Raw genomic sequence first — 128,850 nt, 5'->3', positions numbered from 1 at the left:
TTTATTTATTTTTTTGTTATTTTTGCTCATGCTTTGGCATCATATATAAGAAATCACTGCCAAATAAAAGGTCATGGAGATTTATCCCTATGTTTTCTTCTAAGGGTTTTCTAGTTCTAGCTCTCACATTTAGGTGCGTAATCCATTTTGGGTTAGAGGTTCAAGCTCTTCCTTTTGTGTGTGGATAACCTTGTTCCAGCACCATTGTTTGAGAACACTATCCCTTCCCCTGTGAATTGCTTTATCACTCTTGAAATTCAATTGACTGTAAATGTGAGGGTTTATTTCTGGATTCTCAGTTCTACCTCAGTGATCTATCGGGCCATCCTCATGCCCATACCACTCTGCCCCCCCTTCCCCCCCCCTGCCGACACCACCACTTGTCTCTCTCTTTCTCCTCTTTTGTTACCACCTTCCTTTATTATTTCCGTGGGACACTTGCTGCGGGAGGATCCTCCTGGCTGAATCTCAAGGAGTTTAGAAAGCTTCTTTCTTGCACTTGCTCAGTAATGTCACCAGCAACACCTCTTTCGGGTCCCATGTGGCAATGCCTCCAACTTGGAGTTCGAGTTGCTGAGATCGACTGGGGAGACCTTCAGTGGGGACAAGAACAGAGGAGCCCTCCACCTAAGGAAGCCTGCAGGGTCCTGGGGTCCAAGCTTCCTGATGCCCTTCTCCCCAGGGTAGAAATGGGGGTCGCAGGGGCCGCCTGGTTTTCTTGGGCTTTTTCAGATGTCCAAATATCCCTAAATGTCTAGTTCTCCCGGAACTCTTTAAGCCGTAGGCCAGGGTCCAGAGACTGTGCTTGGGGCATGACTGTAGGACCTGGTGTGAGAAGCGGGAAGGCACGGCCCTCACGTGCAGCTTCGCCCGGAACCGCCGAGCCCCCAACCCCTGAACCCCAACCCTGAGCCCTGACTGCGACTTTGCCTCCCACCCCCCCCCACCCCCAGTAGGAATGAGCCAAGGCTCGTGGAGCCAAGCCTTTCCTGCTGTCCCGGGATCTGCTGAGCTCCGGGAATTACGAAGTCTGTGATCCTGGGGCCATTTCTTCTGGCTCACAAGGTCTGAAAAGCAGACCAATTAGCTATAGGATGGAAACCAGCCAAAGAGTAATTTCCAGCAGATTCGGGTGTGGCCTGTTTGTGCTTCTGCTCTTCTCTCATCAGCTGGTGTTGTGGGGAAGAGGCACTGGTGAGGATTATCAGAATGGATGTAATATGAACCTTTCCCCAAGTCCATAAGGATGCTTCAAAAGTAGGATTTTTCATGGGTGCAAAATATTAAATTATCTGCCTATATCATAATTGACTTAACTATTTCCTCCAAAAAGATTGGGATCTCTTTGGAGGACAGAGCACAAAGTTTCTAATGTATCTCTTTGGATAAAGATATGTGTCACCAGCATCAGTGACCAGCACGACAGTCACTCCCCATCTTCCAAGAAAGACAATCCACAAAAATTCCTGTCACTGAAGGGTCAGCAGCCGGGACATGGCCCCAGGGGGCAGCCTGGCCCTCAGTTCTGGTTCTTCTGGAAAATCCACAAAACCTGATAGTGAAGGAGAATTCTGGCAGCACAGAGAAAGAGAATTTTTCCAGTGGGATGTATTAGGATCCAACACTTTAAGTAGAACAATTTACTTTCAATGTCATTCCTGAAAGAAATCAAAGAGGAAATTCCCATCGGACACAAGCCGTTTGTGCTTATCGGAACCCGAGAAATTGCCAGGGGAGCGCATATGAATCCTCCCAAGTGCCGGGGTCCAAACGAGTCAACACTGGACACTCAAAATGAACAGAAGGGCAGACAGCCTGGAAAGCTCTCTGTGCATCCAGCCAATTCCTCGGAGCCTCATGCATGGCCTGAAGATTTGATGGCATCTGTGACGGAGCTTTCATGGTTAATGCCCAGCATCCTTCCTGCCTCTCACCTCTTTGAGCGGCCTCTGTGGAGAGCAGCTCTGGTCATCCTTCCGGCCTCAGGACCCAGGCACCCTGCCAGGCCAGGCAGCCCTCTCCTGACACTCTCTTTACACATGGACTCCCTCTGCCCCCACACCCATCTCCTTCACCAGTGTGAGACCGCATCCTTGAATGGGTGAGTGTCCTTGTAAATATGTATCGTGGGTTCACATGTATTTTCATTAGCATGAATGGTATCGGGTTCTTCTTCTTCCTTGCTACCCCTCAGCCCTGTGTTGTTGCTGGGTGGGTATAGTTTGTTGATCCTCAGGCCTCTATCAGTTTGATGTCAAGAGAACCCAAACCACCAGGTGAAGAAAACACCTGGGCAGTTTTGTCTGGCACCGGTTTACTGAGATTCCAAGCGCATGTTACCCATGTTATCTTTGTGTCTCATTCACAAGGAATTATTCACCTCAAGACGCAAATAATGTTAGATGTTTCCCCACTGATTTATTAAGAACCACCCACTAAGACTGGGAGGTGTTTAACGTTAGATTCCTGTCCTTCTAGGACTCCTCCTTTGGATCCCACAACGTCTGGGGGTGGGCGTCCCATCGCCCTGCAAAGGTCCTCCAGGTGTCCAGGTCACGGTGGCTCCCCCCACCTGGACAATGCCATGGTCTCACCCCACAGCACACATTCACTGGCCTCCTCCCTCTGTCTGGCAGGGCCCTGCCGAGGAGGACGCCGTCACCCTCCCCACTGGGCCTGCCCAGGGCTCTCCACGCAGGATCCCCTACAGCCCTCTCCCCTCCCACAGGTGAGCTCATAGATTGTTCTTCCCAGTCCCCGGGGGCTAAATGGCAGCCTCAGCCCACTGTACCCTTTCCAAGCCTCCAAAATGCAACACGTTCATTCTCCTTCTTTGTGCCATGACAGGGCATCAGCCTTGAAACTATAAAGTTTTTCCAGATGTAAAGGAGGTCAAGATCCTAAGAATAGTAAAGTTGGTTCTCTTCCTGGAAGGAGAAAAATACCTCTCATTGTCTCCTCACCAGCCATGGGCTCACTCTGCCCCCACCCCTCAAGGACGAACAGAATTACTTAAATAGAACACCCACAAAACCAAACAACCAAAATTTCTCAATCTTTCAGCTAGCAGCCCACCACACTGATACCTTTTGAGCACTTACGGCGCCCTAGACGCTTTGCCAGGCACTTGATAGGAGCATTTGATCCTCACAAGGATGCTGCGAGGTGCGGACAAGTCTCCATTCTCCACAGAAGGTATGCGGGACTGCAGAAGAAGGGAGCTTGCTCAGGGTCCAGCAGTAGAGCCAGAACGGGCCCCTGCCTGATGCACGGGGTTGACATCGGTGTAAATACTCTGGGCTGAACGGACTTTTATAACCTGATGCCTTTTAGAAAACTGCATCCCATCTGCAAAGCCTTCCTCTCGTTAAAGCTAAGGACGACTCTGTATGCAAGCTAGGCCTTGCTGGATTCTTCTAGCACTTTCTGCCTGCCCCTCCTAAGGGATGCGTTCCAAACCTGGCTCTGCCGAAGCTCTGGAAATTCATCCTGTCGCATCTTGGGTTGCGCTGGCCTTACCGCTTTCCTGGGGATGAACAGGGCTGTGCTCTCTCCCAAAAGGCTCACGGAAGTTCAGCCACAGGAAAATCCGTCTCCTACTTCTTCCTCCTCCCACTTTCAGGGGGTCCTTTCTCTTTAGTGATAGAACCAGTAGTGAAGCGAAGTGTATCACAAACTGCCCCCTTACACACATGTGCATGCACACACACACCCCCCCAGAGAGACTCCCAGATGCCCTGAGGTCTTCCACTGGCCAGGTTTGACTTTGGCTCCGGGTTCTCACTTCTTTTGAGGCCAAACTAGTTCGTTGCTCTGCTGTCCATGGCCCCTTGGCTGTGTTGACTTGCAAAAGCAGGAAGCATCACTCATCTGCTGCATGTTTCCACCTATGGGAGATTAATTCCAAAGGGCAGACCTATGAATCCACTTGTCAAGAGGCAACGTGGGCATGTTTCTTCACCGTGGGAATGCCCATGACTGTGGGCCAGCAGCCTCGGACTAAGGGAAAGCGTTTCGCATCCACTGCCCCTTTTGGCACAAGAGTTCCTTAAGCTGCAGGTCAGAAAGCAACGGCTCCGGTCTGACACAGGGAGAAACTGAGGCCCTTTTACTTCTTAAAATCCAAAAATGTCAATATAGTCCCAGGAACTTGGTGCGGCTGCAGCTGCTGAAGCCAGAGGTTAGTCTGCAGGGGGTGCCTGGTGCTGGGCCAGCGCCTCCCCGGTGCCCTCTGGGAGTGGTGTTCCCAATTCCCCCAAGGCGGGGGCGGGGCAGAATCCTGGCACAGACTTGCCCCCTCTCCTTTTACCTTCTTCAGAGAAGTGGGCAGGGCACAGGAAGGGGCCTCCACCGACGTACCCATTCCCACAACCGGGCCACCTGCTAGGCAATGCCAACAGGCTTCTCAAGTGTCCAACACAAAGTAACCCTGTAACAGGCCCACTGTGTGCTGTCACAACTCCAGAAGGAGCACGTGAGTGTCCATCAAGCCCTTTTTCCAGAGAGGTCCCCTCATCCACGGAGGACATGGTGAGGTCACTGGGGATTCCTAATCCCAGTGCCCTGCTTCCTCCTGGCCAAGCTGATACTCCCAGGAGACCCCGGGTGGTGTCTGCCCCTCCCCAGCCATCAGGAAGCAGATGCCCTCTTGTCCTTGGTCAGAGCCCCAAATGGGCACCACAAGGGTGCTTGTCCTCTGCTGTATGCTGAATGCTGGCCTCAACTCCAGCTCCTCCCTCGCTCCCTCCTTCAGTCTCATCTCTCCCACGCATTTCCACCGGGCAGCTGGACCACCCCACACCACACTGCAGGGACAGCAAACTCCCCTGGGGCAGGCTGAAGGCTCCTTCCACCTTCTGTACTCCCCGCTCTTCCTTGGCCTGGCCTCCCCTGCGATGTGATGGCAGGCCTCCATGAGAGTAAGCGAGAAGCTGGAGGGAGAAGACCCACCTCCGGGGCGGGCTGGGCAGGGCCAGCTCAAGATGCCCGACAGGATATAAACCCTCAAAGACTAGCACCTCCTACCACCCACCCATGCAGCTCAGAATACAAGCAACTTAAAACTGCAAACAGGTACAACAATATCCAGGGTTCCAACAAATCCTGGTTTCCCATAATAAGTAATTCGATGTCCTTTTTTAAAATTTCAAATTTCATGGGGCGCCTGGGTGGCTCAGTTGGTTAAGCGACTGCCTTCGGCTCAGGTCATGATCCTGGAGTCCCGGGATCGAGTCCCGCATCGGGCTCCCTGCTCAGCAGGGAGTCTGCTTCTCCCTCTGACCCTCTTCCCTCTCGTGCTTTCTATTTCTCATTCTCTCTCTCTCTCAAATAAATAAATAAAATCTTTAAAAAAAAATAAAATTTCAAATTTCAAACTCTTCCCCTCCCCAGTTTTTGGAAACATAAGCAGAAGTTTGATGTGCCTGTTGGGCAATGTATACCGGACTGGGGAGGCAGGGAGGTGCGGCAGAGCACTGGGGCCCAGGGGTCCTGGAGCCTCTGAGGGAAGAACAGGCCCGGTAGAGACAGACATGGGAGGGGGAGAGGGAGACTGAGCTCGCAGAGGGTCAGGGCAAGGGAGCGGCTGCCGCAGGGGTGAAGGTCCATGGAGATGAGGTGGCCACGGCAGCCCTGGCCATCCCTCAGTAGGAGAGAGGGGCCTCTGCGAAGCCACCAGACCCTCCTCCCCATTGTGCTAACCTGGGCTTGGAGCTGGTCACGCTGGGTTCAACACCAGTCACTGTCACTCTCTGTCTTGTGGAAGCTTGGGGCCAGCGTACTAAAGCCCAGAGCAGGCCCAGGCCAAGGCCAGCTCCCCACAGGAAAGCAAAACAATGACGACTCACCTAGTGGCACTCCTAGGGAGATGTGAGGCTAGGAGAGAGCTTCTCCACAGCTGCGGGCCACTTGGAGGGGGACGCTGCCCACACTGGTCTTGCGGGCTTTGCAACCTGCCCCTTCCACTTACAGGACTCCAGGCTCTAGCTCAGTCACTGCGCTGGCCCTGGCCGCGGGGAGGAGGAGAGGCAGAGTCAAAGTTGTACTAGTCGGTGACATTAACGACACTCCCAATGTTGTGCAGCCATCACCGCTATTTTCAAAAAATTTCAACACCCCAAACAGAAACTCTGGCCCCATTAAGCAGTAACTCCCCAGTGCCCCCACGCAGAACCTAGTGGCCTCTCGTCTGCTTTCTGTCCCTCTGCATTTGCCTATTCTAGATCGTTCATCGAAGTGTAATCATACAACATTTGTCCTTTGGTGTCTGCTGCCTGGCTTTTTTCACTTGGCATAATGTCCCTCAGTGGTAATTCACTCGTGTTGTAGCATGTGTCAGAATTTCCTCCCTTTAAGGCTGGGTAATATTGCACCGTAGGCATAGGCCACATTTTGTTTATCCACGTGTGTGTCCGTGACTGCTTGGGAAGCTTCCACCTTTTGGTGCTTGTGAATAACTCTGCTGTGAACATGGGTGTGCAAGTATCTGCTTGAGACTTGCTTTCACTTCTTTTGAGTATATGCCCAGAAGTGGAAGTCTTTTAGGTATATGACCCAGAGGCGGGGTCGTATAGTAATTTTATGCTTAACTTTTTTTTTTAAGATTTTATTTATTTATTTGACAGAGAGAGACAGCGAGAGCAGGAACACAAGCAGGGGGAGGGGGAGAGGGAGAAGCAGGCTTGCCGCTGAGCAGGGAGCCGGATGTGGGACTCGATCCCAGGACCTGAGGACTCAACCCAGGACTCGATCATGACCTGAGCCGAAGGCAGACGCTTAACGACTGAGCCACCCAGGCGCCCCTATGCTTAACTTTTTGAAGAATGGCTACGCCATTAACGTTTTCTTTGTTTGGTTGTAATGTTCTGTTTCAAGGGTTAAGTTACTTTGGCGACGTTCTTTAAAACCCTTCCCCAAATACATAAAAGTAACAGAAGGTCCTGAAGTATTATTTCTGAAGCAAAACAAAATCCGACTGTGGAGTGCTGTGGCATCTAGGGGCGGCCCTCACTCAGGCAGGCCCCCGGGAAAGTCTCCTTACGGCGCCGGTGCCAGCCTGCGTGGAGATGCTAACACCTTCTGTCCCAGTGGCCCCCACCTGCCGCTGCCGCTGGAATGGCGGCCCGTGGGAGCAAAGCAGGGGCTGTCCCCACACATCCTAGGCCCCGCTTCACCCCAAGAAACAGAGGCCGGGAGGGAGGGGGACTGGACGCGCGCGGAGGGTGGAGGCTCCCGGCCACGCGCTGTGGGGAGCCCGGTCCTGCGCAGGCGTCCACGACCGCCAGGGGGCGCAGGGGGCCGCCTTCGGCAAGCGCGCCGCAGCTCCTCGAATCCTCGGATGGACCTCCCACCACCCCCCACCCTAACCCCGCCGGAGGTGGCGGCGGGATTCCGGGTCCCCCAGCCGCAAGCAGAGGTCTCAGCGCGGGGCTGGGGACACCTGCGGCCAAGGCCGGGCCCAGCAGCGCCTGGGGCGTGGGGAAGGGAGCCGGAGGGTCTCGAACAGGAACAAATGTTGACCACACCCAGCTGTCCCTCTGGCCCTACGCTAAGAGCGTCCCCCCCATCGTGCTTCATACCTTTTTCTATCAGAGGCCACGTGTTCCTAGAGGACAGGAGCATCAGGCGCCTCAGTCCCGCGCAGAGCCAGCACATGCACCCCATGTCCCCCAGCTGTCCCACCTATAAGGACTTGGTGCTCAGAGAAGGTTGGATGGAATGAATGATTGAATGAACGAATGAATGAATGAATGAGTGGGAAAGAATGAATCTGTCCCCACATGGTGTAGAGAGAAATGAACTGGGAGCCTGGCCCCTGGACTCTGATGTCAACACTGCCACTGATTTCATGTGATCAACCCACGGGGTTTACTGGCGCCCAAGGGATCCAATCCCAGGGATGCTGAAGTGATGCCCTTTAAATTTATTTTAAGGAAAATGCAAGCACAACAGCCAGAATTGGGGGCTTTGGGCCATAATGCAAAATGCAGTGTGTGTAAATATGAATACATAAATATATATTGGAAGATGAGGTAGCAAAAAGAATATTTAAATGTTTTTCATCTTATTAAAAGCTCATTAAATTTCATCAAATTTTTATTATTGTACTATTATTATAAGGGAATTTCCTTGTTTCTAAAAATACACACCTAAGTATTAACATAAGGGGCATGGAGCTACAAATGACTCAGAAATAGTTCAGAAAAAAGTACCTTTTGCAAAAATTATAAATTAGAAGAAAAAAGCTCATGAAAAAAATAAATCAATAGGGAGGGGCTATTTGACAGTCAGTTGGGGGTACCAGTAGGAATCCAGCCCTGGTTGGGGGACTGGGGGAGCATGGGGGGGGATGGGATTGGTGCTGTGAGGTGGGCTTTGGGTGCATCCATGGAGTAGAGGCTACTGGAAACCTACATCCAGGATAGACTGCCAGGGGGAAGGGAGAGAGGTGCAGTCTCATGATGCCCAGGTTTAGAGGCTGCCTGGGTGTGGGAAAGAAGGTTTGTAGGGTAGGCAAAGCCCCAGATGGCCCAGAGCTGGAGTGTGCGGTGGGGGTGAATTGAACTGGTTCAAAGGCCCAGGCTGCCTGCAGACTCGGCACCTCATTTACCCATAATCCCTAGGGGGAGACAAGGTGTGGAGGGAGCAGAGGTGCTTTCTGGCTCACAGTGGCCTTCTCAGGAACCACATCTGCACCAGTCACCCTATTGGGCCTGTTGCAGTTCTTCTCGAGGTCTGAAAAACTCTAAGGCAGGGGGAGAGATCCTCCTCTCTTCTCTGGTCAAGAAGAGACTGTAAAGATGTAAGCCTGGACTTACTGAAAGCTGTGGGTTGGGCCCACAGGGACATCTGGTCTGAGTGAGAAGGGGGCAGGGGATAAACCATTCTACACGATGCCTTCCAGAAACCTTGACAGAGGCTTAGCAGGCTCAAAGCCACAGATTTGCTGGCTTTATTCATATTGATACACAAGCCCGTAGAAACTCTTGCAATATTTAGGCAAGAAGATGTATACAGAAATGTTCACTGCAGCATTATTTGTAAAAATCATGTTAACCAGAAAATAGATAAAATGTGGTAGCGGCCTCCTCACACTCTAGCTCTTCTACAGCTGCCTCCCGCATTGAACAGGGCTGAGCTGCAGAAATATATGGTGGAAATGACATTGTGTGACTTCCAAGGCCAGGTGATAAAAGACATTGGGGGCCTGTACCTTGCTCTCTCTTGGATCACTTGTTCTGGGAGAAAGCCAGCCACCATGTCACAAGGACACCCAGGCAGCCCCCTGGAGACGTCCATGGAGCAAGGGACTGAGGCCTCCTGACATCAGCTTGCCAATGGTCTGAGTGAGCCATCTTGGAAGTAGGCCCTCCAGCCCCAGGCAAGCCCTCAGACGACTATAGCCCAAAGTCAGCATCTTTAATGCTACTCTCCAGCCAGAACCACCCTGCTAATTTCCGGCCTACAAAAACTAAGATGATGAATGTTATTAAAATCTAACTATAGTTGTTACTAAGGCATTTATTAGGGGGCGTTTGTTGCTTCGCAAGTAGCAATAGCTAATACAAATGTTATATAATCATACATTGAATTTCTAATCTGCTTATTTTTTATTTTATTATTAAATATTTGAGAGACAGTGAGCGGGGTGGGGGGCAAAGGGAGGGGGAAGGCGAGAATCTCAAGCCAACTCCCCGCTGAGCCTGGAGCTTGATCCCACTACCCCGAGATCATGACCTGAGCCAAAACCCAGAGTCACTCAACCAACTGCACCACTCAGGTGCCCTGTTATTTTTTAAACATTTTATTTTTTTATAAGTAATCTCTACACTCAACATGGAGCTCAAACTCACAACACTGAGATCCAGAGTTGCATGCTCTACTGACTGATCCAGCCAGGCGCCCCTAGTCCGCTTTTTAAAAAGGGGTTAAATAGGCACATCATAGAATTCTACTGAGCTTTAACTGAGAATCTATGTGAACTTTATGTATTTGGCACATAGCAGGCACTCAATATGCTTGTTGCTGCACTCTTCTCTGGTTTCGTTTCCTTCCCTCGGATTCCCAGCTGAATTTCCCCTCATTTGATAAACAGGTATTCTTCCTAGTTTGAATATTGTCACAATATTCCCATTTGGTAGGATGAGTCCATCTGTTCTCACAGTACAAGCTGGAGAAAAAGCCCATCTCTTCAGGACATGAGGTATATATATAATTGGGCCAACCCCATCTGAATGCAGAGATCACAGAAGGTAAGCTTGCCTCAGTGACTTCTACTCCATCTTCTACCCCAAGCACCTCACTCTGAAGGATGGGGTCTAACTAGGCACTAATGAAGTGGAATTTAGGGAAAGAACATGCCAACTTGAGTTCCTGGCACTTCTACCCAGCAACCCTAAGGTCTCAGGAAGATTTTATTTTGGTGTCTGAATGAAAGAACTTTTTTTTTTTTAAAGTAACCATGCTAAGCCATAGATTTAATCACATGAGATTTATCCCTATAAATAAAATGGACAGCTCCCTCCACTACTACTGGACAAAATATAGATTCCTTGACTTCTGAAAAGCAGGGGGGAAAAGTTCACATTAACACCAAGGACTGTGCCAGGGAACCCATCACTTCACCCACCACTTGCCAAGTTGCTTAAATTATTGGCTTATCCAAAATACAGGGAACTTTTCTGTGCCTGCAAATCTAGTGGAGCATATATTTAAATATGAAAAAGACCAGAGAAATTCAAAGACACTGTAATTAAATGAGGAAAAGAAAAGTTGTAAACCCTTGCTAGACCAAGTCAGTTCAGTACTCCACACTTTGGTGAGAACCAGCCCCTCATCCCAGCCCCCACCCAGGGGGGATTCTGGGGTCCGTTTCCTTGTTAATATCCAGGGTGAACTGTTGTGCCTTGCAACACACCTAAAAGCTAGGAAAGCTAAGCAGGACTACTTTGAAAAGAGCGAGAACAAATAGACATTTCTTGGCAGTGTCTTACTATCCCCACATTAACTCCCCATCTTATGCCATGTCTTCACAGACCTATTTTCAAGTGTCCACTACTGTCTTTCTCCATCCCAAAGGATTTCAGAAAGCCTGAGTGGCCTTAGATTTCGGCAGGTCCAAATACTGCACCTTGAACAGTGGCTCTGTGTGGCCAAGGGTGTTTCAGCCTATCCTTTGAGAGCCTGGCACAGAACAAGGTCCCCTTTCACTTGACCCTCTTTTGCTAACACAAAGCTGTTTGGCTGGGCCCAGCACTCCATGGGGCAAATGTTCAGGCCAAGAATAGTCTTCATTCTTCCTGTGAAGCTTTGAAAGGCTTCTAAAGAACACAGGAAATTGTCAACCCTTATTTTCTGTTGAAAACGGCTGACACTTAACTTTGAATATTCTATGGATTAATCCCAAATCATGGGGACCAATTTGCTTGAAAAGAAGCAATTTTTTTTCAACCATGTCAGAGATTAGATACTCCGATAAACAATCTCAGCATTACTTGCAAAGAATGATGTATTTTGTAACCCCCATTACTGGCACTGTAAAAAACCCACTTTTCACCAAAATAATCTTATTTCCATGGTGTGCCCTGTCAAAACATACTTCACATAGTAACTCCAAAAGGCTTTGTCTACAAAGAAGCAGGTCTAAAGACTTACCAAAGCACCATGCAAACTTACTAAAAATGCACCATCATTTAAAGTTGGGGAAAAACAATACTCTTTGTCATGGGCCCAGCATCACTGCTTCCATCAACATCCAAGGATAATCTCTCAGGGTCCTGATACCCTCACATGAGCAGTCAGAATGTAATCTTCACTCTGAACCAGCAAAGGATATATGGGCCCTACTTTATAGCTGGAGAAACAAATGTTCAGAAAGGAAAGTAACATGCCCAGTTCACACAGAGATGGGATTTGAACATAGATGATTAGTGTCTAGCACACACCAGGTGGTTGCATGGCCTAAGACTGAAGCACATAGGCCCTGATATCATCACCAAGACTGGCTCAAACTCCAGCTCTGCCAGTCACCCCTTGTCTCCTAGGTAAGTCACTGAACATCTCCAAGCCTGATTCCAGTCTGTGAAAGGATGATACCGGTATCTATTAAGGTTTAAATGAAGATAATGCACAAAAACTAGTTAACTTACCATTGGAACATAGTAAGTGTTCAATACATGGATAAATGCCATTATTACAAAGGGGTAGGGAAAATATCCTGAATGAAACACAGGGACTTTTGTTTACATTCGCAAGCTTTTTATTAGAAAAGACTTCAATTTACTGGAGTGGCAGACAATAATTTTTCCTTTCACATCAAGTAGGATACCACAGCAGTCTTCACTAGGACATCCTCGGGGAGTCAACAAAACTATTAATGATCTACATACTACCTAGATCAATGGCTTCCAAAGTGGAATGAGCTAGATGATTCACTGGGGCTTAAGAGTACTAAACTTCTTTCCTCCACTTTAAAATTCTGTTTCATAATGTTCACAGTAACATAGTAGTACATGCATACAATTTATTATACAATTGTAATTATGGATACATGCTGAAAAATATTTAATAAGGAAACAGGGTAAAGTTTGGAGATAGTGATCTAGATGACTTGCTAAGTCAACATTCTGCTCTTGCTGCATTATCACGGCATCTTATACGCTTTCCTCTTGCTTTTTCCTCACCTACTATACACCTACCTCCACATTACTAGGTCAGTTTCTCCAAGAGGATAAAGGGCACGAAAAGTGGTGGCCGGGAGGGGAGGGTCCTCAGAATGTGCAGGTGGTAGAGCAATACCAAACTAATGAGTCTGAGAGGCAGGAGCCTGTATGTATCTCCTCAGCTTTCAAGAGTATGACCTAAGCTACACAGAAATAAGCCATATGTCCAATCAATTCATTTATTAACTTCCCTGGTTACTTGTGAACGTGATAATGAGTCAAGTAGAATTCATCCCACTAGGTGGCAGTAAAGCTCTATCACTGCGGTGCCCAAATCAAGCCACTGGGACTGGGATTGACTAATCCTGCATACTTAGAAAGATAGTGGTTACCAAGTTAGTTCAATCATATAATGTCTCTAGACAATGGAGACTAGGCATTATTGTTTTGTTGTTTACAAGCTGGCCTTTCCTTATGCCTTCGTCAATGTTACATGTATTATGAGTGATCATATAGTTCTCAGAAATCCACAAGCCATATAGCAAAAATAGCCCTCAATATGCTTGAAAAGCCTGGAGTCAACAATCAAAAGACCCAGTAAGGTTGTACAGGTCCCATATCAGATTCAGGTAAAACCTTAGGTATGACAAGGATAAGGATTTGTGCAAATTTTTACTAGGGTAGTAGAATAAAGGTGACTTACAAACTTAACACAATATACAGAATTTTTAAATGGTACCTATGAGGACCTGTTTCTAGGAGTAATACTTCACTAGTTAGGCAGGTGGTCTAATATAAAGTTTTCCATTTTGCAGTCTCCAAATTCAATAGGTTGTTAACTCCCTAAAACCAAACCTTTCTGGTTACAGGTGTTAACCCAATCTCTCTTAACATAGGAACCAAAACAAAAAACTCCTGTTATTCTGGAACACCTGATGCTAGTCTTGGACTAACAGGCAATTTATTTTTAAAAAGCCACTCATACCATGTTATGTCCTCCAATAGCAGAAGGCATTTTAGGATTAACAAAACTTTTCCAAGACAATTTTTAACTAGTGATAGCCATCAAATAAGAATAAATATTTACTACGGTATTCCTAAATCATGTTTTTAATGGCTCATGAGATCTACTTTAAATATAGCAACCCTGGGGTGAACTTACATGTAAAGTCAAGATACTGTAACATGAATAATCTGTTTTACATTTTGGATTTATGTATCTTTGAAAAGCAATAAGGATCTTTCAAGCATACTGACTTATTTAAATCCTTCAGCCTGTGAAGCCAACAAAAATAAGAATTAGCAGTTACTTCTGCTTGGATCATCAATTTTAAAAAGTAACAAACATGGTGAAACTTTTTAAGGTAATGAACTGGGTTGCATTAATTATACTTAAAATGCCATAAAGCATTATGTTAAAATCTCTATCATTTGACCTAGTGAAATTATACCACTTTCTTTCCAGTTAAAAAGTTTCAGTTTCCAGGGACATGAGAGTTTACCTAATGTGAATGAGTTGGAATTTTTCTCAGAGGAATAACATATTAATGAGATAGTACTGAGTAGACATACTGTATATCTCATAAATTAGAAAACCAATAATACATAACCATTCCAAATGAAATAAACATGCAAAAGATGAGATACAATTGTGGAGGAGGCAAATTCAAGTTGAAAAGTTTCTCCCCAAACATATTCTAATCTTGTGTATCAGCTGTAGAATATTTAAGAGCCCACACTCTATTACATCACAACATTGTTTATTATGTGAATTTTTTTACAATACAAACAAAAAAAAATACAGAAATGCAATATATGAATACAGCTAAATGCAGAACGGTGACTTTTTTTCTTTTCAAGAGGCCATGATTCCCATTTCTAGTAAAATAAAGAGACGGCACATAGGTAGAAATAGGTTGGTCGTTAGCTTCACAATTTTGCCTAGAAATGATCTATAAATGCATTTTTCCCCCTGCTACTTACCATAAAGTGTAAAAAGGGAATTAAAGGAAAGTTTCCTTGTTGGTTCCTACCATATGAAAGATGCTATATTCTATTTTAGTAGGACCAATATATGGAAAATACCTAAATAAAATGTTATTACAAAAATGAAGCAGTAATGAGATTCCGGCTAAAGAGGGCACTAAATGAGAATAACATATATTTAAAGAATCCAAAACAAACAAATAAACAAAAGAAGGTTGTTATAAAAAAGCTCTAGGTGCATTGTAAGCATATAGGATTTTTTTTCCATGTGTATTTTTAAACAATGGAAGTGTCAAAAAATAGGGTCAACTGTGTTAGACTAAATTACATTATTGTATACGCTGCACTGAATGGAATCTTTGTATTATAATTATCATAGAGAAGCATAGTTTGCATCATATTATGGCAATTTATCCTCAATGAAAACCTTCCAGAGTCCTTTTATTTTGGAATATCCTGTAAACAATCAAACCACCAGAACATGATTGTACAACAGTAAAATGTTTTCTTGCATTAAATTGAAGACATCTGTTTAATAAAAAAAAAAAAGTAGGAAAGGTACTTAGAGCTGTTAGTTTCTAAGTACACAACACCCTAGACAATTCAAGGCATCTTATTCTCCATCAAGAACAAAAAAATAATAATAATTTTTGTCATGCTGTTAAATCCATCATTAAGGATAAAACTGGTGCAAATTGGTCAAACGGATCCAACAAACACTGATGTCCAAGCTGGCATATTGGCAACTAATACGTAACTGGTGGTCAATAGAGGGTTTAAAAGATCTTCCCTTTCTTCTTGTTCTTTTCCAAGGTTCTAAATGGTTAAAGGAAAATAATCAAAATGAGTAGTCATGTTATAAACATTACAGCCAATACATGACAGTAGCACTGGCTAATCCAGCTACAACTGTGTTAGATTTTCCAACACTACTTTTTTATTTAAAAAAATAAAAGGGGTGCCTGGGTGGCTCAGTCAGTTAAGCGTCATTGGACTCTTGATTTCGGCTCAGGTCATGATCTCAGGGTTGTGAGATCGAGCCCCGTGCTGGGTCCGCACTGGCTGTGGAGCTGTGCTTAAGATTCTCTCTCTCCCTCTCCCTCTGTACCCCCCAACTCTGCTCTCTTTCTTTCTCAAAAGTAAATAAATAAATTTAAAAAAATAAGGCTTAGAAATGAGTAATGAGGACAATTAACAGACAATTGAATATTTGACCAAATTTCAGGATAAAAAATAAAAATAGGACAAAAATCCATTTTTAATGTATGAGAACAATTCTTTACAAATGAAATAGTGCAAACTGAAAAATATCAACTGACATCAAATACAGTATCCTTTCACGGTCATTTGAATTCTGAATTACATTTGCTTTTACCAATAGATTTTCCTCTTTGCTGAGGAAAAGTTAATAGAAGGACAGTGTTATAGAACAAACATCAACCTTGAAAATACTTAGCAGTGAGGGTAGACTGTAGAATTTTTACAGGGATATAACTTTTCAGTTTTTAATGGGACTAAAAAGAAAGAGAACAAAGTCAAGGTACAAATATTACTGAGTTTTGTGTAAACTAAGAACAAGTAACTGATCAGTTGTATTTGGAATCAGATATCCAAAATTTTATCTTAAATAATTTTAATAAAGATTTTATTTATTTGACAGAGAGAGACATAGAGAGAGAGGGAACACAAGCAGGGGGAGTGGGAGAGGGAGAAGCAGCCTTCCCGCCGAGCAGAGAGCCTGATGTGGGGCTCGATCCCAGGACCCTGAGACCATGACCCAAGCTGAAGGCAGACGCTTAACGACTGAGCCACCCAGGCGCCCCAAGAAATAATTTTTATCCTAAAGAAATAATTCAACACAACTAAAACATACCCCTAAATGTATAAAAGATCTTTGTAGCAGTGTTTTCTATGTTTGCCAATGATTGAACACAACTATTCTGTCCAACAACTGAAGGGAGGAGATAAGAGATTGATTATGGTGAGTCAACTAGGGAGAATGCTATGAAGCTATGAAATTATAATTAGGAAGACTGTTAAGCCACGGAAAATGTTTGTAATGAAAAGAAATACTGTTAGAGTAGACAGATTGCATCCATCTATATAAAAATATTCATCCATGAAATTAACTGTGCTTGGGTGATAATGGGTAAGGTCTTTTATTTATTTATTTTTAAAGATTTTATTTATTTATTTGAGAGCGTGAGTGCTCAGGAGCCAGGGGAGGGGAAGAGGGAGAGGGAGAAGCAGACTCCTCACTGAGCAGGGAGTCCGACGCAGGACTGGATCCCAGGACCCTGGGATCATGACCTGAGCTGAAGGCAGATGCTTAACCGACTGAACCACCCACAAGGTCTTTTAAAATAAATAAGATGATTATTCCTTAAAACATTAATACACACATTTCTTAGGAATCTGATATTAATTACCTGGAAGAGTTCTGTTGTTCTAAAATACGTTGTTGGGCTTCCCAGTTTGCTTTCTCATCTTCAAACTGACGACGTTTTTCCTCTAATTCTTTGTGCTGTGCTTCCAAATTCTTTTTCATTTGCTCATGGCGCCTTTGGAGCTAAATCACAGCACGATACATAAAATGAAACTGTTTAATAAATCAGGAGCAGGATTAAGTTTCACCCAGACATCCTAATGTTATAAGCACTGAGTTCTTGTGCTGTAAATTCAGAATACCACCTGGAAAGCACTGTCTAGGATTTCTCCTTCTGTAGGACTTGCCACCCAAAAGACCAGTGACCCAAGAGAATAATTTTGGGAAATGGGGAAAAAAACGTGCAACAAGTTTATAGTTGTGTTGCACTTACAATGGACATACCCTATCTTATTTATCATCTCATTTTTCATTACTCATAAGCATGCAGAAACAAGGCAAAGAAGACATCACTGTCCTCATTGTACAGATGAGCAAACAGCTGCAGAGTTTAAGTCACTTGCCCAAGATTATTAGCCAGGAAATTGGATTTAACCGGTCTCCTAATTCCAAGTTCAGAAAGCTGAGACAAGTGGAAAGAAAGCAGGTAGATAAGGACTTAAAAAAGAGCTTCAAGATCACAGTAAGCTTCCCTAATTCCTATAAAGCAGTGGTTTCTCAAATGTTAGCTTCGTACAAATCACCAAGAGTGCTTGCTCAAAATATAGAATACTGGATCTCACCTATATTGAATTAGAATCTTTGAGTGTTAAGACTAGAAATCTGCATTTTCAACAAGCCCTAGTGATTTCAATGCAGGTATTTTTCCTACATTGAGAATTAATGCTGTAAAGAATGCTGGCTGAGAAGTAGAAACACTCTTGCAAAGTAACTGCAGAAACAAAGAGCTTATCTAACGGTTCTTTAAATATTTTCATTTAGGCGCTAGTCAATCTATTCCTGAAGAAAACAGTCATACCAATAAAAAAAAAAATCAGGTTGAATCTAAATACACTTAATATCTAAAAAGTATTCAAAACTTTCAGATGTCCAGGAATCATGTTCTATTAATGATCATACTACATCATACTGAATTTGGATTATAGTAAAATTTTGTATATAGCCTGTTTTCTCAATCATTTTGTAAACAACAAAGACTGACTTCATATTTATTCCTACTGCAAATATTTCATGCAATTCCTACAAAACAAAACCATCTAAGATAAATTTAAGCAAACATGAGTCAATGTGAGATGTCATCTTCCTGACTGTAGCAAACAAGTTACTAAGAAAATATCAGAAAATAGGAACACAGGAAAATGCCTCTAGTTATTAAAAAAAAAAAATGCAGCGGAATCATAAACACACAATTCACAATAGTTACTTCAGAGAAGGAGAACGAGAACTACCATAGAGAGGTACACAGGGGCTTAAATGAACTAATGAGGTCTTATTTTTTAAGCTGGGTAGGAGTTGGCAGGTATTCATCATTCTTTATCTGTACATTCCTGTTAATAAGTATCTTTTGTGTTAATTGCATGTAGGTAGAAAGTACTGGTTACAAGCCCTCTCAAGGGACCGTTAGGGTTAGATGTCTTCCAAAATTCTGACTTTTTCAGATTTTAGAAAGACAATATTACTTAGAAAGGTGTATATATTACATTTACAAAACACCTCCTGGGCTGTCTAGGGTAGCACCTACCTTAGCATTACTATTTTTTGCAGTAAATTTTATAAATATTCACATCAAGTGGAATAAAACAATTAGTTCTATGTCTGGTTTTGCAGTTTTCAGAGTTTGTTAGGATTTAGGATTTGAATCTGTGGATACATGATTGTGGACTTGCCTAGTGATTAAGAGCAAACTTAAAGAACTAATGGGTTCAACTTAGAACAATATGCAGCACTGACCAAGCTAATTTATCCTTCCTCTCATGTATAAAAAGGGAGATGGACAATTATATCTACCTCATAGGGTTATGGTGTGGATTTAATGACACAATAAGGATGCTTAGTACTGTGCCTGATGCACTGTGCTGCGGGATATTAGCAGCTGTGCCCTAAACAAACATTTCTAGCACTACTGAACTTGAGAAAAAACTGTATTAAACAAGGTTATGTAGGTCTCTTCATCTATATATTTATATACTTATATAGCTTACGGTATCAGGAGAAACTTGGCAGATCTTTTTATAGGTTCTTCCAATGCTAAGAAAGATTTCATCCTTCAAAGAGTAAAGTTTCTCAAAACTCTGTTTTCACCACTCATAGAAATCATAAAAACTCTTGAAGGGTTTTTCAGCTACAGTTTCATAATTATTTGTTTATAACATTTACTCCTAGGAGCAGTTACTAAAATATGTCTACAGCAAATGTAAATTCAACTACTTTTAGATTTTCAATGAAATCTAAGAGGAGAGGTAATACAGACTCTTGATTATTCTTGTTTTTATTCCCCTCTGTTATAGATTTTCCAGATTATTCACTAGTGAAAGGGTAGAAACTCAAACGGACAGAGTTAATAAAAGGCTGATAAATAGAAAGACTAAACTTAATCTCCAAAATGTCATCTTGTTAATGACAGATGCTAGGGATGCTATTCCTGCAGCGCTTTGCAGTCTCAAAATGGAAGGAACTATTCCATATCTTTGCTGCATTAAGTTTATGACAAATGTAACAATGGTCAAAGTGGTTTGTTTTTTTAAAGTAAGAGATCACATGTAAAGCCTAGTAATTTAAGAGTAATCTAATGTGGAATATAAACATTTCCTCGAAATTACTCATTATTTTACACTTATTCCATGCATTCTATTTAGTGGATTAAAATACTTTTGATTATTTAGTCAAAGAGGGTTTCAGTATTTTATGCAGTAATTACAAAAGCAATGAGATCAACCATAAGAATGTAAACAAAATAGATCTGAATCCCCTTTTATTAAAGATTTTATTTATTTGACAGAGAGAGAGAGAGAGAGAGAGAGAGAGAGAGAGAGAGAGAGAGGGAGAGAGAGAGAGAGAGAGAGAGGGGGAACACAAGCCGGGGGAGTGGGAGAGGGAGGAGCAGGCTTCCCACCAAGTGGGGAGCCTGATGCAGGGCTCGATCCCAGGACCCTGGGATCATGACCTGAGCCAAAGGCAGAGGCTTAACGAATGAGCCAACCAGGCACCCCGTGAATCCCCTTTTAATATATTTAGATACAAACATTAGTGGAGCCACATATAAACACAGGAGTCTCACTGAATTTTAACATTAAAGGTCATTTTAAAAATATTTCATATTAATATCTATCAAACCAACTATTACTTGAATCTCATGTTAATGTTTTTTTCCTCCATCTTTCACTTCTTGAAGGAAATGTAAGGAAATGTCTTCTAGGTCTTTTTGATTTATAGAAACTAAATGTATGCCTCAACATCCAAGGTAGTAGATAAGCTTGCTGGGATGCTTTGTCACTACTTTACCAATTTGCTAACACTGGCAATTACTCTGACACTATTATTGCAAATATGCCCAACTCATTTACAACAAAATCACATTCCTTCTGTTTTCTTCCCTTTGGCTGTCTGTAATTTATCCTGGCAAGCCCTTAGTTCAGTTAAAGTTCTTTCTTTTGTTCTCTCATTCATATGCAAATAACTCTGGTTTATTATTATTATTCTAATACTAGTTTTTATTCTTACGTCCACCCAAAACTCTTGATCTTTACTCTTCTTACCTTGAATATATGAAATACCTTATAATTTCATTTCTCACAGTTTGCTCATTAAAACTGGTAATTCATTATATAAGTATTCTATCTTCCTCCCAAGTACATGTATGGCCAAACACTTACATATTGAGGTATATAATATTATTATAAACAAAGTGCTTCCTTTTATTTCTCCATTTTATTACATTAGGGCATTATATTAAATTTGAAAAAATATGTGTAGAAAGGTTTTATTATCTGTACTATTAGAGATATTATTATTTTAAAAAGAAATGATGTGTCTTTAGGATGTGAAAATGTTAGGTTGACTACCTCAGCTTCTGAATCCTTCAGTTTTTGAACTTTTTCTTTGACCTTCATCTCAAACACCTGCTCCATCTCCATCTCCATCTTCTTCATCTTAGCTACATGCTCCCTTCTTTCTTCTTCCATTTGTGCAAGAGGGCTCCTGTTGTGAACATTAAGGATAAACATCAAAAGTCTAAATATGAATTCAAGACAAAACTTTGAAACAGTGATGAAAACAAATGATAAGCTGAATCCAATCACTAAATTGTTTTTTGAAAATATGTTTGAAAATAATTTTTCAATTCTTCTGACACCATCTTCAATGACAAAGAACACAGATTTAAAGTTTTATGTATAAATGCATTAAAAATTCTTTAGAAGCTTTACAATTCATAAATATTTATAATAGAATTTCCTTCCATAAATTTTTATATTTAAACCTCAATCTCTAACGAATAATTACTATTAAAATAGATATAAAAAACAAAACTGTTAGGAGGATGTTTCTCTTAACCTAGTGCATATCAAATCTAAAGATGACATAAAATAAACTGTAGGAGGAAAATGGAAAGGAAACATTCCCAAATTATACTCACAGAATGGAAAATGAGAAGAAATTTAATTTTGTATTTTAAACAAAATTTCAATGCAAAAAAAGGAACAGACCTAATGAAGTTAATATATGTAGAATACTTTTAGCTCTACAAATTTCCAAGTGTTACAATCTCTTCTATGACAACTACTGACATCACAATTATAAGTTAATTAACATTAATTCAAACTTATTTTAGTAACTGAATTACCATGTTCGAAATGACTACCAGTGAATCCCTAGGAAGTTTTTCATTTAGGTTTGCAGAATATTTCTAGGCCACTTACGGTAATTTCACTACTCATGAAATACACTCCACCTAACTCAAATATTTAACTGTCTTAATTTTTTGTCTTATTTTAAAAAGATGTTTGATGATAAAACACATACACAGATGATACATGAGAGAATCAGAAGCAAATAAATAGCCTGATAATTATTTTTGAAATGCCAGAAAACAGACACAAGCGTAGTTAAATGGAAGTATTTCACTCTGACACTAAAGTCCACAGGCTCAAATCTCTGAAGAATTCTGATCAAAATTTTCATGTTGAAAAATACTGCAAACAAGCTTTATCTTAAGGCTAGTATACTTAAAGAGACACAATGAATGCCAAAGTACCAGTAACTCACTACAGTCCCAGGGAGGAAAGAAACCTTTGCTTCGTGACTGACAAACCTTTGCAATTAGTGTAAATGTTACACAATCCATATTTTGAGTGTAACAGAAGACAACCACATTTCATTTAAATTACCATTTCCATCTTTGAAAACTATTCAGTACACAAGACAACTTAAAAGAGACATGTCCTCTTCTGACTTTGTTGATAAAACATGTTTATTTTGCCTCCATATCAGCAGGCTTTGACCACTGAATTGCACATTTTAAACTGGTGAATTTTATCTCAGTAATGCACTTTAAGAAATTAAATCATGGCTTACAAACAAAAACAAAATCAGGTCTTGGATTTCACCTATAACTTCTAGGGTTAGTCACTTTAATCCTGATGTGACATACTTTGATTATGGTAGACTTCTCTCCTTATGAGGCTGAGTTTTTTGTTTTTTTTTTAAATTGTGGCTGAGTATTTTTACAGCACTCTTCTTCCCTGTCAAGGAGGAGGACTAGAGAGCCAGATGGAATATATTAAATAAGAGCAACAGGACAGAACATTGGCTACTGATTTTTCTTAGCACAAAGGGAGGACGAAGACATAAAGTATTGCTGTGATCAAGATCTGTTTTTGCAATTAGTGTAAATTCAAATAAAATGTTAACTAAAGGATATTTCTTCACCAAAAGTAAACTTACAAACCTGCAGTATATTTTAACAATTAAGCAATTAATCAGAAGTTCTGAAAATGAAACTAAACCAAACATTAACTGAGAACAAAAACCTGCATTCAAAAAGTGAGGTCAACTAAAATAAGCTTTTAAACATAAATATCATGGGCGCCTGGGCGGCTCAGTTGGTTAAGCGACTGCCTTCAGCTCAGGTCATGATCCTGGAGTCCTGGGATCGAGTTCCGCTTCAGGCTCCCTGCTCGGCGGGGAGTCTGCTTCTCCCTCTGCCCCTCCCCCCTCTCATGTGCTCTCTCCCCCTCATTCTCTCTCTCAAATAAATAAAATCTTAAAAAATATATACATATATAAATATCATTATTTCATTAAAAGTTAGGGCCCTTCCTGATAACATCATCTTTATGGCAGGTGTTTTTAATAAAGGGGCTTCTGATCTCCTGGGCAGGGTGCCAATGAATCCCCTGAAATGACATACCAAATTTGTGTGTCCATGTAAGCATTTTTCTGGTGAGAAGGTCCAAAGCTTTTGTTAGATTTTGAAAGGGTCTATAAACCTCACTTCTCCCACCCCCCAACATGTCTTAGATTCTAGAACAGAAATAATCTAATAACTATTTTTTTAGTTGACAGTGTTAACTGAATACGTATGTTTAAGCAAGAGAGATTATCCAACAATATTGTTGCAATTTGAAACCACAGCTTGAAACTGTTAATATATTAAATAGAGACTCAGAGTAATTTTAAAATTTAATATATATTCTTACTTATTTTAATAACCTATCTATAAAATGCTCATTTAATTTTATCCTTGGGAGGAAGAAGGCAATTCACGTAAATTTAAAGAATTTATCATATAATTTGCACATGAAAAGGCTACCAACTAACCAAAAGTAAACATTGTCATCTCGATTTTTATTTAAATAACTCGAGGGGGAAAACAGAAGACTCCAGACCAACAGGCTATGTTTTGAAATTTGCTTTTAAATTCAAATTTTAAATATTAAAAATCTCTACATCCTAAAACTGCTTAAGTCTTTGGAAAAACAAATAACCACTTACATGCCTTCAACTGTGTCATATCTAAAAGAAAAAATAGACTTGAACACTTACAGTAAACCACAATAAAAGCAACAATTAAAGGCAAATTCAGAGATTTCACAATTAACTAATTAAGGTATGTGCCCTAAAACATAAGTTTATGGCAAAATTTGTTAAAGCTAATTTCTTTCCAAAAATTCTGTTAGTAATTACTATACCAAATTATGAAAATAAACACATTGTGCAATTATCTTCTGACAGCCTGATCAAATTTCTAGACCTATTTAAGTATGTGTACCTTCAAAAAAAAATTTTGCAGTATTTCATATTGAGATACTTTTAAGTTTCTCAGTCTTGTCAAAATACTGGACTCCTGACCAAATGAAATGATATTTCGGTGTTTAAAAAAAAATGCTCATAAATGGATTTTCTGAAGCCTCTCACCAGTAAAAATGATCTTTCAAATCTCTTTAATTTTTAAATTAGCACCTCATTGCTAGTCATCTTTATTAAAGTGATATTTAAAAAACTGTAATACAAAACTATGCTTACAATGTAGAAAACGCAGGAAGAAGGGTCATTTTTTCATCACACTGAACATTTTTTTTCCAAATAAAACCTTTTTACTAGATGGCTGGAAAAAGCATTTAATTATAGCCTAACTGCTTTTTAATGGAAACTCTTCTTTACACACATAGATACGCTAAAGCTTATACACTTAAACTTCTCAGAGAAATTTAAAGCAACTCAGCCAAAGAAACAAAAAGGCCTGGTGAAAGAATAAAAAGAAACGAAAAGGTATAACATAACCTGCCTATACGCTAAATCCACAAAGATTTAACGTAACTCCTTCTAGGGATCTCTTTAAAGGGTTATAGTTCCTGAAAGCCACCAGATGACTCACCCTTTCATGTGACAAACAGCAAAATCACAGCAAGGACCACACAAGGCTGACCTAGTAAGGTTCTAACTGTGGTTGTGTGACACAACCCATATTTTCAGTATAACAGAAGACAACCACATTTCATTTAAATTACCATTTCCTGAAGAACACATTAAACAAATACATTCACATACTTTTGCTCCACTGGTCAGTAGGCCACTATGTACACAGACATGTAGCAACTTTCACACAAAAATTTTCAAAGGAATTTCATTTAGATAGATTTCAAAGAGCAATAAAAATTTCCAAAATTTCAGGAAACAATACCAACATTTCATTTTGCCAAGTAACAGCATCATAGCCAAATATAAAACAATACTCATTGTCATTATATTTTCATGAAAGGACATTTTAACAAAGAGTAAAAGATAAAACTGAATAAATGTAATTTTTTTAAAAAAACTTCGGAAGATTTCAGAAAATTGTCTTTATTTCTTGTTCAATGAAAATTTTTATGTACCAAAAGAGTTTTGAGAATCAGCTTTTGGAAACCTGTATTTTTAGTCATTTCTAGGAATTTGTTATCCATAAAGTTTTCCCAAGCTTACAGATGGAGAAAGCTATTCAAAACAGAAAAATAACATATGGGAAAGAGGTAACAGGGTATGCCCAACTTGGAACAAGATACCAACTATCATAACTGGTGCCAATGATAGACAACAATTCATAAAAGAGTCACCAATCAAATGTGATTTTAAGTAAAACATACAAAAGACGACCAAGGAAGAACTTGAAAAAGCAGGTTTATCAAAAATAATAATAGGGGCGCCTGGGTGGCTTGTTGTTAAGCATCTGCCTTTGACTCAGGTCATGATCCTGGGGTCCTGGGATCGAGCCCCACATCGGGCTCCCTGCTCAGCCAGGAGCCTGCTTCTCCCTCTCCTACTCCCCCTGCTTGTGTTCCCTCTCTTGCTGTCTCTCTCTGTTAAATAAATAAAATCTTTAATAATAATAATAATAAATAAGTAAGTAAGTAAAGTAAGTTAACCTTCCCCTTACTGGGCATCACCTTCCTTTAAGAGATCTACCATTTGGATATTGCTAATTCTTCTTCCTTTTCCTTTACAACCCCTTGCTTAATCTTTGATCTGGAACTTGACCTCCCTTTCTGTTACTTTCAATTGCCTACCATCCTCCACACTCTCCAGTCAGGGGTGAACAACATACACACTCCCTAAGGATTTAAGAAGTATTTAAATTGGTGACTTGGTATTTTCTTTGCCAGATACAGGCAATAACCTGAATAGCTGCTAGGAATAGTGCCCACTTTCCCAGACTTTGGCCTTGAAGCAAATTAGTATTTGATGAGATAAGCTCAGCTCCTTTTCAGATTTTAACCACATAATCTAAACCTTGGTTTCTTCCCAGCTTTACTGAGATATAACTGACATATAATACTGTATACATTTAAGATGTACAATGTGATGTCTAAATCTTGTTTTAGGGTCTTTCCAAAATATAATCATTCTAGGACTACTAACTAACCTAACAGAAAGGCACATTTTCAGATATACAAATATCTGAGATACAAAACCAAATATTTTTAACTACTATTCAGTATATTCTACAGTCCATCCAAAACTGCATCAGATAATTAAATGTAACATTCATTAATTGGGTGCCTGGGTGGCTCAGTTGTTTAAGTGTCTGCCTTCAGCTCAGGTCATGATCCCAGCGTCCTGGGATCGAGTCCTGCATCAGGCTCCCTGCTCTGCAGGAAGTCTGCTTCTCCCTCTTCACCTCCTCCCACTAGTTCTCTCAATCTAATAAATAAATAAAATCTTAAAAAAAAAATTCATTAACCTTGTTTACTACCTAATGCTTAAAAAATAGCTTATATTCTAAAACTAAATTGTGATTAGCACTTTCTGGAGTAAACACTGCCATACAAAGGCTAATATAACTGTACATTTTTAATAGATTTGTGTATGTATAAATACTGTATGAGGGCAATGAAAAAAATAGGTCCATTAGCAATCAGTAAATAAATAACCTTATTATCAATTTTATTTCTTCCTCAAATTGCCTGCAGATGCTACTTAGAGACCATGCAAAGTAATAAAATGATAAAGTGATAAAATGACCACCTTTCTTTTTTTAAGGACCAAAGAGATTGTCCAGTTCAGTGGTCTTCAAACTATTTATATCAAGTCTTCCAAGAGTTACTTGAGCCTGTATAGTTTTAAGAGAATCAATTTCCAGATCCTCAACTTACACACAAAGTCTTGCCTAAAGTGATCTGCCTGAAAATTTCCAAGTTATAGATAGCCCATTTCTCACTTTACATAAGAAAGACCTACTCCCTCTTAACCAGCCCTTACTTGAGGTACACTGTGCCAGGTGTATCTGGAAGTCTGAAAACCTCCAGGTGACAGAAGGGCAATCTCTTTCAGTGATTAATCAAAGTACTATAACATAATCTCACAGATTATGTATCTGTATCTCCCAGTATTAGACATGCTTCTATTAAGGGCTAACTGTGATGTTAGGTGTTAGAAATGCAATACTTGGGTCCATGCGGGGATGCTGAGTTCAGAGTCATAGTAGAGGGAGGTGGTTGGAGAAGTGGCAATTTTTGTTTAATGACTATGCCTCTTCCATTCCAAGCCCCCACAACCTCAACATCTCCCTGTCAATATCATCAAAGGATACACTGCTATGGAGGGAAGAGTCCCTTGAGAGCAATACAACTAGATCATCACTAAGAAGCCTAAAGTCACATATGCTTGTATCACATTTTTAGATAATCGCCATTCTTTTCTGTTACTCAGGGATGAATCCTTAGCTTATAGCAATTTAACATCAGCTAAAGCACCATAAGTTGTTGATACTGATTTAAACAAAAAATTCAGCTGAAATGCTTTCTGAAATTCCTAACATTTTCAAGATAATATAACATATAATCAATGGATAAAACTTCCAAGTGACTTCTTTCAGATTCAGTATATTATTCAATAAAGTAGTAAAAACCTAATGTAATAAATTATACCAATATCTATTCTAATCATGCCATTCTCCATTTGCTTCAATCTTTAAAGATACTTTTCTACTTACTATTAATATAAAATAATATACTAACTCCTAGGGCAATTTGCTTTTTAGCAGTACAAACATTTTTATCATTTTCATAGATAAAAGTCTGGACATGATTCATCTCATTAAGAAACAGATTTCCAGCAGTGTTCTACTTTTTATGTTTTTGCCTGGGTTATATAGTTTAACTCAAGTAATCCACACTGGAATTCTATTTATGCAAAAGAATTTTTAACAACACTCTAAGGTTTACTATTTTTCTCTGAATTGTCTTACCTGAAATCCAACAGCAGAAATATCACAATAGCACTATTTTAAAAGCCTTATATTTGAAATGTGGAAACAATTCTTTATTTGTAGGACATGAAAAAATGTGTAAAAGAAAAAAAAATCAAACATTAACTGCATATATTTAATGAATAATAGGTACTGACAGTACATTTCCTTTTCACATATAAAATTATCGGTGGCTTTAACTACTCATGTTTTTCTTTTAAACAGTTAAAAAGTCCATAAGCTAGTGAAATACATTTAAAATGGATTAGGAAATTATGAACAATATTTACTATGATGGATCCTTATGTTTTTGCGCTAAAGTTTCCCGATACAGATTTTGCTTTTAAAAAGAAATAGATAAAAGTCTTTTTCTCATGCACTGAACCTTACCTCAAATAGAATCTTGTACATTAAATATAAACACATTGTTGAAATATTAACCAAATCAATTTTTAAAACAGCAGTAATAAATTCCTAAAAGTCAGTGTTTTGCAAAGCAGACACTGAATAAGGACCCTGTGTCAAAACCACAGAAGGTGCTTATTAAAAATACAAACTCTCAGGTCCATTCCATATCTACTGAATCAGAATCTCTCACCAATGATTAAACCTAGAAATTTACCTTTTTAACGGTCACTCTCAGCAGACCACTGAAACCAGAAAACCTAGGAATTGATCAGTAAAGTTCCTCAAATACAAGCATGTTAACAGCATACGGAGAAGTTCAAAGTTAAGTAACAATATAAGAAGAAATCTAATTCAAAGGGTCTATGACTCCAACATCATTAGAAAAACATAGAAGGAAATAAACATAGAATTAGATCTGAGATCAGTTTTAAAAGAGAGCTGCCAGTGACTGTTAATGCTTTGCTTTCTTCTGGAATTTAGGGCCACTGTAGAGACATAACTAAAAAAGAAAAAAGGAACACTCTTCTTTTCCATTATAAGGAATGCTGACCACTATAAAACACAGTACTATACTGCTACTTTGCAAAACTTGCCTTTTTCAGGGGCACCTGGGTGGCTCAGTCGTTAAGCGTCTGCCCCTGGCTCAGGTCATGATCCCAGAGTCCTGGGATCGAGCCCCGCATCAGGCTCCCTGCTCCGCGGGAGGCCTGCTTCTCCCTCTCCCACTCCCCTTGCTTGTGTTCCCTCTCTCTCTGTGTCTCTATCTCTCAAATAAATAAATAAAATCTTAAAAAAAAAAAAAACTTGCCTTTTTCATTATTTGTACAGATGATCCTTCAGGATTATCCTCTAATAGTAGATAACATCTGGCTACAAATGTACACACATTGTTAAAATGGTTTGTAAAATACTTATGATCTTCAACAGTCCCAAATAAAGGAAAAATGGGGCACAGGTACTGCTACCAAGAATTATACCAGCTAACTCACAGCCCTCCTCACACATCTCATTTTCCTACCCCATCATAAACCACCACAGCTTGAGATATATACTAGCTTAGTAGTATATAAGCTACACACAAGCTACACACTTGTCAGTCACTCACACTACTTTACCAACCAAGAGAAGAAATCCAAACTCAAGCTAATTTACTCCCTGGAAATACAGAATAGGGCTGGAGAAGGTAACCAAGACTACGCTCACCTACATATTCCTTTTGTTTGGTCCTTTCCCTTGTTTCTATACAATGTTAGTGAAAACTCTGCTACTAAAATGGTTTATTCAAAACAGACATAATAAAAGGTAGAAGCTCTGTATTTAGTCTCCTTAAAGAGAGTACAGAATGTTTATCTTAAAAGTAAAATGGGTTAAGAGATCTTGGTCATAACTGTCCTCTTCCTTTAAAAGAATGTATTCAGTTTCATGCACTCTTACATTTATAGCAGCATTATTTACAACAGCCAAGATATGGAAGCAGCCCAAGTGTCCATCCACAGATGAACGGATACAAAAGATACGGGAGTATATTATTCAGCCATAAAAAAGAATGAAATTTGGCCATTTGCAATAATAGAGATGGAGCTAGAGAGTATAATGCTAAGCAAAATAAGTTAGTCAGAGAAAGACAAATACCACCTGATGTCACTCATATGTGGAATTTAAGAAACAAATGAGCAAAGGGAAAAGGAGAAAGAGAGAGATTGAGGGAGACAAACCAAGAAACAAACTCTTTAACTACAGAGAACAAACTGATGGTCACCAGAGGGGAGGTGAGTCGGGGGACGGGTGAAATTGGTGATGGGGATTAAGGAGGGCACTTGTTGTGATAAGCACCGGGTGATGTATGGAATTGCTGAATCACTATATTGTACACCTGACATGAATATAACACTGTAGGCTAACTAACTGGAATTAAAATAAAAACTTTTAAAAATGTATTTGCAAAAGGAGCCATTTGATTTCTAATTGGGGATCTATTAAGTGAGTGGTGTATGGACTACAAACACAATGGAAAATGACCAGAAGAGAATGCATGGCTCTTTCACTTAAGGAACAAGGTAATAAACACTTCCTGTGACAAACAGTAAAATATAAAACTGCTAAAACAAAGCTTAACAATAATAAATTTCTGCTATTGTGCATAAAGAATATATCCCAATTTTCTATTGAGTAGCCAAGAAGAATTTGATGAAAATGAAACAATATGATTATTTACTACATAAATGATACCTTTTCTGGAGGAAACAAGGTATACTTACTTGGTAAGCTGCCCTTTATTCTTGTTATTATCAACTCCATTATAAGTCACAGCTGCCAGTTTTCTGCTTCGGTAGTTCTCATAGTGTACATTATTAGTGACATCTTTCAAGTCCTGCATGTGTGTTCTGTCATGAATAAATATCGTATCAACAATTTGCTTCTATGAAGAAAGCTTTGATGTAAATTTAAAATTTTACCAAAACAAAAATTTCTAAAGCAAAAGACTATTCTTAAGGAAGAGCATTCCTCTGTCTTCATTTATGCTCAAGGCAGAGCAAGATAAAACATACTAAACTTGAAACCAGTGGATATTTAAGTTCCAAATGAGAGTTTAAGAGTTATAAATCTTCTCAAAGCAGTTACTAAAGGATGGCATTTCCTCAGAAGAGTATTCATAGTACATAGTATATATTTTCTTTTGTTAGAGAAAGATTAGCTCTTGCTGAAACTCATAAAACCAAAAAGAAACTGGTTGTCTTTATTATTATTTGAGTTTTTACTAAAGTAATACATATGAACACTTTAGATCACATATCAAGTTGGATTCAAACTGAGGAAAATAATTTAGAATAAACTTCTGTTTCTTCAAACTGTTCAGTGAATGTGGTATTTTGGTTAAATGAATTTTGCTCATAGTATTTCTATCATATATAAAATCAATACATATATGAAATAAACCATACAATACATGAGACAATTTCCTCACTCCTTGATGACTCTAGAAGCTAAAGACACTGAGTGGCTCAATGATATCCTTTACCAAATCAGGGAAAGGACACACCTGGAGGGGCAATACTCTGTATTGTCTGATTCTCCCTTTTCTCACATCATCCATGCCTGCCTCTGCGATCCTCCACCTCCTTTCCAGGAAACAAACAAGAAGGTGTACTGTTTTGTTTTTTGTTTATAAAGTAGGCTCCACGCCCAATGTGGAGCCCAACACGGGGCTTGAATTCATGACCCTAAGATCAAGACCTGATCTGAGATCGAGTCGGACACTTACCAGACCAAGCCACCCAGGCGCCCCGAGGTGTACTGTGTTTTTACTCTTCCTGATATCCAGAAAACATTTACTATTACTTTCCCTTTGTGAACACAATGTGATTTTCAATTACTCTAACTTATCTCCTACTAACGGACATTTTCATGCAGTTCTCTGATAGTTTACTCCTCCTAAGGAGTACTTTAACTCTGGGTTTTCCCCAAGTCTCATGTTCCTTTATGCTCTATTCCTTGATGAATTTATCTTCTCCATGGCCATCATCATCCCTTTCCACTTCAGTCAAGTCAGGCAGCTCCTTATTCCTAGCATATCCACTGGCTGAGATTGAATAGCTCATGCTAATTTGTCACTGACTCTTGAAACTTAAGAGTCCCACTGCTTTGAAAGCTCTCTTTCCAGCCTTGAAATCAAGTCACTCTGACCCATTACAATTTTCTCCTTGGTTGTCATTCATTTTTTGGTACCAGTATATGTTATGGATAACACCATACAATCTCTTCAATTTTACTGTAAGCTCCCCTTTATAAGAAACACTTTTGCCATCACTTCTCGTACTCTTGATACAGATAGCACATAATAGGCCCTTAAGCGGCACCTGGGTGGCTCAGTCGGTTAAGCATCTACCTTCAGCTCAAGTCATGATCCCAGGGTCCTGGGATGGAGCCCCACATCGGGCTCTCTGCTCAGTGGGGAGCCTGCTTCTCCCTCTCCCTCTGCCTGCCACTCTGCCTACTTGTGCCCTCTCTGTCAAATAAATTTTAAAAAAATCTTAAAAAAAAAAAACAGGCCCTTAATCAGGAATGGTCCGTTTGTTCTGTTATCCTTTTATACTAGTGAGCTGCCAGGCTATGCACCTTCAAATGTTCAAAGTCTAGCTTTTAGCTCAGTAACTAGCCTTCCCTTCTATAGTATTTTAGCTGTGCAGGCAGTTATTGATTGCATATTTAAAAAGTACACAAGACGAAGTTATAGAATACCACTGTGTCAAGCACTGGGCAAGCTGCATAGGGGATTTAAAATTGAGGAAAAGAGGGGCGCCTGAGTAGCTCAGATGGTTAAGCATCTGCCTTCAGCTCAGGTCATGATCCCAGGGTCCTGGGATGGAGCCCCACATCGGGCTCCTGGCTCAGTGGGAGCCTGCTTCTCCCTCTCCCTCTCCCTCTGTCTCTCCCCCTGCTCATGCTCTCTCTCTCTGTATTCTGTGTGTCTCAAATGAATAAATAAAATCTTTAAAAAAAAAATTGAGGAAAAGAATAAAATCAGAGAGAATGCACTGACAATATTTATAAAACATTCCCTACATATATACTGTTGTAAGCAATTATTGGTTCTTTTGAAGTCACATCTTAAGAATGGAAGAGAAAGGGAACAGTTCATAAGAGAAACTGAAATGCTATATTCTCAAAGCTGAGACAAATGACACCCCTCTCATATGCATCTGTTCTCTCACGGTGTGAGGCCTGGCAACCCCAACTGCTGAATCAACCCTATCATCTCCTTCCTACCAAAAACACCTGGTTGTAAGCTTCTTTAAGAAAGACTAATAACATGGCAATCTCTTTGATTTCAAAATTTACTCTGATATTTAGTGTACTTCTTGAGGTAGCAGTCTGACTCACTTAAATTTCCCCCCTCACTCGTAAGAATAACCTTATTGTTCCATAACTTCCAATTATCATCAATATGCATGTTAATACTTCTACGTAGATAAAGATACTCCTGTGTATTGGGAAACTGGAGGTTGAAGGAAGTATGTGGTAAGGGCCTGGAGAAGAAAGCAAGATGAGGGAGGAGAGAAGTGGGGAAAGGGTTATGAGGTGGCAAGAGGAAGGAATTTATCTCAACATGGAAACACTGAAGTTCACTTTGATGCCCTTTCTGTTTCTTGCCCAGTAATGTCTCTGGCTTCCTCTTTGCTGTTTCTTTTTTAATTCAAGTCCCAGTCCTCTAATCAGGATTAGCTCAACATCCTACTCTCACAGGCTTTCCTTCTCTTTCATCAGCTGCACAAGGTACAATTTAGGAGTAATGTTTTCCCACCTACGAGGAAGATCAGTTTTGTTCACTGTGTTCCAGTACCAAAAATGCCCCACTCACCAGCTGCCAGGCTGTGTACCTTTTAACATTCAAAGTCTAGCTTTTGACTCAAAACCTAGCCTTCCCTTCCACAGTTTTCCCAAGTTTTTCACATGAAAGAGCAAAAGCCTCTTCCTTTCCTTATCTTGTTTACTATTAACAATAAAGAGACTCATTTTCCCATACATGTCTAGCAACACAGCTTATTTTGTATTTTTGCTAACAAGTTTAAAACCTTCGCAAAATAATCCAAGTTGTCTCCAAGCAGTGCTTACTTAGTGCTAGAATGAAAATATCAATTTAAATTAGTTATATTTATAGAAGTCAAAAACTAAATAAATCTAATTCTAACTTTATTCTGAGAAAGAAAAACACTTATTTTCATCATTGCTCAAACTTACCTTATCAACATATTTCTTAGAATTGTAAAATCACAATGTTCACCATTTTCAACTATTTAAAAAAAAAACACACACATACATTATTTCTACTAAACCAAGTCTTTTCAAAGGAAATTTCATGGAATATTTGGGGGGGGTAACAATGAGAGAATATGCAAAATTTCATTGACTTTTCACTACTTTTCATTAGATCAAAACTTTTCATTACAGTTTAAACACTAACACAGTACTTACTTTAAGGGCATGCCAAACAAGTGTACTATAGTATTATTTATTTTAGTATAATCCTCAATGATAAAATATATAAACCTAATAAATGAGCTCTCCAGAAACAAACAATTTTGAAATTCTGAAAGGGGAGACTGTGTATTCATTTGTAAGACACTATATTTATTCCCTAATAAAATGTATTTTAAAAGCTTAGTGTTGGGGTGAGAGGGAATCACTTCAGAAAAGCCTCCTTAAGGTGCCCAAAATAAAAACACGAGTCAAGAACTTTAAGGTTATTTTTAAAAAATGAATCACTAATAAGAACATTCTGGTTTGGGGGAGGGGGTACTAAAACTAGAGAAACAAAGCAATTTCATCACATATTTCCAAGGAATGTAAAAGTTCTAAAGCCTCAGCTCAGCAACTGAAGGTTACCAGGGGATGACAGAGAGCTGGGAACGAGTACAGTCTCTCACTGATAGGGAAAACTGCTGATAAGGACAATAACTTGGAAAAATCTTCCAAAAATTACAGAATTTTTCAAACTAATAACAACAAGTAGATAAAACAATCATGATTCAATCTTGATTCCAAGTTACCATAACACAGAAGATTAAGTATTAGGTCAAACCCAATACAATAAACACAAATTTGGGGATACATGTCTATTGCCAAGAAGACTTCTGGGGTTTGTGCTATAAACTAAGATTTTACTGGTATTTGAAACTCCTTAAAAAATTAGTACAGTATCTCTTAACAGTGAAATTTTTTTTTTTTTTTTACTCTAAAGATGTGATGCCAAGAAAAGATGACTTTTATCGCAAGGAAAGGATATTATGAATGTTTTAATTCAGCTTAAAATGAAAGTTGTTCTCAATCATTCCTGAGGGTCCCAGACCCATCTGAGACTCAGATAAAAGTGAGAGTCCTTTTCTCTGAAATTATTTTCAACTTTAGATTTATTTTCAACTTTAGAAGATTTATTAGATCCCTTGGCAGCAACCTTTGGGTCCCAGCTAAAGAATTCTTGCACTCTAAGTATGTTTTCAAAGAAGAAAACAGGAGTAGGTTTAATGATGGGATGGAGGATACTGACAAGTAACTTGGAAAGTATACAAAATTAACCAGACTTACTTGCCTGACTTGGCAGAACACAAGGTCTGAAAAACTGGAATGTACTTATGAGCATATGAGGCTAAATGAAACTGAATTCAGAACTATCTGAAAATCTAGAATACATCAATGTGAAATACTAATTTTTGATCACATTTGTGAGATCTTATAGGAAGCCATTCACTGAAGAAAACCTTACCTTCAGCAACACCCCAAGGATACTGCCTTCCTCTGACCCTTTTGCCATTAACTTCAATGATAGTATTACTACCTACCACAGCGAGAGGTAAACGGTCCTATAAAACAAAGTATTCTTGTTCAAATATATCTCTGTAGTCCTCACAAATTCAAGAATAAAGAAGTTTACATTACTCAACACATTACCAAAAAAAGAAATTACTTTGACAGTTACTGTATTTACTTTTATAGGCCATTCACAATTACTATTTATTATTAAAACTGTCATTACATGGTATTCTCATCAATGTAAACAGTGAATAAAATTATATTTTCTCTGAAAATTTTAGAATACTAAGGCATATATACTTCACTCATCAAAGTACCTGTTAAAAAAAAATAATCTCCAAATGAAACAGTCCCATACTGAAAAATTTAAAAAGGGTAAAAAACAAATTGGCAATTAGAGGGGAAAAAATGAGGTTTGTGACTAGCCTGCCTATCTGATCACAAACTAACCCCAAAAAGCCCTGGAAGCAGGGAATATTACATGTGCTAACTCAATCTGTGGAACTCCAGCTCTGGGGGACTGGATCTGTATTCATCCAGACTAACTCACACTACAATCTTTCAAAATTCTTGTAGTTTCCAGAAATATTTAAGAATATATAAAATATATGACTATTTTATAAAACTGCAGAAATTTTTCATTGGTCAGGTATATGTATTTCATTATTCCAAGACAATTATTTGCTTAGATAATGCCATTAACTAATACATCATTTTAAGGTTCAGGGTACTTAGGAATAACTATAAATTAAAAATCAGAAAATTATGTTGGTATAGATTTTGGGTTTTTTTTTATAAAAAGACAAAAGAAAACATTTTCATCTGGCTCTTAAACAAAGACTATGCATAGCAGTACTTAGGAATAAATCCTCTCCCTTCTCATTACCTGTTTTTTAAGGAGGAAAATTACATAATATAAAACTAGTTAACTGAAAATCGAAGACAGAGATTATACAACAGAGATTATGCTATTCATCTCTCTATTCTACACAATGTCTTATTACATATAACAGCCACTCAACAAAGTTAATTGCAAAGTTGAATTCAACAGTGAATAATCTCCCTATTCATTTTGTAAGCCAACTACTTAAAACAACTGATACTTTTTATCTTTTCAGCGGATATTAAGGTGGGTTTAAGGCCCTAAAACATTTTAGTGTATATATGGGAATAAACCTACCTTTATCTTTTTAACAAGCTTATTTTCTTCTTCATCATCTGTCTCTGGAAATTCATATATTTTAATTTTATGTTCTTGGATTTCTTTCATTATCTAAAATGAAAGAGGAAGTTAGCAAAAGTACACCACACATAATTAGTAGATTAGCTTTATTTGTATTATACTCTTCTTAAATTCCTGATTCCTCAGTTCCAATTCCTTTACTATATTTCAGTGATGCAAAACTGTAATCTAAAGCCAAGAACTATGCTGATCTTTTTTAACTATGAAGTTGATATATAAATACTATTCCCAAAATCTGATTACTTCAGAAGTATTAAAGTTATATGGTTATAATACCAAAAGAGTTCTAAAAATGATGTAAGATTCCAGAAAGGGCTTTCTCTAGTTGATTTCTACTATAATGGTTTTACATCATTTATTTACAATTTGACTGACCTTCTTTCTCTAGATAGAACCCTCAAACTGTTTTATTCAGCTGAATCAACACAGCTTCAACTCACCTAAACTTTTACTAAAATTTGGTAAAGGTAAGCGAAACTAAGTACAGCACTGGCTCCAGGAGAAAAATCTGCATGCTGATCAGAAAATGTCCTTGCATGTACATTTGTGTACACACAAATCAAGGAGCAACAGATATAAGATCAGGCAAGTACACAGAGAAAAAACACACCCCGGAAATTAAGAAGCTAAGGAGTTAGTAAGGAAAGTGCGGGGGGGGGGGGGGGGGGGGGGGCGGAGGCTACTTATTAGTAACATCAGAAATTACCTACTTCAAATTAATTCCAAATCACTCCAAATTCTAAACAGAACATAGACACCCAAATAATGTTCAACTACCCACCCTATTCAAACTCACAATAAACCAATGGCCAGTATACCCAGAACTAAGTCCTTGCCTATCTGGGTATTTCAGCCAACCATCACTGTAGGGGGCCCCAACAGCATAAAGGGGCCCTAAACGAAGTAGGTAGAGGTAAAACTGCCACAGAGAAAAACAGGACCACACATCTTTTACAATTGGGGTATGTATCTGTATCGAGAAAAACATAAGAATAAATGATCGTATCTATATCAAGAAAAACATGAGAGTAAATGATCAAGTGTCAAATATATGACTAGGAAAAAAAAAAAAGAAACACTAGTGGCTTGCTCTAAGAGCAGTGGTTCTTAGAGGTTGTATATTAAAAATGCCAAAGCCCTACCTTAATCTATAAAACCAATTGGTAAGGATACAGTCCAAAACTCATTTTCTTTCTCTCTCTTTTTTTTTTTTAGAGAGAGCAAGTGGGGAGGGGTTGTGTGTGGAAATCCTAAGTAGGCTCCATCCTACGACCCTGAGATCATGGCCTGAGTCAAAATTAAGAGTTGGGCACTCAACCAACCGAACCACCCAGGTACCCCCCAATAGCTCATTCTAAAAAAGTTCTCCAGATGATTTTGATAGGCACCTTGTAGTTAAAAACCACTTTTAAAGAATATTAAAAAAAAAAAAATTGTACAACTACTACAAAGTGACAAATTTGGAAGTAGACTTTATTGTTTACTCATCTTTTTTATCCCTAAGTTCTTAGTACAATTCCATATCAAGATACACACAAACCAAGACAGAAGAGAAGTTATGTTGGTATAGGTTTTGGTTGTATTTTATAAAAAGACAAAAGAAAACATATTTTTGTTTGGTTCTTAAAGATTATGCACAGCAGTACTTAGGAAAAAATCCTCTCCCTTCTCATTATCTGAAATAATTGGATTTGGGAAACAATTAGTATTTGAACTTAGAAAAAGCACATTACAAAATAAAAATAGGAGTGAATAAATGTAAAATAAATATATATATACTCCTAGTAGAAATACAAATGCAGTAAAAATGATGAACTAAAACATTCCCAAAATATACAGATTTAGCATAATCTCAAAGCAAATCTCAACAGATTTGGGGTTTTTTTTTTTTTTTTTTAAGATTTGTTTGAGAGAGAGAGAGCATGAGCAAGCAGGGGAAGGGGCAGAGGGAGAGGGAGAGAATCCTCAAGTAGACTCCTTGCCAAGTGCAGAGCCTGATGTGGGGCTTGATCCCAGGACCCCAGGATCATGACCTGAGCCGCAATCAAGAGTTAACTGCTTAACCAACTGAGCCACCCAGGTGCCCCCAGATTTTTGTTTTTGTAGTAGGTTTCAAGGTATTCTAAAATTCATATTGAAAAAGGTGGAAAAACAAAGTATCTTGTTACAAAGGGGACTTATAAAGACAGTAAGAGATAACTAACTCTAAGATCTATTTTTAAGTATTATACAAGGTAGCTATAGTGTGGGGCGCCTGGGTGGCTCAGTTGGTTAAGCACTGGACTCTTGATCTCGGCTCAGGTCTTGATCTCAGGATCCTGAGTTCAAGTCCTACACACAGGGCTCCATGCTGTGAGTGGAGTCTACTTAAACAAAGTAGCTGCAGTTTAAAAACTATAACTGGCATAAAATAAAAAATAGACTACTGGTATAGAAGCATAGCTCCAGAAATTCAAACTACATTTCAAAAAATGTTATATATAACAAACCAAACACAATGAGGAAAAAGTAACCCCCTGCTTTAAAAAGTGTTCGGCCTTCCTGGGAAATTAAAAGTCAAAGAAATAATTAAGTGCCACTTAATTCCAAAAAAAGTTTTAAAAATAAAATGACAATGTTGGCAAGGCATTGAAAAAATATTATTAAAAAATCTGTTTTAGTGGGAAAGCACCATGACAACATGGGGGAAAAAAAAGAACTATAAAATAATCATACCCTTCCAAAAAGTAATCCTCTTCCTGGGAATTCAGTCTATAAAAATAATTCTAGGGACACCTGGGTGGCTCAGTTGGTTGGGCATCTGCCTTTGGCTCAGGTCACGATCCCAGGGTCCTAGGATGAAGCCCCTTGTCGCGCTCCCTGCTCAGCGGGGAGTCTGCTTGTCCCTCTGACCCTCCCCCCACCCCCACCCACATGTGCACCCTCTCTCTCTCAAATAAATAAAATACTTAAAAATATATAATTCTAGGGACGCCTGGGTGGCTCAGTCGGCTTAGGTCATGATCCCAGGCTCCTGGGATCGAGTCCCACATCGGGCTCCTTGCTCGGCAGGGAGCCTGCTTCTCCCTCTGCCTGCCACTCCCCCTGCTTATACTGTCACTCTCTCTCTCCCTCTAGCAAATAAACAAATAAAATCTTTAAAAATAACAATAATTCTAAAGGGTGTGGAGAGGACTGATGGAGGCGGCTGTTAACAGTAACATCTAAAAAAATCATTTAAACTGACAAAGGATAAGGGCACTATTGATAGTAGATAAGAGCTCTGAGGAGAAAACTAAGGCAGATGATTTTCAAGAGTTATTTTTAATAAAGTATAAATGACCATACAGTAAAGTAGCAAGAGAAATACACTGTAACACATTAAACTGAAAATAAAAAAACTGCAAATTGCATGAGTGGTATAAGAAACCCAAGAACTCAAGTTCCTTTTCTCACCTGTTTTTTAAACTGTTGGCACTCCTCTGGAGTGAGTGTGTCTGCTTTGGCAATAAGTGGAATGATATTCACTTTTTCATGCAAACGCTTCATAAACTCAATATCCAATGGTTTAAGTCTGAAATACACAATATTTAATATGACTGAATGATCAATTTGGGGGAATAGATCATTCACATCCCCAGTGCTCAATTAAATACACTGGGACTACTTACTTATCAGAACTACTCTCTGAAGATGTATTGGGCCAGCAACAGTTAGGTAGAACAGGACCTCAATAAGCATTGGAGTGGCTAAGAAGGCTGACTCCTCCCCGAACACCCTGGTCATAGGGTTTTGGCCCTAAAGAGGAATTAGAAAAACCAGAAAAGCTCCTAATAGGCTTTCCTAGAATAGCCTCTGTACTTACTACTCAAAATTTGGGAAATCTGTTTTGTTTTTAAATAAAAAATGATAGTCCTCTTTTGAAACCCACATTCCATTCTTGATGTCAACTTTATGTCTCAGATAAAAGGCTCAAAAGAGAATCTTCTTCACTATCCCTCTTACCCATTACAATCTGGATGCTGTCTTCACTTTGTTGTTATACTTTCAAGAAGGTCACCATATACTGCCATGCTCCTAATATAATTAGCACAGTAACTCATAGATATTGTGGTATTTACCATTACTTTTTATATTTACCCATTATGCAGCACTTGACATTACTCTCTCATAAGCTGTTACCTTAGGGTACTTATTAGGATCATCTCTCTAAGTCAGTCCCTTAAGAGTTACCTTCCTCAGAGTACTCTATACTACATTCTCCCTTTACTCTGCATTTTGTAGTCTTAGCATTGACCATAGTGACTTCTATCATCCTCTAGGAGTCTCAAATCTTCACATCCTGTCCAAATCTCATTCTTAGGTTGCAGACTTGTGTTCACCCAGTAGAAATACTACTTAGACATCCAATTTTAGCTCCTCAAAATCAAAAGCTCATCTGAACCCCCAAATTTTCCCTCCTCTTCTGTGCTATTTTTGAGAATGGTACTACAATCCACCCAACTACTCAAGGCTGAAACTGAGGGTTCCTCCCTCCTGATTCTCACTTCCAAAGATTTCCCAAAACCTGTTGAACAAATAAATCTATTACTTCGGTTCAGGCCACTAAGATCTTTTTAGTACAATTATTAGAATGCACCCAGTTTCCCTCCAAACCATACACACTACAATCAGAAAGGTCTTTCTAAAATCCAAATCTGAATGAGTCATTTCCCTGACTGAAAACCTTACCAAAGGCCAGATTCCTTGGCTAGTGTGGCCTACCAGGCCTGTGAAGACATAGCCTTTCTGGCTGTCTTCATCTCTTAGCATCCCTTACCATCTTTTGCCATCTCCTACTTGTAACGTGTCAGCCTTTTTGAACTTCTCATGATTCCTTGAAAGCACCATACTTTGACCACTGGTCATGGGCTACTGCCTCTACCTAAAACACACTCCATTCCCATCCCCCTTCTACTTGGCTTGCCTAATTCCTATTTGTCCTTTAGGACTAGGCTTATAATTCTCATTTCCTCTGGGATTATTTCTCCAACCTAACACTAGGCATCTTCTAAGAGGTCACTACACTTAATCTGTCATATATTTTGTATCTGTTTTCCCCATCTTCTCACTAGAAGACCCTTAAGAGCAAGGCTTTGTCTCGTATCTGTATCTCCATCACCTATTACAGTTCAACACCTGAGGTACCCAAATATTTGCTGACCAAAAAAGTAAGGTGCTGTGATTTTCCTTATGTTCTTGAATAACTCTAAATGAAAACCAAAGAAATTCTTCACATCTAGAATATATTATAGGCTAAAAATTAATATTCCACAAAAATAAATGAAGATGATAGGAATATTTTTCATAGAAATATCATTTTAAATTGGTATTCCTTAACTTACAAACCTTAAAAACAATTGGAATAAAGATCTAGTTTCATTATGAATTTTATTAATATAAAATAAAGAGAAAGCCCTTGTTAAGAGTTCTTTTAGAGTATTACAGTTAAATAAACATATTGTGTGTGGAGTATATACATATATGTAAGTAGCTGGGAGGTCAGGGACCCAGAGACTAAAGAGGTATTCCTTTTTACTAACAAATAATAAATAACACTATACCTCTTAGTGGTAGTGATGCTGACTGGCAGAAAGAGGGATATGGAGTAGGAAGGCAGGTACGGAGAAGACACCTACCTCCTATTCTAATTCTCCTTATCCTGAATCCTTTGAAATGTGATATTGGCATTCAGAGAATAGGGAACACTACAGAAAAGAGATTGTCGCTGGAATAACACTGTATTATCTATAAACAGCACCCTTATTTCATAAGTGCTAAGTGAAAGAACATAACCAACTTTGAAAAAATTTAAGTTTTGCTTTTTTTCATCAGTCATTACATACAACATTAAATATAAAAGCCATGGCCTGGTCAGTCTCAGATTTGTAAATTTTTATAGTTCATTTTCCAGATTATACTCATGACAAATTTAAGTTAGCACCAATACCACCTCATTAAACCAGTAACAGAGAAGAATTCAGTTAATCTAAAATTTGAATACATCTTAAGATCACTTAATATAAAATATTAAAATCAAAATCTAAGTTAACAAGGTTTTACACTTAAAATGTAAAACAGCACTTGCTGAATATTTATTATCTCAACTTTTAAAGAAAAAGACACTAAAAAACAACCATGAGAAGGAAATGGGTAAAGTCAACTTCTTAAATATAAAACAACAAGGCTGAAGAATATTTAAATCAGTTTAAAAATTAAACTTTAGGGGAAAAAAGGTAAAACCTTTATAAAAGCCCCAATAAAACCCTTCTGCCCTTTTAAATTAGAATACAAATTTCAGAAGCTTACAAAATGTCAACAGCAGAAAACATTTAGTTCACATGTAGATTACATTCTGGTTGAAATTTTTCCTCTGTCCATTTAGTTTTATTTCAGGTCTTTTCCAAGAAATTTAGTTTTAAACAATGGAAAGTCCTTTATAGAATTTCTAGAAGATAAACCCACATTACAGCGAAAAGACTATTTAACCTCAAAGCCTACAACAAAATAAAATGACTACAGGGCAAATGACAAATATTTATAATATATACACATACATATATTTCTAAGGGGAAAAAATCTATATAAAACTCATTGAAAGACACTGATTTTTTTAAATGGCAATCAATATTCAAAAGGGTAAAATACCATTTTAAAATTCAAGTTCCAAGTCAGTTTTTAATTTTAATAGCTTTACCAATCACTGAACAGAAAATGAAGCAACAATTCCTGAAATCATAAATCAGTCTTGTGTTTAGTGATGACACTAGCTGGGCCGAGGTGGGGGACACTGAAAATACAATGTTGGACCAATTTATAATTACTCCAAAACAGGACCCCTCAAAAAAGGGAATCTAGGGACTACCAGATAAGATAGAAAGGACCCGATTCATCTATTAGACTGCCTAGAATTTCAGTCTGTAGTGAACAGGAGATTAGGAACGCTCTACATAAATTCAGTGTTTTATTCTTTTACTTACTCCACAGTAACACATCCCAATGGGCAAAACTTTGTTCCATGCCTAAAAGTAGTTAAGATGAGAAACTATTCAAAAGCACATTTTTATACCTAGAAAACAAAAATTTTGAATCCCCATCTCTTATGACAAATAAGAAGTGGCCCAAAAGTACTACACATCGTTTGAATCATTAAAAAAAAAAAAAAATTTTTTTTTTAATCTTATTTCCCATGCAATTTTAAGAAATATACTTTTCCCCAGGGATAGAAGGAATGTGATTTCATGAGAATTACTAAATCTTGGAGAGAGTCCAAAAGATCTAAAATAATAAAACTGGATAAAAACTGACAAATTTCTAGTGACTACAGAGCAGTTAAGATTTTACTTGTTGGCTTCCAAGAAAAAGCCCTAACAAGTTAATGATATGATAAAATAGAATGATTAAAAAAAATACATAAATTCAGGAAGAAGCTAGCAGGTACTCGTAAAAGGCTATATATAGTGTGTTGTGTTTTTGAGATTATTTTTTTGAGCCTTTTAAGTAGATGAGTCAATTTTGCACATTAAATATAAACTTCTAAGAACACTGCAGAAGAATATCAGAAACAAAAGAAGAAACATTTGCACCGCTATAATCTGACAGTGCAAAAATGGTAAACTACATAATTAAGACTTTTTGCTCAACCATGATAATGATAATGGGCATTGGCTTATCTAGGAAATGGTGGAGAAAGCAGCAGAAAATAGAAGAGAAAGGTACTGTTATGAAGGAACTAGTTTATACCACTGTAATCTGAGGTGGTGTAATGCTATTTAGTGTGATGCTATATAATATTCCAGTTCTTTTTGGTAGAGAGATAGCAGCTCTAATCATCAGGTGGCTGAGCTATGCAGAGTCATCTACCCAAAGAAAAAGACTGAAGGGGGAGTAAATACAAACATCTGCAGTTGACAGTGACACATATCTACTCAAATGACAAAGGAAGTACAAACAATAAAAAAAGGAATAGAGGCTGGCCATACTAACAAAAAGAATAATCAGATCATATGAATGTCCAGATACTTACATTTAGACTCCTAATAAGTAGAAGGTTAGCACAGATGATATGAAACTTAAATAACATGACTGTGATAGCTAAGATGAAACAGAGTCAAAGAAACTTAGTGAAGAAATAAACGGCATGTAAGAACTTAGGTACTTAATTTTTTTTATAATCTTTTCCATCAGATCCATAGTAAAAACGTCTTTGGAGTTTCTTAGAATATGTCTAAGCTAATTATTATAGCTGTTCCTCATTATTTGGTAGTTCAATTTGTGGCAAGAGGTCAAGAGGGGAAGCTAAACTAGCCACACTGAGACATTAAACCATGATGGAAACACTGTTTCTTATAGTGAAGCAGGTAAAAAAGCCTTATGTGTGAACTAATTAGTAAAATGAGCTCATCTAGGACTTAAAAAGTGTTTTTTATAAGCCATTTTTATATAGAATTTGGGATTTCACAACTGGTTAGTTAATTGTACTCCACAGAAATCTGGATTACTAAAATATACACCCAAAGTTCAGTAATAATAAGCAAAAGCAAGTTATCAGAATTATCAAAATACCGACCCATGTCCTGAAGGAGCAATGAAGTATAAGCAACACTGCACCCTGTTGTCAGGCATCTGACGTCTGTTCACTCGAGATTCTGCATTTAGGTAGTCCTCAAATTTACTATCAATGTAGTCAATAACAGGCTGCCAGCTATAGAAAGCAGATAAATAAAATAATTAAGTTTCAATTTACATATGAATGTGCAACTGATGACTGTTCAAGTAATCAATATTTTTAAATGGGCAAAACCAAATCAAACCAGTGGAAGAGATCTCAAATTTTTCTACCTATACTGATTCAAAAAAAATATTAATTACATTGAATAAATCTTGATTCCAGTATTTCTAAACTTTCCAAATCAAAGAAAATTAATTATACAGAGTCAAAGCACAACCAAATTATCATATTATTTGCACTTGTAAGTATAGAGTATATTTCAAATGAAAAGATTAAATAATACAAAAACCTCATGATGAACTTATTTAGGTATTTTTTTTTTATTATGTTATGTTAGTCACCATACAGTACATCATTAGTTTTTGATGTAGTGTTCCATGATTATTTAGGTGTTTTAAAAGTTGACACAGAAATTTACTTCAAAAACAATGTGGTACTCAAAGAAAAATTTAAATATTGTTTATAAGATACTAAGGTATTTCCAAATAGAATGTCATGAATGTTTTCTTAACTTATGACTTGGAAAAACTGAACATTTAAAATTAGGCTTAAATTAGGATGTGATAGAAAATAATACATACAATAAATGGATAAAATTATAGTAGACAATGGAAAGTTTTAACTTCCTTATAATAATGAGAATTCTTGTTATCTATACTGTCTTGGAATTTGTCTTCAAAATAATTCTATGACAGGTATTATCTCCATTTTATAGAAATCAGTTCAGAGAAGTTAAGCAACATTTTCAAGTAAGTGGCAAAGTTGGTAAAAGAACTCGAGTCACATCACTTAAAAGTTCAGTGACTTTTGCTAAAATTAGTTTAAAAATCTTAAGCAGAAAAAGTCTAACCACCAAATGCAATATAAAGCAGTGACGACAACCCTTCTTACCAATTACTATTATCCACCGCATCTCCAAATCCTGGGGTATCAACTATTGTGAGCAGCAACTGAACACCACCTTCTTTGATTAAAACTTTGGATTGTTCCACCTGTAAGAGTCATTGGTACAGATATTAATACCACACATTACACCTGTGGTTTCCTACAAGGTAAGAGGCAGGGGATGAGCATTAATCAAAACCAACTGGGAAATTTTTACAAACAAAATACCCACCCCACATTTTCTTTAGAATCAATTACTGCGGTTACTAGAAGTCCTGGTTACTTGAAAGAAAAGCACATATATAAATAGTGGGTTTATGGTTTATAATTGACATAAAGAAGGAAAACAGGAACTGAGAAAAAGTAATAGTCACTAAAGCCATATAATATTCATATAATCTAATAATATAAATAATGTGCCTGAATGATTTGGTAATTCATAGAAATCAAATGCAATTAACCAGACAAGTACATCTAATGTACCATTTACAGTAAATGTTTTCCTGGACTATCTCCTTCTAGTTTGGTCCAAATCAATTACTCAAGTTAACTTATTACCATTCCCAAATCTTTCTCAGCATGGCCATAATTATTTACACTTGTGTTGATGATATGGCTAAGATCCAATTCTCTTCTCAAATATTATACTGCACATTTAGACCAAAGCAATCAGCAAAGGTGCAGGCACTGAAAAAAAAAAATCCTACTCTGATTAAAATCTTTGGTTCTCTTTACAATTTGTAAAAATATTCTATTTGAGAAAGGGTATTGGACTTAAACAATGCCAAACAGTTCCTCCTACAATCTAAGATTTTCTGTAACCCCAAGCTGTGTATCAGAACATATAAATCATTCATCTTGGGCATATGCTGCTGCTAGATAAAGTAAACACTGATTCAAACCTTTTAGGGGAATATTGCCTCAGAAAAACACAGGTTTTCATTCAATGTACATTTATATCAAGGGCTAATTAAGACTAGAAGCTCTACGTATACTGACAGGCTAATTTAAGAGAGAAGAATTAGACTCAAATTTTAAGTGTTAACTGCCATAAGATGGTACGAATTAAGGAATTAAGTACTATTAAGACTTAAGGGAAAAATCATCAACATGTGAAAAGCAACTTCAGCTATTTATGTTTTGGAAAGGAAAAGTGACTAATTTCTAGGTAGAAAAAGTTGGGTGTATCTTTTGGGATTACAGATATGATGTCTTTCCATTTTCCTTTGGCAATTTTTACAGAGGCTAGCATGAAGAGACTGAGGAACTAAGACTGAGATTGCTGAGCAAGAAAGTCTATGGTAGCACTGTCCAACAGAACTTTCTGAGATGATGCAAATGTTCTGTATCTGCACTGTCCAATATAGTAAATGCTTGCCATGGTGGCTACTTAGCCCTTGAAATGTGACTACAGCAACAAAGGAGCTGAATTAACTATTTAATTTGAATCAACTTAAATTTAATTTAAATAGACACATGTGGCTGGTGACACTGAATTGGACAGTACAGGTCTATGGCAACCAAAAGTTATTTTGTTAAAAAAATAATATTAAAAAAAAAAAATCTTGGGTGCCTGGGTGGCTCAGTTGGTTAAGCAACTGCCTTCGGCTCGGGTCATGATCCCAGAGTCCTGGGATGGAGTCCCACATCAGGCTCCCGGCTCAGCAGGGAGCCTGCTTCTCCCCTCTCATGCTGTTTTTCTCTCCCTCTCTCTCAAATAAATAAATAAAATCTTTAAAAAAAAAATAAAGATAAAATACTTTAAAAAAAAATCTTGTTAAAATTGAAAACACTGCCTGAGATTTGGACATGTATGTCCATGGAGGGGCTTCTAATCTTTTAGACAAATAAGAGGCAAAGGTCTTATCTTTTAGACCAAAGGTCTTTATACTGCTTTAATCCTAGTGTGAACCACCAGTGGAAATTCTGAACATCCCAAATATATTTATTCATATCTACCAAATATATACAATTGGAAATCTGTTAATAAATACTAACAGTATTAATTCTCTGTAGATTAAAAAAGTAAATATCAATAAATAGGGTTCTTAATATTTCCTGGACATTTTCAGTATCAATAATGGATGTGAATGCTTAGAAGATCACTGTTTCACACCACATAGCTAAGATAATACATCTAGTCTGATATGAGGTTACTCTCATAACATGAGAAAGCAAAATGAGGAAATAATCAGACTTACCAGTGTTAGATTTTCAAAACTTAAAAAAATTATGTTAAATAAAAAATTATTTAAGAAAATTTTAAAATTATATTATGTCATGTGACTTACAAAGTTTGTATTTTATATATATGGTTGTCCTCTAGTCAAAAGACAACTGAGTTGTCATTATATATCAATTAAAAAATGGTCAATCTCCAACATCTCAATATATTTTGAATTTGCTTCCATTTCCTTCATAAAAACAGCTTATTCATTTATGGTAACTGTCACTGAAGCAGAAATATCCAAAGTAATCATTCCATCCCTGTACCTAATAATTCTTTTAAATGACATAGCACTATATATTAGAAACTGATGCAAAATACAATTGTTCTACATGAATCATCTCCCAATTTTACTCCAAACCATTTCTGGTTCCCTTATTACTAAGCAAAGCCCATTTCTATCTTCAATAATAGGTTGTATACTAATCACACCATACCATCTTAAATTTTAAGATCCTTGTTTCCTTGTTTTTGTTTTTATCATCAGTTTAACAACGTAATTGTTTACGGACATAAAAAAAATTAAGATCTGTATTTTAAATACTTTAAAGAGTCTGTTTATAAAAGGACTTTTCTGGCCTATGAAATTCTATGTATCCATACATGGTCAAATAGAAAGAAGAAGGCAACATATGGAAGAGATCCAGAAAACTTAACTGTAAACTAGTGCCATTCACAGTATCTGACTGTATCCTGTCATCTGGGTTTGCAAGTATCCTCATGGGATCCATGGAAAACAAATTAGTTCAAGTCCAGGAATTTCAAACTTTTCTTAAGAAATCTATTCCAAATGGCCACTTTCCCATGCACTTTACTTAAGCAGGTCACATCAGCATATTTCATGGCATCACTCAAAGTTCTCTAAGATTAAATGCATAATTTAATACTGAAGGAATGAATCAAGGGTATTTTCAATTACATGTTTCTCTCTGAAAAATAAAACTGAAGCCCATTATATTGTTTAATTAATTTACTGAGGCCTCTTTTGGACTCTTTTCCCAGAAATCCAAGACACTCTTTTTTCTAATGTTGTTCCGTTTTTCAATCTGAGAAAAAAATTAAGCCTTCGGTGTTTCCATAGCTTCTTTTCTTTCATTTTCAAAACACCGTTAAAAGTTTTATAACCTAATGGTTAAGAGCTACTTGTTAAGGTAAGTACAAAGTGTTACTTAATTAACTATATTAAATTTCAAGGAGAGGGTTAAGATTTTCTGTCAGGAGCTTACCCCTCTACCCAAATGTGTTCAGGAGGTGGCATTACAGCCAAAGCTCTGCAGGGACTTGGGACAACAGAGACTTAAACAGCCTGAGATATTCCACTTGGCTCAAAGACAAAAACTATCTATTTTGATTATTTAATGCCTGATAATTAAATAAGTTAGACAGATATTTAAGATAAATAAATATAAGATATATAATATCTATATTAAATACTTAAATACTTCATTATGTTCCACAAGAAACTAAGAAGCAATGACCAATAGTAGAATCGTTATGCCTAAAGATTATTGCCTTCTAATCAAGACCCTGACCTAGTTTATTAAGAAAGCTGATCCAGGGGAGCGCCTGGGTGGCTCAGTCGGTTAAGCGTCTGCCTTTGGCTCAGGTCATGATCCCGGGGTCCTGGGATCAAGCCCCACATCGGGCTCCCTGCTCCGCGGGAAGACTGCTTCTCCCTCTCCCACTCCCCCTGGCTTGTGTTCCCTCTCTTGCTGTCTCTCTCTGTCAAATAAATAAAATCTTTATTAAAAAAAAAAGAAAGAAAGAAAGCTGATCCAGGGATGCCTGGGTGGCTCAGCCAGTTAAGCATCTGCCTTTGGCTCAGGTCATGATCCAAGGGTCCTGGGATGGAGTCCCAAATCGGGCTCCCTGCTCATCGGGAGCCTGCTTCTCCTTCTACCCCTCCCCCCCACAAATCATTACACCTCATTTCCCCTGACTCCTTACACTGAGATCTTAAGTTCCTTGTCCCTTCCATGTTCTATTAGCGACCCTCCTCCTAAACCCTTTATTTCTTTTTCCTTTCCAGCTCAGATATCTTTCTGTTCCACAAAATTCATGAACTTCAATTTGACAGGAATTTCCCTGCTATCCAATAATCCTTCTATGTGCTCGCTAGTCTCACGCCTCTCTCATTTCCCAGTATGGCTTTTTACCCTACTGTTTGTCACCATGCCTCATCTCTATATGAAGACAAGAGCATCCCCAATTTGTTTGAAGCAACAGTCTTTCCTTCTATTCAGTGGAATAGATCCCTTTCTTCCTAAGGATAATTTCTCAATCTATACCAGGAAACTGATTACTCCATATTAGAGTCATATTGACAACTGTTTAGACTATTTACCCTTTATTTACAACCTCTCATCTCTTAGGGATTAACTCCCCACAGGATATAAACATTCTCAGGTCTTTTTTGGAAACAAAAACCAAACGACTCTCTCAGTACCCTACATTCAACCTCTAGGTATTCACTTTCTTCACCTCCTTCATAGGCATCCCATCATCAGTGCCTCATTTACTACTCACTTCTCAAACAAGTACCATCTTGCCCTCCATTCCTACTACTTCACTATAAGCTACCTTGCCAAGGTAATCTATAGCACTTCACAGCAGCATATTCTCACCAAATCATATTTGTTTGCTATATCCTTCTTGTGATTGGCTTAAGAACTTTGATTATGTCTATCATCACTTGTAGCCTCAAAACCTGGTATAAGATAAACATTCAAATGTCTGTTCTATGCATGGTTCAAAAAACAATCAATATTGGACCAATATCAACAAGAGAGTTTCCTAACTGGGGTTTATATAAACGTCTCAAGGAGTCTATAAAACATTACCTTAGGGATAGGATTCATTGCTTTCACCTTTTCTCACTTCCAAAATTTTTATACCCACTTAATCTGCAAAAGTGATTTGTAGGACTTCATAAACCAAGAAAAAAAGTTTTTTAAAGGGGACAATATAAGGTTGCCAACTAAGAACTTAAAAAAAAATGAAACAAAACTAACACTCTTGGGATGCCTGGGTGACTCAGCTGGCTGAGTGTCTGACTCTTGATTTCAGCTCAGGTCATGATCTTGGGGTCCTGAGATCAAGCCCTGCACTGGGCTCTGCGCTCAGTGGGGCGTCTGCTGAAGATTTTTTCTCTCCCTCTCCCTTTGTCCCTCCCCCGCTCTCACACACTCTCTCTCTCAAGTGAATAAATAAATCTTTAAAAAAAAATCTAACACTCTCATTTCACAAAAGAAATTGAAACGATTTAGTCTCAGAATAAAGGACAGTCTTTCCCTTGGAGATAGTTGGCAACCTTCCACAGACTTGAAATATGATTCAAAAATTTTCAAATGTAACAAAATTATAAAATTTGCTACTATACATACAACACTGTATGTAATATTTTTCTTAAAACTTTGTTAATCTGAGGATCTATTTTTGAGAATGGAACATGAAGTAGAACAAGTATTCAATTCTTTCTATCACTTCATTTTCATCAGTCTATTAACAAAAAAATATATGAATAAAAACAGAAGTTACAGGTACTATTTCATTCAATGTGAAGTATTCTGAAAGAATGAAGGATAAACAGTACCCTCTCTAACTTCTTTCCAGGGAGACAGGATAAAACCAGTTTTTATCAGGCTAGAAACACTGCAGAGCAGTGGTTCTCAAAGTATAGTATTCCGACTGGCAGATGCACAGTCTAGGAACTTATTAGAAACATAAATTCTTTGGGCCCTGCCTCAAACCTATTAAATAGCAAACTCTGAGGGGAGAGGAACTCAGCAATCTGTTTTAGCAAGCCTTCCAAGTGACTGTGGTGTACACTCAAGTTTGAGAACCATCTATATAAAGAACTCTAGGACTACAGTGTTGGCTCACATTTGGAGCTGCAGCACTCAGTCCTGAGGCCCAAGACAGGACATTGGGAATTAATCACAAAGGACTTCTATTTAATACTGAAAATTCCATTCAAATCAGAACCACTGATATACAGGAAGCTCAGAACCATCTCTCTGTTCAGTGTAGACACCTTCCCTTTCCTTCCAAGACTGCAAATGTGAAGGAATTTCTTGTGATACCAGTCTCTCTCTTTTATTTTTAAAGATTTTATTTATTTATTTGGCAGAGAGACACAGCGAGAGAGGGAACACAAGCAGAAGGAGTGGAAGAGGGAGAAGCAGGCTCCCCGCACAGCAGGGAGCCCAATGCCGGCTCAATCCCAGGGCCCTGGGATCGTGACCTGAGCCAAAGGCAGATGCTTAACGACTGAGCCTCCCAGGTGCCCCATGATACCAGTCTCTTATAAATAAATAATGCTCAGGGAGATTATGAGATCACGGTCTTTATTAAAATCTCACTCCCTACCTTGCTACATCACAGGATTTTTCTTTTTGTCTTTTTTTTCCCCCCCCAACAGTTTGGAAGGGTTTCAGAAAGCCTTCAGGTCAGGGAAATTGCAGACACTTGCCTTTTGAAGCTCAGGATTTTATGTTTCTCCTGGTCTGATATGTCTGGGCTGAGATGTAATACTTCTGAGCACCTTCCACTGAAAGAATTTATGAGCTTCCAAGAGGAGATTATCTGCTAGATTACTGAGCTTAGTGAAAAGCCAGTCAACTGTAAAAGAAAACTACCTTCTATTTTCTAAATAAACGGAACGACTCAGAACATGTTATGTTCTCTCCTGGATAAATGAGGAAGAGAGTACACAGGATTCTTCAACTTGTTTCAAGTATATGAAGGAATACCTCCATGGTACAGTCAGGAAAGAGTACTTCTCTGCGATTCTAGTCAGAATCTATCCAGTTCTCAGATGTTATAGGTCTTACTTTTGGTAAAAAGAGGAGATTTAAGAGTGATACACAGGCCTTTGTCTTAAAAATCTTCCTAGAGATACTCTGAAGCCCTAATTACTCCTTTGTTTTCAAAAAAAAGGGAGAGTTGGGAAGATATTCACAATTGAAGAGAACACTATTGAAATGTTAGCTTAAAAGAAGGTTGAGTTTAAACAGGATTATTTGGGAGACAAGCAAATGTAAAAACAATTCTAACAAACTGAGAGCCTCTCCCATCGTCTTTAACAGATGCTAGCCTGAGAGAAATTATCTTCAGTATCTGAAACGTAAGATGCAATTATCTAGATAAGGAACTCTTCCAAATCAAGGAGAAAAAGATAGGAAATATTAAGATGATCAAAACACTTCAATGAAATCTGAATAATGAGTATAAAAGACATGTTCAACCTCATAAGAAATCAAAGAAAATTAACTGAAACAATAAAATACCTTTATACTTAATGTACACAGACATACAACAGAAACGAGTGTCCAGGTCCACTAAAAGAATGTATAAAAATATTCATAGTGGTAAAAAAAAAAACGAAAACCCAAATGCTTATCTACAACAGAATATAATTTATGATATAATCATACGATGGAATATTATACAACAATGAAGAAGAACTACAGCTACACAGCACAAATACCACAGACATAATATGCAGTGAAAGAAATCAGACACAAAAAAGTATATATCTAAATGAAGTTCAAGAAAGGCAAAATTAATCTATAGAGACAGAAGTCAGAAAGCTATTTATATTTGGAGTTGGGTGTAATATTGACTGAGAGGAGGCACAAGGAAACCTTCCAGGGTGCCAAAAATGTACTACAGTATCTGAATCCGCGTGATAATTACCTGGATACACACACACACACACACATACACACACACACACACACACAAGTTCATCAAGCTTTATGCTAAAATTTGTGCCCTTTTAGTATAAAACTACAAAATTATTTTAAAAATTTTGCTCAAGAAAAAAATAGAAAATTTTTAAAAAGCTGTCAAAGTTAAAACTTCAAAAAAATCTCATTTAAAATTATTTCACTTCTTCTAGTGATTTACAAAACTTCACAGACGAAGAAAGAAAGATTAACAAACCTTCAAAAATCATCAAATTTTAAAATATCCCAACTAAACGCGAAGTCTTACATATTTTTAAAACTGTTCAGTCATTCAACAAATACTGGATGCTAATATGTAACAGATGCACTTCTAAGAACTGAGTTTAAGCAGTGAATAAAATGAAGTTCCTGCCTTCACAGAGCTTACAAATTTAGAGCCAGGGTAGGGACTGGAAGGAGTTTATAAGGTGGCCAGGCAAGGCCTCACTGAGAGATTAACTTTTAAGCAGAGAACTGATGAAAATTAGGGAGCAAGCCATGAGGAAATCTCAGGGAAGAACATTGCAGGTAGAAAAACAAGAAGTGGAAAGAACCTGAAGTAGCTTTGGCCTGTTCAAAGAACAGCAAGGATGTTGGTTTAGTCAGAGGAGAATAAGCCAAAATCAGAAAAGTGTAGGAAACAGGTTATAGAGAGGGATGGGGTCTCCTAGATATTATAAGGGTCTCCTAGATATTATAAGGACTTTGGCCTTCCTCTGTAAAAGAAGACTCTGATTGCTTTGTTAAAAAGATTGGGATGGTGGCCAAGAATCATGTCAGAGAGGCGAATTAGGAGGTTATTGTAATAATCTAGGCAGAGAGATGATGGAGCCCTGGATATGAGCAGTACAAGAAAGTAGGATTCTGGATATATTGTGAAAGTAGAGGTAACAGGATTTGTTGATGGACTGCCTGTGGATTTAGAGAGAAAAAGGGAGTTAAGGATGGCTCCAAGTTTTTTGGTTTGAGCAACTGGTTTAGGGTAGACAGTACCATATAGTCTATCAGTATTTTTAATAAATTTGTTTGGCAAATTTATTTTTGGCATAAGGACTTCTAGGGGACAGATTTTTGTTGAACTGACCTAGAACCAATTCTTAATATGAATCTTATTGCTCATAAATACTTTTTATCTTTGGTATTTATATTTTCTTTTCTGAAAGGCATTTAAAAAATTATAAAAGTATGTTCACTGTATAAAATTGAGAAGATAAAAGGAAAAAGATTCAGTCTCATAATATGGAGAATCACTGATGATAATATGATAAAGAATCCTATTTAATATCCTTTTTACAATATGTGGACCATGACAGAATACACACAGTTGTAATTACATTACAAGCAATCTCTCATTATTTAAGCAAATACTTTGCTACAGAGTATGACAGGTTAGATTTTTATATGTTGAATTCCTAAAATTGCAAGTGCTGATACTTTCATGTGTTCAGGCACTGATAAAAATCACTGCATGGATGAATTAAGAAAGCTAGAATACTGTTCGTCTTTATTAAGCAAAGTAAAATAAAACATGGTAAGGTACAAAATTTTCATGAGTTAATTTGCTTCCTTCCATCATCCACCCAGCAGTTTATTGGAATTTCAAGCTTAATATTTAAAGGGAAGTCCTTACCCTTGAGTCCAGACTGCAAATTCAAACCTAACAAGCAACAGCAAACACCATGTATGTACTATTTGAGATTTAGAAAGTAAAACAAAAAAAAATCCCTTCCTGTAAGTATCCCTTACTAGTCCGCATCAGCTGAATCAGCCCCTTATTGCTTATAGAGGCATTTTTTGTTATATTTTAACTATTTTCACATATTAATAATTATGATGAAGAGATGACTTCACTGACCAAATCATTTTGTCCTCATTTTGTCTAAATTGCCTAAGTGGGAAACTATCTCCCTTTGTAAGATTTTTAAACGAAAAGGTTAAAAAAAAAAAAAAGAAAACCAAAAACCTGTTGGATGAAACATTATTAAAAAGGGATATGTAGTAAAGGAAAGCTAATCCACCTATTAAGAACTGGTTAACCTATGAAACTAGCTTATATTAAATATCAACAGTATAGAGACAGCATAATTTAATAGAATATACACTAAACCAGACCACTTAGATTTGTATCCAGTTCTGTCACTCTAACTACGTGATTTCAGGGATATGACCATGTCTGTACCTCAATTTCCACATATGTAAAATGGCGGTAATAGTACCACTTACCTCATAAAGTTGTTCTAAGAATTAAATAAGTTAATGCATGTAAACTGATTGGAATAGTACCTAGAAGATGCTAATGACTTACTAATGCAAGCCTGGAGTTACACTATATGCCAGAACTACAAAGAGGACTCAGAAAATTTTCTCACCAGCAGTAATTACCAAGAACACTACTGACAGGCACATGACCATTAAGATCTAACATATTTTAGACTATTCTTTTTTTTTTTTTTTTTTAGATTTTATTTATTTATTTAAGAGAGAGAGCATGAGTAGGGTAAAGGGCAGAGGGAGAAGCAGACTCCCCACTGAGCAGGGTGCCCGACACGGGGCTCAATTCTCGGACTCCAGGATAGTGACCTGACCCATAGGCAGATGCTTAAGCAACTGAGTCACCCAGGTGCCCCTAGACTAAATATTCTTGAACTTGGGAATCTATACTGTGGGATTTCTTTAACATTTCTACATACAAAGTTTACTTATCTTGAATTTAAATACCTAAATTAAAAAATTAAAAGTTCCTCTTCTTGCTTAGGGTTAAAATATCCAACACTGATCACCAAATAAATAAGCAATGTAGTGTCAAGGTTTTAGAATACATTTTTGCAAGTAATCTGAAATTTCAAGCTCTATGAAGGATACAAAAAAACTCCTAAAACAGAGAAAAACTTTAAAAAAAAATATTCACTTGACAAAATTACTTCTTTAAGAATCTAATTACTAAACTGCACCTTGCAGTTTGATATGAGTTTCTGCCCAGAATTTCCAGACTTTCCTTCCACCTTGTACACTAGAATAATTACTACCAATCCTTCAAATCCACCTCCAGCCTGAATAAAGCCTGCTCCAGCGAGAACTATTCACTCCCTTCCTCTCTGCTTATGTGCTATGTATTACTATCGCACCAATCCACTAACAATTTTTGCAATTAATAGTTTAGAGGAGTGCTGTTTAACAAAAATGTAATGTGAGCCACATAATTTAAAACTTTTCAGTAGCCACTTTAAAAAGTAATAAAAGGTGAAATTAATGTATTTAATACAATATAACCAAAATATTATCACTGCAAAGTATAATCAATATAAAAAATTAGTAATAAGATCTTTTATATTCTTTTTTACATACTAAATTGTCAAAATCTGGGATGTATTTTATATTTGCATAACATCTCCATTTGGACTACCCACATTTTAAGAGTTTAACAGACACATGTGGCTACTGGCTACTGTACTGAACAGTGCAGATCTGGAGCCTAGAGCATTCTGTCATATGAAGTGTGGTCTATGGGTCAGCAGCATCAGCATCACCTAAAATTTTTCAGAAATGCAGAATCTCAGCCCATCTCAGATTAAACTAAGTAAAACAGGAACTAAATTTAACAAGCTGATCTGAACACACATTAAAGACTGAGAAGTACTAAATTAGACTACACATAGCTTGGGAGCCTTAATGAATTCCAACTGCCGTTCATCTATCATATGGGACTATGCCACTGAGTAATATAGAACACTGTATTTAAATTAATTAATAAATTAAATTAATGACTTTTCTGCAAATCATGTTTTCTCTACACTGTCCATTAGCACATTCTCCAACAGTGGAAATATATCTGTACTACGCAAATTGGCCACATATGTCTATTGAGCACTTGAAATGTGACTGGTGTAACTGAGAAACTAAATTTTAGATTTTATTTGCTTTTAACTTATTCAAACTTAATAGCTAAGTATGGCAAGACCATGTTGGACAGTATAACTCTAGGGATATTATTTATTACATCACAGTATAATCTCTAGGAGGGTCCTAGGGACAAATTTAGAAGGTTCTAGTCAAGATAATTCCTCTAATTACCTGTGCTCACCCTCTCTCTTTTTAATCATCAATCAGGTTTACCACTTTACATCGGATGAGGCCAAATATAAAACCTGTCTCCAGGGAAGCATAATAAAAGTATTAGCATATGTTTTGTGTTAACATTACCCCAGCTTATCATCAATTAACAATACTAATGTACATACCTGTACAGTCTTTTTTATTCTATGGGATGGACCTGGATACTCTGGAGAATACAAATCTGTGAGGAATAATGAGTTGATTAATGTTGACTTCCCGAGTCCAGATTCACCTAAAAGAAATGGGGGAGGAAAAATGTGTTAAACTTGGCCACTTCATCAATCTTAAATATTCAACCAATACCATAATCAAACTTGCTTTATACAAGTAATTCTTCATGGAACAAAGAAGTGACATTAGAAAACATACTATATAAAGACTCCCTATTAGAATAAGTTCTTTGTCCTCATTTTCTTATAAAGATAAAAGTATTGTATCTAAAATCTAATACAACAGTCTCCATTTTTAACAGTAATGTATTCCTAGAGACCAAAGTTAGTTATGAAAGAAACACCCAAGTTTGGATTATATATTGCTACTTCAGTGAAATAAAACATAAAAGTTAGGTGTAAACACTTATTATAGTCAATAATTAACGAACGACCAAAAAAAAGAAATCATGCAACTATAAAAAGCAGAAATCTGCTGATAAAAGAAGAAAAATTAATCACAATGCATCTCAGTATAAAAGTGAACCAGAAAAAAAGTACTTCCGATTTATTCATCCATGTACCAATCAGCTTAAGTATAAAGGGTACCTTTCCATAAACCAAATTCCAAAAACATCAGAGGTAATTACTTTTTATGGTGCTTCTGATTAAGGTAAGAGGTAGGAATGGAAGAAGGTAGAACACAATTTCCACTAAGATGAACATACTCTTCTTTAACCCTATATGTCAAGTTTACTATAACATACCAAATATATAATTTTTACCAAAATATAAATAGCTTCAAGATATAAAATAAAGCTAAATAAATTAAAAATCTTAACTGTAATTATCAATTAATATAGCACAGGATTAAAGAATCTAGTTATTATTAATAGTTCAGTTGGTTTAATAGGTACCTCTAGCCTAAATAACTGATGTCACAGTATTAACATTACCTTTTCTGTCTAGGTTGAGTTCTTTCTCTTTATACTGGCTCTCAAGAAAGTTAAGATCCATACTAGGTTGTCATGGCTTACCCCTTTGAATGAGGGGATGTCACTTTTTTCTAGATGAAAAAATTCTAGAAATTTCTAGGACAAAGGAAAATAAATTATAGGTTCTTCATACCTACTTCTTTCTTAACTCTTATGTACTGAATAAAGGAGTAAAGACTGGAATAAAACCCAAGCCTGTGGGGATAATCAGAATTACCTAGGCCTTGCAGACACTGCTGCCCTAGAGCCACCCTGCTATCTAGCCACGGTCAACCCTACCATGTTCTTCGACACTGCTGTGGGGTGCATCTCTTCCAGGCTGTTTGCAGACAAAGTTCTAAAAGACAGCAGAGAACTTTCATGGCCTGAGCACTGGGAAGAAAGGATTTGGTTCTAAAGGTCCCTGCTTTCACAGGATTATTTCAGGATTTATGTGCCAGGGTGGTGACTTCACATGCCATATGGCACTGGCAGGAAGTCCATCTACGGGCAGAAATCTGATGATGAGCATTTCATCCTGAAGCACAAGGGTCTGGCGTCTTGTCCATGGCAAATGCTGGAACCAACACAAATGCTTCCCAGTTTTCATCCACACTGCCAACACTGAGTGGCTCAATAGCAAGCATGTGGTCTTTGGCCAGGTGAAAGAGGGCATGAATACTATGGAAGCCATGGAGTGCTTTGTATCCAGGAATGGCAAGACCAGCGAGATCACCATTGCTGACTGTGGACAAATCTAATAAATTTGACTTGTGTTTTATTTAAAAAAAAAGAGAGAGAGAGAAGAAAAAGATTTACAATATTTTCATTTAGAAGCATAAATGAAAAATTTGAGTATCTGTAAAAATATTTTGGGATGTCAAATGTAAAAGTACACTAAATTTAAAAATTAACACTGTACTGACTGAAAGTATGTTTACAGACCTTATTTTATTTAACTTTTTTTTTTTTTTTTGTGGTACAGGATAGAAGAACAAGAGAAAGCAGCACAAAATGAAAGGTATGACAAAGGGGAAAAAAGCCTGAAAGGCAACACAACAAAATGTTAATAGTGGTTACTACAGAGTAGAATTGTAGGTAAGATTTTTTTTCTTAGCTTTCTACATTTATGTGTGCTCTAAATTTCCTTCACTAACTTTATTTTATTTTTATAATTTAAAAAGCATTCTTGAGTGACATCAGCAAAATGACTAAGAAGTTCCAAGCCCTCAGAGAAACATCAAAAACGACTAGAAACTGGCTGAATTAACCTTACAGGAGCTCTGGAAAAAGTCAAAGATTTACAGCACCAAACAAATGCCCAGTCAAGAAAATGCCGTGAACAATAAAGTTCAGGTCATTTTCATTCGTTCATTCGTTCTTGCCCTATTCTCTATATGGTATGTCTGGGATTCAAGGAGACAGCAACCCAGCTCCACATTCTTCCCTCAAACCAGACGGAACAGGGCTGACTTTACTTAAAACATTCTAAGTTCTCTAGGATCTACCAGAAGGACTGGTCTGTCTTGTCTAACTGGGATTTTTTTTTTTAAAGACTTTATTTATTTGACAGGAGAAACACAGTGAGAGAGGGAACACAAGCAGGGAGAGTGGGAGAGGGAGAAGCCGGCTTCCTGCAGAGCAGAGAGCCCAATGTGGGGCTTGATCCCAGGACCCTGGGACCACGACCTGAGCCGAAGGCAGACGGCTTAACGACTGAGCCACCCAGGCGCCCCTTGTCTAACTGGGATTTTAGGTGGAAGAAGCACTGAATACAAATGGTGAAAGCTGAAGGGGGACTAGAAACCCACAGGTGCCTGGAGAAGAAAATTATGAGTGGATAGATATACAGTAGACACCTGAGGCCCTAAGGAGAAGCTAGAGTGAGACCCTTTGGAGAATTAAGACATTCAAAAGCAGCCATGTACACAGGGGGAAATGAGAAATTCACACACAGACCCAAGCCAAACTTTCATTGCAGGCTGATCTCTAGGCTCAGAACATACCCAGCTAATCGTCAGATGACTGTTTTTCCAAATGCACATTTTTCAACAAAAAAATCACAAAGCATGCAAAGAAACAGAAAAACAAAGCCCACAGAAAGGAACAAAACAAATTCCCAGAAACCATCCCTGAAGCAGTACAAATATTGGATTTACCTAGATGAGGACTTTAAAATACCTGTCTTAAATATATTCAAAGAGCTAAAGGAAAAAAAGGGCAAAGAAGTACTGGAAATCAGGAAAACAATGTAACACAACAAGAATATCAAGAAATTATAAAAAGGAATGAAACAAAATTCTGGAGATGAAAAATACAATTGAATTGAGAAATTTGCCAAAGAGGTTCAACAGCAGAACTGAGCAGGCTGAAGAAAGAATCTGCAAACTTGAGGACAGGACCTTTAAAATTATTGATTCTATGGATCAGAAAGAAAAAAGAATGAAGAAAAGTAAACATAGCCTAAGAGATTTGTGGGACACCAGCAACTGGACCAATATATACATTATGGGAGTTTCAGAAAAAGAAGAATGAGAAATGATCAAAGAGATTAAAGAGAAAAAAATTTTTCCAAATTTGATGAAAAGACATAAAACTAAAATCCAAGAATCTCAACAAACTCCTAACAGGATAAACCCATGGTGACCCACACCAAGACACAAACTGAAGACAGACAAAGAAAAGAGAGAATTCTAAGTAGCAAGAGAGAAGCAACATAACACATAGAAGGAACCCTGAATAAGATTTCAACCAATTTCTCAGTAGAAAACTTGGAGGCCTGATGGCAGTGTGATGATACAACTGTTAAATGAGAATTCTGTATCTGGCAAAACTGTGCTTAGAAACTGAAGTAGAAATTAAAATATTCCCAGATAAACAAAAACTAAGGAGATTCATTATCACTACACATGCTCTATAAGAAATGCTGAAGGGATTACTTCAGGTAGAAAGGAAAGGACCCTAGACAATAACTCAAAGCCATGTGAAAATATAAAGATCTCCAGTAAAGGTAAATACATGAACATATATACAAACCGATATTATTTTAATTTTGGTTTGTTAACTCCATTTTATATTTTCTGTAAGATTTAAAAGACAAATGAATAACAAATAGTTATAAATCTGTTAATGAGTACAAAATGTTTAAAGTTTGTGACATCAATAATAAAAAGTGGGGGAGGGGTATCTATGAATAGTTTATGTATGCAATTAAAGTTAGGTCAGTATAAATTCAAATCAGATTACTATAACTTAGGATGTTATATGTAATCTCTATAACCACAAAGAAAATATCTAAATAATATACAAAAAAAAGGAAAGGAGAAAGGGAATCAAAATGTGACACTACAAAAAATCAACTGAACACAAAAGAAGGTAGTAAAGGAGGAAATGGATATACAAAAGCTTAAGACATACAGAAAATAATAAAATGACTAAAGTAAGTTCTTCATTATCAGTAACTACATGTAGGTAGATTAAACTCCCCAAAGGCAGACTGAGAGAACTACTAAAAAAAAACATGATCAAACTGTACGCTACCTAGAAGACACACACAGAGGTTGAAAGTAAAAGGATAAAAAATATTTTCCGTGCAAGTAGTAACCAAAAAAAGGTGAGGTGGCTATACTATTATCAAACAAAACAGACTTAAGTCAAAAACTGCTACAAAAAAAGATATTCTATATTGATAAAAAGGTATTCATGAAGTAGACATTAGAATTATATACACATATACACCAAACACCAAAGCTCCAAAATATATGAAGCAAACTGACAGAATTGAGGGGGAAAACAGATGGTTTACAATAATAGTTGGAGACTTCAATACTCCACTTTCAACAATGGATAGAAAGAACCAGACAGAAGATAAACAAGAGAACTTGAACAACACTATAAAACAGACAAAACACTACATCCAACATCAGAACACATTTTTCTCAAGTGCACATGAAGCACGTTCTAAAACTGACCATAAAACAAACAAGTCATCATCAAAAACCTCCTCAAAAAAGAAAAGTCCTTAGACCAGATGGCATTATCAGTGAACCATACCATACATTTATATCATAATTAACACCAATCTTCCTTAAACTCTTCTAAGAAACTGGAGAACATTTATGAACTCATTCTATTAGGTCAGCATTACCCTGATACCAAAGCCAGACAAAAACAAAAGAAAATTATTATCTAACGTCCCTGATGAATACTGATGCAAATATCCTCAAAAAGTATTAACAAACATAATTCGGGCACCTGGGTGGCTCAGTCGGTTAAGCGTCTGCCTTCAGCTCAGGTCATGATCCCAGGGTTCTGGGATTGAGCCCCATGTTGGGCTCCCTGCTCAGCGGGAAGCCTCTGCCTTTGCCTGCCACTCCCCCTGCTTGTGCTCTTCCCCCTCCACTGTCAAATAAAAAATAAAATCTTTAAAAAATAAAACCAAACATAATTCAACAGCAAACATTATTAGAAGAATTATACACCATGACAAAGTGGGACTTATTCCTGGAATGCAAGTATAGTTCAACATTCAAAAATCAATATAATATACCACATTAATCTAATGAAGGTGAAAAAAAAAACACATGATCGTCTCAAGTGATGCAGAAATGCCTTTGACAAAATTCAACACCCTATCATAATAAAAAAAAATTCTATAAACTACAGTAAGAAGGAAACTACCTCACTATAATAAGGACCATATATAAAAAAACCACAGCTAACACCATAGTCAATAGTAAAAGACTGAAGGCTTTTCCTCTAAGATCAGGAACAAGACAAAGATGTCCATCTTCAACTCTTCCATTCAACACATTAGTCAGAGCAATTTGGCAAGGAAAAGAAATACAAAACACCCAAACTGGAAAGGAAGAAGTAAAACTATCTCTGTTCACAGATGATACAATCTTTTAGGTAGATAACCCTAAAGATTCCACAAAAATACTGTTAGAACTAATAAATGAACTGAGCAAAGTTGCAGGATACAAAATCAATACACAAAAACCATTTGCATTTCTATACATAAATAATAAACAATACCAAAAGGAAATTAAGAAGACAATTCTATTTACAACAGTATGAAAAACAATAAAGTACTTATTAATAAACCTAACCAAGGAGGCTAATGACTTGTACACTGAAACTATAAAACATCACTCAAGAAATTTTCAAAGACCCAAATAAATGGAAACACAACCAGTTTTCATGGGGTAGAAGGCTTAATACTGCTATAATGTCAATACTACCTAAAGCGATCTACAGATTCAACTCACTCCTTACAAAATCCCCAAAACTTTTTTTTTTTGGCAGTAATAGAAAAAAAACCATCCTAAAGATCATATAGAACCTTAAGGGACCCCAAATAGCCAAAACAATCTTGAAAAAGAAAGTCGGAGAACTCACTTCCTGATTTCAAAACTTACTAAAAAGATACAAAACAGTGTGGTGGTAGTATACAGACAGACATATAAAACAGTGAAATAGAATAGTCCAGAAATAAAACCTTTATATAAATGCTAAGATGATTTTTGACAAGGGTGCCAAAACCATTCAGTGGGGAGAGGACAGTCTTTGCAAGAAGTGATGGTGGTAAAAGTGAATATCCACATGCAGAAGAATCAAGTCGGATCCATCCCTTACATCATAACAAAATTTAACTCAAACTGGATCAGAGGTAAAACTCTTAAAATTCTGAAAACACAGGGGGAAAGCTTTATGACACCGGATTTGGCAATGATTTCTTGAACCTTTCCTTGAATCATGATGGCAGCAAAAGGAAATTAAACAAATGGACCATCAAAATTAAAACCTCTGTGCATCAAAGGGCACTATCAGACACACCACAGGAGGTATCTGCGTATCATAAACATAAGGGATTAATATTCACAGTATGTAAAAGAGTGCTACAATTCAAAAACAAAAAAAACAAACAACCCAATTTAAATATGGGCAGAGGTCTCGACTAGACATTTCTTCAAAGACAACACACAAATAGCTAATAAACACATTAAAAGATGCTCAAAAGGCTGGGTGGCTCAGTTGGTTAAGTGTCTGCCTTTGGCTCAGGTCATGATCTCAGGGTCCTGGGATCGAGCCCCACATTGGGCTCCCTGCTCAATGGGGAGTCTCCTTCTCCCTCTCCCACTGCCCCTCCCCCTTGCTCATTCTCTGTCAAATAAATAAAATCTTAAAAAAAAAAAAAAAGATGCTCAGCATCACTAGTCATCAGGAAAATGCAAATCAAAACCACAATGATATCACTTCAAATCCATTAGTATGGCTATTAGCAAAAAAAAGAACAACCAAAACAAAAAAACAAAAAACAAAGAAAGAAAAAAAATACTGGTGAGGATGTACAAATTGAAACCGAAAGGCATTCTGGTGGGAATGTTAAATGGTACAGCCAATGTGGAAAATGGTATGACAACCGCTCAATATTTAAACATAGGATTACCGGGCGCCTGGGTGGCTCAGTCGGTTGAGCGACTGCCTTCGGCTCAGGTCATGATCCTGGAGTCCCCGGATCGAGTCCCACATCAGGCTCCCTGCTCAGCGGGGAGTCTGCTTCTCCCTCTGACCCTCCCCTCTCCCATGTGCTCTCTCTCTCTCTCATTCTTTCTCTCAAATAAATAAATAAAATCTTTAAAAAAAAAAAGAAAAGAAACATAGGATTACCATATGATCCAACAATTCTATTTCTGGCATATATCCAGAAGAACTGAAAGCAGAGAACTGAACAGACATTTGCATACCAATGTGTAAGGTGTAAACAACCCACGTGACCATCAACAGACAAGTAGATAAACATCATATATACATACACTGAAATATTACTCGCCCTTAAAAAAGAAATTCTGATATATACTACAACATGGATGAACCCTGAACACATCACAGTAAGTGAAATTAAAGAGACACAGTAGGATAACTATTGTATGACTCCACTTATATGAGGTACCTAGAAGAGTCAAATTCATAGAAACAAAGTAGAATAGTGGTTACCAGGGACTAGGGAGAATGGAGAGTTATTTAAAGGGTGTGGAGTTTCAGTTTGGGCTGATGAAAAAGCGCTAGAGATCAATAGTGGTGACAGCTGCACAACAGTGTGGAAGAACTTAATGCCACTAACAGTAACGAGAATGGGATAAATGGCATGAGTTAATTGCTGAAGCTCTACTTCCATGTTTGAAGTTTTTAATATCAAAAGTAATACATATGTTTATATCTATTTTTTTAACTATTTTATAGTTCAACTATTAAATTTTATAAGCCCTGATGTTTGTATAATTGAATAATAGAAGTAAAGGTAATTTTTCCTTAAATATCTTCCAAATAATTCCTTCAATTCTCAAAATAATCTGTTATCAGTTCAATGTGTATATTTCCATGCTTTCTCTTTTACATATAAAAATATAAATATATATATGAAGGGATTAAATATACACACAGAAATAAAAATTGACTCATTACATGCATTTTATACTGTAACTTCTTTTTTTCAAAAGGTAACATATCATGGCCATCCTTTTCAATCAAAACACACTGAGCTACTTTATTCTTAATAGGTATCGAATACTCTACCCTATAGACATAATTTATTCATCCCTTCCTTTTAATGCACATACATTTTCTATTTTTTGTTCCTACAAATGATGCTATAAAAAAAACCAAGGATGTATATATCTTTATGTACTCTTAACTTAGTACAAATATTATATCTTTGTATACTGTTATTTCCATTTGCCACATTAAACTCTCAGAAATTAGATTCTGGATTCAAAGAATATGTATACTTTCAATTTTGATAAACAGATACTTTCTCCAAAAAGTTATAGCAATTAACTCAGAAGAAAAATGTATATATGACAAACTCATATATGAAATTCATGAAGAATTGCAGGATACTGAATATGAGATCCTTTGGGTACACTGAATTTAAATTATGAACACAGAGGGGGAAAATTACAGAGGATTGAAAAAATTTTTTTGGAGAAATGAGTGGAGATGTGGGACATGTTTTGGAAAAAGAGAAAGAATGTAGGATAAACATAAAGAAGAATAGCAAGGCTCCAAGGATTCTGGCAATATTGTGTCCAGCACCCAGGAGTCTAAAAATTTTTGAAAGCCTAAGAAAGCTTAAGAATGAGTCCTCTGACCCTCAGAGAAAAAAAGGGGTATGTTTTTCCTGAATGTGTAGTAAATGAGTTAACATCCCAATTTCCCCCTACTCAGTTTACATTACCTTTCCTTAGGACAGACTTTGTCACTGTACCTGCCAAACAATCTTTTGAGATAGTTACTTACCATTGAGGAAAAAGACCTCAGGGATGTTAAATGATCATACTGAAAACTGAAAACAGTATCAAATCTTTTTTTTTTATTTATTTATTTATTTATTTATTTATTTGAGAGCGCGCTCAAGAGCGTGAGAGAGTGCAGCAAAGGGAGAGGGAGAAGCAGACTCCCTGCTGAGCAGTGAACTAGGGCCCAGGACCCAGAGATCATGACCGGAGCCAAAGATAGATGCTTAACCGTCCAGGTGCCCCCAACAGTGTCAAATTCTGACTATAAAATATCCTCAGAAAGCAATGTGAAATATTACATGCTGCTTTGCATGAAATAGAATTCTGTAAATACTTATTAATGATCTACTATGTACCAGGCACAAGGGATTAAAAGGGCAAAATAAGACAGAACTCCAATTCCCACTGAACTTACAGACTAGTACCGGAGAGAAACAAGTAAGTAGATGCTATGAGCTCTATATTTAGCTATATTTAAAATGGTAGAAAACACAGAAGACTTTTAAATCAGATGGGAGTTAAAGTTTCCAGAAAGAGGTGACAACAAAGCTAGGCCTTGAAGGATAAATAAAAACGAGCAAAATAAAGGTACAGAAAAGGAAGAACTCACAGACAGAAAACAGAAGTCTGAATCAATGTAATTTATTTGGATAAAATACTATGTCTGGGTTTCAGCCTCACAGCTACTAAATCAGTCTCCAGGGCCAAGGCTTGGGAACCACAAGTGATTCTGCTCTGCAGCCAATGGTAGAGAACCAATGGCCGGCATACTAAGAGAGGAAGGCTTTAAAAAAAAAAAAAAAAAAAAAAAAGAATTTAAAATATATTTATGGGTTAACTGGGAGGGGAAGGGAAAAGTGAGATGGAAAACTCTTTAAGATAACTTAAAGAATTTGGTTTGGACAACTAACAGAAGCAATATTATAGTGGTTATTAACACAGCATTTAACTTTAGGCTTTCTGGATGAGAATCTTACCTTTATAGCATGATTACAGCAAGCAAGATACTTGAATTTTTATGTTTCTTTGCATATCAAATTAAACATAATACATGAACTGTGAGAAATAAACTAAACACATGTGAAACCTAAGCACAGTGCCTGGTACACAGTAAATACTCAATAAAAAGTACTTTTTCTTTTTTTCTTTGAAGAAACGGAACAGATGAACATAGAAAAGGGAAGGAAAAATAAGATAAAAACAGAGAGGAAGGGCGCCTGGGTGACTCAGTTGTTAAGCGTCTGCCTTCGGCTCAGGTCATGATCTCAGGGTCCTGGGATCAGGCCCCACATCGGGCTCCCTGCTCGGCAGGAAGCCTGCTTCTCCCTCTCCCACTCCCCCTGTTTGTATTCCCTCTCTCGCTGGCTCTCTCTGTCAAATAAATAAAATTTAAAAAAAATTTAAAAAAAAATACAGGAAAACATGAGAAGAAACAGGATGAATTAAGATGACATTTTAAATTTAACACCCCTTTCAAATTAAAAGTCAAAGATTTTACATCAATACAGAATTAGAAGAATTAAAAGTCAACTTCAATCTATATTTTATCGGTTTAAAGATGGGTATAAATCTTAGAACAGGCATGGATGAATTAACAAAAATCGATGCAAATTTATATACAAGTGTACACAATTTGTTCCTATGTACAATGCACTGTAGTAGAGGCTTAGGTTATGAAGATTTAAAAACGAGTAATTCATTCTTACCCCTCCCCCACCATACACACTCCCATACAAATCTGTACACATACCCATATATACACCCTCTATCTGGGTGGAGAAAGCTACAATTTACCATTTCATTCAAACATGGTATAATGAAAATACAGACAAGGCACTACAGCACATAGGAGAGGCAAGAAACACAAGACTATTTTGGATCAACGAAAAGTTTCCCAATGAAATAAAAGCTAAATTTTGAAGGGTGAGTAGGATTTAGGCAGTACTCCCAATATTCCCAAAATGGAACAAAATTTGACCTAAAAACTTAGACAACTTCAACTTTCTTAAATATGGCACCTTGCTTCACCTACCCTAACAGAGGTACATTTCTTAGCTGCACACCACCATACCAACTGTCTGTTGTGAATGGTTGCTGCCACAAGGGCCCTGAGCAGAATATCCAAATAGGCAAGACTGGTATCTAGACTTGTAACTCCTTTCTCATGCTAACGTAGTTGCTCAAAGCCACCACGGCAGTATTTTCCCTAAAGCAAGGAGGATTTGAATTTAAGAGTTTTGAACCTGGCTCCAGAGTCCAAGTCATGTGTAGCTTCTTGAACAGCTCTCTAAGGGTAGTACACTCCTCTTTTTCTTTCCTTGTTCCTGCTGACTGAAATGTAACCACGATGCTCAGAGCTGAATTAACCATCTTAGACTATGAAGTATCTTGGGAAGAGAGAACATGCTAAGTGAGGCAACAAACAAGGAAGTAACTGGGACACTGAGAACTTAAAGCACAGCTATCACTTCAATCCAGAACTATTCAACTCTGGATTTTGAAATAGAGGATGAATAAATCTTGTCATACACTGTTATTTTAAGATTCCATTATTTATAGTCAAATTTAATCCAAGTAATATTAACAAACAAGACAAGCAAATGTAACAACAAAAAACTAAAAGTCTCATTTCAGTAAGACAAAAAATTAAAAACTACACAAGATTAAAAAATACATTTTTAAGAATATTAATGCAATAAACAACATGTCATTGAAATACATATTATTATGTATTAATTAATCCAAGGAGAGAACCGGAAATTCAGTATTAAGTTTTTGTTGTGCTCCTTAGATTCTATCTCTTTTACAAACTTTACTTTGATTTATTTGAAAGTTTCATGACAGACGCAAGAATAAAAATAGCAACAAAACTTAAAAAATGCACAAGGCATAAACTTAGAAACAATGATAAGTTAACAGAGCATCCACAGTCAAAGACTAATAGGCCTCTCAGATACAGATAAACTAAGTGGTTAAAAAATGGAAATGCTCTGAATAATTAATATGCTTGTCAAAAATAAATGCAAAATCCCTACCCAGAGAATGAACATATTGTCCAATTACCTATGGGTTACTGATATAATCTGATCATTTATCTGGCTACGAAGAAAATCAATCAATACTGAAAAATACAGAAATCTACAGGTCATATTCTCTGACCACAATGCAGTGAAATTAGAAATTAACAACAAAATAACACAATCCACCTGCCCATATGGAAATAAGTGTCTCCCCTCAACTCCTCTTAATCTGAAAAACTACTCAAATACAAATGAAATGAGTACTACATATGAAAACCTAAGCACTATGATTAAAGCAGTATTCAGAGAAAAACTTGTGCTTAAATAAGCCTAAAGAAAACAGATTAACCTTCAGAGTGACTTGGTGAAACTAAACTGGTACAGTTTTTCTGACAAATACATACTATAGAATACCACTTAATTCCAAAGAATGAGGTAGCTCCTTACGTACTGATATGGATGTATGTACAATATATTAAGTGACAGGGAAAAAAAACATTCACAGAACAGTATTTATAATATGGTACCACTTATATAAAAAAGAAATCTACATGGGAATGACCGACATACATAAAATTACAGAAAAATGCTAGAAGACTTGTAACAACTTAATGATGCCACTAGAAAAGGGAATGGTACTGAAGGAGAAAGAAAAAGGAACTTCACTTTTTTGCTAAATGTCTTTAGAATTTATATTTTTAGAAAAATAATGTTTATTTTTATAAACTTCTCTTTTTTGAGGAGGAATAAACATGTGAGACATACAAGAATGGAGTAGAAGGGTAAGGTTGGCAATGAAATGACTTTAAAGGGTCCTAGCCTCAAAATAAATAAAAAGGAATGCTGAATGTAGTAAAGCGGTGTTTGAGTTTGGACATTAAATTATTAATTCCTACTTATATTTATTTATTAGAGTAATATTTACTTCCATACCTAGGTGTCAGATATCCTAATCATAAGTCCAAATATAGCAGTCTTGTCCTAATGCTCTCAAGGTGACCTAAAACTACAATCAATTCCTGGGGCACCTAGATGGCTCAATCGGTGCAGCATGTGACTCTTAATCTCACGGTTTTGAGTTCAAGCCCCATGCTAGGTGTAGAGATTATTTAAAAATAAGATCTTAAAAAAAAAACTACAATCAGTTCTTGGTCATTGTGCTTTACTAAAGGGAAAGCTACTACTGTCACTAATGCAAAATAATACAGAGCTAAAATTAGTTCCATCAACTCAAACTCTAACACAGAATTTGTGGAAACAACTTCAATCAAGTTTATCACTGTATTATTTAGGAAACATTTAAGAATAACACAATTCAGAATTCTACATCCTAGCTTAAGAAAACAAAATTATTCAATAAACTATAAACAGAATGCCTATCTGCAACATTTTATATTTATTTGTAACTAATATTTTATTTCTTTATATGAATAAAATATGTAATATTTTATTTCTTTATGACTAATATCTTAAGATCTGTTAAGTGATCCAAATTAACAACTATTTTACATTTTTTGACTTTGAAATGCACTATATATGTTCAGGAACAAAGTCATTATCTTCCCCTCATTTTACTGGACTTTAAGAAGAAATAATTGGATTTAGTATTTTTTCTGTCCTTGTCAAAACAAAACACTGTAATACTTAGATGTTAAATACTTTAAGAAAATTCTAAAATAAGAGTAACTGAGTTTGTAATATTGCACTCATACTTTTAACATTAGATACAAGTTAAAATAACTCATGTCCTCTTTGAAGCCTAACCCATGAAAGCCATGCATATCCCATCATCATTCAAGATTATTACATTTCAAGTCTAAGAATAAAACATTCATGAAATGTTTGTTCACAAGGTTTTAAAGAAAGTCATATCAATAATTATTTATAATAGTTAGGGTCATGTTCCTTTAGGTCCTTGGGATTATAAAGGCTCTCAGAAGTCCCACAATTAAAGAGACTGTTGATCTTTGTTTTACCCAACAGCTCCTCAACTTTGCAGCCTTAGACTGTTTCCCCCAACCCCCTAAAATATCTAGTAACATATGAAACACACTTTGAGAAATACCATGTAGTTCTTATAAATTATTTTTCCTTAATCATACATAGTTATAGAATACACAGCTTAAACCTTGAGGATTTTTCATTTGTATATATCACATAAACACTTAAGGCACAGATGCTCCTCAGTTTTATCAATTAGTGGCTTGGAAAAACCCACCTCATTACACAAACTGTGTAATGAACACACATAATGTGGTTTTATTACCAACATCAATTTGCTAATTACATAAAGTCTCAGAACATTAGAACAGTCCTTACAGATACAAATCAAACCACTTAAACATTAGAAAATGAAGCCAAAGAGAAGATAACTGACTATGCCAAGAGCACACCAAGGTAAGTGGCAGAGCAAGAACCAGAACATCCCTGTTCCAATCCGCAAGCCCTGGGGTTCTGCTCTTCATGTAAATCTGCTTCTAAATGAATTCTCTGAGATTCTCCATGGGACTCTCCCACTGAGTAGCCATTTTCAAACTTACATTACCACAATTTACAGAAAATAGAGAAGACTCCTCTACACACACATTTCGCATCAAAACCCAGTATACACATACATACAAGTATATTTATCTGTACTGTATAAATATATGTGCATATAAATTTAAAAGTTTAACGAGGGCACCTGGGTGGCTCAGTTGGTTAAGCCACTGCCTTCGGCTCAGGTCAGGATCCTGGAGTCCCTGGATCGAGTCCTGCATCGGGCTCCCTGCTGGGCAGGGAGTCTGCTTCTCCCTCTGACCCTCCCTCCCCATGTGCTTTCTCTCTCTCGCATTCTCTCTCTAATAAATAAAATCTTTTTTAAAAAGTTTAATGAAACAATACTTATGTTAAACAAAATACACTCTATTTTCAAATCATTTCCATTTTTCATTTTTTTTAAAATGACTCACTAAATTGATGTAATGATCCAGTTTGAAAAAGCCTGCCAAGGAGGATTCAAAGTTTCATTCAGATAACTAATCTCACTCCCAACATCCTATAGCTTCTCCATCCCAATAGCTATCCTCTGATGGACTATCATAATTGACAGAAAATACAGATATAAATAATTTCATTTTATGATTATTTATTAACAGCTGCTAAATGTCAGAACTGGGGACATTTTACCCTCAAAAGTTTAATTTTGTTGAGAAACAAGCCAAAGTTAAACAAAAAGTACAGTGGGTATACATAAAGAACACTTCAATATAGCTTGAAGAATCAAGGAAGACTTCACAGAGCAAGCAGCATTTCACTGAGACATGCAAAGGAACTAACCAAGCAAACCAGTGAACATCTAAATAATGCTTAGATGTGGAGTGGCTTTTAGAAAGGTGGAATCTCCAAACTCTGGTTTAGCATTTAGATGAAGAGAAAATAAAGCATAGAAGGACAAATAAGTTTAGGAGTAAGAAGGATAAAATTATTTTTAAAGAAATAAAAAGCATCTACTAAGAGCAAACAGGCAACTGAATACAGTTTTAACTGGAGACAAAACTAAAAAAAAAAATCGAGGAGCCTATAAAAACTATCACAAAGTAGCAAGGCTTTTTGCTTTTCTTAAAAAACTGAAACTGGAAGTCACCACCAATAAATATTATAGGTATAGCTTTATTAAAGAGTGAGGACATGGAATGCCACTGAGCAAACACACAATCAAAGAAAAGGCCTTACATTAAAGAACTGGCTAATGTTTTGTTAAAATAAAATCGTTATGGTATTATTTTTGATTCCCTGCTCTGACAGGTTTCATTAACTGAACAAGTACACTTACTGTGGGGTAAGAGTAGTTTATTATTCTGCATTATGCTGTTATAAACACAAACAAACCTGGATCCTAATTCCTTCTCTTGTCACTAGGAGCTTAATGACATGGACCATGTTTTATCCATTTCCAGACTTTCAGGGACTAGAAAAGCACCTGGCACTTTGTAAGTGGTCATTAAATTGTACTGAATAAATGAATGGGGAATACAAAGAGAAGATGTTGTCCTACAAGGTAGAATTTGATCAAGACCCTGAATGAGATATCCAAGAGTAACAGGATTTCAGAAAACTGAGGATCTCAGCAGCCTAAAAAAGAGGTCATATTTCAATGAGGTTTTGAAGGCTGAAGGAGCATTTCAACTATCTGGAGTATCTGTAGAGATAAGAGGCCACTTTTAACCATCTTGCAGCAACAGTGTGGGAAAGAAAGCAAAGGATTTTTAAAAAACAAGATCTTTAACTCCTTTCAGGAGGTCTAACCATGTTGGAATTTAAACGAGAGGAAAGCCTGGTGCTTGAGAGATGCTGTAGACCACTTGTAGAGCTTTTCTATCTTGTCCGTTGCTTGCCTACCCTTCTTTACCCTGAGGTTTGAAATCAGTTTTATACCAATTCAAATCCTAAGTCAACCACAATACAGTAGTGACCTTGAAATTAAATCCTAAGTCGACCACAGTACAGTAGTAGCCTTGATCAAAATAATAAACTAATTATTTTAATAATATTTATTAGCACATTACCTGACATTAAAAAATCATCTCAAATGTTATGTATTAAGGCACAGATGTTAATTTTAGCTGAGGTAGAGATGAGACAGTGTCAAACTGTATGCAGTTCTTAACCAGAATGCACCAGTATTATTTAAAGAACTATTTCAAAACAGATGACTATATTTTACGCCAGAACTAAAGCCCAGAATATCCAGGCAAGGATTTCCATATATGTTTTGGAGACGCTTCCCAAAATGACTTAAAAGGTACATGAAATTAAAAAACTCTAATAAGTAAATGATGACAGGGCAAAATGCCAGATTCACCAACATTTAAAGATGGCCAGTGAAAGGGATGCTAGACAACCAGATAAATCAGGAGGCAGGAACACAAAAAATGAGAAAGAATTGCAAGGAAAAAGTAGTCAACAATACCAAATAACAGGTTAAAAAAAGTGGCCCAGGGACAATGAGAAGTCCTCTTACTGACCTTTAAAAAAAAGCAGTTTTGTATTAAGAAACCAAATGGTAAGGAGTTAAGTAATGGATGGAAAATTTAAAAGTACAGATTTATTCTTTCTTTATATCTGGCTGAAAAATAAAGAGAAGGTGCTATTCTTTGTTTTGCTATTCTTTGTATGCTTATCTCTGAAGATTTAATCTATCAAGAACAGTCTAGACTACACTAGATATGGATTACTTCTTCCAAGGTATTCCATTAACATGTGATCTGAGAATTGCTCTAAGACTATTTCATCTCCTCGAAATGTATTAGGACTGATGTACACGCTAATACTAAAATGCAAGCTGGACAGGTTCCCTGCGACCTGGCTCTTCAATTATCTAAACAGGTTTACTTATTTTAATTACAGTAACTGACCGCCAGTCAGTCTAAGTAATAATTCTGCTATGTAGCCAGTAGCAAACATTCCAACCAGCCATCCAATAATTACCTTAATCTACTGAGTCAAAAAACTTTCACTTGCTATGTGTCTAAAGCTGGAAGGCCTTAAGGAGGATGTTTATGGTATTTCTTGCTATACTCAGAGATAAAAGTACTCTTTATACAGCTCAGTTTAAGCAATTCACTACCTTTCTTTATCCTCGTGTTACAAAAAAAATCTAAACGTCTACTTGGAAATTCTTTTCATGACTATTTCAAAAATGGATTACCACAACTTTTTGGTAAAAATGCACTGCCTTTACTTAGGCTAGGGTTTGCAACCTTTCCTAGACTGTACATCAAGCTTCTGTCAGTTCTTCAGCTAAACTGAAAAAGAGCTGAAATTGACAGATATTATTTACAAACTCTCCCCTCTGTTCCTCCAAATTCACATTACTGCCTAAAATTCTAATGATCATTCAATAAACACTCCCTCTTAAAAATCAAGTACTCTTGTGAATACTATTAGTCCTTCATAACCTGGTGGGGAAAAATCAGACATTTCCTCTAATTTCCAATTAGTAATGTCACATAAGTAACTTGAACAAAACATTAAACTTCATATTTTTATTGAAATGCACAGAACAGTCATGTACAAAAGTCATATTTTGTTAGCAAGAATGCAAGCTACCTTGTTTAAAATGGGAAATAAGAGCAAATTCTCAACCATCTTTCAAATTAGTTAAGTCTGACTCTCACCAGGAAAGAGCTCTGCTGTTATACCAAATTGTAAAGTAAAAGGACAATATGTGTGCCCTGAATGTATATATCAAAGGAGTTCAACCAAAGCAAAAGTTCAAAGTAAGAATTAATCAAGTATTTAACCTCCTAGCTGCCATATCATTCTCAGCCACTCCTGACCTTTCTTTTCTCTTCATCACAGATATTTGCATCTTAAAACTAAATTAAGACCAAAAAATGTACTAATAAATACATGCTTAAAATTAATATTTTAAGTAAAAATATTGTTAAGTAAAAATTTGATTTTAATATTTTACTTATTCACAGATTTAGTAAATAGATTATATATGCAAAGTATATTCATATATACAATTATCTCAAGCCCTCTGTGAGACAGGAGAAGTTAGACATAGCAGACAGCATTATTGTCCGACTGTCTCCACTCTAACACCACCCTAAATCCTCAGATTCTTAGAGGGTATGTCTCTCTCTTTTTTAATCTTAACCCTATGCCTGGCTTAGAAAAACTAGGTAAATGTTTGTTGTGATAAGAAACTGAGATTCAAAATGATCTATCCAAGGTCAGATAGCTCATTTGTGGCAGAAATCAGAGTTTAAAACTAGGCTAAGTACATGTTCTTTTTTAGTATAGTTAACTGTTGTACTAAGTATTATAAGGTAGATTTATGTCAAATATAGAAACCTGATTTTTATTATATGCTAAAAACAAATAAAAAGCAAATCTATAACCAGCTCTTTTACAAAACTGCCAAAATAAATTATACATTTGACATTTAAGCACAACAGAGAGTTACTGGTTTCAGAACTCTATCCCATCAGGCAAATAAGATATTATTCCCATTAAGCCCAAATAATAACTCCCTTACTCTGTACATGGCACTTTAAATGTGTACTACTAAAGCATTTATTAAATTAAATTGTTATCAGTAGCATACATTTCCCTGGAAATTCCTTTGAGGGTTGAAGTGGCTATTTTCATTTTTATATTATCAGCTTAATCCATAATTCCTAGTACTTTACTGCTGATCAGTTGTATCAGGCGAATTACTACTGATCATTCAATTAAAATCTATTCTCAGGACCATGACAAGGTACTATAGAAATCTCACCATTATGTTTTACTGTAATTATTACCACTTGTAACATAATAAACAATTCATAATCTCCTATAAAAACTTTAGTTAAGAATGAACCACAAATCATGCTTCACATTTGATTCCTTGACATGCACTATCATCTATTTACTTGAGGGGTCTAGGTGCAAGAACAGAAGCCCTAAAGTCTAAAGCTTTCTTACTTCTAGATATTAACCTATTTGTCTCAATTGTTTTTTTTTTTAAAGATTTTGTTTATTTATTTGACAGAGAGAGACACAGCGAGAGAGGGAACCCAAGCAGGGGGAGTGGGAGAGGGAGAAGCAGGCTTCCCGCGGAGCAGGGAGCCAGATGCGGGGCAGGGAGCCAGATGCGGGGCTCGATCCCAGGACCCTGGGATCATGACCTGAGCCGAAGGCAGATGCTTAACGACTGAGCCACCCAGGCGCCCCTGGCTCAATTGTTAATAAATTTGGAGGCCAACCAAAAGTTCTCCAAACTCAGTTTGCCAAAATGTATATAAATGGAGCCAATGGTACCTCTACAACACTACACATACCTACAAATAATTTTCACTTCCAAGCTAAATTTTTCCAGGGTTTTTATCCCCATTAGTAATTTTTATGGCAGTCCCAAATTATAATTTTACTACCTTTAAGTATCAAAAAAAGGTCAGATTATTTCTTCTACTCATATGCCAGTTAATTCTATAATTAAATATTAGTTTTTAAACCTTTCAAAATTATTTCAGCTACTTCTCTTCCACTTTCCTCCCTGAAAATTCAGTCCAAAAATCATTATCTGGGTCTGAGAAAGGAAGGTGACCATGTTGGAGGGAGAGCTACAGTGGCCCAAGAGTAGTGTGTTAGAGACTGCAAAATGAAGATGGCTTCCAAAGGTGCCCTAGGAGAAGAACTGAACTGAAAAAAGATGAGGAGGGCATCTGTGTGAGAAGACTAGCGTGGCATGGAGTGTCACAGCACTTGAGGGGTGAGCAGGGCCATTGCATCAGAGAGTAGAGGGGAATATAGCTGATTAGTTATCTAGAGGAGGAACTGATCAAGTAAACATATTAGGATAATGGTTTCTTACCTCAGAAGCACAACCAAAGAAAAGATGAAAGGTAGAAGGACCCCTGTGGTAACGAACTGAAATTGGAAATATTGGTGTTAACAGTTTTCAATACATATGTTGAGAAAGATAGATACAGATTAATATAAATGTAAATGTATATGTGTCTATATGTAAGCATATACATATGTATAGAAACATACATTTGTTATTTTTCTGATTTTGATAGTGTATTATGGTTATGTAAGAGAATATACCAAGGTAGGGAAACACACAAGTATCATGCATCTCAAATGCTTGGGGGAAGGAAGAAGAAAGTTATATACTGTACCTGTAACTTTTGTGCTTTTTAAAACTGTTTCAAAATTAATTAAAACATTATTTCAGCACAAGAATCACTATAAATCAATGCCACAGGCTTCTAATTACATTAAATACTTTGTACCTATAGTTCCCAATTTTTTAGATAAATAGATTCTCTTTGGAGACTCTATACATCACAAACTATCCCCAGAAAAAAATACATGATAAAAATCTCAGTTATATTTCAGGAAGTTTAGTCAGTGAACTCATTTTGTGCCCCTGTTTCCCTAAAAAACCTGATCCGGAATCTTCAGTAACTTAGCTACTGCCTTAAATTATCACTCCTACATAGTAAAATATATTAAAAAAAAGACCCAAATGTAAATGAATGCAAATTACATACTTAAATGTGTTTCTGTTCATTCAAGAAGAAAAATTTAAATAAAATTAACAAGGTTGGCTTTCCCAACTTTAACCACCTTTGTAAGGTCTTTCATGGCAGACAGGTTATACCTTTCCAACCTTTAAAATAATTCTGAGGTTCAGAAGCTCAAGAGTGAAACAAGTATGGTTTGTTGGCATAAAACTATCTTTCCAACAAAATCTACCTGTTGTGTACCAAAGCATGAAACGATAGAGAACTTCCTGCTTTGGAACAGAGTAAACCTGGTTCCTAACACAAAAACCCACTCAATCTATAAATGCTCTGGAGAGAAAAATGTACTAAGAGTACGAAGGGGAAATTCTGACCTCCTGTCTATAGTTATAGCTAGAAAGAAGAGACATTAATACTATTTCATATTTAAAACAATTTCAGAGACATGTGACACATTACCTAGGAAAAGGATGGACCCATCTGACCAACAAATAGTACCTAATCTCCATGCCCTAGATTATGGATGATTTCAAAATTGCCCCATTGCTCAAGAAACAGCAGCCTGCCATGCCAAAAGAAAAACCACACACTAAAAGAATCTCTCCTGGGGCGCCTGGGTGGCTCAGTCTGTTAAGCGTCTGCCTTCAGCTAAAGTCATGATCCCAGGGTCCTGGGATCGAGTCCCGCATGGGGATCCCTGCTCAGTGGGGAGTCTGCTTGTCCCTCTGCCTGTTGCTCTATCTACTTGTGCACTCTGTCAAATAAATAAATAAAATATTGAAAAAAAAATCTCTCCTGTGTGAAAAGTGAAAATTCCATAAAGAAGTTGCACGGACAAAGGTTTCCTTCATTACCTTGTCTTCAAAGTCCTAAGTACCTTTCTTTGCATATAGTACCATCTTTTTAAAATTTAATATTGTTAGTGGCTCAGTGAGTTGGGCATCTGACTCCAGATTTTGGCTCAAGTCATGATCTCAGGGTTGTGGCATCAAGCCCCATGTAGGGCTCCAAATTCAACAAGAATCTGCTTCTCTCCCTCTCCCACTGCCCCTCTGTCCTCAAATAAATAAATCTTTAAAAAAAATTTAATATTGACAGACTATGTAAACTTCTCCTCTCTGTCCCAAAGTCTAACTAATTAAAATTTAAAAAGTTTCATAACATTTATCTCAGTTCATCTATCCAGTGAATCTTGAGTATATTCAATATCCAGAAAACAATTTCCCTATGGCTGGAAAACATCAGCATTCTCACCTCTCTTCTCAAATTCAGCCCATTTACTATAAAGTTTATTCTAGGGCTCTCAGAAAGGCTGTTAAAAGGGTGACTATGCTTTCCAACATAAAGTATCTTAAATGATCTTTTATTTTTCTTATAATTTTTTTATTCATAAATGTACTTTTATCCCCATCCCCCCACCCACCTCCCTGTTTTCAAAAGACTATGATCTATTTTCAAAGACTGTATTATGATAGAACATGTATGAGAAGCCAAAACAGAGTAAGAATTATAATTCAAGGATTAACCTATATAAATTTTTAAAATCCCCGACATTTTTTTTAAGCCTACTAAATGAAACGGGGATATTATCCAGACTACATTTCTTATATATGTCAATCCAGGCATTACCCCTGTTACAAAACTGAAAAACTCCCAACCTATAAAACTGTTTTGTGTTTTTCTGAATTATACTGTTCCACAATTAAGATACTGAAAGTAAATCAGATAAAGAATTAAGTGTATAAAACGTGAATATATTAACTACTAAAAATATGATGTACCGTTTTCCCAGGAATTAGTGTATGATTTAAGACAGTAGTGTGGGCTTTTTAGCTATAGTCTTATTCCTCTAAATCCCACAGCATGTGGTTTGTATATTTCTTATGCCAGTTATCATTTAATGATGCAGTTAACTTGTATACTTTTTTCTTTTCTTTTTTTTTTATTCATGAGAGACAGAGACAGAGAGAGAGAGAGACAGAAGGAGAAGCAGACTCCCTGCTGAGCAGGGAGCCCGATGCGGGACTCGATCCCAGGACCCTGGGATCATGACCCGAGCCGAAGGCAGATGCTTAACCATCTGAGCCACCCAGGCGCCCCTTAACTTGTATACTTTTGTCCTCCTCTACTATTCCCTTACAGGGTCTTCATCTACATTTACATTCTTCCCTTCAGCATCCATGGAATGAATAGCCTGAACTTCAATTATAGTATACATCTCAAATTCAGGCAGAAAATATTTTCTCTTTTTTAAAAGTATATATTTAGTAGAACAAACTTTCAAGAAAATAATTTGCCAATATGTGTCAAGAGCCACAGAATGTTGAAACATTTTGCTACAGTAATCCTACTTCAGGGACTATCAACAAATCAATAAAGATACTGCCCTCTGCTTCCCAACACACATACACAAACCCTGTGTGTTTAAGGATCTTCACTGCCATGTTATTTGTAACAGTATAGGGGTAAAAACAAACTTAATGTCCATTAGTGGAGAAATAAATTACAAAAATTATGGTATATTCAATCATAGATTAGAATATTATGCAGTCATTAAACATCACAGTTAAAATGTGACCAAATCTTCCATTCCATAAATTTTTACTGTAGCATTATTATGAGGTCAAAGAGAGAAAATCATTCAAATATCAAATGAAAAAGCAATGGCTAAAATTTGAGATAGCCACCTTTGGAAATATTATACAACTGTCAAAAGTAAAATATTGAGCATAAATACAGCAAAATGTTAACGGTAATTATCTCTTATCATTTTTACTTTTATTTCTTTTTAGTATTTCCTAATTTTCAGATGTTTCAGGTATTGTTATGGACAAGTCTCCTTTTCAGAGAGGCAGATCTTCCCTGGATAACTCTAAACAAATCCCACTATGTTTATTTTCTTCCTAGAAAATAACACCATCTGTAATTATTTTACATATTGTTTGCCTATCTCCCTAAATTAACATTAGTCTAGTAATCTTCCTATACAAGTCAAAACATAATTACTGTAATTTATAACTCTAATAATGTGGTATTTATATAGGAAAAACTATAGAATGACCTAAACCAAAGGTTGGAAAGAGAACCAACCATGCATATATTTTTAAAATTCAAGCTTGTAATAAATGCTTTGGGGAGAACTACTTAACCATTTAAAGAATAAAATAAACATCAAATTCCTGTCTCATATCTCAGATAAAAAAAAAATCCACATGGATTTAAGATTGTAGAATAAAAAGTTAAACCTATAAAATACAGTGGAATCCCCAGCAACTTGAATCAAGCAGGAAAACATCAAGAGCAAAAGCGTAAGAAAAAAGATTGCATGCACAAAATAAAATCAAGTTAAAACACAACACAGAAAAAATTCTGGCAAAAAAATGCCAATATCTAATAACAAATACTACTACTACTAATAATAATAATAATATGAATATTAATAATAATAAATACCCTAGAGTACCTGTATCCTATTAAAGAAAAAAATGAGCACAGCTTTTTAAATTAAACTAGAATATGCTACTTACAAAAGAATACCAAAGATAAATAAATACTAAAAAAAAAATTAAGTTAACCAGTAACAATAAAATACAGATGAAAATAAGATACCAATTTTTAGACATTAGATTGGCAAAAAAAAAAAAAAAAAGACTATAATATCCACTGTTGGCAATATGCAGAGAAAGGAGTATTGTCAACACTAGATGAGTGGGCAAAATGGTATACCAACTATTTTAGGGCAATTTAGTATTATCTGTTAAAATGCTTAGGGGCGCCTGAGTGGCTTAGTCAGTTGAGCATCTGCCTTTGGCTCAGGTCATGATCCCAGAGTCCTGGGACTGAGCCCCATGTTGGGCTCCCTGCTCGGCGGGGACCCGTTTCTCCCTCTCCCCTGCTTGTGCTCTAATAAATAAATAAAATCTAAAATAATAATGATAAAATAAAGTAAAATGAAACCCTTACACAGCAATTCAAACTTCCAAAGTTTTATCCTAAGTAATTAAGTAAAAATGCAAGGACAGACAGAATTATAACCGTGTTTATTTGTAATCATCCTGATGTTGAGCAACATGGTAAATTATGGTATATCCAACCTATACAAGCCATTAAAATTTATAACTCAAGCATAGCTAGGTTATCAAAGAATACCTAACATCAAAAGATGATCACAATTTACTGCTAATTTTAGAGGGCAATCACAGAACATCACAGATACATAAACAAGAATACTATATGATTCTATCGTTCAGTTATCCTTGAGTGACAGATTTTGGTAGTATTTATTTTCATTTTGCTTTTCTGCATTTCTTAATTTTTATGAATGAAACATATTAACTTTATTACAAAAGCACCTTTTAAAATACACAATGAAAACCTAGAATTAAAAAACTATAATAGTGGATATGTGAAATTATGTGATTTCTTTTTTCCCAAAACTTCCTCTGCTTTAAATTACTTCTTTTAAGTAAGATAAAATTCACATACCATAAGTTTCACCATTTTAAAGTGTGCAATTCAGTGGTTCTTCTATATTCACAACTTTTTGCAATCACTGATTACTTTTATTACTAAAAGTAAAATAAAAATAGAGCTCAAGGAAGAAATTTTTGAAATATTACTCAAAGCATTTCAAGTCTCCAACATATCTTAACTTCAGAATTAAACATAATACCACTGAATGCCGAATAACCTAAAAACAAAATGAGTCAATATTACCTTTCAATTTCTTCAAATAACTTTGGAGGTTATTACAATTCAAACACCAACAAGAAGGTGAGAGAAAATGACAATTATGACAATGTATATCCTATCACCGACTAAACACGTCCTAAACTTTAGCTTATAAGTCATATACAAGAAACACATTATGATAAACTTGAATCCCCAAGATGGCCAAGGCAGCATTAAGTTCCCTCCCACTGAAAAAAAATAGAAATGCCAATCCGGCTACCAAAGACATTTGGTACAGGTCAAATACATCATTATAAACACTAAATAAAGAACACCTCTACCATAAAAACTGTGTGAAATTCAAGATTACAGAAATGATAGAACTGTGGATTTTATCCTCTTAAGAATTAAAAGTACAGGGCGCCTGGGTGGCTCAGATGGTTAAGCGTCTGCCTTCGGCTCAGGTCATGATCCCGGGGTCCTGGGATCGAGTCCCGCATCGGACTCCCTGCTCCTTGGGAGCCTGCTTCTCCCTCTGCCTCTCTCTCTCTCTCTCTGTCTCTCATGAATAAATAAATAAAATCTTTAAAAAAAAAAAAAAAGAATTAAAAGTACAAACTTCCATTATAAGTCATGGGAATGTAAAGTACAGCATAGGAAATACAGTCAGTAATACTGTCATAACTTCGTATGGTAACAGATGGTAAGGTCATTTATCATGGTAATACACAGAACTGTCAATTCACTGTATAGTATACCTGAAACTAATAATACTATAGGTCAATTCAAAATAACAGATTTTCTAATTTTATTTTGTTATGTTAATCACCATACATCATTAGTTTTTTTATTTATTATGTTAATCACCATACATTAGTTTTTGATATAGTGTTCCATGATTCACTGTTTGCGTATAACACCCAGTGCTCCATTTAATACGTGCCCTCTTTAAAACCCATCACCAGGCTAACCCATCCCCCCACCCCCTGCCCTCTAGAACCCTCAGTTTGTTTCTCAGAGTCCATAGTCTCTCATGGTTCGTCTCCCCCTCCGAATACCCCCTTCATTTTTCCCCTCCTTTTTTTTTTTTTTAACATAGAATGTATTATTTGTTTCAGAGGTACAGGTCTGTGATTCATCAGTCTTACACAATTCACAGCACTCACCATAGCACATACCCTCCCCAATGTCTATCACCCAGCCACCCCATCCCTCCCACCCCCCACCACTCCAGCAGCCCTCAGTTTGTTTCCTGAGATTAAGAATTCCTCATATCAGTGAGATCATGTGATACATGTCTTTCTCTGATTGACTTATTTCGCTTAGCATAATACCCTCCAGTTCCAATCACGTCGTTGCAAATGGCGAGATTTCGGGTTTTTTTGATGGCTGCAAAATAATAGATTTAATATCACTTGTTTTCAAAACTATTTTCTGGTAAGATAAAGCAATCTATAGTCTGAGTTCTACCTCCTTGGAGAATTCTAGTAAAATCAGGATTTTACAATTAACATTTTACTTCTCAGCATAGTCAAGTATAATTAAGAAGCACACAAGAGACAAATTTCAAGCCCAAATATGGTTGACACTTTGCTGAATTAGAGACCTAAGTGTCTCCATTATTTAATATGCCTGACATTGAGTTTTAAACTAAATTTTCAAATAAAGATTCAAAATCAAGAATTCCAATCTATTTATCCTGGTGGCAATCAAGTTCTTCAAAATCTAGGCTAGCCTACATTTTCAACCTAATTTTCAACTATTATAACATCATGTCTTAGGAGTCAGATCCTAAAGTCAATGTTCAGTGCAAATTAATCTTGAAAACCCCCTATATCATCCATAAACCACAATTACATACAAAACTGACAACCTGTTTTTCTTCCTACACCAAAACAGATACTTGTGTCTGAAAATATAAAAAGTAACTAGTTTATATTAACGCACCATATTGTCACTATACTAACATTCAGCAAGGTAAAATATTCACAATATGAAAGTATGTGGAAGCTGAAAATGACTGGGGAAATAGAAAATTTACCTCTCCTACTTCATGACTGCCCTAGGCCACACAACTCATTTCAGTGGAATGGCAGAAAAAACCGCTCACACAAGTATTTAAGTTCTCTAATTCTCAATCATTCCTGCCCCGCTATCCTCTCTCATTTCTTTGTCTCTTCCATTTTTTTAGGAAAAACAGAACATTCAGATGAAATCATTTAAGTTCAAGGCATATTGGACTCACTCTACTGAGCTCTGCACTCTATCCAATACCCCCAAATGAGCCTCTGCATAGTACTTAAGAACACACCAGACTAACTGAGAAGTAGACTGGGTTTGGTTTTACCAACTGCTTAGCAATGTGACCATGGGCAAGTAACCTAATCTCTCCATGCCTCAGTTTCTCTCTCTCTAAAATGGGGATAACAATAATACTAACTTCATAGGGTTGTCGTTAAGGTTTGTATGAGTTAGGTACGTACTCAGAACACTGCCCTGCCTGACACATAATAGGTTATGCAGGTATTAGCTATTATTTTCCCAACTGGACCTTCCACTCAATGTCTATCTCAATTCTATTCAAAAATCTGTCCTACTACCTCTTCTCCTTAAATAAGGCAAAAATAATCTCCAACCAGGGACAAGTTCTCCAAAGCCTTCAACTTCTATGGCCCTTAATTTTTGTATGACTCCACTGATTCATATGTACTTCCCAGAAATGTTACTTACCTTTTTATGTGTACTTTATGTTGCCATATAAATCATAAACTCCTTTAAGATATGGGAATATAACACTATGCCTCCTTGATACAAGGCACTTAAATAAGTACTCAATAAATTTTGCTTTTGAGGCAAGGTTACTGAATAAAGTTTCCCAACAAAGGACAGAGTTTCATAAAGAAATCAACTGTTAAATATAGATTTTTCAGTTTGTAAAAATATATTAAGTCTTAAAGCAAGAATCGTGGGGCACCTGGGTGGCTCAGTCGTTAGGCGTCTGCCTTTGGCTCAGGTCATGATCCCAGGGTCCTGGGATCGAGCCCCGCATCGGGCTGCCTGCTCCTCAGGAGGCCTGCTTCTCCCTCTCCCACTCCCCCTGCTTGTGTTCCCTCTCTCGCTGTGTCTCTCTCTGTCAAATAAGTAAGTAAAATCTTTAAAGAAAAAAATAAGAATCGTTATTATGCTAAAACTACTCTGAGTTTATATCTCAAAAATGAAGACTTACAGAATGGCTAAAACTAACAACACAAGAAACAACAGGTGCTGCTAAGGATGCAGAGAAAGGGGAACCCTCTTGTATTATTGGTGGGAATGCAAACTGGTGCAGCCATTCTGGAGAACAGTTTGGAGGTTCTTCAAAATGTTAAAAATAGAACTACCCTATGACCCAGCAATTGCACTACTAGGTATTTATCCAAACAATACAAAAATACAGATTCGAAGGGCTACATGCACTCCGATGTTTATAGTAGCATTATCAACAATAGCCAAACTATGGAGAGAGTCCAAATGTCCACCCACTGATGAATGGATAAAGAATATGTGAGATATGTGGGGGTGTGAATGTATGTGTACACACACACACACACACACACACACACACACACACACACACACACAGGAATATTACTCAGCCATCAAAAATGAAATCTTGCCATTTGCAATGATGTGGATGGAGCTAAGTGTATTATACTAAGTAAAATAAGTCAGATAAATACCATATGATCTCACTCATATGTGGAATTTAAGAAAGAAAACAGATGTACATATGGGAAGGGAGAAAAGAAAAAAAGGAGAGAGGAAAACAAGCCATAAGAGACTCTTAATGATACAGAACAAACTGAAGGTTAATGGGTGATGGGCTAAATGGGTGATGGGTATGAAGGAGGGCACTTGTGATGAGCACTGGGTGTTGTATATGATAAGTCACTGAATTCTCAGAAACCATTATTGCACTGTATGTTAACTAAGTAAAATCTAAATTTAAAAAAATGAGGACTTAGCTTATAAGGAATAATTAAAGAATAATAAAGTAAGGTTAGCTTTAGCTTTCTATGATTTGCAAACAAAGCTGTTAAATTTGGCCTAAAGTCAGAAAAACCAACCATGTATTAGACACTTACTTAAAAGGTGACTATGTGTTAGACACTCCCAACTATGTAAATGAAAAGATTTACTCCTTGCTTTCAACAAGTCTATACAGAGACAGCTAATTAAACAATAACATTCAAGGTGAAGTGGGTCAGGATATTAACACCCATTCTCCCCCTCCAGCTGAAGTCATATCGAGGAAAAGAAAAAAACAAAAGCTGTAGTTCACAAAAGGACTGACCAGAAACTAATAAATAATATACTTTCCAAGATTGCATATTTGAAATGAAAAATCATTTCAGCTGACTTAAATTTTTTTCACCTGGAAAAATGTCATATTTTGAACCAAATATCTGGCCTTGATCCCCAGATATTATTCTACTAAGTATATGTTCAAGAAGTTATCCTTCAAACTAAAATTTTAATATCGAAAATTCTTTTTAATTGTTTTTTTTTAAACGATTTTATTTATTTTATTTGACAGAGAGAGACACAGTGAGAGAGGGAACACAAGCAGGAGGAGTGGGAGAGGGAGAAGCAGGCTCTCCGCGGAGCAGGGAGCCCCATGCAGGACTCGATCCCAGGACCCTGGGACCATGACCTGAGCTGAAGGCAGACGCTTAACAACTGAGCCACCCAGGCGCCCCTCTTTTTAATCGTTATAGTGCTCCTAACAGACCTAGAAACTTTTTTTTCGAATTACAAAATGATCTTATATTTGTTTACAGTTTGTCATTTAAGATCATAAATGTTATATATGTAAAGGTAAGATTTAGTATTTCTTCACATATAATGATGTTAACTGCCCTACAAAAGGAAAAGTATGTTCTGAATGTTTTATCCATCTATCTATCTAGACCCACCTCTGCTTCACAACAGCAATTTGCAAGCTGGGTATACTATGCTTCTACTCAACCAGAGACAGGCAAATTAACCAACTCTACCAAACATCAAGTTTGCAGCCTTTGTACCATGTTTTAACTATTTAAACTATCGTAACACAGATATTTCCAAACAGCCACAAAGTGACCATCAGGTAAAATATTATGGTCAATTGATAAAATATTCCTCCCTTCAATGAAGGAGTATTTCAGAGCTAATTCAATTAATCTTTCAATTAATCTAATTCAACACCCAAATAAAAACAACAGGAGCTGAATGTAATTAGCAAAAATTAATGAACACTACAAAAAAGACAATAAAATTGTCTTTGTCAAGGACAGTGAATCCACTATCCTCTCTTTCACATTTTTTTTTTTTAAGATTTTATTTATTTATTTGAGAGAGAGAATGAGATAGAGAGCATGAGAGGGGGAGGGTCAGAGGGAGAAGCAGAGTCCCTGCTCAGGAGGGAGCCCGACACGGGACTCGATCCCAGGACTCCAGGATCATGACCTGAGCCGAAGGCAGCCGCTTAACCAACTGAGCCATCCAGGCACCCATGTCTTTCACCTTCTTAAAACATATAAAGAAATACGGTTTCATCATCCTCAGGATTTACATTCTAAAGTCAGCCTATATGAGGTGAAAATATACATTTAAAATTACTAATCTTATATATGATATACTGTTTTTTAAATATAACAACGATGGTACCAACATATACTCAAAATAACCTTTGACAATCTCTTAAAATGGACTTCAGGCAGGGTATGGTGTTCACAGGATAAAACACGTAAGAAAAATGAGACTGAATTAGAGAACAAAGCCATATTTCACTCACTACAGAGCTTATACTCACTGAATGAATTTCCAGGGTAATCACTTGCATGATTATGAACTTCTACCCCACCCTTCTTTCTCAAATTCAGAGCATGTATGTTTAAGTTAAATGCTCATGTGATATGACTCCACTACAGTATATAAGCCAGAGAACAAAATTATCCTGTAATAAGTAACCACCAAGACGCTATTTCCTTTTGTAGCATTACCAATTGAAGAGAATTTCTTTATAGTGTTCTATTCCTCTACCACCCTCACTGCTTTTCAACTTTTACTTAGTTTCTAAAATTGTGCCACCTTAAAAAAAAAAAAGAGGCAAGAAAATATACAATTCCTATCATGCCACCAAGTTACACTTTAAGATGTATTCACATAAGGGGTACCTGGGTGGCTCAGTCGGTTAAACATCTGATTTCAGCTCAGGTCATGATCTCTCAGGGTCCTGGGATGGATCCCTGCGTGGAGCTCCCCACTCAGTGAGGAGTCTACTTGTCCCTCTGCCCCGCCCCCCTGCTCATGCACTTGAGTGCGTGCTCTCTCTCAAATAAATAAAATCTTTAAAAAAAAATGTACTCACATAATAAAACACGATTACTACAGTCATTCAGGCTATTGTCTTCTTAAATTCACTGAGCTAATTAACAACTTAAAACTCAGATCAAAATCCAATTTTAGTAAGAAAACATATCTTACCCACAACCATAAGTGTGAATTCAAACCCTCTCTTCACTGATTTTCTGTATACTTGATTTGGGAGATTTGCAAATCCCACATAGCCTTCAAGGTTCTTCTGTTGCTGAGAAAAGCAAAAGGGCCAAATTATTCACGTATCAACAAAACTGTTCTGTCACACATTTCAAATTCCCATCAATAACCTATTTTAGAAAACTATACAAACTATTATTCATGGCAAATCAAATTGATTTTATTGTCACCAATAAAAGTATTAACTGCAGCAATAAACAAAATGAATTAGGAGTATGAGTGATTTGACAATATAATGGTCAATTATAAAAATACACGGGCAAAAAATAAAAACTAAAGAAACCTGCCTCAGAGTAAAGATTTCAACTTACAATGAGTCAATAACAAGATTCTGACCAATCAGCTAAAAAAAAAATAAATAATAAAAAATAAAGGGTTTTTCATAATAAAAAAAATTCAAATCCACTTACAGTAAGAACTCTTTTAATTATCCCTTTGCTCATACTAATTACCACAGGTATGAATTCCTTGAAATTTGTCTACTTATTCATGAAATGAAATCAAATGTTGAGTTTAAGACAATTTTCTCATAAATTCTTAAAAACTCTCATGGTCAAGGCCAATCAGTAAACAATATCTTTCAAGCTATTAATACCAGGTCCAATTATGCCATTTCAGCATTTCAATTGATCCTGTTGCCTCCCTCATCAGGGACATCAGATTCATCCAGATTTTTAAAGAAAATCAGAATTTAGTTTTCTGCATGGTTTTTGATTCTTTGATGACCTCAGCAATAGTTTCATGAGCAATTCAAAGAAACCTACTACTTTTAAATTGGTGTAGTAATTAAATCTGACTTTTAACTTACCCAATGGTAAGAAAAACTGTCCATAGTTCAGACCATCTGAGTGAGTAGTCTTACTAGTCAATTTTACTTAGAGGTAGGTCTTAGTCATCATTAAAATACAATGGCAAAATATTCCTAAGAGGTACATATTTCTCTTAAAAGTTCTTCACGCATTTAATGTCTCATAAAAAAAAAATACTCAAGAGATCAAAGCATTAACTCAACACACTTGGATTTAACAACTAGCAATCTGCATTCCTCACTGGTATCACATGTAACAAAATATTCCATCCATCACCTTTTAGCCTTTTTTCTGGATTCATATAAACTAATCTTTAAGCCAAATGTTGACAGGATAACCAAGCCAATTAAATGAAAAAGCTAGTTTTAAATACTAACTAGGATACTGATCAGAGTATAGTATTTTAAAATCAAATATTTGAAAGCCTACTATGTATAAACTAAAAGTACGTATTAAATTTAAGGCTTCCTTAGCTCATATTTCATTCAACTGTAAGTTAAATTTTAAGTTAATTTAGACTGAAAACATCTCTGTAAAAATTATCTTATACTCACAGCTACTTTGTAAAGAACACATTTCCATCATTCCAGTGTTCCAGATTCCAACAGAACAGATCCACAGAGGAACAATAAATGAGGAATTCCAAGAATTGTATATGACACATTCAGTCCAAACAGGAAAGGCAAATCCATTGGAACATAGAAAAAAATAGAGGGAAAAATGAAAGTTACTTGCATGTAACTCAACAAATTAGAAATAAATTACAATAAAGTAAGGACAGACTTTATACATGTCAAAGTAATACTTTTTTTGTGGGATATAAGTCCCAGTGAGTTTTAATTAATGTGCAGCAGCTCTCCTGAAGACCTCTTATCTTTTTATAAAAACCAATTACTATGCCCTGCACTTAAAATTTTTTAAAAAATGGTAGAAAAGCTGTCAAGTATGAAGTTTCAGCAAGGTATATAGGGACCAAGTTTAAAACCCAAGGAAAAAAATGTAACTTTCATACAATTTTGCTTTGTCAATCCCTGAATTAAGACAGCCCATATCAGATAAATGCAAATGTTTTAGTTAAAAATCTTTATACATTGCTATATTTCAAGTTCTATTGATTAAAGTTCAGAACTGGAAGAAATACAGACTTGTGGATACAGGAGAAGGAGGAAGCTAAAGATAGCAAGCAACAAATGGGAAGATGAAGTTAATGTGAGCTGTGAAAACTGAAAGGCAACCAACAAAGCACAGAGAAGAAAATAGACTAACTTTGGACACAATGTCTGCGAAAAGTGTACATCTATATTTTATACTGACACAAATCTGTGAGTTATATCACAACCTGGAGCAGATGATGATATGCAAATGTCAACTTCACAGAGGCCTGCCCTGACCACCCTATCTAAAATTACAACTCCATTCTCCTCCGCACTTTGCTGCAGCTTCATGTTATTCTCCTTAGCACTTTTTTTTTTACCATCTAACATATATTTTACTCATCATATTTATTGCAATCTCCACCCTACTCCACCTCCAACTACAATGTGAGCCATCAAGGTAGAGATTAAATAAATTACATAAATTGTGGCATCAAAAAAGAAGCCACCATCTGGGAGAGTTGAAAAAGTATCAGGGAGAGTATTTTGGGTTGCATGTTCAAGGAACGCTCCAGACAAAAGGTATGAGAAAAATGCCTGAGAGTATCCCTGTGTCTTATTCACTGCTTTATCCTCAAGTCCTTTAACAGTCTTTGGCATATAGTACAATATTGGGAATGAATTAAGAAAAGGGAGGAAAGATTTCTAGGCAAAGAGCTGGGACCTAAAGTAGAGATGAACAGTACTTTTAGACCAAAAAGAAGGTACATGAACCACAATGAAGTTAGGCAGTGGATCAGGCAGAAAAGTGATAGAAAACGAGGTCAGGGAGGCAGGCAGAGGCCAGATCATGTGGGACCCAGCCAAAGTAAGAAATTTGGATGTTATTTTAGGCATGATGGGAAGCCACTAGAGGGTTATACACAGGCAAGTGACCTGACCTGATTTGTGTTGTAAAGATAGCTCTCACGGCTAAGAGAAGAAGTGGAGATAAGAAAACTAGTAAGGAGCCTACTGCAATAGTCCAAGAAAGAAAGGGTATACTGAATTTAGATGGTGTGGATGCAAGAAGAGATAAGAAGGATTCAGAATATATTTTGAAGATAAAACTGCCAGGACATTGCTGATGCACTGGATGTGACTGGTGAAGGAAAAACAGACCAAGATAACTCCTACGTTTTTGGCTTAAACAACTCAATGGAGTGGTATCTTTAAGGAAAAACAGGAACAATGAGGGGAATAAAAGATTAGGTGGTGAGGGCCCAAATCATCAAAATCATAAACAAGTTTGAACATGTGAAGTGTGATGTGTCCATTATGCATTCAAGGCCAGTAGGCCGTTAAATACGTTAAGTCCAGAAAATGCAGGGTTGGTTGGTGCTGAAAACATAGATTTAGGAATCGTAAGCATATAAGTAGTATTGGCAGAGGGTTGGATTCTCAGGGAGAAACTACAGATCCTGGGGTCTAGCCAGAGTCCTGGAGCACTCCATCACTGAGACGTCAGGCAGAGACTGAGAAAGATCAGTCAGCAAGGAACACCAGGAATGGCTCAAGGTCACTCAACTGTATTAAATGCCACTGAAAGGTCAAATGAAATACCAAAGACATAACCATAAAAATAATGTTACTGGTAACTTTGAATAAGAGCAGTCTCAGTAACGTAGTCTGCTATGAGTGAGTAGGTTGAGGATATGCAATTCTTTGCACATAAATATAACATTTTAAATAATTCTATGTTTTAAATTAAATTATTTTAAAATTAAACACATTACTTATCAGCCCCTATAATTATTTCCCAGAGGGAGAAAAACACGTCCTACTCATCTCTATATTCCTAGCAAAGTGCTGATATATGAGAGCTATTTTAAAAAGCTAAATGGCTAAAATATAGGAAAATTCCTTCTAAGGAAAAAAACTGTGTCCAAAGACCAAAAAAAAAGGACTTTGAGAATATACCAATAATGTAACATTGGTTGACTAAAACATATAGACTTTTCACATTTCATAAGAATCATTCCTTACCCTAAATTCTAAAATCAACCATAGTCTGTAATTCAGAAGACTTAACCACCCACTGATTCTTTTCCTGGGCAAATAAAATGTTCACAGTACCAGTGTGAAATGTAATTTCTGGATAAGAAACATTATTTATAGATGTGAGTGATATAACTGTTGACACTTATAAGCATGTGAATATAGATAGAAGTATATTCTCACACAGGCTTCTACCAAAATACCTTAAGGTCTTAAAAGTATTACTTGATTTGAAACATGAGTTACATAAGAAAGAACAGTTATCAAATCATTTTTTTAAAAGAGTTTATTTATTTATTTATTCAAGAGACAGAGTACAAGCGAGAGAGTACAAGCAGGGGGAGCAGCAAAGGGAGAAGCAGACCTCCCACTGAGCAGGATGCCCGATATGGGGTTCCATCCCAGGACCCCGGGATCATGACCTGAGCCTACGGCAGCCACTTAACCAACTGAGCCACCTAGACGCCCCCAAATCATCTTCTCTAAAGGCATATATTTACAAAAATCTTTTAGTTACTATGCCAAATCTCTATGGCAAATTCTTATTTAAGAAAATCAAATCAAAACAATTCACTGCTTGTTATTTCACTGCCTGTGGAAAATTCAACTTAAATACAATATCCAGTAATCTCAGTGTTTAACTTACTTAACCTGATTTCTAGAAATCAATTATATTTGAGGAACAAGATGCTTCAAGTAAGTTCTGACTGATAGATTATCGGAAACCTTAAGAATACTTTACCTTCTCTTGCCATTTTTTCCGATTCCAAAGAATAAAGTTATGAAAATCTTGGCATCTGAAATCTATTATCATTTTTAAAGGTCTGAACATTAATGTGTTTTAACAAATTTTCCAGAAGAAAAAAGCAGCTATTTTGAAAAATGCCAAAAATACATTTCCATAACAACAACATAACAGAAAGGAAGCCTGACAAAAACCAGAATTTGAGGAAAATTAAAACATACCCATGCTCCATGTACTACAAACCTTCAACTTCCCTCAGCTTTACAGAATGAGACATTCAGCCCCAAATTACCTTAATATGACCAGAATTCTATTCCTCCCCTTAATAACTGCAATTTAAAAAAATATCAGGCTATGAAGATCCAAGCGTTTTATCCATAACTTTAAATTTCAAAGATAAACATTTGGTCTTTTCCTAATTAACTTCAGGTTCAATTTGTGCCCTTTGGAATTTAAAACATACATATATTGTACATTGTTTTATACATGGACAAAATAATTTTCTTTCTTGTAAAATTTAAACAATTCTAAGTACAAAAAACTACACACTACAAAAAGAAAGGATACTGATACATAATTTTATTTGTCTACTCCTTAGGATTTTTTTTTTCAAAGATTTTATTTATTTGACAGAGAGAGAGAGAGAGAGATAGCTAGAGAGGGAACACAAGCAAGGGGACTGGGAGAGGGAGAAGCAGGCTTCCCACCGAGCAGGGAGCACGATGTGGGGCTCGATCCCAGGACCCTGGGATCATGATCTGAGCCGAAGGCAGATGCTTAACGACTGAGCCACCCAGGCGCCCCTCTACTCCTTAGTATTCTTAAAAGCCTTACATCGTATACACAGATATAACTCTCTTGGCACTTGCTTAGTCTTACATGACCCAATGAAAAAATTAAAGAATGTCACCATTTAAATGTTTTAAATATTTTAAATATAACTGGTATAAAAATACCTACATTCCAGATTTAATATAACAAGAACACTAAAATGTTACAAGATTACAAGGGTATGTCCTAAATGTTGGCTTTAATGTCCCCTCACCCTAATTTTTTTTGAAGAGTTCATGTCTTAGTTTGCCTGCCCTCAGCTCCTCCCTTTTCACTGAGATGCGCAATTATGTACTGACGAAACCAACTTTCATTTTCTCTATTCTGGATTCCTAGTTAATCTGCTTAGAACATTTTAATATTTAATTCTATGAATACATGTAAGAATAAGATGACTTATAATTTGGGCGCCTGGGTGGCTCAGTTGGTTAAGCGACTGCCTTCGGCTCAGGTCATGATCCTGGAGTCCCGGGATCGAGTCCCACATCGGGCTCCCTGCTCGGCAGGGAGTCTGCTTCTCCCTCTGACCCTCTTCCCTCTTGTGCTCTCTATCTCTCATCCTCTCTCTCTCAAATAAATAAATAAAATCTTTAAAAAAAGAGATGACATAATTTAAACCTTTTTTTTCTTTACTCTGAACCTGGAATCTAGATCTCTACTTATATAGAATTACTCTCTCAATCAACCTAGTTAATGGACCTTCACAATGTATGTACTAGCAATTACATACACAAAAATTAATAAAAACAAGATCCCTGCTTATGAAACTAAGAACCTAAACTCAGGTAAGTTAGAAGGCAATTATAATAACAGTGATAAAATACTATGATCTAAGCAAACATGAAGAATGGCTATGAGAACAAAAAAGGCAGGCGGGGGGAGCTTGGTCCTATTCTGAGGTCAGATGCTTCAGATCCTGAAGGACTAGCAGGTCTTAGTCTGATGAGAAATGTGGGTAGGTGCTGGAAAATATGGGTCTCAAGCAAACTAGTTGGTAACTGCAAAGGCTCAAAAGCAAAAGGAGAACATGATTCTCTATGGGAACTACAAATTTAATACATCTTAGTTTCAGCGTCTGGGAGCTACAGCACAGGAAACTTAAGCAAAAGCGAGATCGTGAAGGATTTTGTTAGCTACACTAAGGATCTTAGATTAGACTTCATCTTGAAAGCTTATGGACATCATTAAAGGACTTTAAGCATAAGAATGCACAATCACATGAATTCACATGCAGAATCACATTCTTATTTTAGAAAATTACCACTAACAAGAATATTGAAGATGAACTATAAGAGTTCTCAGAACGAGAGCAATCCCAAAAGCTGGTGCAGTAACCCAGGGAAAAAATTAAGACTTGAGCCAAGAAAGAAGTGAGGATGAAGAGAAACAGAAGCTAAAATTCTACTGTCTATTAAGGTAGCCACTAGCTACACATGGCTATCAAAAACGTGAAATTTAGCTAGCCTGAAATGAGATGGGCTGTAAATGCAAAATACACGCCAGATTTTGAAAACTTAGTATGAAAAAATTTTTGAAGAATATCTTAATTTTTATAGTGACTGCATGCTGAAATGAAATTTTAGTCACATTGAGTGACGTAAAATACGAACTAAAGTTAATTGCACCTGTTTCTTTTTACTTTTCAAATGTGGCTATTAGAAAAGCTTCAGGGGTGCCTGGGTGGCTCAGTTGGTTAAGCAACAGCCTTCAGCTCAGGTCATGATCCCAGGGTCCTGGCATGGAGCCCCACGTCGGGCTCCCTGCTCAGTGGGGAGCCTGCTTCTCCCTCTCCCAGTCCCCCTGCTTGTGTTCCCTCTCTCGCTGTCGCTCTATCAGTTAAATAAATAAATAATCTTAAAAAAAAGAAAGAAAAGCTTAAATTACATATATGACATATTAATTTCTACTGGACAATGCTGGGTTAGATATTAATGAGATGAATTTACAGGTCTCTATAACTAACCTGGGGGGTGTTAAAATTGAGATTTCTGAATTTAGGTTTGAACAACTGGATTACAGTGGTACCAATCATTAAAAGCAGGAATCACCTGACTTTAAGGTGTTAACTGGACTTTAGGAAGACAAATGTCTAGTACACAGCTTGCATATATAAAAGTCAGAAGTTCTAGAAATGTCTGGGTGAAACAGATAAAACATTTTAAACCAACACTTAAATGGTAAGAAGGCCATGGGTATGAATCCAAATACAATACATGAAGTAGGAAGCAGGCCAGAACCAACACTAACATCCCACCACCTACACAAATGTAGAAAAAGATGAGCGAGAAAAAGAATGAGGAAAAAAGAGGTTCCTAGAAGCAGTTTAAGGAGGTCAATTATAGTGGCCTTTTCCAAGAAGTGGTCAACTGTACCAAAAGCTCTGGAGTGGTCAATATAGATATAGAAGAATCTACTTATTATCAGGGACCTTTGCCAGAACAGGGGAAAGATAGAAGAAAAATGCATATTGGAAGTAAATAAACAGTGAATAAATGCAGGGAATGAGTATAAACAATTCTTTCTGAATGCTCATCTGTGCAGAGCAATAAGGTAGAACCTGGAGAATAACACTGGGTCAAGGGAGGGTTTTAAGGAGAGAAAAAAAAAGATAATTGCATCCATTTAAATGCTAATAGAAAAGATCAAGTAGACAAAAGGCTGAAGAAAGGGTAAGTTAGGATACAATGTTCTAGAGTGAGGGATGAGGTTTTCTCCAAGGGCCAAAGACAAAATCATGTACTAATTCTAAGGAGAGGAGGACCAGGGAATATTAAGAGGTAAAACATTTGAATGAGCAACCACAACAATAGAAAGAAAGACTAGGAGTCCATAGGAGACAGCCAAGCAACTCTATATGCAGGTTAAGGCTGAAGACCACAAATCTGTGTGAATGTATCCCAGAAGCCATAGAATCTTTTTGTCCAGTAGCAATCTACAACTTAAGTACAAGCAAACAGGCTGTAGGAGTCATATGAAACTTCTTTTGCAGAAAGTGCACAAAAGTACAAGGGATTACGGGAGCTGACAAGTATAGCTGAAATGATTCAGTGAACAAAAATGAAAAGGGTCAAGGATGAAAGGTAGGAAGCAAGGAAATGAGACAGCTAAAAGAATGTGAACTTGTGGTTAGAATAGGCCATACAATTAAAATTTTAGAGATGGAACAGAAGTTCTAGATGATAACTACATGGGACCATTAAAATGATGGCCCAAGCACAACCCAGAAATTGTGAGGATAAATTACTGAATTAGTTGTACACATGGGCACTAAAAATGCCCCAGAATGATGACAGAGCTTGGGGAGGAAAGGAAAACTGAGTATTTTGTGCCATCTTGAATGAATAAATAGAAACTGGCGAATTTAAAAAGTGTGAGAACATGCTGCTATTAAATAGCATAAGCGTTAAAGAAGCAGGGCTTTTTTTAAAGGAAGAATGGTCTAGAGTCGAATCAGCACTGCCTAATAAAAGTATAAAATAAATCTCATATGCAATTGTAATTATTCCATTAAACACATTAGAAATCTAAAAGTAAAAAGAATTTAATTTTAATGTTTTATTTAACCAATGTATATACAACACTATTTGAACATACAATAAATATAAAAATGATTATGATTCATTTCACATATTCATTGCTCTGCATTTTTTTTTTTTTGTAGTAATCTTTGAAATACAGCACACTTCATTTAGGACTAGTCACATTTCAAGTGCTCAGGATCCATGTGGTTAGTGGCTAGTATACTAGACATAGATATAAAACATTTCAAGGATATAAAACATTTCCATCGTGCCAAAAGATCTCCTGGAGCACAAAATGAAATGAATAATAGTACCCAGTACTGGGTGAGGATGCTGGCAAATAAGCATCTCCTACAAGACTGGTGGAATATAAATTTAAACCATTTCCCTGAAGAGCAATCTGGTCTTGCAGACCAAAAGCATAAATTTTCATCCTCCCAGACTCAACACATTCCACTTCCACACATTCATAATTTTGAGAATATATTTAAGATTTAGCTATAAGAACATCTAACAAAACACAGTTAATAAAAGTAAAAGACTGTAAAAAACCAAGTTCCAAAAACAAGTGAAAGAAACAATATATCATAGTATTCCCATATGTATAAGTTTTAGAAGAATAAGCATGACAGATAACATTATATTAAATGGAAAAACTGTTATTAAACAGCTGACACAGTATTATGTACCTTTAAACATTCCCTTGTGTGCACAACTAAAAGGATACAGACTGGAGTGACAGTAAAGAAACTGACAGGGTAAAGATCTCAGAAAATTCTCTCCTTCAAAAGCAATGAGAAAACTGTCAAAATCTACTTCTTCAAAACTCTGGAAATTAACAAAAGGCTTGTAGCCATCCACAGAGCACTTATCCAAAATAAGGGGGCTGAGTCTAGGTAACTTGCCCATTCTCATCTCCCCTCCCACAGTAGCCTTGAAAACCAACAGCACACCATCATGGCAAAAATCAGCGTCTTGACAGCAATTGGAGGAGACAGGACAGGCTCTTCTGAAGCTCCATTCCCAGACCACTATCATTATTTGGCCTGTCTGGTGTTGCCGTAGAAGACTCCATAATATAACCACAAAGATAACCAGAGATTTCGGTGACAACACATGGCACAGAAAGCCACTAAACAAACAACAAACAGCAATAAGAAACCCTGGAAGGAGATCTGACCAAAGTTGCCATGTCGTATTATTTAAAAGGTCCAGTTTTTAACAAAAAATTATGAGGTATGCAAGAAACACAAAAAAGAATGTCCCATATACGGGGGGGGGGGGGGGGGAAGCAATCAATAAAGACTATTTCCTAAGAACACCGAGACATTAAGCAAAGGCATAAGGCATATTTTTCTTAAATGTGTTCAAAGAACTAAGGGAAACCATGTCTAAAAAACTGAAGGGAAGTATGAGAACAATGTTCACCAAACAGAGAATATCAATAAAGAGACAAGAAAATATTAGGGGCACCTGGGTGGCTCAGTTGTTAAGCATCTGCCTTCGGCTCAGGTCATGGTCCCAGGGTCCTGGGATCGAGCCCCGCATCGGGCTCCCTGCTCAGCAGGAAGCCTGCTTCTCCCTCTCCCACTCCCCCTGCTTGTGTTCTCTCTCTCACTATGCCTCATCTGTATCTGTAAAATAAATATATAAAATCTTTAAAAAAAAGTATTAAAAAGAACTAAATATTCTCAAGTTGGAAAATACAACTGAAATGAAACTTCAGTAGAGAGGATCAATAACATATCAGAGCTAGCAGAAGAAGCAGCAAATCTGAAGACAGATCAAAATAACATTAACCAGTCTAAGGATTAAATATTCAATAAAAAGGCAAATATTGGCTGAGTAGATTAAAAACCATGATCCAATTATATGGTGCCCACAAGAAACACTTTTTAGAATCACAGACACAACTACCTTGAAATAAAAAGGATTTAAAAAATAAAAAAAGAGCTGGAGTGGCTCCAACACAGACATTAAGACGGAATTGTTACCACAGACGAGGATACTTAATACTGATTAAAACATCAATTTATCAAGAAGGTATAACAATTATAAACATATATGCCCCTAAAAACAGAGCCCCAAAATACACAAAAACTGAGAGAATGAAAGGGAGAAATAAGACAATTCAACAATAATAGCCTGACTTCAATACCTCACTTTCCAAAAATGGGTTAAACAACTACAAAGAAGGTAAATAAGGAAACAGAAGACTTGAACATAGCAACTAGACTTAACATATGTAGAACATTGCATCTGAAACCAGCAAAATACATTCTTCTCAAGTGCACATGAAATGTTCTCCAGGACAGACCATATATTAAACATCTTAGTCTCAATTTTAAAGGGTTGAAATCAGCTATTGTGGCTACTCTTCATCTACCGAAGAATGAAATTATAAATAACAGAAGGAAATTTGAAAAAGTGACAGCTGTGGAAGTTAAACATTACACTCTGACCAACAGGTCAAAGAAGAAATCAGAAAGGGAACTATAAAATTTGAGATTAATAATAATACTATTTTAAAAAAGCACAACATACCAAAACTTATTGAATGCAGCTAATTCAGGGCTTAGAGGAAAAATTATAGCTATAAATGCCTATGCTAAAGAGAAAAGATCTCAAATCAATTACCAAACGCTTAACCTCAAGAAACTAAAAAAAAGAACAAACTAGATGCAAACCAAACAGAAATGAAGACTAGAGCAGCAATAAACAAAATATGTAACAAACATAATACAGAAAAAATTAACCAAACCATAAGTTGGTTCATTGAAAAGATGAAAATCTGACAAACCTTAGCAAAGACTAATCAAGAAAACACTCAATAATGAAATTCAGAATGAAAGAGGGCAAATCACTATTAACCTTACAGAAACAAAAAAGATTATAAAGATAAAACCTATGAACAAGTGTATACCAACAAAGTGAATAACCTAGAGAAATGAAAAAATTCCTACAAAGACACGAACTACCCTAAACTGTCTCAAGAAGAAAAAAATCTCAAGTCCTATAAAAAATAAAGACAGGGCACCTGGGTGGCTCAGTCGTTAAGCATCTGCCTTCAGCTCAGGTCATGATCCTGGAGTCCCAGGACCAAGCCCCGCATCGGGCTCCCTGCTCAGTGAGGAGTCTGCTTCCCCCCCACCCCCTCTCAAATAAATAAATAAAATCTTATTTTAAAAAATAAATAAATTACATTAGTAATCAAAAACCTTCCCACAAAGAAAAGCCCAAGTCCAAATGGTTCCACTAGTGAATTCCACCAAATGTTTAAAGACTGCTCAATCTTTCACAAACTAATCCAAGAAACAGAAGAGGACTAAACATGGCCCTGTTTTACCCTGATACCAAATCAGACAAACACATCAAAAAACAACAACAGACAAATGCCTTTTATATACATGCAAAAACCATCAACAAAATACTGGCAAACCCAAACCAGCAATATAAAAAAAGAGTATACACCATGACCAGTGGAATTCATCCACTGATTGGTTCCACATATGAAAATTAACCAATGTAATACACCATATTAAGTAAAGCAATAACAACAATAAAAAAAAACCACATGATCATCTCCAACAGACACAGAAAAAGCACTTGACAAAAAAATCCAACACCCTTTCATGATAAACACACTTACCAAACAAGGCATAAAAGGGAACTTCCTCAACCTCATAAAGCATGTCTAAGAAAAACCCACAGCTAATATCATACTGAGTGGTGAAAGACTTAAATGCTTTCACTCTTCAGGAACAAGACAATGATGTCTAGTGCCACTTCTACTTAACACTGTTCTGGAGATTCAAGCCAAGGTACTTGGCAAGAAAACAAAATAAACGGCAACCAAGTTGGAAAGAAGTAAAACTATCTCTATTCACAGATGACATGATCTTAAATAAAATACCTTAGCAAATCCACCAAAACACACACACACACACACACACACCATGAACTAATAAAGTTGCAGAAAACAAGATCAACAAAAACTTACATTTCTGTATGCTAACAAAAAACAACCTAAAATGAAACTAAAAAAAATTCATTTGTAATACCATCAAAAAATAAAATACTTAGAAATAAATCTAATAAAAGGGCAAATATTACACACTGAAAACTACAAAACACATCAAAAAACTAAAGATCTAAGTAAATGAAAGCTATTCTGCATTCATAGATTAGAAGACAATTTTGTTCAGATGGCAATACTCCCCACACTGAATGTCCCAGTTGGCTTCTTGGCACAAACTAGCAAACTAACTCACTAATTCATGTGGAAATTCAAGAGACAAAGAGCTAAACAATCTTGAAACCATACAAAGCTAGAGGAGTCACATTCCTAGTTTCAAAACTCATTTACAAAGTTATAGTCATCAAAACAGTGTGGTACAATTGTAAAGAGAGACATACAAATCAATGGTGGAAATACACTCTTACGTTTTATGGTCAACTATTCTACAAGGTTGCCAAGACAACTTAGTAGGAAAGTTTTTTTCAATAAAAGATGCTAGGACTACTGGATATTCATATACAAAAGAAAGAAAATAGTTACCCACCTCACACCATGTACAAAAGTTAATTCAAAATGGATCAAAGACCTAAATATTTGTAAGATCTAGATCTATAAAACTCTTAGAAGAAAACAGTTGAAAATCTTCATGACCTTGAATTAGGAATGGTTTCTTAAATATGACACCCAAAATACATCAATTAAAAAAAGGTAAACTGGATTTTCACAAAATTAAAAACATTGTGCTTCACAGAATACTGTCAAGAAAATGAAGACAACCCATGGGAATGGCAGAAAATATTTGCAAATCATCTATCCAGTCTATTCTGGACTTATATCCAGAATATGTAAAGAATTCTTACAACTAAAAAGGCAAATAACCTGATTAAAAATTGGGTAAGGCATTCAAATAGACATTCTTCCAAAGAAGATTTATAGAAGTTGCCAATAAGCACATAAGAAGATGCTTAACATCATTAGTCATTAGAGAAACATAAAATAAAACCACAATGACAGCACCTCACAGCTACTAAGATAATTTAAAAAGACAATGTCAAGCGTAGACAAATGTGGAGAAACTGAAAACCTCATACATTGCTGGTGGGAATGTAATATACCACAGATACTTTGGCAAAGAGTCTGGTAGTTCTTCAGAAAGTTAACATACAGATACCCTTTGATCCAGCAATTCCACTCCTAGGTATATATCCAAGAGAACCAAAAGAATAAGTCCACACAAAATCTTGTACTTAAATGTGTACAACAGCACTATTCACAATAGCCAAAAAGGAGAAAGAACACAAATACCCACCAATGGGTGAATGGATAAACAAAATGTAGTATTATCTATATAATGAAATACTGTTCAACAAAAAAAAGGAACAAAGTACTAATACAGCATGGATGCATCTTGAAAACATCATGCTAAAGAAGCTAGTCACAAAACACCAAATACTGTATGATTCCATTTATATGAAATGCTCACAACAGGCAAATCTATAGAGATGGAAAACGGATTAATGGTTGCCAAAACCTGGGAAGTGGAGGGAATGGAGTAGTAATTACTAACAGGTACAGGGTTTCTTTCTCTGATGAAAATGTCCTAAAATTAGACAGTGGGATTGCTGCACGACTCTATGAATATACCAAAAACAACAGAACTGTACAATTTAAAGGGGGTGAATTTTATGGCACATGTGAATTACATCTCAATAAAGCTGTTATAGCAGGTATGTAGTATCTACAATTCACTACCTTTCACACATAGCTTGTGTATTTCCTTTCTTACGTGTATCTCCTTCATGTAAAAAGATAGGAAGAAACTAAACCAGAAACTAGTAACATTGGTTACCCATACAGACGAGTGGAAAAGTGATGGGGGGAAGGAGAATAGAGTAAAAGAGATGAGAGGTGGGATGGATACTTCTGGACATACTGTTTTATAGAGCTGACTATTAACACCATAGTAATGTTTCAAATATCCCAATAAAAAATAACCCAAATCAGGGCGCCTGGGTGGCTCAGATGGTTAAGCGTCTGCCTTCGGCGCAGGTCATGATCCCAGAGTCCTGGATCGAGCCCCACATCAGGCTCCTGGCTCAGCGGGGAGCCTGCTTCTCCCTCTCCCTCTGCCTCTCCCCCTGCTCATGCTCTCTCTCTCTGTATCTGTCTCAAATGAATAAATAAAATCTTAAAAAAAAAAAATCAGCCAAGATGTGAGAAGAGCTCAAAATGGACTTGAAACAGTAACAAATGAAACAAACTGTATTTCAAACGAGTAACTCCACTGAACATGGTAAGGAAGGAAAAACACAAGTATCTTTGGAAAACAGTATTTTTTTTAAAGATTTTATTTATTTATTTGGCAGAGAGATACAGAGAGAGAACAAGCAGGCAGAGAGGCAGGCAGAGGGAGAGGGAGAAGCAGGCTGCCCGCCGAGCAAGGAGCCCGATGCGGGACTCGATCCCAGGACGCTGGGATTATGACCTGAGCCAAAGGCAGCCGCTTAACCGACTGAGCCACCCAGGCGCCCCTGGAAAACAGTATTTTGACTGCAGAGTTTAAAGACAAAAAGAAGTATACACAAATACTAGTCTACTAAGTAAGTATATCTATAACAGCAATTCTGAAACTACAGTTATATATATATACCAGATACGTACAAATATGTAATAAATCGTGGATGAGGGCCAGGCTGTTCGATGCTGGAGAAAGGAGTCACAAATAAGGGGGGGAAAAAGGCTAGACTGAACCTTATGTTAGTGCAGGGTTTGTGGAATCTGAAGACAAAGTATCAGATTAGTTCAGAATTATAAAAGAATTGGTTTATCAGTATGAATTCATGGTTTTTAATATACATATACATATACATTTATATATACACATATGTAAAATATGGATGTGTAAATGTATATAAATATACAATTTCCTAGACCTATTTGCTCCAAACACCTAGAAGCAATGACACCCTAAGAGCAATGAACACTTCCAGTGCTCAAATCTTGGTTTCCAAATACTATTCTCAAATAAAAGTAACTTGGTACTCTTTGGAAAAATGACTGATTCCAGGACTTAGGGAGGAAAAATACAAGATGAACCAGAAAGTAAGGAAGTGCTCCCAAAAACTGATAAGGCATGTTGAGATGAATAGGAGCCAACTTGAAAGAGCTACCAATGGTAAAATCCAGGACAATTTGAGCAACAAAACTGATAAAGTTAATTTCATATGTCCAAACCAATATAAATAAATAACTGAATAAATGAACATGAGACACAATAGCTCTTTCTTACAAAAGAATTCCAATTAAAAAATGTAGCATAATGGAAAAAAATATTAAAGCCAGCAGCACAGTAATAACTGTGACAGGCAAAAATTGACAGCGGATAAAAAGTATAATGAGAAATAAGTTATCTGAATAGTTCAACAAAGGACTAGTGTCTAAAATATACAACTCAGTAAGAGTAGTATAAAAAATAGACCATGGACCAAAGATTGTAACAGACCTCCAGAGACCTATGGATGGCAAATAAGCACATAAGACCCTCAATGAATCAGTAGGAAAATGCAAATTAAAATCACAATGAAGTATTTCCAATTCTACTAGAATGACTAAAATTAATGAGAGTGACCATCCCAAGTGTTGCGGAGTATGTAAAGAAACTTTTTTTTTTTTTTTAAGATTTTATCTATTTACTTGACAGAGAGAGAGACAGCCAGAGAGGGAACACAAGCACGGGTAGTGGGAGAGGGAGAAGCAGACTTCCCACTAAGCAGGGAGCCCGATGTGGGGCTCGATCCCACGACCCTGGGACCATGACCCGAGCCAAAAGCAGATGTTTAACAACTGAGCCACCCAGGCGCCCCTGTAAGGCAACTATTCTTATACACTGTTGATGGGAACGTAAAATGTTACAACTATGTTGGGAAACAGTTTGGCAATTTCTTTAAAAGTTAAGCACAGATCTACCAATGACTTAGCTTAAGTATTTATCCAAAAGAAATGTAATCATGTGGCACCACCATTACAGCTTTTTAAAGTTTACAAAGAAAAAAGCCAAAAAGAAAATATATCCAAATTTTAACATAGGTTGTATTTTGCTAACTGGACTTGGAAGTAATTTGGTTTTATACTACTATTTTCCAAGTTATTATTAAAGAACTTGAAGCATTTCCATTAAAACAAAAAACAAAAGGATCACATAGAAAGAAAATGAAATAATGTTAACCACAGTCAGTATGGATTTTTATTTTTAATAGGTAAGTCAAATGTTTTTTATTTTCCATTTCTGACAAGTTCATTAGACTGCAAAAGAAGAAATTACAGGAGATAATTCTTGCAAGATTTCAATCACGATGTGAACTTCAGCAAGGCAGAGAAACAAAGACTGGAATACTAATAAAATAAGGTGGATTAATAGCTGACCAGAAGTATGTCAACTTCCATAATTATACACCACAAGGATCCATCCTTAATTAAGCCCAGATAACATTAGTCTACCCCTTGATGAAAACATAATGCTAACACTTGTCAAACCTGCATGTGATAAAAGCTGAAAAAGATAACAAATACTTTATATGACACTCAAAATCCAAATGAAATTTAATATGGAAATATACGGATACAAACCATGTCCTTTTTCACCACCCTGAACTGGAATCTGAAGACAAAGTCTCAGATTAGCTCAGAACTATAAAATGGAATTGCAAAAATAAGAAGCCAGTGGTGGAACACATTTCACCTATCAATCAACAAGCTCCTCTTAAAAAAAAAAAAAAAGTGTTGAAGAAGCAAGATAAAACAGTAGAGCAGGAGGAAAAGGTAGAAAAATCTTAGTTGACATTATGCTCCATAGGTCAATAAGAAACTAAAAGTCACCCTAAAAGGTAGTTTAACTCATTAACAGGTTTACACAGCATGTACAAAAGATTTATTCTGATCTGTAATTTTAAGATCAAAAGATATTCAGTTCTTATCAAAAGATAAGTTTCACAAGCAGGGATATGTACCAAATGAAGACAGTTCAGAGGGGAGTAACAACAATGGCTGGAGATATAAAATCCTGTCATAAAGAAAATGTAAAGACTAAAAGTCTCTACAAAAGACTCAGAGAAAGCTGTACTCAGACTATTAAATAATAATATTAAAAAAAGTTAGACTTTTTAGTCTCAAGGAGTAAAAGAGAACTTCTGAATACAAATATAAAAGACAGACTTGCGATATATACAAAAATAGGAAGAAAAAATTAATGGTGACAGCTATTCAAAGATAAAATGTGCTTCCTGAGAAGGTAGTGAGTTTCTAACACAGGCTAAACCAGCTCCATCCATTAGAAATACAACACAAACCACACATTCAATTTTAAATTTTCCAGTAGCCACATTTAAAAAAAGAAAAAAGTAAAATTAATTGTAATAATATATTTTAGCTCAGTATACTCAAAACATTATTTCAAAATATAATCAATATAAAAATAAGACGTTATATTCTTTTTTTCAAAGTAAGTATTTTCAAAATCCTTTGTGTATTTTACCTTTATACCAAATCTCAATTCAGACTAGACAAATTCAAGTGCTCAGCAGCCATATATGTTCATGGTTACAGTATTGGACAGGGCAGGGTTAGACAGCCACTTGACAGGTATGCTGCAGAGGAAATTGGAGCACTTTCTGCATAATTAGATTAAATAACTTGATACATCTTCCAATCCTGAGATCTTATAAAAATATCAAAAAATAACAAAAGTCAAAATTTTCAAAAGATTAACTTTATTCCATTTTAATCAGTCACTATTGTGCTTTTGTACACTCATGACAGACACACATATACACACACACAAACTCTGTATTTTACTAGAATTCATTCTGAACACAACATAGCAATTTCATCAAAGAATTCAAATTATTTCAGTATGTACCTCCCAAACTAGCTTCTTAAAAGACATCAAAGCCATTTCCTGTCAGAATACCGAATCCCATGACTCATAAAATGTTTAACTGATATTCATCCTAGTATTGCTTACCTAATAAAAAGAAATCAATAAAAATATTATCCATTTTTTTAAAAACTTTCTATAGCTCATCTACATTACAAACCATATAGGAAAATAGAAATTCGATTCCTCTTATGGACTGAATTGTGTTAATATGCTGAAGCTCTAACTACAATGTGACTACTATATTTGAAGACAGGGCATTTAAAGAGGTAATCGAAGTTAAAGGAGGTCCTTACAGTAGAGCCCCAATCACATTCAACTGGTGCCCTTATAAAAAGAGAAAGAAATACCTAAGGCATCTCTCTCTTCATGAACAAAGGAAAGGCCATGTGAGGACACACTGAGAAAGCAGCTGTCTGCAGGCCAGGAAGAACCTTCACAAGAAACCAAACCTGCTCACACCGTGACCTTGGACTTCCAGCCTCCAGAACTGTGAGAAAATAAAAGTCTGTTTAAGCCACCCAATCTGTGATATTCACCCAATCTGTGGTATGATAGCCCTAGCAGAGTAATATAGTTCCTAAGAAAGTGCTTTTAAAAAAAATTGTATTGCAGGGGTGCCTAGGTGGCTCAGTTGGTTGACCATCAGACTCCTGATTTCAGCTCAGGTCATGATCTCAGGGTTGTGGGATCAAGCCTTGAGTCTGCTGGCTCCATGCTCAGTGGGAAGTCTGCTTAGATTCTCTCTCTCCCTCTCCCTCTGCCCTTCCCCCACCACGGTCTCTCTCTCTCTCTCTCTCTCTCAAATAAATAAATCTTTTTAAAAACTGTATTACAAACCAAATTGTATTACTGTTGAATTATTCATAAATTATAAATATATCTGTTAAATTTACTCTACAACCAAAGATTTTAAAAGCCTGCGTTAGTGAGCTACCGAAGTAACCAAAATAATTTGATATCTCAAAACTGTAAATTCTATTTTAAGCCATAACCAAGGCCTTCAACTTATACTTCATTATAAAAAAAAATTCTATTCAAGGCCAGTACTATTTACACAATAAAGCTAGAGAGTGGTAGGGAGCTCAAAAAAGCATGCCACACATCACAATACTGCAAACACTACCCCAACAATATTTATAATATTAAACATGAACAATAACTGATAATACATAAAAAATTGACTGTGCTATTACCTACTAAAAACGTATCTTCTAGGAGTTCAATGAAAGGGAAGGATCATCAAAGACAGATAATTGGGAAAAATCTCCCTGAATGAGTAGTTTTGAGCTGGACCTTCCTTAATGGATGGATGGGACTTCAAGGTAGGTAAGAACAGCATAAGCAGAGGCAAAAATATAAAGAATATTACTCAACCCGGGTAGAAGAAAAAGTCCAAGTGCCTAAGTTTTTAATGGTAGAACACATAGAATAATAAGGCAGTATAAATATAGCTAGAAATCTGATTTCCAATATCTGTTGTAACTTAGAACTACACCCTGGAGGGTAAATTACATAATCTTTCTGAGCCTTAGACGAGGATAACATCTTTATGAGGTTACTGCAAGGTATACATGAAATATTTGGTACTTCACATATAATGAGTATAATAAACGATGGTCATTGTAGCAGTTGTGCAATAGATGACAGCTATTATTAAGGCCTCTGGACTTTTATCTTGCAGATAAATGATTCCCAAACTTGGCTGTAATCTGAAGCATCTGGGGAGCTTGATAAAAACAGATACCTGGGCCTCAGCCTAGAAGAAGGGGATAAGAATTGTGCTGATAATTTGTTATATGGACTCCACTAATGACGAACTATACTTAGAACACCCATCCTTCAATTAAAAAACAATGGAATCTCCCAGCCCTACCCAAAAACTCTGAACAAAGATTCCAATTAAAGATGTTTCCATCAAGCATAAAATTCCTCTCTTAACTCCCTTAGTCCTGGCCAGCACTAATGTTGATGGTGCATTTACCTCATATAACATGTTGTATTTGTGTGTTTATGGCATTATTTCTGCATTTCCTCCATGTTGACCAAATATTTAACTTTCAGTAAGTTAGGGGCTGCAACTTTTCAACAAGTCGAAAGTTATTCCAAAAAAAAAAAAAAAAATTACATCTGTATAATCATCATTATAACAGCACAGCACCATGGTCAAACACAAACTTAAGTATTTTTGATGGGTCCGCTTGCCAGTTAAGTCATTCCAGTTATCTTTCTGGCTCACAGCTGAATTTAGCATCTCATAAAGTAACTCCTAGTTGTACTGTATTAGACCAACTTTAATATTCTAAGACAAATTCCAAGACAGGACATACTACAGCTCTATCTAGGATCATTAATTTCATCCCTTCATGCCAAGTTCTCATGTCTCCAAACTTACACTAGAGAAATGTTTACTCAATTCACCCTTCTCAGCAACAAGAAAACTAAGACTACAAGCCGTCCTTTGAGAACTAAGGTCTTCACAAATTATAGTGACTATATAAAGAACTTTTGCAGTTCTTTTCTATTTGCACATTATTTTATACATCCACGGAACAGGAATCATTTCCACTTAAATTTCTTTCCTTTTCACTCAGCATATTAATTCTACAGATTATAGCTGGGAACCAGAAATGGAAATCTAACTTAATGCTTAACAGATAGCAGACCTTCAATAAAGAAATGAACGAAGAAATAAAAACTGAGCAACTAACACAGAGATTTGTAACAGTAAGCTAGATAGCTACAGACTTCAAGGACAGAAGAAGGTAGGTACATCCATGAAAGCAGAAATATATGAAAAGCTATACATTGTTAAAAAACAAAAACTACTCCCATATTGCATTATTTAATAGCCCCATAACTCAGAGCATAAAATCAAATGTTCCTCATGGTGACTTTAACAAGTTCAGTATATTCCACTGAAAATAGGGAAGCTAATCAGTTTATACATAACAAATCTCTCTCTCCAAAACATAAGAAATGTAAATTGAAACAAGTTTAAGGAACTAAACTAACAAATACCCCAGGAAAATAATGGGAAGGCAGAAGAGGTTTAAGAATACTCTTTCAAACACTACTTACAATTCTAAAATATTGAAACTACAAAATCTCAAAATAATAAAATGGCTACGCAAATCAGGATATCAACATTGTAACACTATATACATATTAAAATAACCTGCATATAGATTAATATACCAAAAACTATATTAGGTATTAAGTGAATAATATCCTGGTTTTGTGTAAAAACTTAAGAGTTTACAGAGTACTTTTAGTTATATTACCTCATAATATATAATTCACACCACTTTATGAACTCTGGTTGTTCATCAAAATTATCTAAAATACTTAAAATGCAAATTTCTGAGCCCCACCTCACACCTAGTGAACTAATAAGCTTCCAAGGGTATTAAGCATTGGAAGTGTTTTCAATGTCAAACCAGAGTGAAGAACCACTAACCACTAATACACCAGTAATTACAACCATGGAAAAAATATTTAATTAAGAAAGAACACAAATTAACCTTCAGCATTGAAATAATTTTATGGCTTTTTTCCTCCTGGTAAATTTGTTTGAATTCATCATAAAACTAAGCATATCTATTAAAACTTTTTTTTTAAAGATTTTATTTATTTATTTGAGAGAGAGAATGAGAGATAGAGAGCACGAGAGGGGAGAGGGTCAGAGGGAGAAGCAGACTCTCCGCTGAGCAGGGAGCCGGATGTGGGACTCGATCCCGGGACTCCAGGATCATGACCTGAGCCGAAGGCAGTCGCTTAGCCAACTGAGCCACCCAGGCGCCCTATTAAAACTTTTTAAAATTAAAAATGGTTCATTCATTACTGAAAAAAATTTCCTTGTATAGATCACCTGACATGCCAGAATGCTACATGTAACAAATTTTTACAACACTACACATATTACCCTGGTTACTTTAATAACAGCATTAACAGAACGCACTAAGATAAAATTACTATGAGGATTCTGCCTCCTCTTACACAAATAATGATCTCACGCCAAGTATTTACAGTATTTTCTATAATTAACAATACACACCAAAATCTTCCTCAAAAAGAAAAGAACTCTAATTACAATCTGTATGAACATTTGAACATTAAGGATACAAAATGTTATTCATGTAAAGAAACACTAGTGTGACCCTTAGTGTGAAAGAGCTACTGCTATGAAATATATCAGTAGAAATTTTAAATAAGTAAACATCCTAGTATTACTTAAGAAATTGGTGACCCCAGTCTGTCTGACTTTGAAGGACACTGAAGTTTCACACAAATCATTTTATTCCAATTTCCTTCAACTCTTCTCACCAAACCACAAATACAAAGTCTTAAAAAAAATAGTATCAACAGGAGCACCTGGGTAGCTCAGTTGGTTAAGCGTCCAACTCTTGATTTCGGCTCAGGTCATGATCTCAGGGTTTTAAGAGCCAGCCCTGCAATAGTACTCCACCGGCCGTGGAGCCTGCTTAAGACACTCTCTCTCTCCCTTTCCCTCTGCCCCTCTCCCCAACTCTTAAAAAAAAAAAAAAAAGGTACCAACAAATTTACCGACCCAACTATAGTATAGCTTTTGATCAATATGGTGGATTCAGTTAGTAAATGTAAAAATTCAAAGCAGAAGTGAATAAATTCACAATAATCTTAAATTTTTATTTTCCATCCTAAATGTCTCTCCTAATATTAAGACTACCAGACATGCATACTTAGATGTTCTCCAGGCCTCTCAATATCATGCTTTAAATTACCTATTTCAATATATGAAACCTACTAATCACCCATTTACTCAAGTTCAGATATTCTGGGTTCATTACTCCCCACCTACATCCCCTCACAACCATCCCCTTCACTTCATGTTCCTTGCCACTACCCTAGTTCTGTCCTTCATCTTTTTTATATATTTTTTAAAGATTTTATTTATCCATTTGAGAGTGAGCATAAGCGGGGAGGGGGAGTAGAGGGAGAAGCAGATTCCCCACTGAGCAGGGAGCCCAACATGCCAACATGGGGCTTGATCCCAGGACTCTGGGATCATGACCCAAGCCAATGGCAGATGCTTAACCGACTGAGTCACCCAGGCACCCTTGTCCTTCATCTTTTAGTCCCAGGACTGCTATGTTAACCGCCCTCAATTCGCTGGCCCCACCCTGGTGTTCTAGCTATCCCTACTGGAATTATCATCATGATGTTCATGGTTGCTATTCTTCCCCTTTTAAAATCCTTCAATAAAGATTTTTTTAAAAATCCTCAGCACAAGACACCAAATCTCTACTTACCTGTCTAGCCTCATAAATTACCATGACTTCTCAGCCTAGAATAAGTATCCTTCCTCCTCCTCTGCCTGATCACTCTTATCTACCCTTAAAGATTTACCTTTTCCAGTTCAGAAAAGGTATCCTGCTCTGTATTTCCATTGTATACTCTATATACCTTAAAATCATATCACAAATGATTTACTAAGTAAATGCCAGGTAGGGAAAAGTGAACAAAACACAGTCCTTGACTTTAAGAACTTAAAAATGAAGGCAGAAAAGTAAATGGTCACTTGCCATATAGTCTGATAACTTTTTTTTTTTTTAAAGATTTATTCATTTCTTTTAGAGAAAGAGAGAGAAGAAAAGCACAAGCGGGAGGGGCAGGGAGAAGGAGAGAATCTCAAGCAGACTTGGAGATCAGCACAGAGCCCAATGTGGGGCCCGATCCCATGACCCTAAGGCCACAACCCGAGTGGAAACTAAGAGCCGGATGCTCAACTAACTAGGCCACCCAGGCTCCCCATGATAATTTTTTTTTTAAAGCTAACATCTGCTCTTGGGGCGCCTGGGTGGCTCAGCTGTTAGGCATCTGCCTTCAGCTCAGGTCATGATCCAGGGTCCTGGGATTGGGCCCCACATGAGGCTCCCTCCACTGCAGGAGGCCTGCTTCTCCCTCTCCCACTCCTCCTGCTTGTGTTCCCTCTCTTGCTGTGTCTCTCTCTGTCAAATAAATAAATAAAATCTAAAAAAAAAAAGCTAACATCTGCTCGATATATGAGGCTAAGAACCTGCCACATTATCATCTCATTTAATTATCCAGTAACTTTATGATTCCCACTTTACAGAGAAGGAAACAAAATTCTGTTATTTGCCCAAGATTCAGTTAAGATTTAGACATGTGAATCCAGGTCTAACTCCAGAACCTAAGCTCTTAATCACCTTCTATTTCGACTGTCACGGCATTTAACTCAGTATCCCCAGTGCCCACCACACAGCACAAGGCACAAGACATGTTTGTTAAATGAATGAACTTGAGTGCTGAAGTGCTAAGCTGGTAATGACTTAACATCAATACTACAACTTTAGTTAATAATGTCTTGTTCAAAGGGTTCAAGAGTTCTGATATACTAACACATGTGAAATAATCAATGTCCCAAGTTACTCACCATGTTATGGTTTACAATAGCAAAATACTAAAAATGAATGTCTTATCAGAAAGGGACATGTTACATCATAGCCTACCTATAATGGAATTATACAGCTGTATAAAAGAAAAAGAATGCTCTTCATGTTCTGATATGGAATATCCTAAGAGACTAAGTGGAAAAAATCAAAGGTGAGGAAGAAAGTGTGTCTGATGCTACCATGTGTGTGGGGCAAGGAAGAATGTATGTTTTTTTGCTAGTATATGTAAAAATCACCTCCAGAAGAAATTGTTAAAAAAGGTTGCCTGAGGAGGAAACTGGGTTACTTGAGAATAGGAGTAGAAAGATTTCACTACATATCTCTTTTTAACCTTCTGAATTCCGAACAAAGTGAATGTATTACTTACTTGACAAATATAAACTCCCCCATAGAATAAAAAGCATTTTCAGAAATGAAAACACAAACACTATGTTAACATCCATAAAGCCATGGGCCATAGCTTTCTTGATTGCTACTATTTTGCAGTGTCTGACACTTTGCTGGCAGTCAAGTATTTGTTACATTTACAAAAATCTCAAATTGCCACTGCAGGAATATTTCAAACATATTTTACAAAGTAACACTGAAAAAAATGGTTTTAATCATTCTGAAAAACAATCAGGGCCTCATCCCAAGCCTACTGTTTATGAAACTCTGGAAGACTACTACAATCTGTATGCTTTTAAAAGTACCAAGATGACAATTTTACTATTGTTTCATGTTTTCTTCATATTTCAAATCTGTCACAATAAAGAAGTTAGGGGGAAAGACTTTTTTGGGGGGGTACCAAATTATTTGAAGAATGGTACAAATGAAAGAAGTTAAGTAGATGTTTTGGTACAACTTATAGAAAAGGTAAAGGTAACCCCCATGCACTGCCTTGGTGACCAGGGAAGTCACCCTTGTGGCTATGGGAAGACAGCCTAAGGCTTAGCTTTCACTATCACTGTTTCCCAAGGTGTGCTTGTCAAAGAGATACTCTGCCATGCCAGATTTGGGAGCCCCCATCTTGCGCAGGTTGGTTACGTAGTCACCCAATTCTTTGATGGATTTCACCTGCTCATTCAGGTAATGAGTCTCAATGAAGTCACACAAATGGGGGTCACTTTTATCAGTGGCCAGTTTGTGCAGTTCCAGTAGTGACTGATTCACGCTCTTTTCCAAATGTAATGCACACTCCATTGCATTCAGCCCGTTCTCCCAATCATCACGGTCTGGTTTCTTGATATCCTGAAGGATGATTCGGCCACCTCGTTGGTTCTGCAGCTTCATCAGTTTCTCAGCATGTTCCCTCTCCTCGTGAGATTGGTGAAGAAAATATTTGGCAAAGTTCTTCAAAGCCACATCATCGCGGTCAAAGTAGTGAAACATGGACAGGCAGACGTAGGAGGCGTAGAGCTCCAGGTTGATCTGGCGATTGATGGTGGCCTCCGAGTCCTGGTGGTAGTTCTGGCGCACCCGCGAGGGGGACGCGGTCGTCATGGAGGCGGCTTGAAAAAAGGCGGCGGGGAGGGCCTTGGAGCGGTCCGAGGGCGCGACGAAGAGATGGAGGAGGGCTGGCTCTGAATGGCCGGCCCGGGTGGGGGATGAGCGCCGGGTTCCGTCCAAGCACTGTTGAAGCAGGAAACCGGGGCGACTCTCGGCGGAGATTCAGGGGGAAAGACTTTAAAAAGCTACCCAGAAAAATCACTTTAAATGAGTCGACTGCATGTGAATTGTATCTCAATGAAGCTGCTTCTTTTCTAAAAAAATTTTTAAAAATTCATCTATGGACATTAGAAATCAGACCAGTGGTTACCTGGAGCAGTAGAGGGATAACTGCACAGGGGCACAAGAAACTCTAGGGTGATGGAAATGTTATTTATCTTTAAAAAAAAAATTATTATTTGAGAGAGAAAGAGAGAGCACGTGGGGTGGGGGGGTGGAGGTGGGGGCAGAGGCAGAGAATCTCAAGCAGACTCCCTGCTGAGCACAGAGCCCTAGGCAGGGCTTGATCTCACAACCCCACGATCATGACTGGAGCTGAAACCAACAGTCGGACACTTAAAAGACTAAGGCACCCAGGTTCCCCAAAAATGTTCTTTATCTTGATTGGAATAAAAGCTACAAGGTATATATATTTGTCAAAATTCACTGAACTGAACACTTAAACTCTGTGCATTTTATTGTATGAAAGCTATACCTCAATAAAGTTACTTAATTTGGAAAGCATTTAAAAGTGCAGATTCCTAGGCCCCTCTCAGAGACTGAATCACTGCATGTGTGATGGGAACTAATTAATCTGCATTTTTAACAAGAGGCTGTGGTTGTCCCTCATAAATGAGGTTTATCAATTATATTTTGGAAAATATTGACCTAGCATAATGTTATACATCCAGTTAACTACTGATCACATTTTACAAAAATTCATGAATTAAATGATAAACTTACATACATACATGCATACACCCATACACACACACATAAGCTACCTAGGTGATTCTGATTCCCAATTTTGGGAAATATGGTGAGAGCACTAAGAGGAAGAATTATGGACTAGATGGTTAAGAAAGACTTCTTTTTTTTTCTTAAAGATTTTATTTATTTGACAGAGAGAGCACAAGCAGAAGGAGAGAGAGGGAGAAGCAGGCTCCCCACCCCCACCAAGCAAGGAGCCCGATGTGGGACTCAATCCCAGGACCCTGGGATCATGACGCGGGCCAAAGGCAGCCGCTTAACCAAGGCAGCCGCTTAACCGACTGAGCCACCCAGGCGTCCCAAGAAAGACTTCTTTCTTCTCCATCTCCTATGATCCTTCAAAGGCTTCTCCATCATCTGGCGGGGGATTCTTTCCTCTCCCTCTCACCCCAAGACATTTGGCAAGGTCTGCAAACATTTTTTTTGTCACAACGGGGGGAGCGCTATTGGCATCTAGTGGGTAGAGGCCAGGGATGCTGGTAAACATTGTACAATGCAAAGGACAGCCCCCCAAACAATTACAAAACTCCAAGTTACAATAGTGCCAAGTTTGAGAAATTCTGACCTGGAGCCTCGCTTCTCAAATGAAGCTACCACAAGTACTCAGTTGTGGCCCCAGAGGTACACAGAACAGAATTAACGTGTCACCTCTTCAGGAGAGTCAATTTTTACTTCCAGACTGGTGAGGAAGAAGGAGGAAGAAAGCTTCTTTATACTGCATATAAGGCAAACAAATAAAATGCAAATGTCACATGAATAACTTAAGATTTTTTTATAAAAATTCAAAATAATGTGAACAGGAGCAACTTCAGGCTTTACTCTGCAACCTCAGGAGATACTTATTTACTCTCCTCAGCCTACATGTACTTTTGAAGTTAAGAAACACTTGCCTAAATAAAGTACATAAACTTTAGAATGATAGGCAAAACCTCATCTTCAGCTACCTTCACTTAGATTTTTTTAGGGCTATTTCTTACTGCAGCATAGTCTAACACAGTGCTATTTAAAGTGTGGTATGTGTTGGGTGCCTGGGTGGCTCCGTTGGTTAAGCGACTGCCTTCGGCTCAGGTCATGATCCTGGAGTCCCGGGATCGAGTCCCGCATCGGGCTCCCTGCTCAGCAGTGAGTCTGCTTCTCCCTCTGACCCTCCCCTCTCTCATGCTCTATCTCATTCTCTCTCTCAAATAAATAAATAAAATCTTTAAAAAAAAAATAAAGTGTGGTGTGTGGACCAGTGAGCCAGTCTGAACTGTTTATCAGTTTACTTCAGTCAAGTATAGAAACTGAGAGCACAGAATGAAAATTTTTATAGCAAAATAAGTTTATGTCTGTTGGATTGAATAAAAAATTGGGGCTGTATTTCCCTTTTTTAATGCATCTTCATTTTTTGAAATTTTGCAGTACCTTTTGCAACAGTATTAGTCAACAGTGGATTGGAAATTTTTAAAGAAAAAGGAAAGAAGGGCGCCTGGGTGGCTCAGTCGTTAAGCGTCTGCCTTTGGCTCAGGTCATGATCCCAGGGTCCTGCGATCGAGTCCCACATCGGGCTCCCTGCTCAGCGGGAAGCCTGCTTCTCCCTCTCCCACTCCCCCTGCTTGTGTTCCTGCTCTCGCTGTGTCTCTCTGGCAAATAAATAAATAAAATCTTAAAAAAAAAAAAAAAAAAAGGAAAAGGAAAGAAAGAAAAGCTCCTTCATCAGTTGGAAAAGCAGTAACCTAACTGTATCCTGATACATCTAGTAAGTGGAAATGCCAGGATTTAAACCCATGTCTGCCTGACACCAAAGCCCATATTCTTAATCATTATATTTGTTATCACTTTGAACTCAAATCCCTATATATAATCCTACCTCTGGAGAGCTGGACTGCACCAGGCACAAATCAAAAGATCTTCTGTATGTCTGGCCTAAAGCCTTCAACACTGAAAGCAAATCAAACTGCCTCCTTGGCCCCCTTTCCCCCAGGCTCATGCCCAAATCTTGGCTCTCTTGATTTCTGATGATGCATATGGACAAGACCAAAAAAAAAAAATATGTATTTTATTTTATTTTAAAATATATATATATCTTTTAAGATATATATAAGAAAGATATATATATACATGTCCTCAAGGCCTAGAGCAGAGTCACTAAACAATACTATCTTCTTTTGGAACCCATCCTGGTTTCTCTGGCTCTTAGAGATGATGACCTCCTCTCAAGGAGCAGGTCCCAGATCTCTCTAACCACACTCCATGTATGGAGTACAGAATAAATGAATCCAAGATAAGAAAAAGCCACATGGACTTAATCGCATTTAAAGTCCTCCCTTCTCACCCCTGGGTGGCTCAGTTGGTTAAGCATCTGCTTTCCAGCTCAGGTCATGATCCCGGAGTCCTCAGACCAAGATCTCCACACTCTACCACAATGTTTAAAGACCTTTGGTTTGACCCATCCACACTGCACATCCCCCACGTGTTTTCCTATTTTTGACAATTCCTAATAAAAATGTTATAACCCAATCCAATACACAATACATATAAAACAAAATTTAACCCCCCTAAAATTCATGCTAAGTGCAATGTACTGCTATCTTCTTTCTTTCCTACTTTTTAGAAATTATTACAAGTCCATGAAATTGATTTCAAAACCCACTAATAGGCCTCAACCTGAAGTCTGCAAAGCACTGCTGTAGAGACCAACAGTCTGCATTTAACACCATGCTCTCGGGCGCCTGGGTGGCTCAGTTGGTTAAGCGACTGCCTTCGGCTCAGGTCATGATCCTGGAGTCCTGGGATCGAGTCCCACATTGGGCTCCCTGCTCAGCAGGGAGTCTGCTTCTCCCTCTGACCCTCTTCCCTCTCGTGCTCTCTATCTCTCATTCTCTCTCTCTCAAATAAATAAATAAAATCTTTAAAAAAAAAAAAAAACACTATGCTCTCATCTGGCAAGCCTAACCCATAATCATGCTACCTTAAAATTCTCCTCAAAAACACATTTTTTTTCTACATCAGTTTCATGGCACAATAAACCTAGTGTCATTTACAGTCCAAATTTAGTTACAGGGAAAACACACACACACAAAGTTTTGCCTCAAAATTCAGTAAAATACATAAATGTTAAAGTTAAAAATCTTTCAACCTCTAATAAGAAATTGAAGAGAGCTCATTAGCTCAAAATGTTAAGACATGGTTCTCAGCTGGTAATTTAGTCATAGAACAGTATTCTACTGGCAATTCCCAGAATACAATCTATAGTGAGTATGTGTATCATCAAATTATAAGAAGTCTGAAACCAACCTACTCTACCACTATTTTCACTCTGACTGGTCTATGTCATCTGACCACCCCCCATTATTGAGACCTTGGAAACCACAGATCTTCCTTCTACCCATGCTTGCATGTACGTGTGTCTGTCTGTGTTGTTGACATTAACCCTCTACAATTGCTCTAACATCTGTCAGAAGTTCTACCTTGTGTTAGACTAGCTCAGAAGTTCTAGCGTAGACTCATTTAAGATTATTTCTATGGGAAAACGCACAAATGCAAACAACCAATTTTACAACAAACTTCTGAAACGATCTATTGAGAACACTACCTTTCATGTAGTTAATGTGCTGAACACCTTATCTCCAAATCAAAACTGGAAACCAAAAATTCTCAACTAAATTACAAAAATATCCTTTCTGTAAATTAAAATCTACTTGACATAAACACAAAATAAATTTCTATTATAGTTATGATCTTCAATTCTGTAAGCTTAAGAGGGTGTGTGATATTTTTAATAACTATTTTAAGATTTTATTCATTCGACAGAGAGAGACACAGCAAGAGGGGAAACACAAGCAGGGGGAGTAGGAGGAGAAGAAGCAGGCCTCCCGCTGAGCAGGGAGCCTGATTCGGGGCTCGATCCTAGGACCCTAGGACCATGACCTGAGCCAAAGGCAGACGCTTAACGATGGAGCCACCCAGGCGTCCCTTTAATAACTGTATTAAGAGGACTTGGCTCCACCATGTTGTCCCACCACAGAATGACACAATGCTACCATACAAACCATCTATGTAGCTTCCACATTTATTTCATAGCTCCACTCAACCCTATCTCCTCTAGCCCCACCCACTTAACAGCTGGGTGGGATGAAAGATTGTTTCCTGCCCTCCCCCTGCCCCTTCACTTGCTATTTGGAGGAATAAGGGATCCAGGCAGCAGTAAGTAGCTTAGTAATTGTTTTTATCCTGCTAAGGCACCATCCTTCAGTCTATCAGGATTCCACAAATTTCATCCGTACCTGTACACTTAATGCCTAAAAAGTTTCCTCCTCAAGTTGCTTTTATATTACTTGGGGAGAGGGAGACGAAGACGACTGACTATACTCATCACGTAAATATGTAAAACAAGTAAAATGCTTTTCAATCTAGATTATCTGTTCATTTAGATTCTCAAGGGCACTCAGGAAGGTATTCTTCCATTCCAAAATAACAAAGCCAAAAGAAATCTTAAAGTTTAACTATAACCATAAACTCGCAAGTTATTTCAGTAACGAAGCAAACACCTGGACGTCACAAATTCTTTCCCTACGCTATATTAAAAAAAAAAAAAAGATTTGAAACAGTGCTCTCTCAAAATTTAACTTAGCAAATGAAAATGTCAGAAAAATCTCAGTTGCCTATTTCCTACTATACAAACAGTATGAAATGGAACTCAGGAGTGGAAAATGTGAATGAAATGGCCTTGTTCTTTTTCCAATTCGCGGGGGAGGAAAGGAAATGAAAAGGTTTCTGAAGAGAATAACTGAGAATACTGAAATATTTTCAAAAAATTAATTTCCTTAAACATCACCAGTATTTCCAACTCCCTCCCTTTTCCAGCGACCCTTCCCATCCTTTCCACTCCTCGGGAGGGGTGGGGGCGGGGTGGGGCGCCCTTCCCAGGCGCTCTCTTTCCCCTTTTTCCTAAGTATTAAGCCCAAACCAGCTCCTTAGCCTCCGCACTCAAGCCTCGCCCGCCATCCACCGGCCTTCGGGGCCGCGCCTGGGGAAAGGAAACCCCGAGAGGCCGGGAGGCGGAGCGAGGAGGCGATGCGGCTGCAGCCGCCGCCGCCGCCTCCACCGCAGCTTCAGCCTGGTGCATCCTTCTTCCTCCCTCCTCGCCGCCGCCCTCCCGGGCCGGCCCACACAGCACCCTCACCCGGGCGCGCACAAACGTCCCCACCCTCCTCGCCAGGCCCACTCCCCACGAGGGGAGCTCCGCCGCGGACGCAGCGACCGCCGACCAGAGGAAACAGGGCCGCGGGAGCCGACGGGCCGGGCGAAGGCGACCCCGCTCGGGCCGCTTCGGCGGGGCGGATGAGGCCGCGGCTCACGGCTCCCCGCTCCCCCGGCCCGCCCGCCGCGGCACAGGAAATACCGCCGCCTCGGCTCTCCTCACATTCAATTCAAACTGTCACCGCCGCTTTCTCCCCTCCCCCCGGGCCCGCCGCCACCGCGCCCCGGGCCCGCCGCCGGCCCACCCCACCTCCTTCGGCCGCAGCTCCCCGCATCGCCTCAGGGCGTTCCCCCAGCTCGGTCTGGCGGCCGCAGAGCCCCCCCAAGTCCGGAGCCGCCGACCTGAGTCGCGGCGGCCCAAAGCTGAGACTCACCCATGGTGCTGCTGTTGACGCTCCTCTCCTCAGCAGCAGCGGATCTCGCACTGACCGACATCCCCTCCCCCCTCCGCGAACAACCCGGGCGCAGCGCAGCCCGCCGATTCTCCAAAGCCGCCTACGCCGGTTCCGCGGCGTAGCCGCCCGGCGTCGCTGCCCCGCTTACGCAGGCGACAGCAGGCGGACTCCTCCACTGGCTCTCGCCCGACTCCCGCTCCCTCCTTCGCCCCCGCCCCCCCAGACGAGGCTTCCGGGCCTCGCCGAAGCCAGCTTCGATCTCGCGAGATTACTTCCTCCCGGCCCCGCCGCCTCTCTCCATTTCGAACATGACTTCATTGGTGTCAGCGCTCTTTTGCTACTCAGGTTTAGCCGCCATGTTTAAATTGGCAGGATTTGGCGCCTATGGGGTCATGGATAGTCAGGCCTGTATGCGTGTTTCTTCAACACTGCCTCTAAGGTTAAGCCGCGTTACGTTTGTCCGTGAAAAGCCTGGGGACGATGAGGGGGTGGCCGGTGGGCTATGAGGGTGGGGTTTTGCCCGAATTAAAGATGGCCTCTGTCAGTGCCGCCCCGCGCAGTTTCACGTCAGGTTTTGGAGCTGCGGAAGCCGCCGGGTTGGCCTTAGCGCCTCCCGACGGATTTGACGTAAAGCAAAAAGGCGCTGTTAGCAGAGGCCAGATTGGGAAGCTGCGCTCTGGGCGGGGTCCGCGTCCAAGCCTCTGTTCCCAGCTACTGACCTGTGGGTGCGAGTGGAGAGATACCTCAAGCAGATGTCTGTGCCTCCATCCAACCTCGTGTCCTCGGCTTCCAGGACTCTCGGAGTGGAAAGTGAGATTAGGTCCTGGTTGCCCCGACATTCGCCTGGCGCTGTCACTTTCTGGTGGCCTCACACTGCCAAGAGGTCGCCTGCTGTAGCTTCCACTGCGGACTCTTCACGGCCACACTCGTGTTAACTCACCTTGTTGGTCCCCGGTTCCGTCCTCGTGGAGCTATCCTCTAGTTGAGAAAATGAATGAACACACGTGAAACTATTGGACAACAGTGAAAGAGTATTTCAGGACTGAAATTTTGTGGTGTCACACTGTAGCGGTGAATGTCGCTTGATCCTTGAGCCTCCCCCGCAAATGCGTAGTAGTCAAAGCCTCACTTTGCTCAGAACAACTCATGGTCTGTTGTGCCTTTCTTGAAAACTAATGCTTGTCTTTGCTGTATAGTTCATGCACGTTATTATCTTTATTACATAATATATGTAATATATAAATAATTATCGTGAGTCGTGCAAGAATATTCATAGCAGCGTTACTTATAAGTGAAACAATTTTAATGTCCACTTACAGGAGAATGGATAAATAAGTTACACTATTGGACAAATTGACATACGTGGGACTCTAAACAAGGGAAATTAATGAACTAAGTCTACTAGTATTGATTTAGATAAAGTTCATTAACATAATGTTGAGCAAAAAAAAAAGCAAGTTGCAGAAATATGTATATGGTATATCATAAATAAAGGTTTAAAAACAAAAAACTGAGAGCAAATTGGGAAAATCATGTAAGGAAATGATAGATAAATTCAGAATAATGGTTACTTCCTGAGAAGAAGAGAAGGGAATGTAATAGGGAGGGTTCACGCCTATCTATAATACTTTATTTTCTGCCAAAAGTGATCTTTTGAAAATGTGGCAAACCTTAAAGCTTAGGTGGAGGATACTCAGGTACTAAATTGTAATTATTTTCTATACTCTTGTATACTTGAAATGTTTCCAAGTATTTTTTTTACAAAGGAAATTTTATCTAAGGAAACAGCTTATTTTGTGTCTTGGTATCTACTGTTTCCTTAGTCTCCACTTGTACTGAATTGCTCATAACGTCTTTTAACAACTCATCTGTCCAGACAATCATTGTGTTAATTTTCCAAACCTCGAAAGGGCATTTTACTTTAGGAAATTTCATTAAGTTTCTACCTTGAAGAGGCAGTATAGGCGGGAATTTAAACACGTGACCTCTGAAGTCAGACTGCCTGCGTTCTAATCCCAGCTTTGCCATTTATTATGGATATACCTAAGGTCTAGTTACTCAACCTTTCTGTAATCCAGCTCCCTCAGCTATAAATGGGAATAATACTTACCTAATGGAGTTTTTGTGAAAGTTAAATGTGCCCAGTCCATAATAAATATTAATGAATGTTACCTATATACAGCACATTTTAAAATATAAAATTTTCCTGAATACTATTATTGTTTCATGTAATCTAATAGTGTATAATGAAAATCTTTGCCTCTCATCTCTACTGATATATCTCTTTGAGGAGGATCTTTCAATGGATATGAAAGAGGTGAATTTTATTATTTCGCTCTCTGAAAATGGATAAATTCTTTATATAAATAATAAGTTGTTTGCCTCAGGTTTGTTCATGCTCTCCAACAAACTGCACCCCACACAATAATAGCTTCACTACTTTCCATTGAAAATTATGTGGAAGGTTACAGGCAACATGATGTTGACAACCTATAGAACTTTCTCCATAAGGAGTTCTAATAGTGTTATATAATTGTGTGTGTGTGTGTGTGTGTGTGCGCGCGCGCGCGTGCATGCATGCACATGCACATATGTGAATCATAAATTTTATGTTGGGGTGGAGGGAGTAAGAATTATTGTATTAGTTTTATGATCTCTACTGCACTATCTGCAGTATTATATCTGCTAATAAAATATAGTCTAGACCTTAACCTTCTGATTCAAAAACAGATTTTTTTTAAAAAATGACCTGAAACTGGGTGTTATTCACAAACAATGAATCATGGAACACTACATCACAAACTAATGATGTAATGTATGGTGATTAACATAAAAATAAAAAAATTTTTTAAAAAAGACCTGAAATCCTGGATAGACAGTATAGATTGTTTTCACCACATATTTACAGTGTCCAACCTCCAATGAGCCTTCAACTTTGCCAATAATACTTGCCTCCCTAGTTAGCTCTCTTTTTCACAATAGCCACTTCAGATTTTCTCCATTGTTTTTAAACCATCTCCCTCTGGGCACCTGGGTGGCTCAGTTGGTTAAGCAACTGCCTTCGGCTCAGGTCATGATCCTGGAGTCCCAGGATCCAGTCCCGAATCGGGCTCCCTGCTCAGCAGGGAGTCTGCTTCTCCCTCTGACCCTCTTCCCTCTCGTGCTCTCTATCTCTCATTCTCTCTCTCTTGAATAAGTGAATAAAATCTTTAAAAAAAAAAAAACCATCTCCCTCATTTATTATCAGCAAAAAATAAAACCAATCAGAGAGGAATTCCAGTATCTTCCTGCTTCCATATTCATAAGCCTACCTGCATCCACATTTATCCTTTCAAACATCACAATGAATCAGGTATCCTCCCAAATCTGAGGCATACATTTCTACATGTATCCCCTCTTTCTGTGCCTAGTCTCTGGATTCTGTCTCCTGCCTTCCCAGGAACTTCACTCAATGGATTATTTATTCAATAAGCTTCTGGGTTCTGGGCGCCTGGGTGGCTCACTTGGTTAAGCGACTGCCTTCGGCTTGGGTCGTGATCCTGGAGTCCTGGGATCGAGTCCCACATGGGGCTCCCTGCTCAGCAGGGAGTCTGCTTCTCCCTCTCACCCACTTCCCTCTTGTGCTCTCTGTCTCTCATTCTCTCTCTCTCAAATAAATAAATAAAATCTTTAAAAATAAATAAATAAATAAAAAATAAGCTTC

The 128,850-nt window shown here is 37.3% G+C and overlaps 2 protein-coding genes across 7 annotated transcripts; both read right to left on the bottom strand.

Annotated features, from left to right (window-relative positions):
• Positions 1-14,402: 14,402 nt before the first annotated feature.
• SEPTIN7 (septin 7) lies at positions 14,403-125,335 on the bottom strand. Of its 6 annotated transcripts, none has more exons than XM_027574938.2 (14): positions 125,127-125,335; positions 123,614-123,615; positions 91,541-91,643; positions 59,040-59,146; positions 46,852-46,952; positions 45,799-45,933; positions 40,647-40,764; positions 37,149-37,241; positions 35,922-36,018; positions 34,400-34,451; positions 30,919-31,044; positions 21,093-21,228; positions 17,075-17,214; positions 14,403-15,461 (listed from the first exon to the last, which is right to left on the bottom strand). In XM_027574938.2, exons 1-14 carry the CDS (start codon positions 125,185-125,187, stop codon positions 15,422-15,424), a joined length of 1,311 nt encoding a protein of 436 aa, XP_027430739.1. In that variant the 5' UTR covers positions 125,188-125,335; the 3' UTR covers positions 14,403-15,421. The 6 variants fall into 6 exon arrangements, with proteins under 6 accessions (XP_027430739.1, XP_027430740.1, XP_027430738.1 ...); XM_027574939.2 differs by having other exon boundaries at positions 91,541-91,637; XM_027574937.2 differs by lacking the exon at positions 123,614-123,615 and adding an exon at positions 105,690-105,694.
• On the bottom strand, positions 117,970-121,480 carry LOC113911793 (ferritin heavy chain-like). The gene is made up of 2 exons (XM_035723385.1): positions 121,361-121,480; positions 117,970-118,692 (listed from the first exon to the last, which is right to left on the bottom strand). Exons 1-2 carry the CDS (start codon positions 121,478-121,480, stop codon positions 117,985-117,987), a joined length of 828 nt encoding a protein of 275 aa, XP_035579278.1. The 3' UTR covers positions 117,970-117,984.
• Positions 125,336-128,850: the final 3,515 nt, after the last annotated feature.

The sequence above is a fragment of the Zalophus californianus genome, chromosome 12, assembly GCF_009762305.2.
Source record: "Zalophus californianus isolate mZalCal1 chromosome 12, mZalCal1.pri.v2, whole genome shotgun sequence".
NCBI lineage: Eukaryota > Metazoa > Chordata > Mammalia > Carnivora > Otariidae > Zalophus > Zalophus californianus.
This window is presented reverse-complemented; position numbering and strand designations above follow the sequence as displayed.

Excerpts from the sequence above, each read along its gene's own strand:
- LOC113911793 (XM_035723385.1), bottom strand. The coding sequence starts at position 121,480 with ATGAGCCTGGGGGAAAGGGGGCCAAGGAGGCAGTTTGATTTGCTTTCA. Across the intron at positions 118,693-121,360 it reads TGCAGTCCAGCTCTCCAGAG|AGTCGCCCCGGTTTCCTGCT; the intron begins GTAGGATTATAT and ends ATCTCCGCCGAG.
- SEPTIN7 (XM_027574937.2), bottom strand. The coding sequence starts at position 125,187 with ATGTCGGTCAGTGCGAGATCCGCTGCTGCTGAGGAGAGGAGCGTCAAC. Across the intron at positions 59,147-91,540 it reads ATTCACACTTATGGTTGTGG|GTGAATCTGGACTCGGGAAG; the intron begins GTAAGATATGTT and ends CATTTCTTTTAG. Across the intron at positions 21,229-30,918 it reads AATAAAGGGCAGCTTACCAA|GAGCCCTCTTGCACAAATGG; the intron begins GTAAGTATACCT and ends TGTTCACAACAG.